The 144179-nt window shown below is 31.4% G+C and overlaps 6 protein-coding genes and 2 long non-coding RNA genes across 25 annotated transcripts; 5 read left to right on the forward strand and 3 right to left on the reverse strand.

Moving 5' to 3' along the window:
• Positions 1 to 10642: 10642 nt before the first annotated feature.
• LOC112276649 (uncharacterized) lies at positions 10643 to 15034 on the forward strand. Its single transcript, XM_024508140.3, has 11 exons — positions 10643 to 11232; positions 12272 to 12327; positions 12501 to 12578; positions 12853 to 12938; positions 13086 to 13137; positions 13376 to 13471; positions 13625 to 13693; positions 13915 to 14016; positions 14105 to 14173; positions 14365 to 14421; positions 14578 to 15034. Exons 1-11 carry the CDS (start codon positions 10857 to 10859, stop codon positions 14662 to 14664), a joined length of 1128 nt encoding a protein of 375 aa, XP_024363908.1. The 5' UTR covers positions 10643 to 10856; the 3' UTR covers positions 14665 to 15034.
• An 18279-nt stretch (positions 15035 to 33313) lies between these two features.
• On the reverse strand, positions 33314 to 35585 carry LOC112276310 (uncharacterized). Its single transcript, XM_024507491.3, has 3 exons — positions 35197 to 35585; positions 34349 to 34870; positions 33314 to 34132 (listed from the first exon to the last, which is right to left on the reverse strand). Exons 1-3 carry the CDS (start codon positions 35221 to 35223, stop codon positions 33566 to 33568), a joined length of 1116 nt encoding a protein of 371 aa, XP_024363259.1. The 5' UTR covers positions 35224 to 35585; the 3' UTR covers positions 33314 to 33565.
• Positions 35586 to 53278: 17693 nt separating this feature from the next.
• On the reverse strand, positions 53279 to 54909 carry LOC112276395 (uncharacterized). 15 transcript variants are annotated; one of them, XR_016500529.1, is made up of 3 exons: positions 54678 to 54909; positions 54032 to 54319; positions 53279 to 53826 (listed from the first exon to the last, which is right to left on the reverse strand). XR_016500529.1 is itself a non-coding variant. In XM_073531120.2 (3 exons), exon 3 carries the CDS (start codon positions 53797 to 53799, stop codon positions 53446 to 53448), a length of 354 nt encoding a protein of 117 aa, XP_073387221.1. In that variant the 5' UTR covers positions 53800 to 53826; positions 54134 to 54284; positions 54834 to 54909; the 3' UTR covers positions 53279 to 53445. The 15 variants fall into 15 exon arrangements, 13 of the variants coding, with proteins under 13 accessions (XP_073387221.1, XP_090103097.1, XP_090103096.1 ...); XR_016500528.1 differs by having other exon boundaries at positions 54032 to 54386; XM_073531120.2 differs by having other exon boundaries at positions 54134 to 54284; positions 54834 to 54909.
• Positions 54910 to 65022: 10113 nt separating this feature from the next.
• Positions 65023 to 66999, forward strand: LOC149986360 (uncharacterized). The gene is made up of 2 exons (XR_016500675.1): positions 65023 to 66490; positions 66735 to 66999. It is a non-coding gene; the product is annotated as an uncharacterized LOC149986360 (long non-coding RNA).
• Positions 67000 to 78648: 11649 nt separating this feature from the next.
• Positions 78649 to 86577, forward strand: LOC112276708 (uncharacterized). Of its 4 annotated transcripts, none has more exons than XM_073531065.2 (13): positions 78666 to 78835; positions 79455 to 82522; positions 82665 to 82789; positions 82995 to 83102; positions 83555 to 83635; positions 83822 to 83900; positions 84194 to 84366; positions 84489 to 84556; positions 84767 to 84835; positions 84939 to 85032; positions 85150 to 85314; positions 85700 to 85830; positions 86444 to 86577. In XM_073531065.2, the coding sequence occupies exons 2-12, from the start codon at positions 79726 to 79728 to the stop codon at positions 85808 to 85810; spliced, it is 3870 nt and encodes a 1289-aa protein (XP_073387166.1). In that variant the 5' UTR covers positions 78666 to 78835; positions 79455 to 79725; the 3' UTR covers positions 85811 to 85830; positions 86444 to 86577. The 4 variants fall into 4 exon arrangements, 3 of the variants coding, with proteins under 3 accessions (XP_024364053.1, XP_073387166.1, XP_090103069.1); XM_090246943.1 differs by lacking the exon at positions 86444 to 86577 and adding an exon at positions 86294 to 86397; XM_024508285.3 differs by lacking the exon at positions 86444 to 86577 and having other exon boundaries at positions 78649 to 78835; positions 85700 to 86067.
• On the forward strand, positions 86570 to 87050 carry LOC149986361 (uncharacterized). Its single transcript, XR_016500500.1, has 2 exons — positions 86570 to 86654; positions 86912 to 87050. It is a non-coding gene; the product is annotated as an uncharacterized LOC149986361 (long non-coding RNA).
• A 703-nt stretch (positions 87051 to 87753) lies between these two features.
• LOC112276709 (uncharacterized) lies at positions 87754 to 91853 on the forward strand. Its single transcript, XM_024508286.3, has 5 exons — positions 87754 to 88652; positions 89139 to 89484; positions 89727 to 89916; positions 90215 to 90406; positions 90569 to 91853. Exons 1-5 carry the CDS (start codon positions 88511 to 88513, stop codon positions 91070 to 91072), a joined length of 1374 nt encoding a protein of 457 aa, XP_024364054.1. The 5' UTR covers positions 87754 to 88510; the 3' UTR covers positions 91073 to 91853.
• A 1327-nt stretch (positions 91854 to 93180) lies between these two features.
• Positions 93181 to 98254, reverse strand: LOC112276519 (uncharacterized). Its single transcript, XM_073530963.2, has 2 exons — positions 95326 to 98254; positions 93181 to 94121 (listed from the first exon to the last, which is right to left on the reverse strand). The coding sequence occupies exons 1-2, from the start codon at positions 95511 to 95513 to the stop codon at positions 93983 to 93985; spliced, it is 327 nt and encodes a 108-aa protein (XP_073387064.1). The 5' UTR covers positions 95514 to 98254; the 3' UTR covers positions 93181 to 93982.
• Positions 98255 to 144179: the final 45925 nt, after the last annotated feature.

Consider the following 144179-nt stretch of genomic DNA (forward strand, 5'->3'; position numbering starts at 1 on the left):
CTGCTAGAGGTCCCCATTCCAGCTTATCCTTGCATATCAACCGAGTGAGAAGAGCAGCAACTTGAGAGTAATTCTTGATAAAGATCCGATAGAAGTTGGCAAAACCAAGAAAGCATTGTATGTCTCTAACCGTCTTCGGAACCTCCTAGGACACGATTGCTTCCACCTTCTTGGGGTCCATCTTCAAGCCTTCTGTAGTCGCAACGAACCCCAAAAACTCCATCTCTATTTGGTGAAATAAACACTTCTCTAACTTGACATATAGTCCTCGCTCGCATAGTTTCTCCAATACCAAACGAATGTGTTTTTCATGCTCTTCCTCATTTTTGGAGAATATCAAAATATCATCCAAATAGATGACAACAAAATCATCAAGGTACTCTCGGAAAATGTCATTCATCATATGTTGAAAGACCGCTGGAGCATTGGTAACACCAAAGGGCATGACATTATATTCAAAATGGCCATACCTTGTACGGAACGCTGTCTTCCACTCATCTCCTTCCTTGATTCGTACGAGATTGTAAGCTCCCCTTAGATCAATTTTTGTAAAGATCCTTGCACGTCCAAGTTGTTCTAAGAGACCAGAAATCAAGGGTAACGGGTAACGATTCTTCTTTGTTACCTTGTTGAGGCCTCGATAGTCCAAGCACATTCGCAACGAGCCATCTTTCTTCTTCACAAATAAGATGGGTGCTCCAGCTGACGATTTTGAATGACGGATGAAGTTCTTGGCTAGATTCTCATCGATGTACTTCCGCAACTCCGCCAACTCCATCTGCGATAGATTGTAGATTGGGCTAAAAGGCGGTTGTGCTCCTTCCTGTAAGTCTATGGCGCAATCATATGGTCTGTGTTCCGGTAGCATGTCGACATTTTTCTTTTGTAACACATCTTTAAAATCCTTATATTGCTTCGGTATACTTGCTGTCGAGATCTTCTCCCCAGTAGTTGGAGCAACATAAATGACAAATGGTGTGCCTTCCTTAGATAATCTTATAAACGCTCTTGCTCCAATAAATATGGATTTCTCTATTCGGGGTTTTCTACTAGGCTTGCTCTTGGGTGGTTTTGTGGGAAAGGTCATCTTTCGCAACTTCCAATCTATGGATGGGTTATGCTTTTCAAACTAGGAAAGACCAAGAATAACAGGATTTGATGGGGTTCTAATAATATTAGAAATAATATGACTACTATGGTCCTTAAACGTCACTTCTATAGGTTCTGATTCATGGGTGACACTACCAGACAATAAAGGTCGTCCATCTATGACCTCAACATGAACAGGTTTGGATTTTTGTACTAAAGGGATCTTATGACGCTTTGTAAATTCTTCGTCTAAGAAACAAGCAAATGCTCTTCAATCTAATAATGCTAAGGTTCTCAGTTTCTGAGGGCCAATAAGCAAAGGGACTGTAAAACAAAGGGCAGGTTGAGCGGAAAGAAAGGAACCTGGTTGTTGTTGCGATATTTCACTGTCCAGCCGCACGGTTCTTATTGTGGCTGGGCATCCTCGTTTTCTTGAATAAATGCACCCCTAGTCTTGATAATACGTCGATTTTGCTTCTTGGGGCAGTTTCTCACTTTGTGGCCTTCTTCACTGCAATACAAGCACAGACCTTCTTCCATATGCCGCTTTTTTTCTTCTAGAATAAGAGATTTGATACGTACCGCATTAATTTGCATGTCTTCTACCTCTGAATGTGAATTCACGCTGCTTGCCGACATAGTTGGGGTATGGCGAACCGTATGTTGTCTTGAACGTTAGTCTTGGCGACGTTGGAATAGACGGTTATCGCACTTCACAGCTTGGCTAATAGCTTCATTGAACGTTTGTGGATCAGGATGAGTTAATAGCAAATCCTTCACATCGTCCCTTAAACCCCAATAGAATTGACTCATCAATGCTTCTTCGTCCCAATTGATGTCGCATGCTAATTGCTTGAAGTCCGATGCATAGATTGATGTAGAACGCATCCCTTGTCGTAGTGACCGGATCTTTGTTGTAGCCCATCGAACCTTATCGTGTTCACCAGATGCTTCCGCAAATGCCTCCAAAAAGGTTTCAAAGTTGCTTAGTATGGACGATCGTTTCTCAAACAAAGGAGCAAACCATGATAGAGCTTGTCCTGTAATTAAGGTTCCAAGAAGCCTAACACGTGACTCCACCGTTGGATAGCGTTCGGGCTGTAAAACTATTATCAACCTGATTTGGTTGACGAATCCTCGAAACTTGGAACACGTACCATCGAACTTGTCCAGAAGGCTAATTTGGAACTCCTTATGTTGTAGAACTAGCGGTGCTTGTCGAACCTGAGGTAAAGTTGCTTCTCCAAGTGCAGAAGTTTGAGACTAGTGCAACCTAGATTGTGCCATCACAGATGCTCCATCATTATGAAGCCTTGCCACGACTCCTTCAATCTCTACAGTTCTTTGTGATAACGTAGCGAGGGCATTCATGATAGCATCTAACTTGGACTGTGAAGTTTCTGTCATACTAATATCTTGGCTCCCGACCATTCTAAGAGAAGGATAGGAATGACTCTACAAGAAGACAATATTGGTTTAGAGGAGGGTACTCCGCAACCTCTAAAATGCCTTAAGAGCTTCAAGAAAAGGAGTAATCCACTCTTTCCAAGAAGAATAAGACTCCAATATTGTAACAAAAGAAGTATCAGTTTAGAGGAGGGTAATCCGCAACCTCTAAAGTGCTAGTACACTTCCAAGCAGAGGAGTAATCCACACTCTAACAAAGAAGAAACTAGCTCTAATATTTGAGGTGAGTGAAGTCTCGTCAAACCGTCACACACATAGAATACAGACTTGATATCTATCAAGAAGTTCAAGAAGAACTGGCAAGAACTAGATTAATCAAATGAATATAAGAACAACACCAGAGAGGTGAGCTAGAGCTCCAAGAGATGTGTTGTCGAGATTGAAGAACTCTTCAGCCTCGATTCCAATATATACTTCTATTTAGGAAGCTTCTCAAGCAACTTCTACCAACTAGGAAGCTTCTAGAAGGTTCCAGAGACTTGCTTCTTGAAGGTTCTAGAAACTTATCTCTAGAAGGTTCTAAGGACTATGTCCCTAATATCTTCTATGAACTAAGAAGCTTCTAGAAGGTTTCAGAGACTTGCTTCTAGAAGGTTCTAGAAGCTTGTCTCTAAAAAGTTCTAGAAACTTGTCTCTAGAAGGTTCTAAGGACTATGTCCCTAAGATATGTGTTGACTTTTTAGAACACATGCCTTGACTTACAAGGCAAGTTATTTTATGTGTGGACCACATAGTTAGCTTGATCTTCAAGCTAACAATATGTGTGGCACATGGCCAACTTATTGACCACGTTTCTAATCCAAAAAGTCAATTCAAGATACCTATGAAGTCAAAGCAACGTCTATAAAGCTTCTAGGAAGCTTCTATATTAAATACTATAGAATTAACTTATTTTTACCTACTTTTACTTACTTCTACATATTTGTATATGTAATTACTAGCTTACATGAGTATGTCTGTGACATTACCCCCTCTTCTAGGGACGAATTCCACAAGGAGTGGTCATCATATGTTGAGGAAATCTATGATGTGACGAATTGTATTTGCCATATACTCTTATTTTTGTTCTCTTCGAAGATGATTGATAGGGCCTCTCAATCGTGGGTAGTATCCCATACTAGGGTGGGAAGACCATCCAGTTATTTGATCATTGTTGAGGCCTTCATAACTTCCTTTGAATAGAACATTAGAAACACCATCAGGAGTTGTTCTTACCTCTAGCTAAATCACCAAACATCGGGAGTCTCTTCCCAAATCGTGATACCAAACGCATTGTATCTTGCCATCTATCTAAGGAAGAACATGTCATTTTTGAAGATCTTCATCTCGATTGCGTCTTCTTGAAGGTTGTGACAATCGTAATATCTCGTCCGACAGGTCAACAAATGAAGGTTCTTGAGTCGAATCTGCTGGTTGTTGGTTCTCCATCTCTTGAGCGTCACAACTACAAAAAAGCTACGAACAAGGATTGAAAGTAGAATGTTATCTTGCCTAGATGTTGTTTCTTTTATAAAGAAGGTTTTCATCTTGATTTTGATGGATGTCGTCGATGAAAAGCCTCCACCACCTTTGGTGCATTTCCAAGATTCTTTATTGGCTCCCATGTGCGTTCACTAATATCATATCCGTGCCAATGGACAAGATATTTCAATTTATTTTGGTGCTGCCTTGAATCTAAGACTTCTTTTACTTCAAACTCTTTATTATTGTCCACTTCTATAAGAGGATGAAGAACTTGTCATCTTCTTGGTATATCCATTGTCTTGTATGGTTCAAGAAGAGAGACGTGGAATACTGGATAGATTTTCATTGACTCCGGTAGATGTAAATGATATGCAACTGGATTAATTTGTGCAGAAATAGAAAATGGTCCAAGTCTTCGATAGTCCAACATGTCACAAGGATGAGTGGTTTTGATATTGCGATGAAGTAGCTATACCTTATCACCCAAGAGGAATGGTGGTTGTACCTTTTGATAGACATTTGCATTGACCTTTTGTTGTTCTTGAGCCTCTTTTAATTGCGCCTTCATCATTGCATGTAGCTCTGATAAATGAATTGCCAAATCTTTCGGAGCAGGATTATCAACTTTTGAAAAGTCAAAAGTATCAAGTCCTGGATGATAACCATAATTAGCAAAGAAAGGTGTTTGTTTTGTAGAAGAATGTACCGTGTTACTGTAAGCAAACTCTACTAATGGCAAAAGAGTTGTCTAATTATCTTGTTGGTAATTAATGATACATCTTAAATATTGCTCCAAAACTTGATTAATACACTCCGTTTGTCCATCAGATTGAGGATGGAATGCCGAAGATAGTTTTATATTCACTTTTTGAATCTTAAAAAGAGTCCGCCAAAATCTTGATATAAATTGAGTTTCCCTATCTGATATAATATCCTTGGATAATCCATGATAGCGATAGATATTGTCAAGAAAGAGCTTAGCTGTTTCTTCACCTATGATAGATTTTGTAAATGGTACAAAATGTGCCATCTTGGTAAAACGATCTATTATCACAAATATAGAGTCGTAAGAACGTGAGATTGGAAGATCCATGATGAAGTCCATAGAAACAGAAGACCATGATTGTTCTAGAATGGATAATGACTGAAGAAGTCCAAAAGATCGATGACGAGGAGTTTTTGATCTTGAGCAAACATTATATGATTGTACAAAAACTTTGACTCCCTTCCACATTTGAGGCCACCAAAAATCCTTAGATATCAGCTCCAAAGTCTTATTATATCTAAAATGTCCTGCTGTTATAAAGTTGTGACGAGCTTGAAGAACACGTAAACGTGCTTCTCCTTTTGGAACATATAGGCGTCCTTCAAAATAGAGTAGGTTGTTCTTGAATTCAAATTTAGAGGGATCACGAGATTTAGAAGAATTATTCTTAATATCATCAACAAGAGGGTGTGAAGACATACTTAACTGGACTTGCTTAAGAAAAGTTAAATCAACAATCAATGTTGATTTTATTGTTCGAAGATGAAATTGCTCCGGCTTTAAGAGAACCGTTCTTTGTTGCTCAAAAGCTGCATCTCGTTCTTTTAGTGCAAGATAAGAACGTTTAGACAAAGCATCGGACAAACCTTGTTGTTTTCCTAACCGATAAGTGATGATGAATTCGAATCTTGATAAAGACATGCTCCAACAAGCTTGACGATGATTTAATACGTGTGCTGACATAAAATACTCGAGATTCTTGTGATCTATATACATGGTGACTAGACTGGAAGCGCCTTCTAGATAAAGACGCCATTCTTGAAAAGAATCCACAATTGCAAGAAGTTCTTTGTTGCGGATCTCATAATTAATTTTTGCTATTGAGAATTTTTTTGAATGAAAGGCTACTGGATGAAGTTTGTCATCTGTTTCCATTTGTGATAAAATCGCAGTCAAAGCAAAGTCTGATGCATTTGTTTCAATAAAGATTGCTTTGGAAAAATCAACACGATATAAGATTGGTGCAGAAACAAACGCTGTCTTCAAAGTTTTAAAAGCAACTTCCGCTTCTTGATTCTATTGGAGTTTGTCTTTACAAGTCAAACATTCAAGTGGAACTGCAACTCGAGAGAAGTCCTTGATGAAGATTCGATAGTAGTTGGCAAATCCCAAAAAACATTGAACATCTCTTACCGTTTTTGGGATCTTCCAATCTATAATAGTTTGAACTTTCTTAGGATCCATCATAAGTCCATCATTTGAAATGATGTAACCTAAGAAATCGACTTGATTAGTGTGGAATACACACTTTTCTATCTTGGCATAAAGCCCCACATCTCTTAATTTTTGTAACACATGATGAACATGAAGTTCATGTTCTTCTAAATTCTTAGAATAGATCAAGATGTCGTCTAGATAATAGACCACCAAATCGTCCAAAAATTCTCGAAAAACATCATTCATTAGATGTTGAAAAGCTGTTGGTGCATTTGTAAGTCCAAAAGGTATGACATTGTATTCAAAATGTCCATACCTAGTTCGAAACGCGGTCTTCCATTCTTCTCCTTTTTTGATGCGTACTAGATTGTATGCTCCCCGGAGATCTATTTTTGTATAGATCTTAGCTTCATTCAGCTGATCAAGAAGTTAAGATATTAAAGGTAGTGGATACCTATTCTTGATAGTAATCTTGTTGAGTTCTCAATAATCAACACACATCCACAATGATCTATCTTTTTTCTTCACAAATAAAATTAAAGCTCTTGCCGGAGATTTAGAATGGCGTATGAAATTCTTGGCTAGATTTTCTTCAATATACTCTTTGAGTTCAGTCAACTCATTTTGTAATAAACTGTAGATTGGTCCGAATGGCGGTTGTCCTCCTTCTTGAAGGTTAATTGAGCAATCATAGGGAGGATGTTTTGAGAGTGTATCCACATTTTTTTTTTCGAATACATCTTAAAATTCTTGATATTGGCTTGGAATGCCACTTGAAGTCTTTCCACCAATAGAAACAAGTGTAGCATAAATAATATATGGTGATTCTTTTATAGCAGCATGCAAGAAAGCTTTTGCACCTATAAATACGGGTTTAATTGAATTAGACTTATGACTCTCTACTTGATTAATTACACTATTAGTTATACTTTTAGGAAAAGTAAGAGTTTGGGAAATCCAATCTATTTGAGGGTTGTATTTTTCTAACCATGATAAATCTAAAATGACTAGATTAAAGGGAGATCTAATGATATTAAATACTACAAAGCTATTATGACCATTGATTATTACTTCTATAGGAAGGGTTTTGTGATTAATATCCCCAGATGACAATCGACGACCATCTATGACTTCTACATGAATAGATTTAGTTTTCTTTACTAAAGATATGTTATGTCTTTTAGTAAATTCTTCATCTAAGAAATACGCCGAGGCTCCTGAATCTAACAAGGTAGAGGCTTTGTAATATTTAGGTCCTAAAATAACATTTAATGTAAAACAAGGAGAGGGCTCTGAGGAGAGAATAGGACCTTGACTAGATGTTGTGCAAGGTTCCAGCTGCACGGTCCCTATTGTAGCTAGACAAACTCGTTTTCCGACATATTGTCTTCTTTCACAGCCATACTCTTCATTTTGTGATTGCGTCGTTTCTTTGGAAAATGTTGAGTAGTGTGCTTTGATTCTCCACAATATAAACATAATCCTTCTTAACGACAACGAGTCTTTTCTTGCTCAATAAGTAGTTTGAAACGTACTGCATCAATTTGCATATCCTCTACTTTCGAATGTATGTGTTGAAGAGGTATAAGTGTTGTCATTGAATTATAGTAATGTTGAGGTCCACTTGTACGGTTCTCAGATAGGAATTCAAAAAGGCGATTGTCACACTTCATTGTAAAGTCAATTGCTTGACTTAATGTTTGAGAATCAAGTAAATTGAGCATTAATTTTTTTACCTCATATTGTAATCCATAGAGAAATTAGCTAATAAGTCCAACATCATCCCGCTTGATATCAATTGCAAGTTGTCAAAATTATGAAGCATACAACGTTATTGATTGATTGCCATGTCGTAAAATATGGATCTTATTGGTTGCAACACGAATTGCATCATGTTCTCCATACATGGATCAAAACTCTGCCAAAAAAGCCTCTAGATTATCTAATATTGGATCTCGTTGTTCAAGAAAAGATGTAAACCACGATAGTGCTGAACCTGAAAGAAGCATACCAATGAATCTAACTTGCAATCCTGGAGTTGGATAGCTTTGGGATTGAAGTTCAATCACAAGTTGCACTAGATTGATAAATCCTCGAAACTTGAATCTGGTGCCATCAAACTTCTCGAGTATGGTAATTCTTGGTTCTCTAATATTTGAAGGGCGTTCCACCATAGGAGAAAGGACATGATTTGGTGCAAATGTTGAAGCAGCTCCAACCATTTCTATATCTTCACTTCCTGCCAATCTTGTTGCTCCTTGTGGTGGTAAATTGAGTTGATGCATCGCAAGCATTAACTCTCTCAATTGCCCTTGCATTTGTGCCATTGCACTCTTCATTTCAACAAGTTCTGCCATGATAACACTTAGAAAAGAAAAGATGTCTAATATCGCTCAAGACAAATAGAAGAGAGGACTTGAGAACAAAGAAAATACTAAGGACAATATCAGTTTAGAAGAGGGTAATCCATAACTTCTAATATGCTTATATCTTATCAAGAATAAGGGGTAACCCACTCTTAATCAAGATTAGACAAAGCTTTGATATTATAGGTATATTCTTGACAATCTATCAAGGACAAGAACTCGATAAAAAAGAAATTCAGAAAAGTGAGCCTTCACTCAAAGAAAGGTAACAAAATATAAATAAATAAGTATGTATATTGAAAGAGAAACTGGAATGGCTATTGCTAAAAGACAAGAAAACTAGAGACCCTTGAAACTAGACTAGAAGTAAGAAAGGAGTTGACAAGAGTGAAGAGGGCTTCACTCTTGTCTCTATATATATTATGTAACTAAGGGCTACATGGCGACGTTCTATATGACCTCCAATATGTGTTGACTTTGTAGGACACATGCCTTGACCTACAAGGCAAGTTTTTCTACGTGTGGGCTACATAGTTAGCTTGATCTTCAAGCTAACAACATGTGTGGCACATGGCCAACTTGTTGACCACGTTTCTAATCCAAAAAGTCAATTAAAGACACCTATGAAGTTAAAGGAGCATCTTTGAAACTTCTAGGAAGCTTCTATATTAAATATTATATAATTAACTTATTTTTATCTACTTTTACTTACTTCCACATATTTGTATATGTAATTATTAGCTTACATGAGTATGTCCGTGACAAAACATGACTTTTTATAATTTAGATGTAATATAAAGCTTGTTAGAAACATACCTATTTACTTTAGTAATTATCTAGATGATAGGAGTATATAGAACTAAGTGAAAGTAAGTAATTAGTATAATATCTTGTAGAAAAGCTTCATAAAAGCTTTCTAGATGTGAATTTGACTTTGTACATGTATGTAGGTAATAGATAGATTAAAAACTGGGCCAATAAGTTGACTATATGGTGCACTTGTAGGAAACTTGCCTTGCAAATTAGACAAGTGTTGGAGGTCTTACAAAACGTCGCCACATAGTTCCTAGTTAGATAGTGTATATAGAAGCAATAGTGAGGCATCCTCCTCTCTTATTAATTCTACTTTAATTTCAAGAGTCCCTATTTTTTTAGTCTTTGGCAATAGTCATTCTAGTTTTTCCTTGAATATATGTACTTTCTTATTTCTTTTTTGTCATTTATCTTTAAGACACACCTTACTTATTTATTTTCAGTCTTTGAGTTTTTGTCCTTGATAAAGCTTTTTTATTTAATTATAAAATGTATAAAGATTAATAGGCTAAAAAAAATATTTTGTCTAGTTTCATAACATATAAGATTATATTTGTACAAGTTGATAAAAGTTTAATTAAACTTAAAACTATATAATATGGAAGCTTTTTTGTATGGATAAGTTAAATCCTATATGACATGCTAATTTTTAAAATATAAATATATAAAGCAATATAATAGATTTTTAGAATTTTTCAAAGTAATTTGATAGTTCAAGTAGTTATAAATGATAACTAACTAATTATTTGGTTGTGAAACTAGTGACTTTAGATTCTATCTTCATCTTTAGCATATTAGATATTTAGATGCGTACATTCTTTCTCTAACTAATTAGAAATCAATCCAAAGAATAAATCTCTTTTATTATATTTGTAAATCAATTTGATGTTATGAAATAATTTGTAAGAATGATTAAATGAATGAATAAAAAATCAACAATTCTTTTTCAAAAAAAGTATTATTCATAATTATAGTAATCATATGTTCTTGAATATATTTTATTTTATTATACATACCAAATACTTACAAAGTTTAAATTAGAAAGTATATTATTTAATACTACTTCATCTAAATTTACAACCAAAAATAAACACACACACACAAGTACATATTAATTAAACATGAAACAACATTTACATCATCCATCCACACTTCAAACAGATATGAATATCGATGACTTTCATCCAATTCACGGACGTGTACGCAGGCAAGCTTAAACCCTAAACCTGTCGAGGGTGATCGCAATCGAGGCCTTCACTCGCAATCCGAGTCAGTGTCGCTCTGTCACCTTTGCAGAATTAGACCCCAGTTTTGCCGATTTAGGTAGCTTGTTCTGTGATCTAGCTGATTAACACACTACATCGACGCCACGAATTAGTTGGGTCGTCATCGGAGTACAGCATTGAGAGGTTTTCAACCCGAGTCTGAGGAAAGGGCCCGTTGAGGGGGACGCAATGGGGCATGTTGTGCGTCAGGCGAGGATTTTCGGGTCGAAATTGGGTCTATCGTCTGGAACAGCTTCTCATGCGATCGCGGAGATAGGTGGGTTTCGTGGAGCTCGTTGGAATGGGACACCCAATTCGAATTTGGTACAGTCGTTGTTGAGTTCTGGCCGAGGTTTTGCGATGGGCAGGCCCGCGCAGCTTGTGTTGTGGCCTGTTGATGCCTCTGTTGACGCCTCGTTGAAGTGTGAGGAGCGGCTGGAGCTCTGCAAGTCTGGGAATTTCGGAGCAAAGAATGGCGTGTGGTACTCTGGGCATAATTCGCCAGGATGTTTTTCTCGGAGCTACTCGACAAGTTCTAGTGCACCTTCATCCTTGTTTCCCACAGGTAATCGGTGCCCTTTTCAGCTGAGTATGACTGTTTTCAAGAGGTTTTCACGCATGATTTTTTCGCTGACTGGCTATGACTAGAGGAATAGTATGAGCGCTAAGATATTACACCAACTGAATTAGTTTCTCCCTCATAATTCTTGTTTGATGTGATTATTGTACATGCCAAGTTTTCAAATGTGTCTAATGTTTCTAGGCGATCTTCGTAAATGCATGACTTTGTGAGTTATTTGCTCCAAAATTTTCTAAGTGCACCCTAAAGATAGTCTAGATTATTATTTTCTTCTTCATCTATACCTTGATTATCCCTCATCATTTTTGAGTACTGGAAATTGGGCTCCAAGCATTACATATAACTTTGTGAACAAGAATTGTTTTTGGATTCAGGAAGGGGATTCTTGTTATATCAATAGTAGATGAGATATACCTTGAGCTATTACTGTTGAATTAGTTCCTCTAAGAAGTTGAGGATGTAATGCATTATATTCTAGTCTTTTTAACACTTAAATTCTTTCAATTTTTTTCGAATACCTAACACACACATTTCATTTAGATATTAAGTTTTACCTAAAGCGCGGGTTTTCATAAAACGCATTTACTTTAAATACTTTTAGTTTTAACGATCATACAACTCTGACTGGGCATTTCTAGCTTGTTTATCTTGAGGACACAAAAATTTAAAATTGCAACCGAAATTGCTGTATTTCTCTTCAAATTGTGTCTCTGCAATCTTCTCTATTTATCGCACTTGACCTCGCAACACCGAAATTATTTCATCTGAATAGTTATTCAAGGGCTTCAAGTAGGTTACCTTTTGTACAATTCCGTGCGGCGTTCTTTTACGTGTTCCTCAATATGCATAACATTGAGTTGCGTCACTAGTTGAGCATTTGTTGTTATACTGATAATGTCAAGTTCATAGTCGATACTGCTCACCAGGGGCATCTCTTTACATATACGGTAAGGGCTGAATTTCGTTTGTTATATCCTCGTAGAATCCTCGCACTCACATGAAGTTGCGGTTCATTGAACTGCAGCTCTTCAGGGTGCGAGTCCAGGACATGGTTTAGGATTTCGTCAGCCGCAAACTCTGGTACAGTAGTTTTCTTCTCCTGCATTTTGCTCGATGCGTGCTTTAGAATCGTTGTTATCTGCATTCTTTTTGCCTAAAGTGTAGTTCAGACTTTGTCTCTGAACCTTCTTGCACCTAGGATATTCTTGGTTCTTGGTCAGCCTGCTAATCACTTGTGTTGACGTGAAGAGCAGATTCCAATCCAAAGAAGCTCTGTAAGGGGTGACCGTGGATTTGCAAAAACTGTTCTTATGCCTCACATGCAGAAGCCAGTAAGGGGGTCCCTAGATATTTCTCTCTTTCATTTCATGGAATTTATAGCTTTACTGTTCTCCTAGTACTGTTATTACGTGGACATGCTTTAATAGTGATTCTGTTCCTATATCTATGGTCGTCTCTCTTCTTCTTTAATCTTTTCTTTTCCTTTTGGACCTTTTACCAAAGAGAAAAGCAATGGTTTGTAGTCCAGAGGTAGATATTTTGCGTCAGCTATGAAGTATTCTTTTTTAAACTTCGATTACGATTTGTATTTCTACCATGGTTCAGATGAAACTACGCGTTTACATGGGCAGTCCCGGGGTCATAGGAGAACCATGGAAACCTCTTCCTCCACCTCTTCCTTTCTTAAAACGGTCTGTCCCGGCTCACTTTGTACTGTTCACTAATCCATTCCAAATCCTCCTGCCTCTACTGCCTGGAATGACCTCTTAATTTTTATAAATTGTTTTTGGTCTTGTAAGTGCATGCGTTTACTCTGTGCTCCGTGATTTCGGTGTCAGATGGTTTACAAAAGAGGGATGGAAGATTAGGAAGCAGAATATTCAAGGCATGGTATGTATATCAAGGACCTTATATTTTTTCCATTTTCTATCTCCGAGTTTGACAGGTTAATTTCACCGCAATTGTAGGCCCCTCATTAGTAAAAAGAACTGGTTAAACACATGTATTGCTTCCCCAAATGCCTGATAGTGTATAAGTGAACTTCAGCCTGGTCCTTGGATTAGCACCATCTGGATGACTTGAAGAATGGTTTCTCACACATTATGTTTGGCTTTTTCCATTATGATAGTTGAAGACAGGCTTTACATTAGCGAAAATACGACAGAAGACAAAAGGCTACTCACAAACCAAGTTTTATCGAGATGCTACGGATCTTTACAAAGAAGCAAGTTTCTTGCCTTAGTTTCATTATTCCATATGTATCCATAAGTTGACTTTTATATTGCACCTGAATTCAAGCAGAGATCACTCACGACTGGAAGCTCTTTCTTATCACTGACCTTATGTTTTTGACTTCGGTTCTAATCTTATTATGCAGATCAATAATGCCTTAGCAGCTGGGGACCGTACTGCTCTACGGCAGCTTGTTACTGACAATGTCTTGACGGTACACATTAAACTCTCATCAGATGTTGAACTACGCTTACGGCTCACATAATAACTACAGATTGGAGTTTTTCCAATTCGATCTGGAAGGGATGATACTTCAGCAATGGAGTTATCTTGTATATCTTTGTAAATAATAAATCTCATATGCTTAACTAAGGTATATTTTCCCACTTTCGAATGTCTAGAACTTAGCATAGCCTGCAATTGTACGTTTGCTAGGCAATGAAGAAAGAGCTGAAGCACAGGGAGCTAGCTTGGGCACGAGTTCACTGGGAGCTTGTGGGTCCGCTTAAGTCGATTCGGACACTGCAGGGCCGTTTGGTGGGTGCTTTCGGCCATCTTCTTACCTTAATTTTCTGTTGTCACCAAACCATACCATTTGGTCTAATCAACCGAATTCGTCTTACAGATAGGAATTGATCAGAAGAATATGGACACAGCGTTTGCCCAGCTTACCCTTCGGATTGTTAGTACTCAGGTATTATGCTGCTATTTCCCACATATTGTATTATCTAATGTACTGATTAAGAATTGCATTCTATATATATATATATATATATATATATATATATATATATATATATATATAATGTGTGTGTGTGTGTGTGTGTTTTCGCAATTATGTTGAGCCATTGAAAATTGACGAATCGGATTTTTGTGATTTTGCAGAGATTCGCAGCATATGACAAGCAAGGGAAACTTGTTGCTGGGGACCCTGAGAAAGAGGTCAGTCTTATTTAAAAGATCTTGTGATTTGAGCTGCTGAACAAGCTTTCTGGTTGATTCTTTTGTCAGAATTCCAGGTCACTGTTCTCAATTCAATACGAGAGGCTATATGAACACTTTCGTACTCATTTATGAAGGGGTGGGTGCTTTTTACAGCTTACGGTGGAAGATATCTGGGTCTTTGAAAGACAAATTTCACATCCAGAACTTAGGTGGAAACTGTGTGGTCGTCTCTCAGTCTGAGTGGCTGTGGTTGAGTATCCTCTATTTTCGACTAGCATTTGGCATCTAGCAAGGAGGAAACGATTTTATCAAATCAGAGGCATTAGACTATCTGCTTCGTATTTCAGGAATCCATTCATTTCGAATCCCTAGTTGACATACCTAGGAACCCCTTGAAACAAAGACAAACTAGTGCATAGAGTCTAGAACGAAGAATACCTGTGTTTTAGGATACAAATGGGATCTCACCATTATACCGAGACACGTGAATGTTGCTTAGCTTAAGTTCAACCTCATTCTACCTGAAAACTTGAGTGTCCTCACGAGGACCACCATCTCCTGATTTTTTAGTAAAAAGTCGCTGGTACAGACATCCTATCGTCACTCTTAATTTTGTTCATATCACTAAATGTGCAATTTCAAGTGAATGCAGGACATGCTATCTCGTCTGTATGTCGCCTACTTGTTGGGAGGTTTTGAAGATGTAGAAAATTTTGAACTGGACATGTGATTTAGCTTATCCTGTCTGAGTCTGTCAGGATCATCTACTCTCAGGATCCTATCACCGGAAAGCTTGCGGTGCTGTGATACGACGTAGGAAAAAGCACCTGCGTACCATGATAAAAACCAGATTACGAAGTTATAAAAGCATTGTATTGTGGCAACTTTCATGGTAATCATGGACGAGAACACTGAGTATTCGTATTTATCTTGTAAGCATCATCTCTGAGAGCCTGATATGAGTAGATTGTTTGCATTTGTGCTGCAATCTAGACTTCAGGAATGGTAGTCTTCAAAACCAGCTAAACTGATAGCGGTCTGGGCTTTCTAGTAATAAACTTATCTCAGGAACAGTGAGGATATCAAGCTATTAGAAGTTAACAATTTAGTCTGCAGAAGTTTGAAAAGTGGGTTGCCTTTGATTCCTTTGGTATCAGGTAGAACGAGTGCTAGGTAGAAGATTCGACTCTGGAAGTAATTTTTTCTTTGACCCTGTCAATAGTTATTCTATTTGCAGAGCTTTCCAAATGTTTGTAGCATCACCTCTTACTTCGGCAACATGGCCATTTCCAACATGGGAAAACATGTACATTTTGAAAGGACAAGGCTGTTCCAAGTCAATGTCGAATGCTCCCACATGCCGAAGACTAGCTGCAGGATTAATTGCTGATGCAGATGATTTCTTTGAATCTGAAAATTTGAGTGCCTGATAACTATCCAGTGCGTCGGATGGAAAGTATTTCGTGAGAGAGGTCTCATTGTCAGGGGATGGCACCGAAGTACAATAAATCGGTTACTCCGTAATTAGTCGAAACAATTATGAAGCTGGTTTCCATGACCAGACATGGCGATGAGCAGTTTGTGCCAAACAGTGTTGAAGAAATGGTTGGCATCTTCGAGAGGACCAAAAAGAAACACCCCGGAGTTTCACCCGTTTGAAGCTCCCTCATTTGAATCGAAAGACGGCACCAATGAAGTGCACCCGAGATCACAATGCACCGTAATCAGCTGTTGTGAATCACAACTCTGACGTCAACAACTTAGTTTTAGCCTCCGTAATTCGTTGGCTCGGTGTGTGCCTTGGCAACGTTGCAACCAATCCTGCTAAACTGGGATAACTGACGCAAGTCACAAACGCCACAGATTCACTTACCTGATACAGTTCAGTCATCTAAGAATTCGGAGAACCTCACTTATAGTCCAAGGCATTGGTGGATTTGATGCGGCGTCTGTATAGATTTTTTACTCTTTTTGACCGAGAATCGTATTTTAAAGTTTTTGTTTTCAGCTTTATGGACGCATATCATCAAATCAGGTGGTTTGTTCAACAGATGGCGACTTTTGCGATGGTGAAATTCTTTAGCTTGATCGCTACCAACATTTCAGAATCAAAATGGATCAGGAGCAAACAGAATGTGGCATAGCATGTACTGAAGATGATTCCAATCGTCCAGGTTCTCCGCATGTTTGTGGTCTGGTGAGTACTGAGAGTGCACATCCGAGCATACATAGAAGGGTGCTCGAATTTAATCTCGATGCCTGGACGGAAACTTCCCGTTGCTCGAGCACAACCATTTCGTTCGTTTAGAGTCGTGTTTCGAATGATGTGATGCGTTTCACTGCACTATAATGTAACCATATTGATGCCATAAGCAAAGATACGAACCGCTGTCTTTCTTCTCACAGACTGGCAGTAAAATCTCAAGTTGCAGTTTGTGCTTTGTAGTTTCGTATCTTTCCCTCAAGTCTCGCTGTGCATATATCAGTCTGGACTTATCAAATACTCGTCGCCCTTGACGTATCAGTGCAGAGGAACCCTCCTTGAATTGAAATTTTCTTTGGTTCGAAATATGCTTCCCTGTCACACTTATCAAAAAATCAGATGTATAAGTCCCATACATTGTTCCACAAATACTTGTTACACCGTGAAAACATAAATATAATTCATTGTTGACGTAAATGTCAATAGCGAATAATTTTCGTTTACCTGCAAAGACAAAGTCGAACGATGTCGGCAACCTAGGAAGCTCACAAATATAATTGAGTGTCTACATCATTGTACTTCCCATATTCCTGATAGAAACAATGCATTTGCAATTCTATTTCCTCAACTCAGACACCAATTTCTAATAACACTTGGTTGTAAATATCCAGATTGTATCCCAGAAGCATTCGGTGTGACGACATCTGAAATGAAAAACTATATACACTTGATAGTTACGCGTCCATTATGGATACAAAATTGTACAAATTTGAGGCAATCAACACAATGTCTACATCAAATGGCTGAAGAAATACCTAGCTTAAAACTAATGCAAAGGGGCAAAAGAATCTCTAGAAGTTGTGAACTGACATGTGCCGGACTACACAATACAGACACACGAGGCGCTGTGAGATGTACACCAGGACGGCGAAGGACAAGCTCATGAGGAAAACATCCCTAATGTCACCCTTCTCTCTCGGAGCCATAAATCCTACTAGTTCGTCCATTGCTTTGTTTAAATTCAACCTCTGCAGCAAAAGCTGGTGCAACGGAATCTGAGCCGTCTTCTCTTTCTCCTTCTCCACTTCCTCATCTGAGGATCCGACATTAGAGGATCCAACCTCCGTATCATGTAGGGATGCATTCCGGGAGGCCGCATTCACATCCAAAGCGTTATTCTTCTTCGTCATCCGTCCTTGTGAACCTCTTTGTGCTTCTGCCGAAACACGGAACAACTTGCTTGGAGGTGACGACCTGATGGGAATGATGTATGGCCCTCGACATGATGTAAACGCATCACATCCAAACCGCATCGTCAAAGTACCGGGTGCAGTACCTAAGCTCGCCATACTTATACAAACACACTCGACGCAGACTATCCTCCGCACCCGCTCAAATACACACACACACCAAACCAATCCCGCTTGCCTTTCGAAAACTCACCTCACCGAAGCTAACCCGCTCCGGTCAAATTGCGGGCTACACCGTCCACTGCACTCTACGTCGCAAAGCATCCGCCAAATTTCTCTCTCAAATTCAATACCTGCTCCGAAAAGAAACAAATATAATATCACCAAGCAATGGCCAAAAAACGGCAACTAAATCACAATCACAGGTCGCTCCCGAGGTCGGATTGTGAGCTGCAATAAGAAATAGGAGGCCGCCGAGACGCATGTTTTCGGAATAGGTTTCAGTTCGGTGGAGAGATAAGAGGAGGCTGCTCGATCGACGATGGAAATCCACAGCTGCGATCGATTGCGTGAAGTGAGACGAGCAGGCGAAGAAGCCCGAAAAGCACCGAGGTGGGCTTTCCACGCGGCTGTGGCGAGCCTCCCAGGTGGGAACGGGGCTTTTCCACGTGGCGATGTGCCTATCCGATGGGCTTGGCACAAGCTCAGTGGGCGCTGGACGGGTTGCGTATCCAGGTCACAACACTCAGCCCGCGATCTTAATTTGACGGGGTTTGGGATCTCAGATTGTTACCATTCTCTCATGTCATTAAGGGGAAACAATATGGATTCTTATTCATTTTTTTTTTTTTTTTTTTTTTCTTCTCAATTTTCAAATTTTGATTTATTTTATTAAAAAATAATTAGGAAAAACATACAACAGAATTGTGTGTACCCATTACCAAATGTCTTGCATTTTAGTTCAAGATAGTAGTGCAAAATATATATAAGTTACAAATCGAAATATTACATTTTATATATATATATATATATATATATATATATATATCACCAAAAGATGAAATTCTCCTCATAAGATTTTCAAGTGTTTTAAAAATATTTTTTAATATTAATATGATTCATTTCATGAAGCATTTTCATTTATATGTATATTTAAAAACTGAAATTCAGGTGTGAGGTTGATATACAAAATTTAAATAAGTGGAACAGTACAAATCAGTATTGAGCCTTTTGGTTGAATTTATTTGGTATAAGAAAAGTTGTATAGACTAAGTGGCACCAAGGGATTTTAATTCAAACTAAAATAGTGAATTTTCTATCAAGATTTAATTGCAAGGACAAAGTTTAGACAAAATTTACAAGTGCAAGGTGGAATAAGGAGCTTTACAGATAAGGTGTCTTGAGTTCAATCGATGCAATAAAATTTCATTGCATACACAAGGCTGGCAACAAAAGAACAAAAGTGCTAAGTAAGCAACCATATAAAAATTCTGTCTAATGTTATGAACAATTGAAGTGTTAAGGAATCAACATGAGACTAGTCATGATAAGAAATATTTCATGTATAGATTGATGATACATCTAAAAATACAAGAATAAACATTTATGAGCACAGTTATTTTTATTTGTATATTTATAGAAGCTTTTTTTACTAAACACATTAATTTTAGAATTCAAATTAAAAAATAGTTACAATTATATTAAAAAAATCATTGATAGAAGAAATTCACAACTTAAAAGATGACATTCCTAATTTCAATAGTATGTAATTAAATTAGAAATAAGCATAAAATATATGCAAATTTTTAAAGGATTTTTTATAATAGCTAAAAGTTTTAAATACAAAATTTTAGATTAATAAATCGTATTATTTTATAAAATTCATCATATATGTTTTAAATATAATTTTTTTCTTTAATATTAATTATATTTAAAAGCATCTGCAAGAATTATAAATTCAAAGGTCAATTTATAAAAAATTAAATTTTAATAATTAAAATATACATAGAATATTGAATGTAAATGTTAAATAGAAGATTCTTAAGTACACATAGATTGTAAATACAATCTTAGAGTTTTATAGATAATAAAAATATAATGTTGTAATTTTTTTTATTTTTATAGAATATTTTTTAATAATTTTTATTTTTATAAAATTTAAAATATCAATAATATTAATTATTTATATTAATATTAAATTATATTCAATCTTCTTTAAATTAGAATTTTTTCAAAAAAATCCTAATTTTCCTAGAATAAGCTTAGCAAGATGCCTTAAAAAGAAAGTCCAAACGGTATTCTTTTGTATGGTTGGAAGAGGCGCTAAATGACATGATCCGTGCAAAAGAGTATTAATTTACAATTATAGCAGTCACTTTGAAGTATGCATGTTGAATTCATTATGGTGTAAAAGTTGCAAATCCTTTAGAAATCTTCTATGGAAATGAAGTTTTGTCTTGTGTCAAATCTATAAGATGAAAACACCAACTAAGTTTTATTAGAGTGGTGCTTATTTTATAAGAAGTTTGGCTGCAAAGAGTTCAATCTTGCCGGGTATCAGTGGAAGTAGATGATGAATATGAAAACATTTCTAATTCTTTTATGTATAAACAATATCAAGGGGAATATGAAGTTGTAGTACACTAAAACATGGACATAGTACAACAGCCTCCTAGATGCTTCAAAATGGTAATTCATCAATCATTTGAATATCAAAAATACCCTCATAATTGATTTTGAGACCAAAAAGATATTCATGTTTACAATCAATTAGGACATTATGGACATGGTTAATGATTATACGTTATTCAATGCAAATGATAAAAAATCTGTGCCAACTTGTGAATATACATTATCAATTTTTAAGTTATTTGAAGATATAAATAATAATCAAGTTGAGTTTGATAGAGAGCAAGATCTTATTTGCAAAGTATACATGATAGAGATTAATTTTTTGCAATTGTTTTGTCTTGTCATTAGCTTATTAAGCTTCATTTCAAATAGCAGCATATTTCATGAATATTATAAAGACCATGTCACATATAGATTGCTTTACTAGCTGTAGTGATGATCATATAGTTTTGTTCATGAAGGTGGTTTGTACCATGAACTTATAAAAAATCATCAATCTCCTCCACATGTAGTAGGTGTTTTTGTTCACTCTTAACATTAGCTCAAAGGAAGGCACTTCTTACGTTAACTTTCAAGTTTGATTTGAGTATAAATTAAAGTTGCACAATCTCTATTTTCTTATTATTTTGCTTTTAGATTGCATGACAATCAAAATAATCTTTGCTATGAGTGCAAAACTATTGGATATCATTGCTCCAAAATAGAGAAGACAATTAGTTGGAATTAACACCAATGTCATGGACATACATTTTTATTCTAAAAATTACTTAAATAATATGAATAGATAGAAGTAGATTAATTTCATAATATCTTTTAGAAAAGCTTCCTAAAAGCTTGATAGATGTGGTTTTACCTTTATATATATTTATATATGATTGGTAGGTTAGAAACTTGGCCAACAACTTAATCACGTGTTGCATATATTGATAGCTTGTGATACAAGTTAATAATATGGAATATATATAAAAAAATTGCCTTACAAGTTAATACATGTGTCTTGTAAATTAGATAGTTGTTAGAGATCATACAAAATATTGTCACGTAGTTCTTAGGTAGATAGTATTTGTAGAGGTAAGAGTGAAGTCTTCTTCATTCTTCTCAATTATTTTCTTGTTTCTACTTTAGTTTCAAGGATCTATAGTTTTCTTGTCTTTTGGCAATAGCTATTCTAATTTCTTTTCAATATACATATTTCTTTATTTCTATTTTGTTATCTTTCATTGAAAAAAGTCTCACTTATTTATTTACCTTCATTGAGCTCTTATCTTTGATAAATTGACTAGAATACACTTATAATATCATAGCTCTATTTTTTCTTTCATAAGAATGGATTATCTTTTTTTCTTAATAAGACAATAGTATATTAGAAGTTGTGAATTATCTTCTTTTAAATTAATATTATTCTTATTTTATTTATTTATTTTTCTAATAATTTCTTCTATTTTATTTAAAAAATATTAGACATCTTCTTTTCTAATGTATAATCAGGGTAGTATGTCACAAACATATATTTATTATAATTATTACTTAAATAATATGAATAAATAGAAGTAGATAAAAATAGATTAATTTCATAATATCTTTTAGAAAAGCTTCTTAGAAGCTCTATAAATGTTGCTTTGACTTTATATATGCTTATATTTGATTGGTAGATTAGAAATTTAGTCAAAAATTTAACAAAATGCTATACATGTTGGTAGCTTGAAGAACAAGCTAATTATATGGCATCCATATAAAAAACTTACCTTACAAGTTAAAATATGTATGGTGCAAAGTCAATACATTTTGGAGATCCTATAGAATGTTGTCATGTAGTTCTTAGGTAGATAGTATATATAGAGGTAAGAATGAAGTCTTCTTCACTCTTGTCAAGTCTTTTCTTGCTTCTAGTCTAATTTCAAGAGTCTCTAATTTTCTTATCTTTTGGCAATAGCCATTCTAGTTTTATTTTTAATATACATATTTTTTTATTTCTATTTTATCATACTTCTTTAAAAAAGTCTCATTTATTTATTTACTTTCATTGAGTTCTTATTCTTGACAGATTAATAAGTATATACTTATAATATTAAAGCTTTGTCTTTTCTTGATTAAGAGAAGATTATCTCTTTCTCTTGATAAGACATAAGCATATTAGAAGTTGTAGATTATCTTCTTTTAAACTAATATTATTTTTAATATTTTTTTTGGTCTCAAATTCTTTTTTTTATTTTTCTTAAGTAATATTAGATATCTCTTTTCTCCTAAATGTCATTATAATAGAGCTTATCAAAATAAAGGGTGCAATGGCACAAATGCAAGAACAATTGAAAGAATTAATGCTTATGATACATCAATTCAATTTTCTACCATAAGAAAGAATAAGAGTAGCAAAAAGTGAAGATATAGAGATAATTGGAAGTGCTTCAATATCTAAAAGAAATCATGTCTCTTCTCCTATAGTAAAATACTATTCAAAAATTGTCTTACCTAAGAAGTTTGATAGTTCAAGATTAAAGTTTTGAGGATTTATCAATCAATTACAAATAGCAATTGAACTTCAAGTCTAAAGCTATCCAACTCTAGGATTACAAGTCATGTTTATTAAAACATTACTTTTTGGTTTTGCATTATTATGGTTTTCAACTTTTTTTAAACGATATCATATTACATGATGTCTTACTTGAGAATGCATCGGGCACCTATCTGTGGAAGGTAGAATGGAAATTGCAACAAAAAAATCCTAACTCTAATAGAATACTAAATAAATTCTTATTAAACCTTATCAATGTTAAATAAATTTTAATCAAATTCAAAAGAAACCTTAAAGAAATTATAAAAGAAACAATAAAAAATCTTAAAAGAGTTGAAAGAAAATCTATAATAAATCTTAAAAGAATCCTTAAGAAATCCTAAAAAATATTAAAATAATCACAAATATATCTTAAGTAACTCTCAACTAAGTTCTAATTTAATTCTAATTGAAATCCTAATGGACTTCAATCAAATCCTAGATAAATCCTAAATCCTTAATTAAATCTTAAATCAAACCCTAGACAAATCCTAATCAACTCAATCTAATCCTAGCATAGTTTAGAACCTCAATATCTATCAATTGAATCATTCATCTTGCTTAAAAATTTATATACTTTTCAAAAATTAAGTTGGTAATAATCATCCAAAATTTGAGGATAATCGCAGTTATTAAATAGAAAAAAAACTCTAAAATTTGCTTAAGTATTGGTTGGCCTCCTACTCTAATCTGAATATTGAACTTCTAGTACCAATATCTCTTTTTTGAACTATTTAATTGCTCTCAAATTTCACATATATTTAGAAAATTAAGTCAAATAATTTTATACATAAATTTTACTCCAATCCAATGAAGAAATTGCTAAAAAACTTAGAAATCCTAACTATCTCTTAAAGTCGAATTTTTGAGACCTCAACCTACTTGAAATTCAAAAACCTTCAATTCAACCATTTGATCAAGCTCAAATTTATAGTATATACTTCAAACAAATACTCTCATAAGTCTTCAAAATTTGAATTATAAATCTTCTACTAAACTTATAAAATTCTCCAAAACGGTAATATCTTTTTTATTTTACAAATTCTAGAGTCACCTAAAACAATTGTGACTTCGCAAAGCTCTTGCAAAGTCATTTTTATATTCATTCCCTCAAAATCAATGCTTAAAGAAACTTTCTTAAGTTTTCTTTTAATTCCCATTCTTTGATTTGCCAAAGAACTTTAGAGTTGCCATCCATGTTTGGTTTTTTACCTTGGGATCTGATTTCGACCCAAGTTGATAACTGCTCCTCTTTGGATATCAAATTTTATCTTTTTGAGTTGATTTTTATTTAAATCAATTCCTAACTTCTTCTTATATATGCTCATATTCTTTATTTTTCTAATCTACCTTGTTTCGTCTTATTTATGGCCTTATAAAGTAAATAAAAGCCTACTTTGCAGAAAGATAGCATTCAAATCTTTAGTTCTACTTTTTTTTGGATTATTCTCTATTTTCTAAGATAATTTGCTACAATATTTGAAGTGAGATCTTTTATAATATAATAGATTCTTCACCCTTTTTACCTACTAGTTGTATTATATCATAACAGCATATTGAAATTCTTCATAAAAATGAAGCTTTTTGTTGTTTGCCTTGAATATAACCTTCACAAATAAGTGCCATGGAATTGTGGCTGAATTGACCAAGATCCAAGCCACTTACCATAGATTGAAGCTCTTTCATGCTTTTGGCATTTAAATGACTAAGTCATTGATGCCAAATTTTAAATTTTTCTTGATTTTGTAGAAATTGAGCGAATGCTACTAATTCAATTTCATTTACCTTCTTACAATTGATAAAGTAGAAGTTTCCATTTCTTAGGCCTTTTACAACATGTTATCTACTCAATGTCTTTACAAAACATCCATTCATATCAAATTAAACCTTACAACTATGTAATATAAGTTTCTCACTAAAAGAAGGTTTTTTTTTCATCTTTAGCATATGTAAGACTTTTTTCAATCTAATCTTTTTTACTTAATCTCTTATAATGATAACTACTACAATAGATCAAATTCTAATAGCTTGTACTATGCTATTATCTCCCAAAAAAATATTTATTGCAAGAATTTTCTCATAAGTGTCAAATGAACACTTATATGATGCCATGTACTTAGTTGCATCCAAATCTATAATCCACTTCATAGCAGCCAAGAAGGCTCCTTCACTTGCTATGAAAGTATAATCACCTCTATCAAAACTATTACTAGAATTGTTTGCATTCTCCCAATATCTTTTCTTGATTTTTTAAGAATTTTTAGCAAAGTGATATGATTCTTTATAAATATAGTAATTTTTTATATTATTTTTATAATTATCATATTGGTGAAAATATATATCTTTGCTTTGTCTTGAAAATAGAGCCAAATCATCAATTTGAAGCTTCTTTTCTTTTCTCTTAGTCACTTCATAAGTAAGTTTTGATGTGACATAATTTATGGCAAGCTCTTTTATATTGATAGACTCTAATACCACAATGAAGTAGTTGTAGGATTCAAAAAGACTTATGAATAATATCAATACAATGTCCTTATTATGAACTGGTTTATCAATAATTGCTAGTTGGTTTGTAAGTACTTTTATCTTGTTAATATAAGCCATGAGGTTATATCTTTCTTCCATCTTTATTGTTAAAAACTTTCTCCTTGTCTATAGAATATTAACAAGGTTTCTACTTTCATAGATATTACAAAGAGTCTTTTATGCTATTGTTACTCCATTGTAAGCAATTATATATAAAAAGTTGGTATCATTCAAATTTGATGAATCATGCCAAAAACCTTCTTTTTATGATGTTTATACTTCTTCTTCACCTTAATATTAGAATCATCACTTAGACGTTCTTCATTTTCATCAATAATATTCCAAAGGTCCAATAAAGCCAATAAAAGTTCTATTTTCTTATTCTAGTAATAGAAATTTTTACCTCTAAACTTTTCAATCACTCTCAAATCCTCACCTTCACTTAAAGCCATGTCTAATGAAGATGTATATCAAAGAAAATCAAGAAAAAAGAAGAAGATAAAGCTCTCTAAATAAACAAGAAGGTCTTACCACCTTAAAAACTTAGAATGCCTTTTTTATAAGTAAAAAATTGATTCCATTCTTTAACCACTTTCAGTACTTACAAAAATACTTATAATCTTACAAATATCTTCTTATCACTGTAAAAGAATTTTTAAAAAAATTCAGCACACAAAAGCACAATATTAATATACTAATGATGTAATTCAATAAAGAAACATAATACTAGTATTCTATAATATCATTTTAAAGTAATGATACCTTTTAAAATAATAAATGCACTTAACAACAAGTAAGAGAAAAAATACATCAACAATTAGATACAAAAAGAAGTTTAGAAGATATCAAATCTTAATATTAGCAACAATCATAAGATCTACTCTTTACAACAAAAAAGACTTTAAAGAAATTTAAAACTATTAATTAAAGGTAAATGGGCCCATAATCTATTGAATAAAAAGAACTTCGAAGTTACCAATATATAGCATCAACAAAGTTAATTATAAAAAAATTATGAAGTAAGATGTTTTTAAAGTCCAACACTTATTATTTATAGGTGGTGGCTGTTGCCTTAATGGACAACTTCCATCCTTTGATTAATACATCTATCTAATATTCTATCGAGACTATCTATTGCTATCTTATCTATTATAAGAATATATTTTTAGTATATTCTTTATATCTTTAAGATCCTTTCTCCATTCATTTATTTTATCTCTTGCTCTTCTTACATATTAAAAACCAATTCTTTAATCAATAGCAACTTATCTAAAGTAATATCCTCTATAATGTCAATTATTCTACTTTTACATTTACTTATTTATTTTATTATTTTTTTTACCTATAATATATTTTTCATATGTCCAAAATATATAAACTTAAAAAAATAATCTAGTATTACAAATATAAAATCATACAAACTTGAGATTAGAAGATTTGTGATAAAATCTATAGAAATAAAAGACTATGGTTGTTTTAAAATAAGTAATGGCTAAAAAAGTCTATAAAATTGATGTCATAGAATTTTAGATGTTAAAAAAATATCACATGATTATACAAAATCTTTGATTGCTTTCTACATTTGAAGCTACCAAAATTTTTTAGATATTAGTTCCAAAGTCTTATTGTATCAAAAATGTTGAGCTACTAGAAAGTTGTAATTGAGCTTGAAGAATTTGTAATTGTGCTTTTTCTTATAAAATATATAATTATTCTTTAAAATAAAATAGATTTTTTAAAAGTTTAAAATTAAAAGTATCATGATACTAAAAAAAATTATTCTTAATATTGTAAATAAGAAGATTAGAGGATACATTCAATTAGACTTATTTGAGAAAGATTGAATCAATAATCAATATTGATTTCATTGCTAAAAAATGAAAATACTTTGGCTTCAAGAAAATTACTCTTTATTAATTAAAAATTACATTTCCTTCTTTTGGTGCAAGATTAAAATATCTAGAAGAGTATCTAACGTGCTTTATTATTTTTTGGATAGATAAGTGATCTTAAAATCAAATCTTGATATTGACATGCTTCAATGGCCTTAGAGACGATTTAAAACATGGACCAATATAAAATACTTGAAGTTCTAGTGATTTTTATACACAATAACTAGACTTAAAGCATCTTTTGGGTAATGATGGTATTCTTAAAATAAATCCATGATTACAAGAAGCTCTTTGTTGTGAATCTTGTAGTTAATTTTGACTATTGAAATTTCTTGGAATAAAAAGCTATCAAATGGAGCTTGTTATCTCCTCCTATTTGTGACAAAATATCATTTATGGCAAAGTCTGATGCATCTATTGCTATGAAAATTTCTTTAGTTTATTTGTTCCATTCAAGTTTTTCTTTACATATCAAGCATTTAAAAAGAGTTGTAACTTGAAAAAAATTCTTGATGAAGATTTGATAATAATTGTCAAATATCAAAAAATATTACATCTTTGACTATCTTTGAAATCTTTCAATTTATGATATTTTGGATCTTTTTAGGATCTATCATAAGATTATCATTTAAAATGATGTATTCTAAGAAGTCAACTTGAATAGTATGAAATATACACTTTTCTACCTTAGAGTATAATCCTACATCTCTTAATTTTTGTAATACATAATAAATATAAAATTCATGCTCTTTAATATTTTTAAAGTAGATTAAAATATTATCTAGATAATAGATTAAAAACTTATTAATAAACTCATGAAAGACATCATTCATTAGATATTGAAAAGCAATTAGTAAATTTGTGAGTTCAAATAATATAATATTATATTCAAAATATCTATATCTAATTTGAAACAATTTTTTTTTTTTTTTTTTAAATGTGTATAAAATTAATTGCTCCTTTTAGATCTATTTTTGTATAGATCTTTGTTTGATTGAATTGGTCTAGAAGTTTTGAAATTGGAGATAAAAGATATCTATTTTTAATAGTGATCTTGTTAAGTCTTTAGTAATCTATGTACATCTATAAAGATCAATCATTTTTTTTTTTTTTTTTTTTTTTTTTTATAAATTAGATAGAAGCTCATGTTAGAGATTTTGAATGGCATATGAAGTTCTTTGCCAAGCCCTTGTCAATATATTCTTTTTATGTAACAAACTTATTTTGTAATAAGTTGTAGATTAGTCCAAATAGAAGTTGAGCTCCTTCTTAAAGATCAATTGAATTATCATATGATCAATGCTTTGAAAGAATATCTGCATTTGTTTTTCAAAAATGTCTTAGAAATCTTAATATTCATTAAAAATATTACTTGATCTCTTTTTACCATACAAAATGAATATAGCATATATAGCTATAGATGTTCTTTCTTTTGCCATGTGCATGAAAGCCTTTGCATTGATTAATAGGAATTTATATGTACTAAATTTATGTATTTTTATTTGACTAACAAATTTTTTGATTAAACTTTAAAAATAATCAAGGTTACAAGAAATACAACCTATTTGAGGATTATACTTTTTTAACCATGATAATCCTAAAATAATTAGATTGAAGAGAAATCTTATTATATTGAATATCACTATGCTATTATGATTTGTAATTATTATATCTAAAGGAATAATCTTATAGATAATATCTCTAAAAGAAAACAAATGACTATCTATGACTTCTACATATAAAGATTTAGTTTTTTTTTTATTAAAGATATTTCTTATTTTTTGACAAAGACTTTGTCTATAAAACAAGCCAAGGTTCCTGAATCTAATAAGGTAAAAACTTTGTGATTTTTAGGACTTAAAGAGACATCTATTGTAAAATGAGATGAGGGATTTGAGGAGAAAATAGGACTTTTACTAGATATTACACATGATTCCAATCGCATAGTTTCAATTGTAGTTGAAAAAAACTCATTTTTTGATACATTGTCTTCTATGGAAACTATGCTCTTCATTTTGTGATTGTGTTGTTTCTTTGGATAATGGTAGATAATATACTTAGCTTCTCTACAATATAAATACAAATCCTCTTGATGACACTAAGATTTATTTTTTTATTCAGTAAAAAATTTAAAACGTACCATATCAATTTGCATTGATTTCAGCTTTAATAAATAAGTTTCTAAAAACTTAAGAATTGCCATTACTACTTGATTTATTCTTCTCTAATCAAATATTTATTTTTGACATCTTTTAAATAGTCGATTATCATATGTAAAGGCTTGAGCAATAAATTATTCTAAAAAAATTACTTTATGCATAATCAATAATAAATCTTTGATATTATCTTTTAATCCATATCAAAATTGATTAATAAAGGCTTTGTCATTTCAATCCACATCACAAATAAGATTTTAGAATTAAGTAGTATATATGGTAATTGATTTTTATTCTTATTATAAAAATAAGAGCTTGATATCTACTATTCTTTCTTGATTATTTTTTCTAAATATAATTATAGATATTTTTAAGAATGAATTCAAATCATAAAGTAGTTGTGAATATTTTTTTATCAAAAATATAAACCAAAAGATTACTTCTTGATAGAAGTGCACCTATAAATCCAACTTGAGTAAATCCATCAAGGTATTGAAAAGATGCAACTTTAGATAGTAATTAACTTATTGCAAAAATCTTTAAAATTTTGATCTTGTTCCATCAAAATTCTTAAGCATAATAATCTTTGCATCTCTTGTGCTTGTAAAAACAAGTCTTCTTAAATTTGGTTGTGAAGTCAATTTACTTGCTTCTCTTAATTGCACAATTTCTTGATATATACTTTGAACTTCTTTCATAGGCATAAAAATAATGCTTCTATGATTGGATTTAGTGATACATGAAATTTCCAATCTAAAAGTATTAACAAGCTTATTATAATTTTTTATAGTTACAAATCTATTTTCACTTTGGCCAAATGTAATATCTATGATTTTTTCTTCTATTTCAAATAACTTAATAAATTCACAAATTAAATTAGAGGAGGATAATCTACAACCTTTAATGTCAAATAAAATTTTCTACAAAAAGAATAATCTACTCTTATTAAGAAAAAAATCAATGTTAGAAAAATAAATATTAGTTCAAATTAGATAGTTCACAACCTTTGAAATAAAAAATAGAAGTCGGATAATCTACTTACTTCTAAAAATAAGATAAAAATAATAAATTAGCGATCTTTTCAAATTATCAAGAACAAGAATTCAAAGAAGATACTTGAACAAGTAAGAAATGAATCAAAGAGAGATGAAAAATTAGAAATAAGAAAGTAAATATATTTAATGAGAAATTGGAATGGCCATTGCCAAAGGTTGGAATATTAGAGACTCTTGAAACTAGATTGGAAATAATAAAAAAAAATTGATAAGGATGAAAAAGGCTTCACTTTTGCTTCTATATATACTATCTACCTAAGAGCTATGTAGCAACATTTTATAGGACCTCCAACAAATGTGAAATTTACGAGATACATGTTTTAACTTGCAAAGCAAGTTTCTTATTTGTATGCCATATCATTAGCATATATCACAAGTTACTAATATGTGTGACACATGGCTAACTTATTGGCCAAATGTCTAACCTACTTATGTCGTATTATGTGTTGTCTTATTTGGGAATGCACTGAGCACCTAGCTATAGAAAGTGAGGTTGTGTTTTACAAACATTTAAGAAATCCTAATAGGTTTCATCTATATAAAAAGATTATGATCTGAATTCCAATTCAAAAGTGCTAAAAAACACTCTTTTTAGTAGCCTCAATCACACATAAACCTCAATTATCTTATTACTTTCAAATTTAAGCATTTTTTTTTTTTTTTCTTATAAGTTCTAATCCTAATTAGTAAGCTTTGACAAGCTGTAACTTCTAATCTGACCGTCCACTTGATGTGAAATTTTGCATGCAATTGTCAATATAAGTCTTCTACATGTTTAAGAATTTTTAGCCTAATCCAACTTACAGATTGTGAGAAAACCTCCAAAAACTGTACTGGTGTAATTTATCGACCAACTTGAAAGGTGAAGCAAAAATTCTAGTGATTTCTCCTTCTCCAACTGTTAACTTTGACTCAAAATTGGTGTGCCCCTTGATCTTTAAGTTCTTCAACATTATGCCAAATTTCACCTTGATCCAATTGATAGATCTATAGATATTACAGAAATCCTATCCAACCCCAAACTGCCAACTTTTGACACCTTCTTACATTAAAACCTAGATTTCTCTCAATTACACTATTAGATTATCACAAAATTTCATATATCCTTAGCAGATCCAATTCAACAAGTATTGCCAAATTTTGAACTATAGATGTGACACGAATTTGACGAACTAGCTAAGAGTGCTAATCCTAATTTTATTGCATAAATCCAAAGTTGCCAATATAAACTTTGATTTTTAATAATGATTGCTAATCAATCCCAAATCCTCCAAAAGCAAGCCTTACATTCTCAGAATAAGTCCCAAGCTGGCTCTTAAATTCTAATCTTTGATCTTCAAATGAATTCCTAATTTGTCCTAGGCAGTCGTTTTAATGGCTAGAGGTCTGATTTCGACCCTGTCTCACAAACGGTCGACCCCAGGGTATCAATCTAATCTATCCTAAGGATTTTTTACTCCAATCCTACCCTAAACTTGATCCTAGTATCAACCATATCAACCATTTACCTCTTCTATCTTGATTTTATCAATTTATGGCCTTTGTAAGGCAATAAAAGAGTTTCTATATCCTAGAAGGTAAAAATACTAACTAACTTTTATCTACTTGCTATTAAGACAAGAAATTAGGCTAAGAGGCTTTCATAAAAGCTTTATTAAAATATTTTTAATTCTTGTTGAACTAATATAATAGAGTATTATTTTAAAAAATCATTTTTAGTCATATTTTTACCATATAATCATATCACAACACAACACCGATTACCTATAAACATGTATAAAAATGAAACTGTATCTACAAAGCTAAAATATTAATACTCATTTTTTATTTAAAATTTTTTATTTAAAATGAGTATTAATATATAAATAAATAAAATAGATGTAATTACACTTATAAATTAATCAATCAATCAACTAATTTTTTAAAAAATAATACATCAATTTTTGCAATATAACTCAATCAAAATAATATACACTAGGTAATAAAAAATTTCAAATATCAATCCTTCATTAATCAAACTTTAGAACAATAACCAAATACTTGGCCTTCTATTAAAGTTTTTTTTGTCTTTTTTTTTGTTTTGTTTTGTTTCGTTTTGTTTTTTTTTTTTCTATAAATTTCTAAGAAAGTTTAACCTTATTAAAAAAATAAAAATATTATTAAGTATCATACTTTGACACCTTTGGATAAAAAATAACCATATCACAACAAATAGTGTTCATAGGCCAATATCCAAACTTCTATGTAAAGTATAGTTGGCACTTGCGCACTACAGACTAGTTGCATAATGAGGGATATAAAACCTACATACAAATCTTAAGAGTCTTCCATTCCATTGCTACATTCGCTGACGTTGTCCGAATTAGGATCAGCTTAGTGCTATTAAGTTTCGGTTCGGCTTGCAATGCTTTTAAGCTGAGGTGCGGTAGGTCTGTGGTTAACCCCACTTACTGGACCGAAGGATCCTCTCTATGAACTCATCAAGTTCGATACTTTTGCCACTGCTTCATTCACATTTGTAGGTGGTGGCTAGTTTCACAAGGTGTTATGTAATCATACTTGATTTGGCTCAGTTTGCATCTAAAGTATGAAGGGCCAAGATGAAGAACCTGCAAATCCTGCAAATGCATGCTGCTGAATCGGTGACAGTGGAGTTTGTATATACACACACATGGAATAGCAAGGTTACTATACAAACATTTACACAACTTTATTTTAAACAACTCGAACATCTACACAGGATACAGAAATGCTCTGCACGAACGGCGAGCAAAAGCAACGAGCAACCACGGCAAAATTTTTGAGGCATGAGGGAGATGCACGACGCATCCACTCGTCCTCCTGGTACTTGACAAAATCCTGTACAACGGCAAAGAGTTACTGAGAACTGTAGGGATCTGAGTGCCCTCCTTGGTAAAACACTGACGTCCTGGAGTCCTAACCCTCATGCTGGTCACGAAGAACGTAGTAGTACTCGCCCTGAGCATGGCGCGGCTGCGAACCTTCATGATAGAATTCGTGTCTGTCAGCTTTCGGCAGTCTGACACATCGTTGGCTGCGAGTTCGCGTGTTTGCAATGTAGGGCTCGGCGTTCTTCGTCTCGGCAGGTAAGATTGCAGTGACTACGGGGCCGTTATGAGCTTGGGAGAGGTTGACGATGACGGATGAAGCATTGCTGGGGTTCGGAGCCCTCAGAGCCTTGGTTTGATATTCAGCTTTGGAAGATTCAGCTCTGGCAGCCTTCGCGCGAGCGTATTCCGCTTGTTCGTAACAAGAGCGGCGATAATCCTCGCTGTAGTCCACCGCCATGTCCCAAAAGGCAGACCGCTTCTTCACTTTCTTCACCCGCTGTAGTACTCTTGCGGGGTCAGCGTGGCCGTAGACTATCGCCTTCTGGTTGTATTGGTCAGTCACCACATTCTCCACGCCCTCCAAATCCAGCAGCCTATCCTTCACCTTCTTAGCACATTTTTCGCAGCACATGGGAACCTTCAATTCAATCGGCTGCACGTATTTCACAGTTTATCAGATTCCATGTGTCAGAAGTTTGTCCAAATTCAACAGCAGTGGATTGGAAAATAGATCGGTAATATCCGAAAACCGTAATCATCATGATTGAACTCTTTTCACGAATGAGTCACGGAGGAACTTGTTCTTGAAGCGGGTGTTTGGAGTAAGTTTGAAATTTGACACTCATGTTTTGAGAAGAGATAGACTTACGTGATGAACTGGGGGTCTCGGAATCGGTGGGGAAATGCTGCGCTTGACAACTTGGGGAGGGGGTGCAACATCGCGGTGCTGAACATGGACAACTTCAGGTGGCGCTGGAACATGAACCGGGACGGGAACCGGAACTGGTACTTCGACAACCTTGCGAATCTCCTCCTGCGGAGCGCGGATGGGAACCTGCTCTGGCACAGTGTGCACGCGAGCCAGCCGCTCAATGGGGCGGATCTCTTGCTCAACGGGATGACTACGCTCATCGCGCACAACGGGCCTTATGTCGCGATCGACTGTAAGAGGAGCTGGTCCGGCAGGCACCACAGGGCGTATGTTACGATCGATGACAGGGCGGTGCTGGACAGGGCGCCCAGCGGGCCGAGGAGGCGAGGGGTAATATGATCTTCTTTGAGGTTCAATCACTTCTCGTACTTTGTAATATTCATGCTCCTTGTATCGACGCGGAGGTGTCTCATCCCGTGTTGGCAAAATCCATGTAGGTTCTGGGGGTCCGTAGAAAAGCTGCACACCAAGGAAATTCACATCCCTCATTCTCAGAATACAGATAAAATTCCCAAAATCTTAGCTAGGAGTCATGCCGATGATCTATTCCAACCATGAGTGCAGTTCACCAACCGCACGCCGAATTCAGTACTTCCGAATGACATTAAAGCCATTTTTCGCAACAGATTGTCTCAAGCAGAACCACAGATTGTACATGTTTGTTCATTTTCGAGAAGCAGAGACAAATCAATGAACTTCACAAGCAGACCAATACGAGGAACCATTCATGACAAAGCATTGGTACATGAGAGGAGCGCAGAGGAATCAGCTGAGGATCAACTTACATCTTCCATAGACGTCAGGGTCAGCATCGCAGCGGGAAAGATACGTCGATAAAGCTTTTGCAACGACTGACAAGCACCCTGAAACAGAACCCAAGTGAAGTTTCCCTAGAAGCTGTCTACTTCGGAGACGGTAAACAGATCTCTAGACGTGAACACTAACTACAGGAAAACTACAAACTCGCTACACTACAACTACTTCCTCTCAGACCACAAATTGTTTGTACAAGACAGAAAGCAACACAAAACTAAAGCGACAAAACAGCGAGATCTGGAAATGCTTAGGGGCAGATTTAAGAGCGCGAACAGATTTGTTTTTTTTGATTTGGTGTAAGAAGAGTATTTACATATGAAACAAACTGCCGTCCAGACGTGGGTTATAAAGGAAATACGCGGAATAGAACTAACAATCAGAGCTTGCCAAAAAGCTACTTGGGCCCCTCTCTTCTGGGCCCCTTCCTGAGCTCACTGGTCGGTCGGCTTGTGGCTTGGTCGGCGGAGGATTGCACACGTGTGATCTGGACAGCCAGAGTGCGGAACTGTTGACTGAGGCAAAGACCAGAGCCAATAATCTGGCCTGGTAAAGTCGCCATGCAAATAAGCTCGAGACTTATTCGAATACTTTCCATTCATATCATAAGTTGTTCTCATCACGAGCACCGGGGATGAGAGATGCACAAAATGGGCGATAAGGCTCTTTCTGATAAAATCTTTCATGGACCCCACTAGCAGCTCCTCCCCAACAAATTAATCCGTCACATATTGTGAATTTCGTCGAAGTTGAATTGTAGATCATAAAGGAGGAATTAGACAAACGGAACTAATCGCAGTAGCCTGGATTGTGTAAATCGGAGTCTCGAGGGTACGTTGGAATTTCGTGAGATGCTTAGTTATGTAATTCCATAGAGGGTTAAATTAAGCAGCTCTGATGGGATTGATCGGCAGCAGCAGACAATTTCGAACCGACATGAAACGGCGGTGTTCCATATATTCGAAACGAAGGTGAAGAACGCTACATTCTGACGGAATGCGACGTTCTGACAGGCTTTAGTCATTTAAATTGTGAACATTTTGTGAAGATCAAGTCTCGTATTTGCGACTTCTCTCCCCGACCGGTCGAAGTGACCACATCGGCAATCATAATTGATAGCTTTAACCAGTTGCCCAAAGTTAACTTTGCAATGGAGTGGGAGACAAGTTCGAATATTCTCTTGCTGGAGCTGTTGGCGGGGAAATTATCACTCTCGAGTCAAAAGAACTACGAAATTCGGGGGAGATTTAATTGCAACGGCCTCAATCTGTGACTCCCAACAGATTTAGCAACTGTCCTGGAACCCTGGAAACGGGCCCAGGATCGATTTTTTTTTTTTTTTCTTTCTTTTTTTTTTTTAATTTTAAGATGCTTCTATTTGTTCTACAAGATTATTTGTTTGATTGCCGTTATGAAACGCACGATGATAGACTTGGAAGTTTCAACGCCTAATCCGATATTTCCAGCTTGGGAATGATATTGTGGTTTACGAGCTTGCGTGGCAATCAATCAGTGGAATATCGAACCTAAGCCGCGTTGTTGATGGCCGAAAGCAACTAGGGCCCCATGTGTCTCGATTAAAGGAAATGGAATGAAGACGGAGAAACAGAAAGCGATAGTCGCAAAGGACACCATAGGAAGAGGATGAAGCTTGGGAGCCTCATCTATCCATAAACACAGCATGAAAGTGGCATGTATAGGCCTGGTTGCGGGCCATGTGCTGTTGTCTTGCATACAAAAGTCGTGCTTAGGAGCTCCTTTTCGGTTGCTCAGAAGTCGACTATTATTCACCCTAAAACATCATGATTCTGGTACACGAACTGGGTAGGGCCTCACATCGCTATACCCGTCAAGCCATTTGAGAATTATGAAGATAAGACGCAATCTCCATGGTTATCGACGAAACTACTCTCTGCACTGACGTGACAAGGATGGAGGTCAACAAGGATCTCGCTGTCGATTTGAACCATTTCATGGGATTGTTGGCCACGAAGTCTCATTATCTTCGAAGTTTCCTTCTGCTTCTGATTCGCAAATTGGAGTCATCAGAGTATTAATTTGCTCATGAAGAGCAGTTCCAGTGCAACAGGTGCCGAAAACAGAAGTGTGTAGCAAAATATCTTAAAATCCATCCTTTACTGCTTCATAATCGAAAGAAACATCACAAACAGAAATCTTGACCCTTGTGAGGGTGGAATCAAAATTTTATGTCAGTCTTTAAAGCGAGTTTTATGAATGAGCATCAAGAGCCCCGACTGGGTCCGCAAAAACTACAGATTCTAGAGCATCTGTATTAAAGATATTAATCCTAGTCATTAGTATCTATTTTTAATAGATGAACTCCAATTGATGAGGTGCGGTAAATCGATCGCTGCTACATGTGCCAGCCGGTAACAGTAAATGGCTAATCCAGTTTGTATTCACTGTACCTCCTGCCGACGTCTCTAACTACCTGATTACCACCAGCAATTTTTAAGGCCTCGAAATTTAACCTGATTTGCTCGTTGGTGTCTAAAACGGATGCCTGAGCTGGAATCTGGTCCTAGATTGTCATTTTGTTTCGATGCTACTGAGTCTGATTTAAAAAACAGAGAGTTGGTTGCAGTTCTCATACTACAAACGCAGCGCCAGGTAAAATTGCAGCTGCAACAAGCCCTGATATGGATTGATTAGGAGATGGATTTGCTGCGCTTCGAGCAGGAGTCGTGGGTGACGCCGAGGGAGCGACAAGGGTGCCATTGTGTGGAGGAGTCGGTGCAACTGCTCTGGTTGTCGTTACGTGTATGGAGAGCTTCATGCCTCCTCCTGTTTCGCAATGGCCGGGAATTGAGCATATACAGTAGAAAAAGCCCGTTGAATTTAGTACAATCCTATCAGCACCGCTCGTCCATCTCTGCAAGGTCACCCTCGCACAATTGTCGAACTCCGTTTTTCTACTGTATCGCACAACGTCGTGACCACCAACTGTGTAATTGAACACTGCATTTCCACGACACCACCACATAGATAATTTGATAAAAAAATTTAATACAGAAATTTTCACAAGGAAATTCAATGCGTTCAAAGTGCGAAGGCGTGTACTTGCTCTAACAAAGAAAACAATCTCCCAGGAGAAATTCTGTATCATTGTATTCGTCGACGACTACATTGGAATTCGATTGCGGGCATTTTGTAGGAAAATTGACATGAGGTCATTTTCAAAGAAGCCATGTCGCAATAAGAGATAAAGGGTCACAAGCAATAGAAGGAAAACAACTAGTGTAAAACATCATTAACCATTATTCTTTAACTGAACTGCAAATTCTACGTGAAACTGGTCCCGATCATCCAGGATCAAATGGGGTCTTGGGCAAAAGTCTCGAGTTCGATTCATGGTACAGATAAAGAAGCTCTAGACCACCATTCGATAGTGTGCAAAGTACTTCCGCAAGCTAAGAAGAGTTCGACAACTTGACAATGGTTTGTGCAATACGGTGAAATAGAGAAGCACCGTCGCGCTGTGAACCTCATTGAAAACCTTTCAACATCTAGAATGCTCACACTTGACAGAATCAAAACCAGTGTGGATTCGCTACAGCCACATTATACAGTTTCCCGTTTTCAACAGCTGTAGACTCTCAGCTTCCGCAGACCACCAAGAGAACCTCTATCCACTCATTGACAAGACCTAAGGAGCCTCTCACCTAAGACATCTCCGACGAGAAAGATGTTGTTATTGGCCCATGTTTGGTAGTAGGTATTGTTGGTCCCCGTGAGTAAACTCCAATTACCTGTTTGACCTCGCGCAACGTGATCGACGGCTTGGGCTGCAGGGCTCACGGCGAGCAGCCCCAAGATCAGAGAAATCGTCAACATTATCTCATGACCTGCACTGTCTATTCCCTTGCCTTTCGCCATTCCCAGCATCACAAGATCCTTTTAGACACGTACTCTGCTCGTCCTTGCGAAGTACAAATTCCGGTTTACTAATTGCGAGGGACGTTTTGAAGCCTGTGACCTGCAGTCTACATTAACCACGATAAAGATTAACTCATGAAATAGAATTACAGTTGCTGCCAGCATAGCACATTAATATTACTAAATTTAACATTCGATCGGCTCCTCCAGAATTCAGTGAGAAATTACACCCCAAAATCTAGAGGACGCCACCAGGCGGCGATTTGACTTAAAAGTGAAGCAATGCAGATGTAGTAAGACTCAAGAACTTGAAACTAAGCTGCTTCGACTACTTTTGCACCCAGTCTCACCGCCCACGTCTATGATATAGTGTGATTTCAGCTCCAGCAGCTTGCGATTGGGGTGCTACAAAAGTCTGCACCACTTCACGCCAGATCGCCGAGACCGAAGTCTCACCTTATTGGTGGATCGATTGAGAGCTGCAGACTTGATCACGCTTGATCGATGTCGCCGATATGGTTTGCTACGTGGCTGCAAGAGCCTCATCTATGATTTCTGAGGTCACCAATAAACACATACACGTATATATATATATATATATGCACATCTGGACACTGACTGACCAGCTACTAGGCTTGAGGTTTGAGCCTTAATCAGTTCTTTTCCTGTGGTAGATTTTCATGAGACTGACTTGCTGGTTGAGTTTATCTGGCTATTGTGTAAATCCTGCAGCCTCGAGTGTGAGTATTTTATAGCTTCAGTGATTATAGGGTCTTCCGAGTGTCACGCCAGCAGTTGCAGATCACGTGGGAGTGCTCTACTATGCTTGCACTGTTTCAATGTGGAATGATCGCATCCATCTTGATCTCTGCTGGACTTCAGAGCATCTGCGATGCGATATGTCTCAAGCTCTGCGTTCACATGATATCCAGCATTCGGCAATTGAAAAATATTCACTCTTTTTATTAGCCAAAATCATCTCTTACATTTCTGCGCAGTATTCAGTCCCCGTGATCCCGTTTCCTCAAAACATGATTTGACTGCCTATTTTTGACTGCTTTGGTTACTATGACGCATCCGTCGCGCGCCTTCGCGGCTTGCTCGATGGATGCAAATCTGAGGCGGGGGCCAGTTCAGGGTCGCAACAGGACGCTGGAGCCATCCTGCGATCTCCGCTTCGTAGCTCTATGTCTAGAAAAACACCTTCGAAGGATGAGCTTTGCGATGGGATTCGATACGGGTATATTGTGCGGGTATACTGGTTTATATGCGGGTTTCCTCCCTCACCTGTGTGCTACACTCATCACTTTTAAGTTAAGGGCAACCAAAATAAACGGGTAAGCCAAAAGTTTCAAAGCCTATCCAAGTTCTTAAAACTGGAAAAACATTAATTCCATAAAGCATTCTTCTCAATCTCCAATCTAAGGATTGATTGAGGAAAGAGATGTGGCATGCTGTACCACTCAAAACATGCCTCATTAGGGTTTCGTGAGCCATGGCTACGTGATGGACTTTCTAGTAAGTCCATCAGCATAGCCGTGGTATACTGTAGGATTTATTTAGATTCTTGGCTTTTTTATATGTATTTTTTAAATTTATAAAGAATTTGATTGTTTTGATAATTTCAAGAAAAAAATTAATACATTTACATACATTAAAATAAGATTTTATTAAAAAAAATAGTCTTCATTAATTTTAGGTTGTTATATAATAATATTTGTTTTTTTGTGTATTCATATTTAGTTGTTAAATATCATGTTATTGTATTATAATCAAAGTATCTAAATAATTATAATTTATAAAATATTGCAAATAAATAATTATTATAAGAATTATGGTTTTTTTTAAAAGGCTTACATCAAAGGTACGGTTGATTATAGGCTATTATAAGCTTACCTTATTTATAATTTTTTTTATTAATACAGAAAAAAATTATATATTACTTAATATGAAACATTTCTAAAATTGATGTTTAATTAATTCCTCTACTATTAGATGTTAAAATATATAATACTTTTTAATTTTTTTAATACAATAATGTCATGCATTTATTACAATTTTATATAAAGCTACAAATAGCAATGCATTTACAACTTTAAATATTATATTAAAAAAACGTCTTTTTATCTTTATTTAAATAAAATCCTATATATTTTTACATGTAAAAGTGCTTAAGTCTTCTTTAAGTGTAGATTTTAACAATTTAAAATAAATACTAAAATATTTTTTTAAAAAATTAGTTAACTTCTTTCAAATTCATACAACTTTGTTGATTCTAAGTTGTAAAAAAGATAAATAATATACATATAATTAAAAGAAGAGTAAATATAAATACTTTTATTTTAAAAGATAGTTGCTGCCAAGTGCAAAGAAATAATATATATATATATATATAGAGAGAGAGAGAGAGAGAGAGAGAGAGAGAGAGAATCAAGTCCAAAATACAAAAGAGACTTTAGATGGTTTTAATATCATGTCTATTCTATAAAATATTCTAAATTTAATTTGATATTAAATTTAACTCATGATTTTTTAACCTTATATTCTTATATGTTTATCTATTCTAAAAAGAAGTGGTGGAAATCTATATTAAAGCACTTATTATTAATATCTAACTAGATTAAAGATATTTTAGATTAAAATTGGTCCAAATTTTTTATAATCTAATAATTTTTTATTTAATTATTTGTGAGATTTTTAGATCTTGATATTGTAATAAGATGATGATATCTTATCACCAACTTTGAATAGAATTTTTTGTTATAAAATTTTCTTTATTGATAAATTGTTTTTCTTAAGTTTTTTATTTTATTTTAATATATGTATATTTTTATATAAATCTATAATAATTAAATTATTAAATAAATTAATAATAGTTTACTAAAATAATTATAATTAAACTAAGATTATATGAAAATTGATCTTAAATAATAATTAAAAATAACTTAAATCTAAATTCTAAAAATAGAATATTATATTGTATTATTGGAATTATGTGGAATATATCTTGTAACTAGAAATAAAAATTAATTTTTTAGATAATCATACATTTTAATACATGAAATAATAAATATAAAAATCAACGATTTTTTTTAATTATATATATATATATATATATATATATATGATATTTTTGTTAAACAAATTTGCATAAAATAAATAAAAAATATGTTAGAATGTATTCAAAGCTATAAGATTATATATATTTTTTTAATTTCTAATGCAAATAAAAATACATCATATCAAGTTTTTATTTCTAGTTTTTTGAGCTGTTTGATTTTTTAAAGATTTATGACAAACAAATAGAATGTTTGTATTATTATTTTAGGATGAAATTTTAGAAATACAACTCTTTGAAGATAAGCAAGATGGATTTAATTCTTCAAAGAATAAAATTTGACTAGCATACAGAACATTATTTGTTATAATTCTACTTTGATAAATATCAATCTTTTCTTAAAGCTACAAAATAAATTAAAGAAACTTATTAAGTTAACTCATGTCACTAATTGATTTGCATACATAAGGTTTGAAACTCCATAAGAGACCAAGTTTTTAATTATGGTTTTTTACTTTTAAATTTATTTTTTCTCAGAAAATATCTTTTAATTTAAAATAAATATAAGAACACCAAAATAGTTTTTTAAGCATATAACATGGAATTATAAAAAACTTATGTCAGTTTAATAATTTTTAGTAGCAAATAAATTTTAAGTTATTTGTAAATATAATTAAATGATTTTTCAATTAAAAACTTTAATCTATTAATTAAAAGAAAATTTTATTTAAAGCTACCTTATGATTTCAATTGAGAGGCGATTTTTATCTTCACACTCACAATTGTCCAAATTCAATAGGTGGAAACACTTGAAATTACTAATTTTATTAAAAAATATCTTTAATTATTCATACCTATGCAAATGAATCTCCTTAGAATTAGATAAATTTTTTATAGATGCTGGAAATTTATTAATTTCAATGCACCATTCTATTTAAATTTCTTCTAGTCATTCCAATTTACCAATTAATAGTAGAAGTTTTTATAATCATATACAACAATTCAAATCTAATAATTGAAGATATTTATGATATCTAATTATATATAGAAAATATTTAAATTTTTCACATTTTTTTTTATAAAAATATTCTTACAGATTAGATAAAAATTTATAGATATTCAAAGCATTGTTTTGTTGTACTTATCGATTAGTATTTATAGTAATGATACCAACTATATTCAAAGTTTTTCTAATGATTTACATTGTTTTAAATTTTTTGATTAAAGATATTTGAGGTTTCCACTTGTACTTGGCATAGGTATTTAAGCTCCTATAATAATGCATATAAAGCTCTTTTAAATTAGATAAATTGTTTATAGATGCTAGAAGTTTTATTTAATTGCACTTATTCATTACAATTTCTTGTAGTGATTACAACTCATCAATTGCTAGTATATGTCCTTTTAATATTCAACATTGGTCCAAATTTAGTAATTGAAGATATTTAAAATTTCTAATTGTATTTGTTTAGGTCTTTACTTTAAAACACTCTTACAAATGAAGCATGTTTAAATTAGAAAAAGTTTCCATAGATATTCTATGGAAAGTTATTCTATTTTAATGCATCCATCCATCACTATTTCTTATAGTGATTCAAATTCACCTATAGATTATAGAAGTCTTTCTAATGATTTATATTTCTTAAAAAAAAAAAAAAAAAAAAAAAAAAAATCGAGGTTTCTAATTGTATTTGATAAGATCTTTAGGTTCATACAAGAATAAAAATAAAACTTTTTAAAATTAGATAAATAATCTACAGATATTGGAAGTTTTTTTTATTTTAATGCACACTTCTATTACTATTAATTTTAGTGATTTCAACTCACCAATTGATTGTAGAAGTCTCCTCAATGAACAATACTTTTTCAAATCTACTAATTGATAATGTTTAAGGTTTTTAATTGCATTCAATAAGGTCTTTAATTAAAAATACTCTTGCAAATGATGTTCCTTCAAATTATATGAATTTTCTATAGATGTTAGAAGTTCTTCTACTTCAATATATCCATCTATTATTATTTTTTGTAGTAATTTAAATTCATCAATTTATTATAGAAGTCTCTTTAATAACATTTATAGCTTTAAATTTAAAAAATGAATATATTTTATTTTTTTTAATTGTATTTAATAACATCTTTAAGTTTATATAATAACTCAAATGAAGCTTTTTTAAAGTAGATAAATGGTCTATATATGTTAGAAGTTCTTATATTTTATTTCATTATTCCATTACTATTCTTTGTAGTAATTTTAACTCACAAATTAATGGTAGGAGTCTCTCCAATAATATAGTGAGTGCTAAAATTAAGCTCTAAAGACATATGAGGTTTCAAATTGTATCTAATAAGTTCATGAATTTAAGATATTTTTACAAATAAAACAACTTCAAATTAGATAAATTGCTCACAGATGTTAAAAGTATTTTTTTCTTTAATGCATCTATCCATCACTATTTCTTGTAGTATTATTAAGTCACCAATTAATATTCAAAGTCTCCTTAGTGATTTAGAATTCTTCAAATCTAAATATTCAAGACAATTGAGGTTTCCAATTGTATTTGATAAGATCTTTAAGTTTCAATGAGAACACATATGAAGCTTCATCAAATTAGATAAATAGCCCATAGACGTTGAAATTTCTTTTATTTTTTTCCATCCATTCATTATTATATCTTATAGTGATTTCAATTCATCAATTAATGATGGAAGACTTTCCAATAAATTGCATTGGTTCAAATCTAATAATTAAAGATATTTGAGTTTTTAAAGTATCTTTAATAAAGTCTTTAAGTACCTCCAAGAATCCAAATAAAACCTCTTTAAAGTTGATAAATAGTCCATAGATGTTCGAAATTCTTCTATTTTATTGCACCCATCCATCACTATTTTTTGTAGTGATTTCAACTCAAAAATTGATGGTGGAAGTCTTTCTAATAAACAACTTTTGATCAAATTAAATGGTTACAAATATTTGAAATTTTTAAAAATATTTGGTAATATCTTTTCGTAAATGCAAAATAACAAATGAAGCTTCATTTTATTATAAATAATGATAATTATTCTAAATCTTTACAATTAAGAAATTTTAATACTTTTAAATTAATAAATAATCTTAAATTTTTTATATTTTAGTTTTTAATTTTTTTGTAAACAAAGAAAATCCAATTCAACTTATGAAACATTAATTGAATATACTGGTCTACAACTTCATTAACACATATTTACAAATAAAACAATCTCAATTTTTTAAAATAATTTTCTTCTTTGTAATGGGATTTTTATTTTCTTTGATTTTTTTCTCATTTATTTAGATTTTTTGATTGTAGATAATACCAAATTTTCTAATTTTATACAAATATGTAAAAATTAAAGATTTTGATTAAAAAATTATATTCTTTGTATTTATTAAAAAAATAATATTTAAACATTATAATAAGAATAAATTGAATTGGCATTTTTTACATAATCACATCTATGATTATTTTTTTAAATCATATTTCTTTATATTTTTAATAAGTATGCTTATCTTATCTTGTAATAAATATTATAGACTTTCATCCTTTTACCTTAGTCAACTTCTATATTTTCTTACAATTGCCCACTTCATGGCTTGTACTTGATCATGCATTATATAACCTTCAATTTCATTATTCCATTTAATCAAAGACATGTTTATAGGATTTTCAACTTCTATAGTTGAATTTAAAATTTATGCAAGCTAATCCTTGTATATATTAAATTTATGAGATACATTCTTATCTTCATATATAATTAAAGTATAATCCAAGAACATAGTTTTTTTTTTTTTTTTTTTTTTTTTTTTTCTTCAGCCAAATCATCATAGCTAATTTTTAACCTTGACCATAATTTTTCATTATCATCATACTTATTAAAAGGCTCAGCTTCTTTTAATCTTCTCAATTCTTCATTTCATTTAAATTTATAAATGAAATAAAATTATTTTTTAAATTTAAAAATAAATTTATAAACAAAGAGATAAATTTATTTCATTTATAAATTTATTTTTTATTATATTTCTTTAAATATTGTCAAATAATTCCATAGAATAAAGACAATACATTACATATATTCCTTTTTATTAATTTTACAAGGATATAAAATTAAAAATAACTTTGAAGCTTATTTATTATTTTAAAAAATTATATTATTAATATCTTCACTATAATCATATAATATGTCTTGTTGTTGTGTAGTCACAATTACTTTGCTTCTTTTTTTATGTATTCTATTAACCAACAAAATCTTTGCAATCTTTTCCATCCATTTAAGTTTTTCAATATGCATTATTATACCGAAATAATTGTAATCCATAGATAGGCACAAGCTCCAATGCCATTGGCCTTGCATGATTAAACTCACTTAGTTTACACACACTTTTCTAATAATTTGGACCAACAAAAAATAAAAATAAAAACACATTAGCAGAAGATAATCTTGAAGTCAATGAACACTCTTTGCATTTGTCCAAAGTCACATCAGACCATCAACCCTGGAACTCCAACAGTGTGAACCTAATCACAAGAATTGCCGGAGGACCTCCGTGACCATCGATTTACTAAATCTGAATCTAAATCTACAAATGATGCAACTCAGCCACACCAACCAATGCACACTCTCAAGCGTTATTTTGCAAGACATAAAAACCTAGGCGTCAGCCACACATAGTACACAAGTTTCAGCAGCCTTCGTTTGTATCTTGAGTGAGTGAAGGATTCAGAGCTTTCATCTAATCAACTAGTTTCGACCATTTGGAGAATGTCCTAAGGACAAATCAAACAAGATGCGGAAATGTTGATAGATTCATAGACAGGGTCATCTTCACTCACAACGCTATCGACCAAACCACAAAGGGTGCATGAAACATCTACCAGATACAAAACATCAGAGTTCAAGATTTTACGATAAGCTTGTGCCTTATCAAGCTCTAACAAATATCCTACCCAGCATCCACAACCTCACAAGTGGAAACCAAGTTAACACCTCACCTCACGGCCAAACAGATCTTGCTTGAAAGCACATCTACGGACTCTAGAAACACAACAAACAGCCCTGGAGAGTCGCTACTAATCCGACAATATGCAGCCAAATCCAGCCCACGAAATGCACAAAGGAGAGACGTAAGAGCATCGGTCAGACGCTGGTGGCGAAAACAAACCTGAATCCGAAGAACTAGGTCGCCGCTTGCACGTTCGGGAACGACGGGATTCAAGAGGGCGAAGAATGGACAAAATTCCTTCAACGCAATGCACAGAGACAAAATATGCGAGAGCATGAGGGTCCATGCAACGATAATGCAATTCTGTCAAGGCATGAATTCCGCGTTGTCAGACTATGAACCTCGAATAGTAATGAGAACAGGTAGAGTATCTCCAAGAGTATTTTAAATGGTGCTTTGCATTGAAGAGAAATCATCGACTACTTTTGCCGCGTTTCAACCAGTATTCGGCGGATATCATTCACTTCAATAAATCCGTGGACCAAAATTTGCACAATTTGCTGCATTTGAACCACCCTGTTGGTATCCAAGTCGTACTTGATGCTAAATGAACAAAAAATCCAAATTTCAGCCTGTATTCCCATGAATATATCTATATATATATATATATATATATATAGCTGCATATATACATTGTATTTTTAAATAATTAGTGTCTGGTTATGAGATTCATTGATGAGCTAATTTTTTTTTGTCAATCTTAGAATTCTATTGATTGGATGAATTTTCGAGAAAAGAAGTAATTCCTGTATTAATAAAATTTTGAGAATTTAAAAGAATTTAGCAGAATTTATTCATGAAATTCTTGAAAGGAAATTTAGTTTGAAACAATTTGTTGATTTTGGATTTGCATCATGCATTTGCAATTCTTCAAAATTTATTCTAAATTCTAATTTGATTAAAATGGCAAACCAAGTTTTTTAAGTAATAAAAACTAATTATATTGATCAAACTTTGTAATTAAATTTAGACTAATTTTATTGATGTCATGTAATTTAATACCAAATATTTAATATTGATTGAAAATATTAGTGTTTCAATTGTTCATATGAATAATCAAACTTTATTTATACATATATATATATATATATATATATATAAGCTAAATTTGACTTGCTAAATCATTATTGAATTATTTATTTGTTATATACATTTTGTTTTGAAGTAATGAATTGAACAAAGTTTCAGCATGAACAAGGCTTGTTCATCTTTGTCCTTCGAATTTCCTATTGACTATGGAATTTTTACTCACCCAATGTATAGAATTGTAGTTTTTGGCAGAATTTGACCAATTTTGGCTCTCTTATTGATTTAGGCAAGACATGCACAAAGAATTAAAATTGGATTGATCCCACCTTTTATTCATATACATAAAATTATGGTTTTTAATATTTAAGATTATGGTTCTTAATACTCATAAAATATCAAAAACATTATGTAGTAATAATAGAAGTTTGAAGATTATATATATATATATATATATATATATAAAGAGAGAGAAAAAAAAGAAAGAAAAAAGTTAAAGCTACACCTTCTTCTTGCCATCTCATGATTGATTTTGTCTATTACACATTTTTATTCCTAATTTTCAATTCCATGTCCTCATTCTCCTCCCTCGTTCAAAGTCCTCTATTCTAAAAATCCCCCCTCCCTTCTCCTTCTTCATCCTTTGTCTCTGTTTCTATCCTTCATTCCTTCTTTCATATTTCTATTTCTTTCTCTTGTTCCTTGTCTTCCATCCTAAATCCCCCCCTATCCTTAAAAATAGACTTCTTATGAAACTCTATTTAGTGAAAGATAGTAGATGTGGAGGTATTGCAAGGATTTTTTTTTTTTTTTTTTTTTTTTTTTTTTCCTCCTTTAATATAATAATAAGTCGTTATTATTATTGGACCTTGGCTACCATGGACAAGGGAGGGAGGGAGGTTGCAAAGTAGAAGAGAAGGATAGAGGGAGTGTGTAGAAGAACCGATCTCAAGCTCTAAATAAGAGAAAGGTAGGGGAGAAGATTTGAAACAAGGAAGAAAGGATGGAAATGAAGACATAGAACTAAGAACATGTGATAGATGAAATCAATCATGAGATGGCAAAGAGAGGAAGTGGATGTTTCTTTAATAATATAAGAATATAACTTTTAAAATCCATATATATATATATATATATATATTAATAAAATCATATATTTTAATTTTTAATTTTTTGTATATATTGATCTTCTTAAGAATTAGCTTAAATTTTTATTTTTAATATCCTATAAGAAGACTTGACATTATTATTATAATCTTAATTTGCATAAAATAGAGGTTGCAATCTAATCAACCATAGATTTAATGTTTATAAAATTGCATGGAAATTTATTTTTTGATAGATCATATAGACTTTAAAAAAATACACCTAGATTTAATAATAATAAAGACTAATTAAATTTAATAAATTTGACATATATACGATTGATTTTAGAATTAAAAATATAATTCATTAAATTTACTTAATTTTATAGGTTTAATTTAAATAGAATAATTTATGATTAAAAAATAAAATATAAAAAAATAATTATAAATTCATAATATCTAGAATAAATACAAAAATTATATATTTAATATTTAATAAAATTTAAAATTACCATTAAATATAATAAATATATAGATAAATAAATAAATAAAATACATATAATTTTTTATAAAAAAAATAATATAATTTTATTAATTTTTTTATATTTATAATATTTAAAATTTTTATCAAAATAAAATTATAGATATTATCTATCTATATATATATATATATATATATATATACAAAATTATATTTTTAAAATAATTCTTCATGGATAGAACATTTTATTATTAAAAGTTATACTTTTGTTTGTTTCATCATGTAAAATTCAATCTTCCTATGATTTAATATAATAATTTATATACAAAATTATATATTAAAAATTCATAAATTATTTTATTTCAAAAGTATATTTTTATATGTTTTATTAAGAATTTCTAATTTATTTTTTTATCACCAAAAGAACATATTTTATTTTTGTTTTTAAAATATAAAAATAATATAGATATCATATATTAATATTCATAGATATCTTAAGGATAAAAAAATAAATTTATATTTTAGTATTTCTAATTTTTCTATCAATGATTATTAAAATTAGATTAAAATTAATTTTATTTTTTAAAAATAAAATTAATTAGGTTATAATTAATTTAAAAAATGAAATTAATTAGGTTAAATTAAAAATAAAATTAATTAGATTAAAATTAAGTTAAATACAATTATATATATATATATATATATATTTTAAATTAAAAACTTAAAATTTCTAAGAAGTAACTATAAAACTATTTATTTTACAGTATAATTTCTAAGAAGTAACTATATATATTTAATTTTTTGGTTTATTATTTATTAATCTTTAGAAGGTGTTTACTACATAGGTGCATCCATAAACTCTTCAAAGAATGTAATAAAATCAATAAATACCTATTTTTATAAATTCTTGTAAATTTATGATATTGTATTAAAACAAGGGCATATTTAGTGTCTTCCAAAAGCTTGCAAAAGAAAAAAAAAAATTTAAAAAGGAAGAAAAATTCTACAATATCAAATTTGGTAATTGATCTTAGAATTTTTAAATATTATAAATAAAAAAACAATCAAAGAAAAAATTATTATTTTTACTAGTTTATTAATTTTTTAAAAATCTGATTTTTGACTATATTTTTAATAAAATGAATATATTTTTTTTATTTTCCATTTTATAAGTATACAAGAGGCATTAGAGTGATTCCATATTAAATTGTCAAAAGAATTACAATAATAAGGAGGTCAAATGGCAAAGTAACCTTAGATTAGATTTATATTGGAAGTCTTAGGTAGCATTAAATAATAATTGTTTTTCTAGTGTTTTGTATTAGACCACCATGTTTTATTTAAAATCGTCCTAGCAATTTTATATTATTTATACAATGGTATAACTTGATTGTATCTCTTTGTTAAAATTTAGCAATTAAAAATATTTAGATTCAAATATATTTTATATTTTAAAAAACATATTAATTATAAAGATAAATGAAATCTAAAATCTATACCTTAAATTTCAAATCTTAAAGTTTAAATTTTGTATCTTATATCTTATTTTCTAAAAGTTTAAAATCTAAATTCTGTGAATTGGATTGTTATGCTAGACAAATTTTATTGTATTAGATAAGCGGTTACTATAAATAATATAAGGTTGTTATATTATATATAAAGCTATAGGATTAAAATCTTACATGTGGTTAGATTTTTTAGGTTAGATTCAAGAAATCATGTTAGATTAAATTTTAATTAAATACAAGTAGAATTAAAATTAATAGTAGAAATCTTTCTATTAATTTATTTTGGTTTTAATACAATGATTGAAGACATGTGAGGTTTCTAATTGTATCCATCAAGATCTTTCAACTCATACTGGAATGTAAACAATTTTTTTTTAAATTAGATAAATTTTCCATAGATGTTATAAGTTCTTTTATGTTATTGCATCCATCTATTATTATTGTATGTAGTAATTTCAACTTATCAATTGATGGTAGAAGTTTCTCCAATAGTTGACATTAGTCCAAATCTAATAATTAAAGACTTTTTAGGTTTCTAATTGTATCATGAAAGAATGCAAATGAAGCTCTTTTAAAATTCTTGTTTTATGTTAGGTTACTATGTTCTATTTTAAAATTATTATAATAAATTTCACATCATTTATAAAATAATAAAGCTTCATTGTATTTCTCTATAATTATCTAACAATTGAAAGTTTTAATATCTTATTATTATTATTATTATTATTATTATTATTTTAATATAAATAATGGTTTTTTTGTTGAAAAAATATATTAGTTTTAAATTTATATGCAATCTAAGCTTTATAAATTAAATTAAAAATCTTAAATTTTGAATTTCATATCTTATATCTTATCTTCTAAAAATTCATAATCTAAATTTTTCAAGTTGCTTTTTTATAGTAGACAAACTTTGTTGTATTAGATATAATATTCTTAAAATAGATATATGATTGTTATATTAGATGCAAGGCAATAAGGTTAAGTTTTTAAGAGTAGTTGGACTTTACAAGTTGGATTTAAAGTAATCATGTTATATTACAATATAATAAAATATAAATCAAAATTCTAATTATTAAATCAAAATATTAATATATTGCATAAATTATAATTATTGATAAAAATAAATCTAACAAGCATATAATATAGGTAAATAAAGAATATTTTAAGAATAAAATTTTATATAATTAATAATTAATAATTTTGAATTTTTCTTTAAAAATCATTGATAATAATATATACTTTTATTTAGAATCATTAATTATCTAATATATAATTTTAAAAATTAAAATCACAATTAATTTTAAGTAATTTAGAAAAATTGATTCTTTCAAAGAATTAAAATATTTATTTCTTTATCTTTTAACTAATATTTTAACTAGTATTTTGAAGGAAGTAAGATTACAAATATTTTATTCATAGGCAACCAATTGGTCAAAATTCTTCAAGTATTGGTAAAAAAGGTGTAAACTTAAAGGCGTGAGATTTTACAAATAAATAAATAAATCAATAAATAAATACTTTTATTATTAATAAGACAAGATGAAAAACTTAGGATTTATTCAAATAAGCTAGTGGAAGAAGACAATAAGATTTTCTGTTCATCCAATGTCTAAAAAAGTTAGGATTTATTAAAATATACTAGTGGAAGAAGCCAATAGGATTTTCTATTCATCCAATACATGATATCAATTGGGTTATAATACTAAAATCCATATTCATGTTCTTTAACTATCATGTATCATTTACTTTTTTACTATTTGACAAGCATCATAATTATACATTTTATCTTGTTTTGTATTTAATTTAATTTTTTTATAAATTCTATTTTATTTTATTTTTATGAAAAAATAAAACAAAATAAAACAAAGTACAAAAAATCTATGTTTCTAACACATATTTAACTTCTTCCATATGCTCTTTCTTTTTCTTCACATGCCCCTTGCAAACACACCAATACAAAAATAAATAAATAAACATGATTTTAGACAATTCTTTTTTACAATTCTTTTATATTTGAAAACATTCATTGCACTACCTGCAATGACAATGTACAAAAATAAATGCATCAGCAGTCTTTGATACAAAATCATTAACACAAATTCATCAATATAATAGCATAAACACAAACCAACTTTTCCTGGAAGATTTAGGTACTCGAAGTGCCCGGTTTTGGTTTAGTGTCCGGTTTTAATTTGCTGAACCATTCTTTCCAACTTGGTTTCTTCAGTCTGGAATTTCTGAACTCGCACCCAAATTTTCCTGTCTTCTCATCCTTGACCAGTACAATAGTACCGAATTCAAGAATTTCGTCGTAGGATATTTCCACGGTTTCATCCTTACTTCCAGTAGCCGCCATGTATGTTCGATAAGTAGCATTAGTATTCACATCAATCTTGTGATGCCCATAAGGTCCCAACTCAGCAATCGCGCGGAACGCTCCTGCATTCCCTTCATTCAAAGTGAATTTTGTTGTCGTACTGTTGGTAATCTGCGTTTTCATCGTAGCTGATGGAGAGCTATCACCGAACTGTATAAGCATTTGAATATTGTTAATGAAAAGGCAACTGTGATATGTCTTTCAAATCAAGTCGGAATGTAATCCAATCACTAGGATCGATGGTTGTGATTTCCATTCACATCAACTGTAACTAAAACAATCCTTCTGCTGTTGAGAACGAACTTAACACATTGGTTTCTTACTTCCGAAGGCACGAATGCACATCCACGCATACCTCGTATTTGTTGAAGCACCATATTCAACACGTTCACGGGAATTTCGGAAAACAAAATTATGCCGATGTTCCAGGTCGACCAAGAGGAAAAAAGTTTCACACCTTTACAACACCTTTGCTTTTCTGAAAGAATTCGCGCCCGGCTCCTGCGGAAGAAGTTTCAAGTGGCAATTACAGGGCCCGGGGTTGCACAAAATCCGATGAACTGCAGCTTGAAAGGTGCCTGAGGATGATATTATCACCAAAAACTCTTCTGCACATCCCAAAGTGAAACCAGCGTATCCGCTGCTGAAATTTCCAGGATTATCTTCAGTAGAGTGTTCAGAAAACCTACATTTCTTTCCTTTAATCGAAACTTTTTCCACAAGCACGACAAAAATCAGCTAAAAATGAAAAAACAAAACAAAACAAGGATAGTAGGATTCCAAACAAGAGTTGCGCAGACAAATCCTTGTACACTAAATTTCAAAGACGATCCGAACTGTCACAAGTCTGGTAAGACAGGGCCTACTGTTCCTTCTACAGTACATAGGAACTCGGAAGACCGGAGCAAGACTAATTGCCATAATCTACACTCACTTACCGAAGCAGCTCAAATTCAGGCTTAACACCAAGCGTTGCAGACACTAAGAAGACGGGACTGTACCTGACGTAACTTCTTCTCGGAATCGAGGGTTTCCGAAGTGCGAAAGAGCTCTAAACCCAACATCAACTTCAACAAGAAAGCTAGCAGACCAAGACAAATGCAAGTCGTTACAACACACGAGAAATTTGATAGCGAAACTGCTGCAAAGCAACACACCTTAACAGACACGCTCATAAAGCACAACGATTCCGGTGCTTCTCTCAACCCTCACAACCCTGCAGAGTCGCTTGCTTGCTTCACAATAGTTTGATCTGATCTTTCGCAACTGTAGTCACTGTCGCATCGTACAGCACCTCCAGGTGGAAAAGCCCGAAATCAGGGCCCAGCCTTAAAATATAAATATGTTCGATTCTCACTGACATCCGGATTTCCTACCCTGTATTTTTTTTTTTTTTTTTTCCTTCTTTTATTCATTTTTTAAAACTTACACGGCACGGAAGCAGCGGTAAATCATGTGCCAGGTACATCGGACATCATTCACGTTTCATTGTCGGGATTTGAATTGTCTGCCAATAACTACTAGAAGATTTCATAACTCAACAAAATTAGAGTTTTGAAACGTACCAAATATCATATCTTATCTAGTAATTGCTGTGAGCTTTTATGTATCTCTAAAATCAAAGAAATCAAACCAATTTATTTGCCAATCTTACTATGTAATTAGTGCAAAATTTTACAAATTTTTTTCATTATAAAATTAATAAAAATCATTAGACCTAATATTTATATATATAAACTTATTATAGAAAGTTTTTTTTTTTTTTTTTTTTTTCTTTAGTAGATAAAATAATTTATAATTATTACTTGATGCTTTGTCATAGACATACATATTTACGTAGATAAGAAGTATTAGGTAGAAGATAAATATACTTAGATTTGATATTATCTTATGGCAAAGCTTCTTAGAAGATGCATAGACATGTATTTGACTTTATGCATGTTTATAGATGATTGGTAGGTTAGAAATTAAGCCAACAAGTTAGCCATGTGTCACACGTGTGAATAACTTGTGGTATAAGTTAATAATGTGGCACACATATAGGAAACTTGTCTTGCAAGTTAAGACACATGTCTTGCAAATTGGACACATGTTGGAGGTCCTATGACATGTTGCCACATAGCTCTTAGTTGATAGTATATATGGAAGCAAGAGCAAAGCCTTCGTTACTCTTGTCAATGTCTTTTTAGTCTTTTGTCTTATTTTAAGGTTTTTTAGTCGTCTTGTCTTTGATAATAGCCATTCCAATTTCAATACTATATTAGTTTTGAGTAATTATCTAATCATTTTGAATTATACAAGAATATATTGAGTTCTTCAAGATTCATGTCCTTAGTAGTTTGACAAGAATCTCAACTCATTCTTCTTGTATTGTTTTTAGAAGTAAATGAATTACCCCACTTCTATTATTGTATTTTGAAGATTATAGACTACTTACTTTCAATCTAACATTTTAGTTTCTTAAGAATGATTTCTTCTTTTAAAAAAGTGAACTACCTTTTTTTGTAGAAATTTTTATTTGATATTAGAGGTTGTAAATCACTCTCCTTTAATTTGACTTATAGATTTGTTTGAGTTGTCTATAGAAGAAAAAATTATGGATTTTAATCTCAGTAGAAGTAAAAATAGATTTTTAACCATTGCAGATCTACACGAGCTTGTCAACACTCTTCAGGTTAAAATCTTATATATTTCTAAAGTCATCAATGATGGTAGTATTCCAATACCTATGGAAGAAGTTAACAATTAAGTTTAAAGCCTATGTTACGAAGTTGTGCAATTGAAAAAAGCAAGTAGATTAAGTTTACAACTAAATCTAAGATGTCTTGCTACTACAAGTATAAGAGAGGCAAAGATAAGCCAAAGAAGTTTGATAGAATAAGTTTGAAGTTTTGAGGAATTTTACAATAGGTAAATTTCTATTTGAGGTTATATCCTACTCAATATATTAATGGATTTACTCAAGTTGGATTCAAAAATGCACTTCTCTTTTGAAGTACTCTATCTTGATTTACATATTTGATGAAAAAGATTTACAACTACTATATGATTTAAATTCATCCTTGAAAGTCTTCATCGCCATATTTAAAAAAAATGACCAAGAAAGAATAGTAGGGACCAAACTTGTATCTTTATGACAAGGATCACATTCAACCACCATATATATTCCTTAACTCCAAAACCTTGCTTACTACATGGATTGAAATGACAAGCCCCTTATTAATCAATTTCAATATGGATTAAAAGATAATGTCAAAGATTTATTATTGATGATGTTTAGAGTGAACTTATTGAAGTAATTTATTGCTAAAGCCATTAGATGCAACAATTGACTCTTTAAAAGAAGCCTAGAATAAATATTTGATTAGAAATGTATAAGTCCAGTCATGGTGATACTTTTTTAGTTTTCAAAAATATCCATTCAAGTTAGAGCCTATGAAAATTGATACAATATATTTTAAATTTCTTTTTAAGTAAAAAAGACTTGTTGTTGTTAAAAAGGTTTTTATCTATATTAAAGAAAATCCAAGCATACTATTCAACATTATCCAAAGAAGTAATATAATTACAAAATGAGGAGCTTGGTTGCCAAAAAAGACATTGTGTTGGAAAATAAGTTTTTCTAACTACAATAGAAACCATACAATTGGAATCTTGTATGATACCTAATAAAAGTCATATTTTTTCTTCAGATCCTTCATCTTGTTTCACAATAGAAGTTTGTTTAGGACCAAACAATTATCAAGTCTTAGTCTTATTAGATTCAAGAACCTCATCTTGTTTAACAAACAAAGACTTTGTCAAAAAACAAGAAACATCCTTAATTAAAAAAACCAAATCTATGCATGTAGAAATAATAGATGATTGTTTATTATCTTTAGGAGATGTTATCTATGAAATTGTTCTTTTAGATGCAAAAATTAGTGAGAATAATAGTTTAATAATATTTAATATAATTAAATCTTCTTTTAATTTAATTATTTTAAGATTATTGTAACTAAAAAAATATAACCTTCAAATAGATTAGATTTCTTATAATTTTGATTTTTTTCTTAATTTAATCTAGGATTTTATTAATATAGTAGAAATCCATAAATTCAATACATCCAAACTCTTATTGAAAGGTGCAAGAGCTTTTATGCTGCAAAAAAAAAGATCAACTTTTACTATATATACTACACGTATTTTTTATGAAGAAAAGATTTTAAATAGCATTCTAAGCCAACACTAAGATTATCAAGATATTATTTAAAAAAATAATATAGATATTCTTCTAAAGCATCATATTTATGATTATTTCATTGATCTTCAAGAAGGAATTCAATAACTATTTTGACCAATCTATAGTTTATCACAAAACCAATTGGCTGCACTTAAGAAATACATTTATAAGAACTTGGCTAAAAACTTCATATACCATTCTAAATCTCGAATATAAGCTTATATCTTATTTGTGAAGAAAAAATATAGATCTCTATGAATATATGTGTACTATCAAAGATTCAAGAAGATCACTATCAAGAATTCATATCCTCTACTTTTGATTTCAAGACTTCTTGATTAATTCAATCAAACAAAGATCTATACACAAATAGATCTACAAAGAGCATACTATGTAGTACACATTAAAAAAAGAGATAAATAAAAAACTATATTTTGAATCAGGTATAGATATTTCAAATATAATGATCCACTATTTGGACTCACAAATGCACTAGCTACTTTTTATGAATTTTTTAATGACTTTATCATTTGTTATATAAATGATGTCTTAATCTACTCTAAGAACATTAAAGAGTATGAATTTCATATTTGTTATGTGTTACAAAAACTAAAATGTGTAAGATTATATGCCAAGATGAAAAAGTGTGTACTTCACACTACTTAAGTTTATTCATTATAATACTTCATTTTAAATGATGGCCTAATGATGGATCCTAAGAAGGTTCAATCTAGCATAGATTGGAAGATTTTAAAAATTATTAGAGTTATGCAATGTCTTTTTGAGATTTGTCAATTATTACCTAATCTTCATCAAGAATTGTTCTCAAATTGTGGCTCCACTTGTACATCTAATTTGCAAAGACAAACTTGAGTGGAGCAAAGAACCTAAAGCAGCTTTTGAATGCTAAAAAATAATATTTATTTCTACACTAATGTTATATTGTGTTGAATTTTTTAAGGCATTCTTCATAGAAATGGATGTATCAAACTTTACTGTAGATGTTATTTTTTCACGAATGAAAGAAGATGACAAGCTAATACCAAATTTTTTTAATATCAATTTTAATTATGAGATCCAAAAAAAAAACTTCTTGTAATTATGGATTCATTTCAAGAATGACATTATTATCTAGAAGGTACTTTTAGTCAAGTCATTGTATGTACAGATCACAAGAATATCAAATACTTCAAGTTTGCAAGTATTTTGAATCATTGCCAAGCCCATTGGAGTATATTCTTATCAAGATTTGATTTTAAGATTACTTATCAATCCAAAAAATAAGAAGGTTTGTTAGACACTCTTTTTAGATATTCTTATTTTTCACCAAAAAAAAGAGATGCACCTTTTGATCAACAAAGAGCAATTTTCTTGAAGTCAAAGTATTTTCATCTTTGAGCAATAAAATCAATGTTAATTATTGATTCAATCTTTTTTAAGTAAATTCAATCGAATATGTCCTTTGATCTTTTATTAATAATATTAAAAATATATTTTTTAAGTCACATATTATTTTTAAATTTAAATTTAAGAATAATCTATTTTATATTGAGAGATGATAATATATTTCAAAAGATAAAGTATAATTACGTACTCTTCAAGATTGTTGTGTTTTTCCAACAATCAAATATTTTGGATATAACAAAACTTTGAAGCTAATATTTAGAAATTTATGGTGGCTTCAAGTGTAGATGTCAAGGACAAGAACTTGATAAAAATAAATAAATAAATAAAACTTCTCTCAAAGAAAGATAAAAAAATAGAAATAATTCAATATGTATATTAAGAAAGAATCTGAAATGGCTATTGCCAAAAGATAAGAAAACTAGAGACCCTTGAAACTACACTAGAAGCAAGAAAAGAGTTCACAAGAGTGAAGAGGGCTTCATTCTTGTCTCTATATATACTATCTAATTAGGTGTACATGGCGATGTTCTATAGGACCTTCAATATGTATTGACTTTGTAGGACACATGCCTTGACTTACAAGGTAAGTTTTCTTATATGTGGGCCAAATAGTTAGCTTGGTCTTCAAACTAACAATATGTGTGGCACATGGCCAACTTGTTGACTACGTTTCTAATCCAAAAATTCAATTAAAAACACCTATAAAGTCAAAACATCTAAGAAGCTTCTATAGTAAATATTATAGAATTAACTTACTTTTATCTACTTATACATATAATTAGTGGCTTATATGCGTATGTAAGTGACATTATCCTCACTTCTAGGAACGAGTTCCACGAGGAGCAGTCATTATATGTTGAAGAAATCTATGATGCGACAAATTATATTCTCCACATACTCTGATCTTGGTTCTCTTTGAAGATGATTGATAGGGCCTCTCAACCATCGATAGTATCTCATACCAGGGCAGAAAGACCACCTAGTTATTTGATCGTTGTTGAGGCCTTCATAACTTCCTTCCTTTATAAGGAAGGTTTCTTTTAGAAGGAAGGTTTTCATCTTAATTTTAATGAATGTCATCGATGAAAAGCCTCCATTACCTTTGTTGCATTTGTAAGATTCTTTACTAGCTCCCATGTGCATTCACTATTATCATATCCACGCTAGTGGACAAAATATTCCAATTTATTTCGGCGCCGCCTTGAATCTAAGACTTCTTCCACTTCTAACTCTTTATTATTGTTCACTTCTATAGGAGGAGGTGGAGCTTGTCTTCTTTTTGGTATGTCTACTATCTTGTATGGTTCAAGAAGAGACTCGTGGAATACTCAATAGATTTTCATTGACTCTGGTAGGTATAAACGATATTCAATTGGATTGATTTGTATAAAAATAAAAAATGGTCTTAGCCTTTGATAGTCTAACTTGTCACAAAGACGAGTGGTCTTGATATTGCGACCAAGTAACTATACCTTGTTACCTATGTGGAATGGTAGTTGTTCCTTTTGATAGACATTTGCATTGACCTTTTATTCTTCTTGAGCTTCTTTTAACTATACCTTTATCGTTGCATGTAGCTCTAACAAATGATTTGCTAAATCTTTTGCTGCAAGATTATCAACTTTTGAAAAGTCAAAAGTATCAAGTTGTGGATGATAACCATAATTGGCAAAAAAAGGTGTTTATTTTGTAGAAGAATGTACCATGTTATTATAAATAAACTCCGCTAATGGCAAAAGAGTTATCCAATCATCTTATTGGTAGTTGATGGTACATCTTAAATACTACTCCAAAACTTGATTAACATGCTCCGTTTGTCCATCAATTTGAGGATGGAATGTCGAAGATAGTTTTATATCTACTTTTAGAATCTTAAAAAGAGCTCGCCAAAATCTTGATATAAATTGAGTTCCCTTCTCTGATATAATATTCTTAGGTAATCCATGATAGCAATAGATATTGTCAAGAAAGAACTTAGTTGTTTCTTCACTTGTGATGCATTTTATACATGGTACAAAATATGCCATCTCGGTAAAATGATCTACTATCACGAACATAAAGTCATAAGAACCTGAGATTGGAAGATTCGTGATGAAATCCATAGAAATAAAAGACCATAGTTGTTCTGAAATAGATAATGGCTGAAAAAGTCCATAAGATCAATGATGAGGAGTTTTTGATCTTGAGCAAACATGAAAAGATTATACAAAATCTTTGACTGCTTTCCACATTTGGGGCCACCAAAAGTCCATGGATATTAATTCCAAAGTTTTATTGTACCCAAAATATCTTGCTGCTGGAAAGTATTGACAAAATTGAAAAACTTGTAATCGAGTTTTACCTTCTGGAATATATAGGTGTCTCTCAAAATATAGTAGATTCTTCTTGAATTCAAACTTGGAAGTATCATAAGACTTTGAAGGATTTTTTTTAATATCACGAATAAGAGGATCAGAAGACATACTTGACTGAACTTGCTTAATGAAACTTGAATCAACAATTACTATTGATTTCATTGTTCGAAGATGAAGATGCTTTAGCTTCAAGAAAATTATCCATTGTTGATCGAAAGTAGCATCTCCTTCCTTTGGTGTAAGATAAGATCATCTAGAGAATGCATCTGACAAACCTTATTATTTTTCTAGCCGATAAGTGATTTTGAATTCAAATCTTGACAAAGACATACTCCAATGGGTTGGTGACGATTCAAAATACGTGTTGATACAAAATATTTAAGATTCTTGTGATCCATATATATGGTGACTGGGCTAAAAGTACCTTCTAGATAATGGCACCATTCTTGAAACGAATCCATGATTGTAAGGAGTTTTTTGTCATAGATCTTCTAGTTGATCTTGGTTGCTAAAAATTTTCTAGAATGAAAAGCTATTAGATGAAGTTTATCATCTATTCCCATTTGTGACAATACTGCACCTAAAGCAAAGTTTAATGGATCTGTTTCCATAAAAAATGGCTTAGAAAAATCAACGCGATAGAAGATTGGTGTAGAAACAAAGGATGTCTTCAAAGCTTCAAATGCTACTTTCACTTCTTGATTCTATTGAAGTTTTTTTTACAAGTCAAATGTGTAAGTAGAGTTGCAACTTGAGAGAAGTCTTTGATGATGATCTAATAGTAGTTGACAAATTCCAAAAAGTATTGGACATCTCTTACCATTTTTGGGATCTTTTAATTCATAATAGTTTGAATTTTCTTAGGATCCATCATAATTCCATTATTTGAAATGATGTATCCTAAGAAGTCGACTTGAATAGTATGAAATATATACTTTTCTATCTTAGCATAGAGTCCCACATCTCTTAGTTTTTGTAACACACAACGAACATGAAGTTCATATTCTTTTGTGTTCTTAGAATAGATTAAGATGTTGTCTAAGTAATAAACAATAAAATCATCTAAAAACTCCCAAAAACATATTTTATTAGATGTTGGAATGTTATCAGTATATCTGTAAGTTTAAAAGGCATGACATTGTATTTGAAATGTCCATACCTTGTTCGAAATGCAGTCTTCCATTCATCTCCTTCTTTAATGTATACTAGATTGTATGCTCCTTGTAGAACTATTTTTGTAATGATCTTAGCTTGATTCAAGTGGTCAAGGAATCCAGATATCAAAAGTAGTAGGTACCTATTTTTAATAGTGATTTTGTTGAGTCTTTGATAATTGACATACATCCGCAATGATCCATCTTTTTTCTTCACAAATAAAATTAGAAATCTTCTTGGAGATTTGGAATGACGTTGTTGTATTGTAAATGCTTACAGTATGTAAAAATTAGCTAAAACATATTATATATTGATAAATGTAGATGTGTGTTAGAGTGGCTAATAGATTAAATTAAAAAGAATTGGTATAAGAAATTTTACTTTGTTTCTTTACTTCTTTTGATTTTGACATTAAAATATATATATATATATATATATATATATAAGACCTAAATGTTTAGTATGAAGCCTTGGGAGAAGGTGGAAACCTAAGGATGAAAATCTAAACTAGTAGGAGGCTAATTGAAAGGGATGAAAGTAAGGCATGGTCGGATGAAGGCAAGGAATAGAGAACTTCATCCCTATTGGTCAAATACCATGTCCAAGGCTTCAAGGAGGCTGCCCGAGGCCTTATTAGGGATTAGGGTTCTTTTTTCGAAGGCATGTAGAGATTACAAGCTAGGGTTGTAAATTTTAGGATTTGGGGTACAATTTTTGTACAAAAATTAGAGGATTTGGAGTTAGGATGAAGAAGTTATAGCCGTTTGAAGTTAAGGTGTTTATTTAAGACATATTGTTACTCTTTTGAGGGTACGAGGAGTTTTACAATAGCTTTTGAAGTTCGGAAGGTGCGACTAGAACAGTGATTTCAAGGCCTACATCTTTTATGAAGGAATTATTGCTTTTGGAGTTCATATGAAGGAGTAGTAAGGAGTTGAAGGCGGCGCTTTCAAATCAAAGACAGTAAGTAAACAGTTTTATTTGTAGTAATGGTTGGAGCCATAACTTGAATATTCGAATGAATTTTTGGCTCAAACTTTTGGAGAATGTAAATTTTTGTGTTAAGAAGCTATACATACAAATTTCGTGGCATTTAAACTTATATTTTGTGAGATATGAAGAAAATTGCACGCGGATATATAAAGACAAGGGTTTGAAGCGACTGTTAGGGTTTTCAAGATATCTCAAGATCTGCAACGAATTTGCAGTTGAAGTTTGTTTTAGAAGTTAATAAGAATATATCAGTACCTCATGTAAAATTTGAGTTTGTTTGGAAAGTCGTATTAGGAGATATGAGGTGTTGAAGTTTAGAAAAATCTCCACATAAGAATAAACAAGGTTTTAGAAGATTTTATCATATTTTGGAAGTTGTGGATTATTTGAGGATTGTGTATTTGGTGTAATTACTCAAAAGGGAAAAAAATTATATATAAACTTAGGGCTTTTCTTATTTTTAAGCTTGATTGTATAATTAGTGACAATCAGAAGCCCAGCATTTTCTTGAGGCAAATTCTCTCTACCTCGACAGCGTTGTCTTGTTGTAAAAATATATATGGTGTGAAAAATATAAAATAATGTGTTGAAATAAAAGAATCAAGATTAGAAGAAGAAACGAAGAAGAAAGAAAAGGATTGTCGTTACAACCACAATATCTTAGATTTTTACTACATCTTGTTACAAGCTTAGGGATGATAGGTAGGCCAAACTGCTAATTTCCTACTTAAACTCCCACTAGCAGTACCAAGTTATGAAGCCACGGCTTTCTATAGTGAAGTCAAGTCGGTTTGGATCCACATCAACTTCAAAATAGCCAACAGCTTATACCACATAAGCTTCTCTAATTTGGCAGTATAAGTTGTAGTTCCCTTTCTTTTATCTTTAATCTAGTCTAAACTGCTTTATTCTACTTATTAGATTTTCTTCTATGAAGTTTAGATCTAATTTACTTATGTTTTTCTTCTACATTAGGTCTGAACCTAATGGTTGTGGGCTGAAATTAGAAGAGAAGTATAATAGAAAGTAGATAGTAAGAAAGTAGAATAAAAATCTACTTTAAAAGTTGAGTTTTTCCAAGTTAGTCAAATGGATAAGGATGAAGAGGTGGAAAGATATGGGATAAGGTTCCTTTTGACCAAAAAGGAAGGAAGACTTGGCAGAAATCACGAAAAGTGGAAAAAACTCAAGATATAAAGAAGAGGAAGAAGAGTAGAGGAGGGAGAAGGAGGATTTCAGTAGAACGTTTTTGTGTGTAGAATGAGTTAGGAGAGGATTTTGAATGCGATTTTTTGTGGGTTTGTAGTAGACAAAGTGAGAAACAATTAGAGACAAATCTCATGTGATTTGATTAAGTATCAAGGGAGATATGGGTCGTCGAAGTTGCGGGTGTCTAAGACTAGGGTTGTGAGGGTTAGCGAATTTCGGGGCCTTGGTTCTTAGTGACCACTTGGACTTTTTAGGCGAAATTTGTTGGGTTTTGTTTCTAATAAAGTTAAGAATATTGTGTCCAAATCTCAAGTCCATACAACCTGTGAGCTAGGAGATACGAAGAAATGAGTGAGAAGGGGTGCAGAATTTATAGCTGCAGGGGGGGGGTAACTTTGAAAGCTTGGTTCTCTTAGAGTACTTAACCTTTTTCAAAATTTCTTTTTGGGTTTGATTTCTTATCTTGTCTACTCTAACATATCCAAAACTGACTCTCATATATACTCTAGTTTAGGAGTTAAGGGGAATAATAAATTCGGGATTTTGAAGGCAGTGGGAGGAAAGAATATATAGTGGATTTTTAGGGTTTTTAGGATCAGATTTTAGGATTTGGATGTGTTTAACGATGTTAGACTCTTCTTTGGTCATTTAGTTGCAAAAATGACCCGGTGTTTCCTATAGCAAGACCTCTCAACATGACATAATTTGGTGCTTCTAGTGAGAGAGCTTTAGGGCTTCTAGATTGATCAAGGTAAGATGGGGGTTTACCACTATTGGTAGTAATCAAGGTAGAGGAAATGGACAAGCCCTTGCAGATGAATTTATGAGGGCTATGCAAATGATGATGGATCAATAGAGTGCTAATGCAAAGGATCAAGAAGCTAGAAAAGCATTGAGGACAATTAGTGGAAAAACTGGAAGATTTGATGGTAAGAACATTATCTCATTTTTGAGAGTCTACACTTATGAGATGGAGATTTATCAAGTGCCAAAAGGAAGGATGATTGAGACTTTTGATCTTGCGGTTGTGCCGGAGATTAGAGAGAGAGTGAAGCAGCTACATGAAGAAGATTTGGAAAATACATGAGCTAGATTTGAAGAAAGGCTCAGGAATGAGTATTTTGATGAAGATTCAGAGAGAATGTCTAAGAGAGGCTTCCTTGGTTGGATAGAGCAACAACCATGCAAAAATATGGGGCCTAAGGAGTTATTTAGGGAATTTGAAAAGAAGTTTGAGCAACTTTCGTTAATTGAGAAGCGAATTCTCGAGGTGAGAAAATCAAAACTCTTTCTATAAGCTGCAGATGAAGTATTAGAAGATAGATTACTTCTTCTTCTTTAAGATGGAGTTGCAGAAGGAGGTTTTACTACAAATTGGAGGAGATTGGAGGAAGCAGTCAATCTTTTTACTAAAAAATAGAGAGCGAAGGCAAGGGGATATGGAATGAAGATGGAGACAACATCTACTAATAAGGTATCTTCAGTAGTCCAACCTACCTTCTTTCCTTCAAGTTCTTCAAGTTCTAAGATTGTAAATGAAGAGACTCTAGAGAAACTGATTCGAGGAATCAAGGAATTGAAGGTAGAAATGACTGCCTTGAAGAAAGCTATCAAGTCCATCGCTATATAATTCACAGGAAGATCAAAGGGGTTTGTGATAAGATACATTTGGTGTGATGACTTAAATCATAAACGTGTTGATTGTGAGTCATATGCAGATGCCTTGAAGAATGGCATTATTTCCTTCAAAGACGGAAGGATTAGAGATGCTGCAATGGATGATACTTTGGAGACTAACTTTGGCAGAGGAGGCATGAAGAAATTGATGGAAGATAGGTTGAAGAGGAGCAGTTCATCTTGTGGCAAAGAAACAAAGACTTATACCATTGAAACTGATCAAGGTATGGTAAAATCTTCTTCACAAGTGACCAGAGAAGTGATGGTTAGAAGAGCAAAAGCCATTAGAAAGCTAACTGGATGGAGTGATCCAATAGAAGCTTCTATAATCAAGGCTTATCTATCGAAAGAAGATGAATACAAGGAGCCTGAAGATGCATCAGTAGAGGTTAAAAGAGGAAGAGCTGATAAAGAAGAAGGGGTAGAAGAACCTTCATCAAAGAAAAAAGCTCCAAATGCTAAAGAGACTTCACCAAAAGAAGGGCAAGCTCATCGTACACGTTAAAGACAAGAAGCAAGACCATCTACTTCTCATCCAGGAGATGCACCTCTTCCAAAGGAATGGTATGAGGAGGATATAAGTAGGAAGAAGGAAGAGACTAAAGAAACCAAACAAAAGGAAAAAAAGGTAAAATGTCTGCTTATAAACTTCAATCTGATATTGAATCTTCAATTGATATGAAAGGCATTCTTGAAGAGAGGATTCTTGATGCAAAGATTGAATTTACCTTGAGAGAGGCTCTTCATATTGCAAAGAAGGACTTCCATGAACTTATTATTGATGTTATCAAAAAAAAAGGGTAAATGACAGCAGTAATTGTAATGGCAAGAGCTTTGGATACTCATATGATTGAAGATGAGGAAGTAGAAATAGGCCAAGTTTTTGCTATGATGGATAAATATTTGGGCATTAGTGAAAGAAAAGAAGATGTTGATGAATGTTTGGATGATGAAATGGAGAATGAAATTTTGAAGATGTTTTCGTCTGGATTTTCTATTAAAAAGAAAAAAAAAATATTAAAAGTCCTATTGAAGAGATGGAAATGACAAATTCTATGGGTGGAGAATTTTTGGAGGAAGATGATGAGGTTATTAAGGCCTACACACATCCGTATTGGAAAAGAGTTACTACAAAAATAAAGATAAAACTCGGAGACCTAAATTAATCATTTTTAGTTCTTGTGGAACATGAATCAGAGATTAATATAATCTCTAGAAAGATTTATGAAAAAAAAAAATGACCTATTGATACCAACCATGGGTAGGTATTGAAAGTGGCAAATAATGAGAAAGGAGGTCTTTATGGTGCATGTCCAGTTATAAAGGCCAAAATTAGAGATGTTAAAGTTGAACAAAATTTTTTTGTTCAAAACAACCGCACATATCCAATTAACTTGAGGCAACCTTATATTACAGCAACAAGGATGGAAACTAAAGTATTGGATGATCGATCTCACTATGCTAGGATTACAAGCTTTGATGGAAGAAGAATTGTATAATTTCTAACAATGAAATCAAGTCACAGAAGGCATAGAGCTCAACTCAGAGATTCACCTATGGACAATGAAACTGAAGAGATTCAAGGTTTCTAGAGAGTACACGTAGAACATGGAAATCTATAGATACAAGAGATTTGATTAATACTTCATTCTCCAATGTATATAGTAGAAGTTGTGTGGTTTTCAATATGGTTGGAGATAGTTTTATAAGTTATATTAGAATTGAAGATTTAAATTCTATTCAGAGAAGAATGCTAAAAAAAGATGAAAGAAGGTTGAGAAAAATGGGTGTAGTGCTAGATAACAAATCAATTACAGGAATAATTGAAGAAGAAGGATATTTTGATGATATATTAGAGGTTTTGAAGGAATTGGAGAAACAAGAATTTATATGCAATGATGTGAAGGTGGAAGTTCATTCAAGGCAAGTATACAAAGCACTGTTGGATATAACAAAGAAAATGAAGTTAGTGAAGAGCTATGCTATAAAATTTGAAGCTAATATTAATACCAAATACAAGACTATAGCAAAGAAGGTCAAGCCTGTGGCAACACAATTACTACATGATATTAAAGATCATATTAAACAAGCTGAGAAAGAGCCAGGGTTAAGAGAATCAAAGAAGATTGGACATAAATTTATTGAAGAAACAATTGCCAAGCTACAAATTGGAGGGGGTGAGTTCTTGAAAGAACTAGAAAAGAAAAGGTTCTGAGACATGCTCCTCAAAGATGGTAAGGCTTTTGCTTCATCACCTAAAGAAATTGGATGTGTACAACCTAATATAGTAGCACCAATGGTTATTTTTACTATGCCACATGTTCCATGGGATTTAAAGCCTATTCTCGTGCCAAGAGCTTTGTTACTTAGATTGATGACATTATTAAAAGAAAAGATGCAGATGGATGTACTTGAGCCTTCTATGGCTTCATATTCTAATCATTGATTTATAGTCCTAAAGAAATCTAGAGCACTAAGATTTATTCAGGATATGCAATGTGTCAATGGTGTAACGATCAAAAACAAGGGATCTGGGCCAATTGTGGATGAAGTTGCTGAGGCATTTGTAAGGCATGCCATCTATTCTATTAGAGATTTATACTCAAGTTACGATCAATTCCAACTTGCAAATGAAAGCAGGGATTTAACAACTATGAAAACTCCATTAGGACTTGTAAGGATGTGTACATTATCCCAAGGTGCTACTAACTCTGTAGCACATATGCAAAATGCTATGAATTGCATTTTAAAGAACTTTGTGCAAGAGAAGACAATACCTTTTGTTGATGATATATCTATCAAGGATTGTAAAGAAGAAGCTAAAGACTTAACTGTGGATGAAGATGGTTGCAGAGCATTTATTAAAGATCACATTATAGATGTGGAAGGAATTTTGAAGAGATTTGAAGAGGTCAATTTGACATTATCTATTGACAAGTCTCGATTTGGCATGGAAGAAATTATTGTGGTTGGATACTTGTGTAGAAGGTATGGAAGAAAACCAAACCCTGAGAAAATAGATACTATTGCTAGCATGAAGGCATGTACTACTAAAATAAGGAGGTTTTTAGAGGCATGTGTCTTTTATCAAATCTGGGTATCACATTTTGCTCATATAGTTGATCCACTATATAAGCTCTTAAGGAAGGAAATTAAGTTCAAATGGAGAAAAGAGTAAGAATTGGTAATAGAAAAATTGAAGAATATTTTAAAGACTTCTCCAATTCTTAGACAAGTATCCAAATGGTTATTGTATACAGCGGTAGGGGTGCTTGAAGGGATGGTGTTCAACTGGGTAGCTTACGTAGCCACTCGTATTCATGCGGAGATAGGAGCCAAATAGAAATTGGGAAAGTTCACATATTTGTTTTGTTCTAATTATGTATATGCTGTAATCGTGCACACATTGCGTCAAACACTTCAAGTAGAAGAAAGTCTTGTACCAATGCCAATGCCTCCGCAGAGAGAACAAAATTCATTGGCATAGAAAGTTAATGTAGTGGATGTAATATATGAAATTGGGGAGCCAAGTTATACAGCTGCACTAGGGGTCATTCCAGTTATTGAATAAGAATGGGTTCTAATTTGTTTTGCAATAGAAGAGGAGAATGAAACTCCAATTTTGATGGATATTAATCAGTTGGCGTTTCCATAGGATCGATTGCTCGAAAGATTATCTCTTAAGAATGCCTTATTGAAGCACATTTCACAAATATATTGTATGGTAGAAGCATTCGATGTAGAAGACAGTAGCAAACGAGATTTAGAAAACAACAAAAAGGTGATATTGGATCAAAACCGAAAAATTGAAGAGTAAGAATAGGCTATAAAAGAAATTAAAGAATCTAAGTTGGTATTGGAGTGGAAATTGATTCACCAATATGATGCTTGGATGAAAGAAAAAGAAGACATCTTATGGATTATGGAAGGACAACGAGACGAATTGATCCAAAATCGCAAGATATGGGATTTGAAATGGAAGAAACTCAAATGCCAATTGCAAGCAGAAGGGGACAAGGTAGAATTATTAACGAAAGAGAAAACGGTATTGAATGACCAATCTAGATGCAAAACGGAGAGGTTGAGGTCTAAAACCAAAGTTTTATAAGCTGAGGTGGCAAAATTGACAGAAGAGTTAATCTTGAGGACCCAATCACAAGCATCAATTGAAGATGTTCTAGAATGGATGAGTCAGCAACAACATCAATTGGAACTTTGGCATGCCTAAATCTTGAAATTAGAAGCTCAAGTCCGTGAATTGGAAGAGTACAATAAAGATCTCTCAACCCACTTGAGAAACGAGTTGATTGAAGGATTGGAAGAAGAAGAAGATTTGAATTTAAAACCAGAATTGGTAGAACCCACATTAGATAATGTAGCAAATGATCAATTAGGTGGACGAGAGGAAATAGTAACTTTGTAGAGTTTTGTTAAGTAGTTGTTTTTAGGTAGGAATCAATTGTGTGTTTGCGAGGACATTGCACAAATAAGAATGGGACTTTGTAGAATAGATATTAGTTCATTTTTGTAAGATATTGATAAAATAGACTAATAGTCTATAGAATAGTTAATTCAAGAGGACGTATGGTTAACTTAGTTATTAAAAGTGATTAATTATAGGATTACGATTAGAATTTGGAAATTTGGAGCAAGTATATAGGAGTTGTAGAAGTTTGTTGGAATATCAGACTGTGATAGTCATGAGCCAGGGTAAGCTTGGTGCTATCTCTTTGTTTCTTTATTTTCTTTATTGTTCAAAAGTAATGGGTAGTTTTTGAGTACTGAGAAGTGAGGCCATGTAATAAATCAGAGATTGATTTATGAATTATTGATTGTGTAATTGGAGCACTGAGTGATTGAATTATATGATGAGTTATTAGAAGATTATGATTGTTGATTATTGAGAGTTGTGTAAGTTTTGGACAAAAAAAGTTGGTAATTATAGAAATTATGTGAATCCAGATTAGTTGGAGTGAGGTTTGTTATTTCTAGTGTTAGATGAAATTATTGTGTTTTGAGTGGTCTTTTGAGAGTGCACGGTTGCACATTGTTGGTATTAGTTGATGAAAGAGTATTGTTACTAGAAGAAAGCATTATAGTATTTCTTGGTATTTTAGTGGTTTGGAATATGATTAATTGTGTGACCCTAATAAGTAAAACTCATGCACTCAGTTTTTCTCTATGTTCGAATTTTCCTACATATGTTTATTCTCAAAAAAATTCTAAAATAAGTAAAATGACAATCACACATATCATTCAAGGATTGTCTCTCTATTGCAATCTCTATGCCACCAAGCTTTAATTAAGTCTTGTTTTGAAGGACTTGGATTACAAATGAGTCTACTTGCATTCAAATAAGTAATGCTTGTCCAATATACAACATTGAAGTCATATTCTTGAAGCAACAAAACTTATTTTATATACTTCTTAATAAACTTGTCAGATTTCATAAGTCACTTCAAAAATTGATGGTTAATTATCAAAATAAATTATTGACCATATAAGTATGATTGGAAGTGAGCAATGGTCCAAACTACTACAAAAGCTTCTCCTTTAGAAGATAAGTAATTGGACTACATATTTTTATTGCTTCTAGAAGAAAATATAATGACATATTTTTGTTTTACATCATCTTTTTGTATCAAGATTGCTCCTAGTTCTACTACACTTCAATCTATATATAAATGCTTGTAAAGAATTCTACAAAGTTAATACCCTCATTTGATAGATGCCAAGGAATAGATTGAATAAAAGTAGGTAATAAAGAAGAATTTGGTATCTTCAATATATCCAATGAAGATACAATATCTTTACATTGATATAAAAGTTCTACATGTATTTTTCATAGTAAAAACAAATCCTTCCAACCTCTTACATGAGCTTCTAAAGATAGTTGATGATTTATTTCTAAAGAATTGATTATAAATGTTGATGTCTCTTCTAATAGAACTGCTACATAAGGCACGTTAAAAGCCAATATACTATAATCAAATTAGATTTCCGCTAACATAATTATGGCAATTGCTACAAATGTGATTAAAATTAATTCTTTCTTTTTGTCACTAATAAACTATTCCGTTCTAATCTATGTCTCTTCAATCCAATTATCTAAGCTAAAATCAAATGAATAAAATCTAGATTGACTAACTAAAATATCATAATTGATGGTACTAGTCATTACATACTTTAAAAATAAGTATGAATAAAGTAGTCAAAGTCCAATCTAAAATATTAATTATAATGGCTACCTAATATAACTGATAGCTTGCTCTATATCCCTTATTAAAGTAATAATGGTGAAAAGACAAGGCTCCAAGTTTGTAGAAGTGAAATCTAATTCTTAAAAAGATTGCTTATTAATCATAATAAATTGAGTTCCAATAATCCATCATATTAAGTAAAGAAGTGGCATAAGTCATATTACTACTAGTACATCTAACAAGAAGTACATTATTATCATTAATTAATTGTATAATTCTTAGATGCAAGTTTTGATTTTCTTGAGTAGGTTTAGCCATAATATTAGATAAAAATTCTATCTTTATAGCCAATGGAACCTCACTTGAAGAATTTATATTTGTTTTTTTCAAGTTATCTTCATCAAATATGGCAATAGTATCAACTTTAAGCTTTGCTTGCAATATATTCAAATTTTCTTTTATTGAAGGCTTTACAACTAATTGAGCGACATATAAAAATGATATAGGTACTTTGCCTTCCAACATTTTATCAGCTAATTGGAAGAACCTTGTTAATTTAAATTTTGGAGCCAATTAATCAATACTTAAAAATATAAGCATATTCAATACTTTATAAGTCAAAGTATATATTGTGTCTTTAACACTAGTATCTCTATCTTGTGTTAAAGTTGAAATAGAAGGCCTTGCTACAAAATTAATATATATAAGCCCAAATAATAAAGACAATTATATGTGAATATCAAAATCTCTATGATTGTTTGAACAATCAAACAAAGTTTTTGGTGTCTCAATTGTTGTAGGTACCATATTTTTAGCTATTGTTTGGACATGTGTAGCAACTAAAACTATTATTTGTCCTCATATAATAAACAAATAATTTTCCAAATAAAAACTCAATATACTTCTACAATTCATATGAAATCCAATGACTTAATTAATAAGGCCACACTATTGAATCTTTTTCCTAATTCAATAATTTTAGCTTCTAACATTTTTTCTTATTCAAAGTAAGTTACTTGTGTGAATGTAATATAAATCAATTATTTTCATTAAAGTTAAGTTTATCACAATGAGTACACTTTAATAGCTTCGTTTTAAACTTATCTTCTATCTTAGCTATTTTTACTTCTGATTAAGGCTTTTCTATATATAAAGCCTTCTTCTTCTTAAGATAATTGAGATCATTTTTAATCTGACTAAATTCACTACACTCCTAAAAATGTATAATCCTTTTAGGTTGAATTTTTCCTAAGTTACTCGTGGCAGTTGTAATCTTCTTAGGCTTAGACAAATCCATCATTCAAGCTATTATGTCAGTAGCATCATCTTGACAAAGTATCCTATTACATTTTTCAACTTTACCAAATGCTTGTTGCTAACATTGCTTTGCCTGCATAGTTGAAAATAATTCTTAGTGTAGTTAAATCTAAGAGTCTCTTGTCAATCTTAAATAAGAAGATTTTGATAAGTTGACATCCAACAAATATACCACCTAACTCTATTGCAAATAGAATCAAATAAGTATATATGGTACATGAGATATCTTCCTTTTCACATCAAAAGTCTTAAATGCATTGCATTTGATTATATCTAAAACCTCTACACTTGTACTCTAAGTATTTAATGAACATTTGGAAGAGGTCAAATGATGGTAGCTCTTTCATTGTAAACAAAACTACCTACATTAAAGATATACCAATTTTTCCTTAGATTGGATCTTTTTCTTTGACTATAGGCATTAGACTTGAAATAATATTCTCTTTAAGAGGTGAAATAAGCTTTATTTGTAACTTTTAATAATATTTTACTTCTTGTAATTCCAGCAAGTATTCCTTACTATATCTCCAATAGGTTTGGATTGTTCCATGCTCCAAGTATTATGATAAAGGCTCAAAGCCATACCATTCATTGAAAAAGAAAAACTTAATGTTTTTTCTTCATCTACATTTGAAATTTGAACTTCTAGTGTAGCAAAGAAATGCCTTCAACTTGTCTTGACAACCAATCTTTCACCATGTTATAAGAATTATCTTCAATCTCATAAAATACATCTATCCTCAAAGATCCAAAGCTTCTTAGTAGTATCTTATGCCACAATAGATTGAAAAACCTAGTTAATATCAATTGTTGGCTTGAAATCCTCAATATGGTCACTATCTAAGTAATCCAATAAAGAAAATCTATAGTATTGAATCATAGTATATACCATAGAAGAGACTATTTAGATATCTATAAGTATCTAAATATTAAAAATGCAACAAGTGCTTGCAAACACTACCAAATTTTATAATTTACCGGTCATCACTTTATAATCACTATAGCCCCAATATATCTACAAATAAGAGGATCTTGTTTGCCATCAACTTGACATCATTCTTATGATATGCCTATCAACATAAGCTAGTATAAATATAAAATAGTATAATTATGAAAAACTTCTAACAATAATATCTCCAATTAGAAGAAAATATCAAAAATAAAATCCAAAAATCCATAGTGGATTTTCATTTCCAATAATATAAAAGTAAAAATCATAAATGAATTAGAGCAACTAATACCTATATATATTTGATGGTCACAAATTTTAAAACCTATGACAATAGAAGATAATTATAATAAAATAAAATATGGATTAGTATTAAAAATCAAAAATTCACTTAGAAAGTAATTGATATTTTAAAATTTTCACTTCAATTCTCCAAATGATCTCTACTTTAAAAATTGAGAATGTCAATGAATTTTTTTGGATTTTTTCTATATAAAATTGACACAAAAATGATCAAATTTGGACTCCATGTGTACTTGGAGTGAACTTTGACACTTGTCACTTAAGAGATCTAGACAATGTGTGTGTGTATTTTCATTTTTTATTCTTAATAATGTTCTTATGACTGCAAAACGAGACTTTGACTATGGGATCCTATCACCATGATCCTATAATTGTATAGTCCTATAATCATGAGTTTTTTAATCGTGGATATTTATGACAATGCAAGACCATGTTATTTTGCTTGTCCTATCTTTGCTTCAATTCTAAGAATAATGATTCAATTTGTTTAATATTCGCATCGTAATTTATATGCATAAAGCAAGTTTTTACAAAAATTATAGTATGTACAATCCTATATTGTTCTCATCTTGGATTGCACATGGTATACAACTTAATAGATGACAAAAAAAATTAAAAATTAAAAATCTCCAAACATAAGCCATACTTGCTCTCCTTTTCTATTGTATCATACATCAACACTTAACGTCTAATGCAACTTCACCTCTCATCTTCTCTATCGCTTTATCCTACATAATCCAATATATAAAAATTGGATGCTATTTAGACAGTGCCATGTGCCACATTGTACCTTGCATAGCATCTAAAATGATAATAATAAAAAAAAATATGACCACTGCCTAATGATCCCACTAGTACTTCACATCATCATAATTTTTTTTACTACAATCCTTGATGAGTTCCAACAATAGCACCTCTTTTATATCAATAAGCTCTTATATAATAATTCATTGCTACACAATTCACCTTATTTGTGACAAATTTTTCAACTTGCAATCTTGTGATGCAATTTTGTGATCTTATTACCTTGTATAACTATGTACATCATATCTCTTTGATCTAATATTCACTTCATCAATTCCATAGTAACTTCATAGTGGCCTGATTATATTGTTATAACACAATATCTCATGACAATGATTCCATACTACATTATATTCCAATACAATAGTCCAATTAGGTTTCAATACCTAGCACACAATGTCTAAAATCCAATAGCAAAAATAATCCTAAATTATAATTTTTATTTATTTATTTTTATTTGTTTATTTATTTATTGATTTTATCTACTTCATTCTAATTTCTTAGAGAATGATAGATTCTTGTCAAGAAGTAAAAGATTAGAAATTTATACCAAACTAAGTCAAGCTATCTCTCCCACCACAAATGGAAAATCTAAGAATACAAGTGTGAAGGTAGAGAAAACCCTATAGCTTTATCAAATGGCTAAATCGCCACAGCCAAGCAAGCCTTTACAATAAATTATCTTTTTTTCAAAAATCACTTACAAGATTTGATTTGACAAGAATTTCATGTCAAAGATATTTTTCTACCTAAGTATCCAAATCTTAGTTGACATTAACAAAATCAATTAACAGAATAAGTTATAATGGATGAAAAACCACTAACCAAACTAAACTATATATAATTGACAAGATTTGGCACCTAATGTCATATCACATGACAATACAAAATATATTGTTTGGTTTAAAATCCTTATTTTAAAAGAAAATATCTGAAATTAATTAAAAATAATAAAATTTTAAACTTGAATATAAGGTTAGAAATTATAATAATATTTATTAGATATAGAATCTATACTTAGTTATATATATATATATATATATATATATATATAATCATAATAGTAGCATAAAAATAAATCTTCTTATTGTTGACTTAATACTTAATATTTTATTAGAAAAATTTGTCAAAATATGATTTTAAGAATATTTTTTAGTTTTTAGTTTTTAGTTTTTTTAAATATAAAAATTATTTATATAATAATTAAATTTCAAGAACGTATGAAACTAAATAAAATTCGTCTAATTAAATAATTATATAAATTTTTTTAAAAAATTAAGTTATTTATAATAAAATAAATTATAATTTTGTAAAGTTTTAAATACAATCAACTTGTTCAGAGAAGCACGTATTATGAAGTAATATAAATAAGATTTTATATTTTTCAACCATGATTAAATATAAATATTAGAACATGGCAAATAATATATTACACGCTTGTATATTTAAAGTAGTAGAATTTACAATTATTTTGTAATTTTTTATTCTTCATAAAGTATCATGTCATGTTTTTTTATGTTTTACATTTAGTTTCTTAGAATATTTTTCTACTCTTTTTGTAAAATATAAATCTAAGCTTTTGTTCAAGAGTAGTTGTTCAAGAGATATTATGTAATTAAAATATAATCTTGGACTAAAGTTTGTTTTATAAAATATTTAATGATTTTACTAAGTTTTTTTACTTCTTTAAATTGTGTTTGTAAAGCTAATTTGAATAAAATATATTTTTTTTAAATATTTTTTATTCAAAAAAATTCATTTTTCTTTTTTTTTGAGTCTGTTCAATTTTAATTAAATTTCATTTTTGCTTCTTTGTGGATCCCAATTTTATGAAGAGGAAATCATTGATTATTGGGTGATTTTCTCCCCAAGAATTTTATTTATTCAAAATGTATAATTTAAAATATAAATAAATAAATTTAAAATTATATATTTATATATATCAAAAATTCAAAAAATTGTTTTTAGAAAACCTGTAAGTAAACAAAACTAATATCACCTCCTCATGATATTTAAAAAAGAATTAGATTACAATGGAATGATATAGATTTCAGATAATTTTATACACGAATATTTCCGATTCATTTTGAGTTTGTGACCCTCAATTTCATGAATAAAAAGTTTAGCCACAACCAATGAGCAAGAAGGACAGCGAGGCATTGCAATGTGAAAGGAGTTCAGTTGAGAGGCAACTCAGTGTGAAAAGGATCAATGTGCAGGACGTGGTGAGAATGGGACCCACGGTTCAAGCGAGTTAGTGTGAACGGGGCACATCACGGAGTTGGCGCTGGATTTGAAAGCCTTCCCGTTCGCCTCGCCCTATTCAAAATTTTCCGTAGTCTTCGCCCGCTCGGCCTTTGCTTGCTCCTGTCTCTCGTTGTTTTTGTCTCTGTAGCCGTTGCTCACACCGCCAACTGTTTGTCGTTCTCACTCTGGCGCTAGTTCGGGTGGCCTCAGGGTGCTTAAGCAGGAGCGCCGGTGGCAGCGTGTGCAAGGGAGCTGAGGGAACCCTCGGATTGTGCCCGCTCTCGCTTCTGCTTTGCTGATGAAGGCGGGCGACGCTTGCGAGGTTAGTCGCGCGGGCTTCCATTTCTAGTTGTTTTCTTTGCGTTTTCGTTTTTTTCTGGTGGAGTGTCAGTGATCTGTTTAATGAGTGTTTTATTTCTTTTGTACAGCATCGACCCCCCGAATTCTAACCTCATAGTAGAAATTTGGATTCCTTGGTCCCTCCAGACAAGTTTTTGTATAGTCAATTTTTTTATTTTATAAACGTATTCTTAACATTGTTACTTGTTTTAAATGGGCGACACTCGATAGTAATGCGTTTTTTGAGTACTCGTTAATTTTTTGCTTGAGATGACGGTGTCTTTTCTGTCGGGGGTTGGCATCAATTCTCTTCTCTGAGGCAATTGCGCTTTAGGATTCTTTGACATAATTTTTTTTCAGTGATGTTTTACATGCAATGTTGTTGTGCAATTCTTCGCGCTTATTTTGTGGGAATGTCTATTACCTCTATTTGTTTGCTGTTCAACCTTCAGGTAACCGCGAAGACAAACGTTTCACATGTTTTATGCCATTATGGTTCCTTGTGTGGACAATTTAGATGGAACTTCAGTTATTAGTGTATCTAAGTGAAGTTTTTGAGATCAGTCCCTGCAGATTAACATAGAGAGTTGCGGCAAGTGCAGGGAGTGTTTGGGATGCGTTAGCTGGTGGCTGGTGTCTGGTGTTATCATGAAAGGCAGGGATGAAGATGTGGGCTACTGGAACTACCCATAGAGACACTTCGATACTGGAATCAAATGACATGATGAGTAGCAAAGTGACAGTTGAATCAGGAGTTGACATGGATGACTGTAAAGTCTGGGGAAGCTCGTGAGGTGAAGATTCAGAGAGCAGACAAGGTGAACTGTATTTTCGGATATTTACTCCACCTTTTAGGTTTAAACAGGTTGAACGATGGATACAGTCCGTCGTTCTCTGCGGGTAGGAAGATCAAAACTTGGTACTGAGCCAGTATCTAGATCAACACCAGCCATTGAGCCGAAAAAGACTGGCAGGCAGCTCTCTGGGAAGAAAGTACTCATAGATGTCACAAACACGTGCGACAGTGAATCGAATCGTTCCAGAGGGACTCGCGTAGCCAGTAAACAGGGCGAGTGTAATGAATTGGGCAATCGATCGGCCTTGAAACCTGCAGTTGATTTGCAAATGCCAAGTATTACAAAGAACAAGAAGAAAGTAACTAGCAGCAAAACCGTTTCAAGTTCATCGTCCCTCAGTGAATCCAAGACTACTACTCTGGCTGCTACAGCTAAGGACCCTTATGTTAAAGCAGTTCAAGTGCGGAAAATTCAGGAGAAAGAGGCTGTTGTTGGTAGCAAGTCTGGTCCCACCTCAATTCCGCATGAGGTAGTCAATCCCATTGCTACGCTGAAGGAGAATTTAGAGAAGCCTAACCGGGTGCGGAAGGCTAAAGACCCAAGGATTCCAGGTGATAACAAGAGTCTCTCCACTTCAAATTCACTGGATGCATCCAAAACCATATCTGTGGTGGTCACACCGAAGGACCCTGTGGTGAAGGTTTGCCGGTCTCGAAAGATTAAAGGATCAGTGGAGTTGCAGTCAAACTCTGGTATCACTCATGTGAGCGATGGGGTCAGTATTGTTTTTCAAGGAACTGGAACTGTGAAGCAAAATACAATTGGGCCATCATGCCAAAGGTTAGCACAGGTTGGATCAACTCAGATTACTGATGAAGATATTGGTGCAGTCAAGGAGAAGATAGTGTGCGATGAGCAAAGCAGCATTTCCCATGAGCAGCAACATCGAAAAAGAATTCCAAGATCAACCGGAAAGAGCAGTGGTTTGGGAGAAGCTCATTCTGAAGCGAAGACGACTTTCGTGAAACCGAAGAGGGTCTACATGTCTAGCAAAGGCTTAGATGCAACATCATCTAATGGCAAAAAAATGGCATTGCCACTTAAAGGGAAGAAAATTATGGGTAGGAAGGCTCCGGCGAAGATCATAGACATGCAAGCACCGTCTTCGTTAGTCACTGGATTTAATGACAGCCGTATTAATATTGCTATGTCAGGCCGCGATACTAACTGTATAATTGAATCCTTCAGAAAAGTCTCGCTGAAGGTATCGAATGAAAACCAAGGTAGTGCCAACAGATCTACCACTGAGGATGGTTTGGTGACCCCTAGAGTAGGAGCCTCAGATAAGTGGAAGAACAGCAGAACAGCCACGCCCAAGTCTGACTACAAGCATTTGCTAGGAAGTGGAGGAAAATCTGCGCAGAAAAACAACAGAAGTACCGTGCGGTTGGAATCATCTGGCGTTATAATGAGTGCTTCAACGGAACTAATAGTGAACAATGTCCTAGTCGGAAAACCCGCACTGAAAAAGAGAACCAAGAAGAACATAGTAATGCTATCAGGCAAGACAGCTGAAGGAGCAGTGGGTGGTGAAGATGCATGTCCCGCAGGAGGGCAAGGACAAGGTGAGGCAAACTCTAGAGTTTTGAACGAAGTTCCCACTGGAGCCTCTAAAAGTACATCTGTACAGCAAAGCTTTAGGAGAAATGCTACTCGTGGGGCTAGGAAACCTGTGAACTATGCAGAAGAGGACAACCTTGTCACTAGCAAAATTTCCTCTGTTTCAACTGGGACCTCAATGTTGCACAGTGGTCAGACTTCAACCAAAGTTGGAGCACCAACTGTCCAACAGGCAACAAGGAGGGGCAGAAGAAAGGTTGAGGCAGCGGTTATTGCACCGACACACAGTTGCATTGAAAATCCGCTTCGCGTCGATAGCGAAGACTTAAACAGCGGCGTCATTGCGATTCCAACTACCATAGTGAGCTCTTCGGAACAGGAGAACGATCGATTTAAGTTAAAAAAGTACGCCTGCGAGAACGTACCAAAGGACCTATCCCCAGCAGCTACAACTAAGTCGACAATACGTGTAGCAGAAAGCTCAATTCAATTACCTAGTTCAATTATGACAGAGAAGCAGTGCTCGTCTAGCGTTCACACGATAGACGTTGAAAAACTTGCCCCCAGTCTAGAGGATACAGCACGAACTCCAACTCGTAAATTCATCCACGCGAGCAGGACACCAAAAGCCAAGATTCAAGATAGCCCCAACTTACCCACAGCTGGATTGTCGGAGCAAAGTGCCCATATCACAGTTGCGACCGGCGCATATGCAACAAAGTCTTCATCTAGTGGAGAAGTAGGTATTAAATCACCATCCTCAAAACCACCACTGAAGAGGGGACAGAAACGTGGCCGCAGAGAGAACAAACTTGGGCCAAATATTACCCTTGGCCAAACTTCTGACCTTGATAGATTGTTGATAGACGCCGCTGTTGATGCGAAGCCAAATTGCTTTGTACATCTGCGTGATGTAAATGCATTTATCTCAAGCGATGATCTTGAAAAGTACAACAAGGAAATCAGTGGAGTGCACGAGCTCTACGAGCAGGTGGACAAGGGCGAAGTAGTGGCTGAGGATGACCCTGACCAGGCAGTGTTTGAGCATGAAGACCAGTCGTGCGTAAATGTTTCAGGGAAAGAATGCAACACTTTACCTTTCAAGCCTTTGGCTTCATTTGATGATGCGGACATCTCGAAAAGGTTGAAGGATTGTTGTAAAACTCTTGGGAAACCTTCTCCACTTCAAGCCCATGCTATACCTTTCCTCCTGGCCTCCCGTGATCTTGTCGCAGTATCTGAGTCACATGCTGGTGAGTCCGAATCGTCACTGTTTTTTGGCAAAACTTTAACAGTAGAACGAGTCACTATGAGAGATGTGTATCCTTTTCTAATATTGGACTGAGAAAAGTTCTCAATCCGTCACCAACGCTGCGTTTCCTTGAGTTTGTGCAGGATTTGTCCAAGTCTATGGTATGCCTGTAATCCAACACGCAGTGAAGAAAAAAAAGAGTTATGTTAGGAAACGGCCTTCACCTCTCTGCTTGGTACTCGCAACCTCTTCAGATCATGCCCGACAGGTTATCCACATACCTTCTTAGCCCAATTGAAGCTGTGGTATGGTCTTTAGTACTACTTTCCGAACAAATTAAGCCAGTAATTTCACCAAGCTCTTTCATCCATAATAGTTGGGATTCTTGACAATCTTACTGATCTTTCAGATGCTTTATTACCCACTGTTGAACGTCTTATATGTAGCTAATGTGGCTTCTGCTGCAAATGTAGATAACAGAATCACTGAAGGAGACTTATGGTTCCCTACGTGTTAATATCGCAAGCGCTGTTGAGAATTCTGAAAATGTGTCTAAGATGGAATCAGTGAAACCTGGAGTGGTAAGAACCTAGGTGTTTTGCTGTTAATTTTCGCCTCTTTTTGTCGCATTCGTTTACCTTTTTCCCTCGCAATTATATGTGAAAAGTATGCTCTGAAGTATTTTGGAAAATCTCTGAAACAATGAATTTGCGAATTAACAAATATGCACGCAAATATGCAGATCTGTCGCATAATGTTGTGTTTAACAAAAATGATGTTGAATAATTGTACAATAATTTCGAAGTGTTGGTGCCCGTTTTAATATCAACAGACACTTGTGTAGTCCTTCAGTTACATTGTCGTATTGTATGTCCAAATCGCTTTGCACAAGACGTTTTTGGAATAAGAAGATTTTTTTTCAAGTTAAGTATCTGAAAGTGCAATGATATAGTCGTCTACAAGCCCAACGGACCACGACGGTGATCCTTAGGCAGGTATTAGGGGCTGACGGTTTTCATGCATCTATATGCAGGCAATTCTCGTGAGCACACCGCACTGCTTGCAGAAGATGCTTGAGGATGGTAGCTGTTCACTCGCTTTAGTAGCATTCATTGTAAACTTCACTACTTATATCTGTTCCGCTATCCCAATTCTTTCTTTCTATGGAATTTCTTAGACTGCCACCAGATGCAAATTGTTTTACCAGTGTGCTTTTTCATTTTTTCAGTAAGACAAAATTTGCATTGTTGAATATCATAGCAAGCAGTTAAGTATATTTCATCAACCATGTGCAATACAGGTACTGGATGGTGCAGATTGCATGTTGAACAATGGGTGCGAGGCATCGTTGCAAGTTATTTTTGATCAAGCTCCTGCATGTAAGTCGTTGTTGGTACTCTTTTTGACTTTGCAACACAATGTAAACTTCTGCTATCTACACCAGAGCAATCATTAGCCGTGTTGAGTTCCCAACGTAGTCATGGCGCATGTTGTGCAAGGCTCTCAAACTTGCTCTGAAGAGGCCACTCCAGCGATTACGGAACTGCTAGCCCGAACCCTGCTTGAGAGCCTTTTATACCAATAGACTTTTCATTTATTTATATACAGAGCGACATGATTTTCTCTGAATAACGAATACCTGACATCCTCTATGCCTTTTTGTTCTTATCAGCCCAGCTTGTTGGAGTGTTCTCTTCAACTTGTGCATCTGGACTTGAACAGCTGGTGCAAAATTTTGTTCCGAATTCGGATGTAGTAAAAATAATTGTAAACAAATCCGTTAATATTACTATGGACACGCAAGATCCTCTTCCACTAGAGCAGGATGTCCATCAAATTGTAGAGGTATGTTTCATAACTTCATGTTGCCTTTTCGGAAGATAAATATACTCCTTTTTTAAAGGATTGCAGCGAGTTTCCAAAACATGAAGGTCATTTTTTCGCAACTCATTGCAAAATTGGAGCAGGTTATTGAAGAATCCAACAGAGATACAAGTTTGACTTCTCTGCTACGATCATTTCAAAAGGGAAAGAAGTAAGCTTTTCTTGAAAACCACGTATCACATCATATACCGTGACAATGCAGCCTCTCTACAGACGAACAATTTATCTACCAGCAGTAGCTTCCATGTAGATTTGAAAATGTGGTTGTGAATTTCTAGTCAGCCAGCAAACTGTAACATGGTATGAGCAGAAGGCTTATGTGTCATTGGTCCGAAATTCTGACACGGTTCCCTTTCTGTAGGAATCGAGTTCTGGTGTACGTGCTTTACAAAGAAGAAGCACTTCATGTTGAAGGTTTGCTGCAACAGAGGTAGTTTTCCAACCTTACGAACTTCATATAGGTGCGGAAACGGAGCTGAAATTCTCGCATTAGTATTCTTGAAAATCAATTTTTATTGGGAGTTGTGTTGCAGAGGGTGGAAAGTTGCTTCAGTTCATGGAGGAATATTTGAGCCGGACAGGAACAAGGCTGTCTTTTCCTTCCAGAATGGCTCAAGTTCTGTTCTTGTAAGTGCAATAGCTTATTTCTAGCAACGACATTCTACAGCGTTTTCCCATGCTTATCTTAGATCTGGCCGAAAATTTCCACTTTGAATCTCTAATTAGGGGATACATTTTTGGTAGGTCGCTACCGATGTGGCTGCGAGGGGTTTGGCCATTCCCAACGTGGACTACGTCATCAACTATAGCTTTCCATACACGTTATATGATTATGCTCGTCGACTTGGGCAAATAGGCAGGACAGGACAAAGAGGCATCATGCATACTTTCTTCCTGCCATCCAATCAGGTAATTGGTGCATCGAATGTGTGAGTCCAATTACATCGTGTCACACCACACCTTCCTGAATATTCTACATCGTCTAGTGCTGCCAACGCCTTACATTATGCGTCGCAAGGTGCCTCTGCGAAGAGATTTTTTACTTAATTGGTTTGCACATTGTGGAAGCAAACCTCACTCAGGGATTTAAGTACATCGTTAACAATATCGACTAATCTCTATGTACACCTGTTATGTCAACGTCTTACTTTCTAACAACTAAGCAATGCCGTCACGAATTATTACGCGATCTCTACTTGGAAGCGCATTACATGCAATATAGAGTGCATTCGGGGACCATGCACACATTGCTATTCTGTAGGAACTACTTCTAACGACAGTTCTTATTGTGCAGGCTCGAGCCAAGGAGCTTGTTGAGGTGTTAAGAGAAGCAAAGCAAGATGTTCCCGAGGGGTTGCTACTTTTCACAAGCCCCGCTCAAAAGAAGCCAAGAACCGAATATTGAGACAGGATTTTCTTGCACATGTATGTCCTACTTGAACATGCATTTGCTGCATCTAAGCAAAGAGGACTAACATATGGGATATACCTACTTCAACTTCAGATAGCTACGAATTGTTAGTGTCGTCTTGAATAGAAGGTGCGCATACAATGTAGCATCGGGCATGTTATTGCTTTCCTTGATGTGGAAGATTGATCTCATGCTGTAATCCTCTGTCCGAACCAGAGTGAAGCGTGTTGTAAAGTTTTTGTTCAATATCATTGAGCTGTTTCGCTGTCGCTTGTGAATAGACACAAACATGTTTCTCCTACACTGTATATTTATCGTGAAGTACCTTACTCTGAGGTTGTTATGGGCTGTTTGAGTGTCAGGATGTCACAGAAGTCATGATCACAAGATAAGCCATTACATCAGTATAAACTAGTTTTATTCTTATTCGTCAACTAAAACCTACACCGTGTCCTAACTATTGCCACTTCCTTTCAGGATATAATTATTTCGCAAGTCACACTGGGTTCGCCGGGGGGCGCCAGACCATACTCTGGCCGCCTTTGCGGATAAGTCTGATTCCTCCTCCTCCGTTGTTCTCAAGTTCAAAGTAACTCACTGCTTCCATTTGTGCATAATTGTTTCCAGACTGTCTGTTATCGGAAAGCGTGTCAACAATGTGCTTCATACCAAATCCCATTGGCACCGACATCCAATGGCTGTCGCTTGGGTCGAAAGATACCTTCCATCGGCGCTCGAGGCACAGAACGCTATAATCTGGGGCTCAATGAGAGCTTTCTATTTCCTCCCGCAAGCTTACTTGGCTACTTATATATACATGCTCCTTGTATCCGTGAAGGTAGGTGTATATATATTGTGTTGTGCTTCTATTCCTAGCTGGGGTAGGGAGTAATGATCCCGTTCTATATATGATAGAAGATGCCTCAGTCTGACAAAAGTCTTGCCGGTTTGGGCATGGCTGCCCCCCGGATGAAGAATGGATGTCAACACGGAGTAAGTGTGATGCACGGAGCTTTTTCGCTGGCAGTTACTAATGGTTGGTAACCCTCCGTTTGTTCACGAAAACCCGACTCAGAGCTGCTGGTTTGCTTTTAGGTGGGAGTCTGAACGGTGAAGTCCGAAGTTGACGTCCATCTTTGCCGGATTTAGGCTTCTCTACCGTAAGGGTTCTCTTTCTTCCCCACATAAGTATCCTTATCGTCAGACATGCTTACAATGCAATACCACTTTCAAAGCGGCGTGGATAATACTGTCGGATGCCTTGTCGAGTAACCTTCTCGTGCAATAATCTTACCTATTTGCTTTTTTTCCACATGTGTGCGGCGAGAGGAAGGATACCATCTTTCTTCTCTCCTTTAGACGATATCTACGGAGGCATGAGAACGGCTGACAGTCTCCTAACGCATGCCTTCGCGAAGCAACTTACGTGGGGGGAATTAGCTGCTAGTTACGTGCCAGCCGATTTAACTTGCCATTTTTTCGATTTTAAATGGACACCTCGATAAGAAAACCCGGATAAATTTCATAAAAGGTTTCAGTCCGGTGGCAAGGACCGAGATAGGCGATCGTCTTCTAATGGAAAATAAGGTTTTAGCTAGTTGCTCCTAAATTTCTCCACGACGTCGCTTTTAGGAGAAATATGACTTCTTTTGATTTCTGTCTCCTAACATGCCATTGGCACCACCCCAGCTCAGATCCGACCAAACCGTTAAGCATTGCTCAAAGACTTCTATTTTCAGGTCTCTTTTTGTACGTTCTCCTTTTGCAGTCGTGCCACACTTCTCTCTACGTGACTCCCAGCTTGCTCTTTTTAGCCGTGGATGCCTAAAAACGATATGCTTCGTGAATCATTCATGAGCGGACCCCACTCCCGCAATCCCTCCGGACCCTCCCGTCTAAGTTTCAAATGAATACATTTCAGCTCCTGTTTTCCCTTCACACGAGGTCCTTTCGGACCAAGTGGTCCCACCAAAACTTGCTTCTTTCTCAACCTGGTGACGAATCTCTCTTCTCTCTCCTAGCGCTTCAAATACAGCATGTCGATCAGCATTTGTGCGAATATTGTTGCTCGCAGAGAGTACCCACGACATCGAAGTTACTGACTAGATTTTCAAAGTGTGTAGAGTGCTCTTGCTGTATGAAAAAATTTGCGCCTTGGTGCTTCAAGACTTCATTTCACCTGTAGGTTCAGTTTATCGGATGCCTAAATCAGACTCTCCTTTGGGTTACTTGCAACTAGCTTTGAATTCCTGGCCCTTAGTTTCGCTGCAATGCAAGACCTTGGGCTAACGGTGTCCTTTCACGAAACCCTTCTGAGGATCTTGCTTAGAATGCTTCTGAGACCTTCATCACCTTTTGCAATCTCTAAGAGCATCATTTCTCTTTTAGAGAAGTCAAAATTACGAAGCTGCGTTTTGCATCCAGGGCTCAGAATTGATGCTTCTTTCTTAGCTGTTCCTTACCAATGGTTTACCGAACTTGAGCTGTCCTTTTGAGCAATCGAGGAGCAGGCAAAGTGTCTTGGAGTAGCGGCTCCGGAGGTCTTGGGCTGGTTCGCGGTAGACATATTCACATGCTTCCAATATGCAGGTCGCAAGTACATGAATGGTCACCAGTTCCCCCATGAGGGCAGATCGAAAGGGATGTTGTAGAGACTCCTACAGGGTGAGCTGTAGACGTGTTGGGGAGTAGGAAATGATTTGCGAAAGCAGGGGGCAGCTGGAGCGCGTATGTTTAAGTGCCAACAGTATGTTTTACAATGTAGCAGATAGCGCATTCCCCATGCTGACTCTCCAAAGCTCTGGCCAAATTTCTCCTTCCTTGCCTGCCGCCTCTGGTGAGCCTCCCCTCCTCCTTTTTCATTACAGGTCGCAGCATTCAATTCGTTATCAGGTCTAGCGTAGTGAAGGAGCTTCCGAGTGCACAAGTTCACTATTCTAATTCCAGACGTCAATTCACGAGGTCACCAAAGTCATTTGTCAGGACTACAGCAGCAACTGGTAGCTTACGGCAGCTTAGAAAAATGTAGTGTTAAGTGAGTTACCCGTCGATATCGACGTCACGTTTTTTTGGACGACGGCACTTGCACGATCTCATGGTCGCCGCGTATTCCACCAACGTGTGCCTGGATAGCTCTGGCTCTCTCTCTTCTCTTGGCTAGCATATGTAGCAGAGTAGCCATTTGTGACCTGACTTTCCATTCCTCTCTCGTCCCGAATCGTCTCCGACATGCGGCTGGTAGGGCACGATCTTTGACTGCAGTATATGGTCCTTGCAGTTGAGTTGCCTTCACTCATGCGCGGATTTGTGTTTGGATGTGTAGGAATGGCCCAGGATTTCCAGCAGTTTGGCCCATTGGACGGAGGGCTAGTATCTCAAGTTGATCTCTCCAACTATGCGATGAAGCCACGAGTGCTGTGTTTCGGAATACAGTCGGAAGTTGCCAAGGAGTTGTCTTTTGTGCTCAACAAGAATGGCATGTCCACAGCGGGATCCAAACTTGCTGCTGAAACTTCTGTAGAGGGAGGAATGGTGGTCGTGCGTAGCCAATTGTGCCCCTGGTCAAGTATGAACATAAACAATACAAATCGGATTGCAGTAACTGACCCACTCAGCTTTCAAGGCATGCTGGAAGTCGCACTGTCCTCTGATGCAAGACGCCCTGCCAGGTAGAATGATACAGGTGTTTGGGTTTGGGCATTCTGCTAGAGCCTGTAGGATATTCTCTGAAGGCTTGCGTAGGGAAGCCAAGTTTTGAAGTCTTGAGATTGTTGTCCACTGGATGTGAGGAAGTGCCTCGCACGAAGAATTTGTTATCTTCACTGGCGAGTTTATTTGCACGCTCTCTGAGTGATATGACCTTGCTGTGCATGTATGATCTAACCCGTTTATCTCTTGCGGTGCTCTTAAGGCATGAAGGGTGGTGCAAGTACTGTGCAACGCTGGAAAAAGAATTGACGAATTCTTTAGAGGTGAAGGAGAAGTGGGCCGACGAGAACTCATGGGAGGATGTAAAATTTAAGCAGGCAGATCAGTATTTCGAATCTAGAATGAATATGTCGATTGCCGAACAGGACAGCCGGAAGCGGAAGTATGGACTGGTACGTGAAACCATACGTTGCACATAGTTCGCACTACTTTTATACATTTTGGCTTTAGAAACTTAATATCTGCACTATAAAAAGGGAATTGTTGTGTTTGTGCAAGCCCCCATGAGCTTTGATTGGGGTTGTCACTACGTATATTGCTATGCACTCAAATGGTATAAATTGGGATCAGCATGGAACTCAGTAATGATATTATGTTGATGTCTGAATAGCAATGGTTAGTGTAAGAATTAGCGTTCGGGAATGCTAGTGAATGTGTTGCTCATTGAGGAGGTCTCCTGTGTTTCTCCAGGACGACTGGGAGAATGACAGAGCATTTGTGCTATTAAAATTGAATGAGCTCAACACGCGTGCGACTCGGGCAGAGCAGAGAGTGCTTGAGCTCGAGCAGTTGTTGCGAGATCATGCTCTTGGGTCTCTCGACGAAACGTGCGACGACTCTGACATCGTTACCTCTGCCTCTCAGCACGATTGCTTTAATGAGGTGCGCATTGAAGTAATCCGCGATGGTCAAATTTCATCTGTTATTTGAAATCAAAGGTTGACAACCATTATCGGGAAGATGACGATTACGAGGTGATGATCTTAATTTTTAATTATTTCGAAGTATTGAAGTCTACGAATGGGTTGGTTGATGTCCACACAGGAACAATCCGAGATGCTGGTGTGTAAGATTGCAGGATGCAACAAGTCTTTCAAGTCCAGTAAAACACTCCGTCGCCACGTCCTGCAGAAGCACTCGGACAACGCACGGTTCTTGGTGTGCAACCAGCCGACAGTGAACGGCCTGATGTGCCGCTTCGAGACAATCCACTCGGGGGTACTGTCATACCACCGCAAGCACAGCCTGGCACATCAAAGGAGGGAGGACTGGCACATCTCCTGTCCTTTTTGCCAAAGCAAGTTCGCCAGGCAGCACGAAATGGAGCGCCACCGACGGATCTGCAAGTCCCGCCCCGCACCTCGAGCCTCCCCTTCTCATGGATCCGTCCAGTCCACCGTTACCGGGAATCTGTCAGAGCCAAGGCCAGGCCTGAACGCCCACCCGTTGCAGATGTCGAGCTACGTGCTGCTGCCCGACCGCGGGACCCACAGCCACCAGCTCTTCAGCATGCCAGATAGCAACATTGAATCTAGTATTTCATACTAGGTGATGGCCGTTGCGTGACAAACCAGCGGCGTTACGCAAAGCTCGCCGGCAAAGCTGCGCCTGCTTTTTCCTTTCCCGACCCGAAGCTTTGTCACCTTGCCACCATCACCACCATTATTCACTGAGAGGAGCATGTTCCATTCTCATGCCCTTCAGAATTCACTAGGATTTGGACCCCAGTTCTCTGCATTCGTCATTTTTCGCAATTGATAGGTAATTGGTAGCTCATAAAAATACTCACATGACTGACTGATCGATCGTGATGCTTTCCTCCTTCGCGGCGCATGGTTCCTACTCTTGCGGGTTGTTGCAGCTCCCCTAGGTCCCCCTCCACCCCATTCTTTTTCTCTCTTCAATTTACTTATTATTTTTTTCCTTGGTTTGGTTCACGTGAACCCGTCCCAGCTTGGATTGTACATCTGCCATGCAATGAATCTCCTTCGCTGCCGTGGAAATGATCAGTATCACTTTTGCCGATGTTGTCATGGTCCGGAGGGAGCGAAATCTCTGAAAGCCTTCGACAAGTTCGTCAGTTGGAATTTTATACCTTAGAGGAAGATTTGTGAAAAAGGAATTTCTACAATATGTCTTAAAAGTTCACAGTGACCACTTTTTCAAATGAAGTCAGAGAATCAGAACTTTGTGTTGAAAAATAGAGAGCAATTTCTCGTTTGTTGAAATGGAAAATTTTCAACTTTGTTGTACAGCGTGCTTTTTTAACCTTCAATAGAGAAATTAATTTCACTCGTTTATATCTATAAAGTTTTTTATTTTCATGTAATATTGTTTATTTATACTCTTGCTTTCTTGTGATTGTCAGTCTTTGTAAATCTTATTGCAACGAAATTCATAATAAAACCACCACGTTTATCATTTGTTCGTGTGGAGACATGCACGTATTTAAAAGATTGCTGCATGATTGGAGCAAAATCTCTTCACCCACTAAACTCTTATTGTTCTTATACAGAAGAAATATATTAACATAATATGGATTAAAATTTTAGTGTCAAAATAAAATAATAATAATAATAATAATAAAAGTATTGAAAGAAACCTTACTTAATTCACAAATCACTTTCATTTTTTTAATATATAAATATACTTTCCCAAATAAACCTAAAAAATCACAATATCTATTACTTTTTTAAATTTTAATAACAAATATACAAGTTATTAAAAATTGACGTTGTTTAGAATCCAATGAAAATGTTCTTTCTTTGCAAAGTATTTGATAAAGAACATGTTTTTCAATAACCCACCAAATAGTGTGAATCTTTGAAGCAAATAACATTTCAAACATCAAAAATTCATAACTATCTTTAGATTTGATTTAGATAAGTGTTTATTCAATAATTGATGATTTATTTAACACAATATATAGCTGGTGTCTTATAAAAAAAAGGAAATCACTTTATTTTCAACTAATGAATTTGATTCAAAGATTAGTGCAATAATTTAAATATACAATTTGGTATTTTTCAGTTTTAAATATATTATATACTTAAGATATGTCAAAGATACTATTAAGTTCTACATTTATGAACAAATTACTTCATGCAAAGAAAATAAACATGTGTTAGTAAAAGTAATAATAATATCAATAATTAAATAATTATTGTTAAGATTTACAAAGACTGACAATCACAAGAAAACAAGAGTATAAAAAAGAACTAAAACCACTTAGAAGAATCTTAGAATTAAGTTTTATGCGTGCTTCTTGCAAGACTTGAGGGTTTTGGCAAGAAGAATTAAAAAGACTTGTTAACAAAGTGATTTGGAGGAAGTTTTTTAAAACAAAATTTGATTTCCAAACTTCATGTTAGAGGGTATTATGAAGTTATTAGAATAAATTTTAAAGTATTTAATATGACATCAAAATCTTTATAAATCTAAATATCTGTATATATAAAACTAGTTTTAAGTTTGAAAATCAATAATATAACTCAACTAAGATAAAATCCTGGAATGGGTGTTCTTCCAATGAGGGTGTGATGAATGACATATATTCGTGGATGAATGACGGATGGACGGATCCCATGTACGTTGTCCAAGTTCTACTGCCTTTAATTTTTTTGATTTATTTCTTTAGATACTTTGTTCTACAATATCATTGATTTTATTTAAATAATTATAATGATTTCACCAGTCAACACTTTTGTATGCTTTACATAGATTTGATAATAAGATTGCTAAAACTCAGTAGACGTTTGTACTCATTAGTACTCATAAAATTAAAAGGAATAACAAGTGTAATGAAATAAATTTATATATATATATATATATATATATATATTTTTTTTTTGTTTTTGAAGATTTTAATAAAAATCTAATGTGAAATCATCAGAAAGTAGACCCATGATGCCCTCTTTCACACTGTTGCAACTGGCGCTGTGTCAGTTAGAGACTCCCCCATAGGCTCGCAGTGGTAGGGTTCCAAGTTTAGGGTTTCGATTTTTGAAATTCATGGCGATTGGTCAGCTCGCGCTTCAAATTTGGAGACGGAAACGGGTCTCGGCTACGAGAGTTGCAGCGGATCTCACACGCCATCCACTTACTGGCGCTTTCACGGGGCTGACTCTTGTCGAGAATCTTCGCCGGATGATCCTAGTCCATGGATCTCCTCAATCCGGCTTCTGTCGATGTCGACGAAGATCCGATCCCTTTCACGTCCTCCTGGATCTCTGCGATGTAAACTTCGTGAATTTGGTGCACCGTATCGTTAGATTTGTGTGCCTTGAGACTGACTCATATTTTGATTAGTGTTGAATATCACGCCATCTGCCCGACGGGCTGGACCCATGTAAGACCGTGCATGGGCTTATTGCGTTGTGTGCTGCAGTCGAGAGGAACGTGGGCGCGCCGCTGGATCGAGCTTACTAGTCTTTTTGGATATTTGGAGATCCCAGGGTGTTAATGTGAACCGAACCTTTCTCTTGGATGTTGCAGAACTTCCCTCTCCTCCTTCTCGTGCTCTTCATTGGAACTGGGGCTTTTCCAAACTGTGTGACGTAGCCTAGCCCTGCAACCTGCAGTTCCCATGCGCTCCGTACTGTGGAACAGAAGCAGTCATCGTCTCAGAACGCAAGGTTTAGTAAACGTTATCATGTCAAAGGCATAACCTAGAACACAGCCGACATTTTAACGCATCTGTTCTATGAGTGAACTCATCGTGAAACAGGTCCAGGAAAACCACTGAGACCTTCGTGAGGGTCGAGTGTCATCGAACCCAACGACCCTGTTGAGCTTATTAAAATGTGTATTGGGGATGGGAAGAAAAACTGTTGAGAATCATGTGATATGAGAGCTGATGAAGCGCGTCATGGATGCTGACGTGGGTTGCTCACACACCGGGAGTAAAGTTGGTCTCCAAGAGCAAACAGAACAAATTTCTTTTGGGGGACAAGAGCAGACCTCTGCAAAATGGCGTGCCGGCTGAATGTTGGAATTTAGTGAGCTCTTAGCAAATGATGTTGATGCCTTGCTCAGTATCGTCCATGACAGAATTAAAAGATTTTCGGATTGTAGCGACTCCTTAACTCGCATGTACTATTAGATTTTCTTTATCTAGTCCTAATCCAACGTGCACACTAGCTGAACGGAATCCTCTTCCTCGGGCTCCTGCTGGAGAGAATTGTAAATCAACAAGAAGAATGCGCATGATTCTATCCCGCAATAGTGGTCTAAACAATTGAAGCTAAATGTTGCAACATAACTATTGCATCGTAAGTCTGACCACGGTGGAAATCTGACCAGGAGACTGATATCCGACCACAGATGTAGATTGATTTCTAGAATTTATTTGCACCCCAAGTCTTTTTCTAACATCCAATTTCGCATTGCATATCGACTCGGTTTTCAACCCTTGCGTTCAAAACCAGACTTAAAGCACACACACTATTCAATGCACCGGGTATATCCCGGCTGTGTCGAAAAAAGAAAAAAAGAAACAAAGAAACAAACGAGACTCAAAGTGTTGAAAACTCCTCCGAAAGAATGAGAATTCCTGCAGAGACTCAAAAGGAGCCATGGTGACCAATCGTAGAATAGTAATCTCACAAGTCCACCAGGCCGAACAATGCCGAGGATCATCAGGATCTGTCGGGTGTTTCAAAAGCTACATCGGAGGCTTGTCTAGTTTAATCCGACACCACCCGTTCAGTTTCATGAGCTAAAAATTCATGTGGATCACTCTGCGTGTGTTATTGGCCTAATCTCCATCAGAATTCGACTAAGAAAAGAGATAATATGCGTACCTTATTGCTGCTTCCTGAGCTTTCTCGTGTTTAGAGTGGCAAAATTTGGCAAAAACATAATTCTTAGGATGCGCACTACTGGCACATCTGTCGTGTGAAGGGTACAAAGATTTTAGAATTATGATATTTGGATCAAATTTATAAAAATAGTCCATAACGTAAGTAGGAAGATGTGTTCTCCATGGCATTGCCCATCAGTCAATCCACATTCATGATCGGAGGCATGGTCCATGATGGACACAATACTTTCGATCAGCTACCGTCAATAAAATCCCTGCAAGATCGTGGAATAGATAAGTAATGACTCGATCAATTCAGTCCAGAATCATTCTCACCCCCCTATCGAAATGAAGATCGTCAACAATGTAGCAGCGGCAATATTGTCTGCAAGCGTTTCAGTTACAACTGATACACTCAATCCTTATTGACCTCGAATGTAAGACGAATGGAAGAACATCCAAAAGTCTTTAATTCCATGTGAAGTAAAAAAGCGCGATATTGTGGCTGGGTCGGTGCACTTCTTGGAGAATAACGGCAAGTTGTATCCACGAATCAGGGCATGAACCAACATGCAGTTGGCGACGCAGCCAACACATTCATGACTCCAAAGCCTTAACGCTTGCACAGCGAAGCGGAAACTATCACAACCAGGGGATGGCAAGTATTCAAGACCCTCATTTACAGCTCACAAAAAGGTATATGAACTTGTGAATAAGAAATCATCCGTCGATCCGAAGCAAAGCACGAGGAGAGTTTTGGGCTTTGGCCGAAACTGGCAATTCCCCATCTGGAACCCTTGCCGAAAATGGCTGTTCACCGTCTGGAAATAACTCGGTTCCGCTGTGAGCTCATCCAGCCATTGCACGCCATCAGGAAAAAAGTGTGACCACAGAACCCAACGGGATCTTCGATTCTGCACTCAATGCGGAACAGTAGGAGCCGATCGCGCAACAACAGCGGGTGTTGATTCCAGTTCTGTTTCTAAAAACTGGTAAGGAATCTGCACATGCAAAATGAACACAGCCTTGACTGCTGTTCCGCCGCAAGTAATTTTCCGTGAAGTTGGTGAAGATGATATCTCGACAGCTACACAATGTGTCTGGATGCTTCTGGTGCTTTGATGTGCGGCTCGTGAAGTTGCTTCGTTGAGTTCCCTTGAGGGCAGTTCCTTTATCCCCCCCCCCTTTTTTTTTTTCTTTTTTCTTTTTTCTTTCTTTGACACAAAGACGGAGTATACCCGATGCATTGACAGAGTGGTTCCTTGAGAGAATTTATTTTATAAACATTTCTAGAAGTAGATGGTTATCTCCAATTTATTTATTTTCATCTTTAATTTTTGGGTTTTATTTATGAACACTGTTATGGCGACGTGATGTTTATGGGAATATGAATACATAAATTCCGGTTTACGTAAATGTAACAGTCGATGTGTAAAGCTTATCTGTACTATTAAATGTTGTACTCGATTATTGTTCATGTTTAGCCTACACATTACATTCATAAACATTGAGATGTGTGCGTGTGTGTATATTTTTATTTAAACATATGAGATCTCTCTATATATGTAATTATGCACAGGGAGTGAATAGTATTCAGCTTTTTGCTTATTTTTATTTTTAGATACAACAACTAAGCAATACGCTGGCATCCAGTTTTATGATTTTATGTTATGTAACTGTGTGTATAATTCTCAGTAGACACATTATACAAATAGAAAATATTTGTAAAACATTTACACCTTACTCATATTGCAATATTCCAATATTTATTTATAGCCAAAATTAAAAACAGATGCAAAAGGCGGCAGCATCGAAGTTCAGGATGACAGCAGTGCTACATTTAGGTTCAAACAGAATTAAACATATATCCAGATATGCGACATGCACACACACAACTTACTCAACATAATGATCTGAAAAGTGATTTTTGTTACTAATTTAGTGTAACGACACTCCCACCCAGATTCCCAGTATCAATTACAGCCCAAGTGTTAAGCTAATCCAGATTTTTGCCGCATATTTAAGCTTGAGAAGTTTGATGCCATTTGGTAGAATAGCACATTCAACGATGCACTTAACCCTACAACACAATACAAACCACGCCAAGTGTAAAGAAGCAATGCACCATTTCCCACCGTTGCTACTTCGTCCGCACCATCGTAAGTTGTCAACACTTGAAGCTCTCACAGGGAAAATAGAAAATTTCTGGAGGTGTCGATACGATAGGCAAGCATCTTTCCCAGTGGGCCTCTTCCGCGTCGCATTATCCCGGGTACTACTTGCGTAGCGACAGAATCTGTGGTTTGCTCAGATTACGAGGCAAGTGCAGGTGGGCGCGGCTGATACGGCATCATGGGGCCCACTGCTTCGGGGGAAAAATCTAGCGTCAGTTCAGGAGGCGAACAACTCATCGAATCCTCGTGCACGCCCGCCGCGACGAGAGACCCGGTGCCGAGACTAACTTTTTCCTGTCCTCGATGCTGTCAGTTGCCGAGTCAACTCTCTATCGAAGTCTGTCTGCCTCCAAGAGCTGACCTTCCAGGATTGAAACTCAATTTCACGGCGTCGTTCTCCTCCTCAGTCATTGAAATCTCAATCGCTGCAGCGCGACTTCGATTCTAATCGCTCTGGTGGGCACACTACGTAACGATAGGAGGATATTATCAAACCCTCAAACGTTGGATCCTTTCATTAGTCGCGAAGTACACTGAATCCAAGTGCACGATGATCGAGTGTAGCTGCTTGAGCTCATCGATGCCTTGCGACGACGAGGTAGATGGTCGCGGAGGGATCGTTGCCTACGATACATATTTGCAATACTGCTTATACATATGATATTCAATAATACGTGCAGTTGAGTTGGATTTTAATGTCTGGAAGTAGCTGTCACTTACTGGCGACATTTATTTAATGCTGGTATAAACTAAATGATCAACTTGGCAATTAATCATTGTTCATTTAATGGATCTGAATTGTACTATTTTTACGAGAATAATCAAATCATAACATTTAAGAGAATGTTACGTGGTGTTTTGAAGTATAAAATTAAAGAGGCTCTTAGCATGTCCCAGCCTAATGGCACTTTATGATGTGGATACTTATACGCTTTTATTTGTCTAATTTGCGCAAATATGGATACTCATATTATTGGACTTTGAAGATGAAAAACATATTTTGTGTTTAGATAGGTAATGTTAGATGTACCTACATTACTCCATAGTATTATTTATATAAAATGCAACTGAGTTATATATGCTAATGAGTAATATTAAAAAGTATGTATCTAGACTTGGACTTTAAAGCTTTTCAAACATATAATTCTAACTGAAATAATTTTCACTCAACATGATGTAAATTTTAAGTTTCATAAATTTAAAACAAATTCAAATGCATTTTTTTTAATCTAGAATTATCTTTACTTTTTATTTTAATATTAATATGTATATTTATATATATAATTTACTAGACACAATGCTATCCATGGCTTAAATTTTATTTATTATAAAAAGTAGAGAATAAAAATTTAAATAGAAAAAAGAGAGTTTAGATTCTAAACTTTGTAGTCTACAAAATATAAGTTTGTATTTGCCAAATTGCAATTAATTTAGGAGCAACTCTATACTATATCTTACACAAAAATTCTTATAATGCAACAAAGGCTTTAGTTTTGTCTTTTGAGTGTTTTTTGGATCTAAGTAAAGACACCTCTTTTTTTCTTTTGACAAAGGTAAAGGTATGCAATTTGTACAAAATTATTTTTTTGGTTTTTCAAAAGAAGATACTATAAGGATTACAATTCAATTGAAACTTATGCAAATTGCATTTTTCCAAACTCATAGAAAAGCAGAAAAAAGAAATAATACTAGAAAATAATAATAAATAGAGTGTGTAATTTTTTAAATTAGAAAGAAAATAAAGACCTATCTATTGCTCTAGGCATCCACAAATTTGCAAATAGACACCACTCAATGCATCAAAAATAACCCATGAGATACCACCATAAAGTTTCACTAGGAGTTATTTAGGTTTTCTTAAGTAAAAATCACTCTAAGATGAATTGAAGTTGATAAAAACTTAGAATGTGCTGAAATTGAATACTTTTTGAATCATGTTGTAATTCTTTCCTTTGTGAGTAAAAACTCTTTGTTATTATTATTGAATCAATTAAAGAAAGATCTACAAAGACATATTTAAATTAAAAAAAATAAATTAGACACAAGATACATTTTTTTGCAATCAAATTCAATAACAATTATAAAAAAATACCTTACTATTTTCACCATGTAAAAATTTAATGTGACTATATATTTTTTAATGTTAGAATTTCAACTTTAATCCCAAAGTGATTTAAAATCTCAATTTACAAATAGTCTAGAATCTATTAAGATCTCTATATAAATTACTTTAAGAGATTTAGCAAATAAGTTTCAAAAAGTGGCCTCTCAAATCACAACATGTTTCAGCTAAGTTTTGGATGTAATTCCAAACAACCACAAAAATCATGAATTAAGATTTTGTGTGGCTTTAAACTTAGATGCATAGAATTTTAATCATCTATCCATGCTAATAATAGATAAGATGGTACACACTAAATCCATGATAGTCATAATTTTAACTTGGTATACAAGCCTTGTAGTAAAATTAAATATTAGAAATATAATATAAAAAATAATATAAAATCCAAAATAAAAGGAGTTTTGTCTATTAAAGGCTCTTCTACTTAGAATAATCTACTACTTGTAATCGTAGAAAAAGAAGTAATAGCTAAGAAACTTCAATCACTCAAAGTTAAGAATAGTAGCTCCAAGCTTAATTAACAAGTAATACTCTAATGAATTAATAGTAGTATATTATTTTAGCATCCAACCTTTATAAGACAAACTAAATATTCAAATCATAATATATAATAAATAGTATAGAAATCCCTAGGAAAAAAGAAAATTAGAATGTTAATGGAAGAAATGGAATCTTAGTAAGTCTTAGACGCAATTATCTACGTTGGTTTAGTATTTTTATTCATTATTGAATAGTAAGAATTATTTATTAAGACCAATATTTATATTGGTCTTATATCTATATGTACTACTTGTAAAAACTATAAATGTTAGTAGTTAGAAGAAGCATGAGAAAGAACCTCATGTCATTTTAGTTATTGGTATAAAAAAAAAAAAAAAAAAAAAAAAAAGATTTATAGTAGATTTAAATTGATTTTTATTATTATCAAAAATCACCAAGATATAAAAATGTAGCCTTACATGGATACTAGCATTATAAAAATATTATAAAATTTTTCAGAATTTATTTAGAATTTATTTAGAATTTATTTAGAATTTATTTAGAACTTATTTATATGTTTTAAGGAATTTTTAGAGCAATATTTAAGATCTTGGTAAAAATGAGTTTTACCACTTTGGAAGCCATTATGAAGAAATGGAGTAAGATTTGAAGGCCATATTAAGTTCCCAAGCTAATTGGATGTTTTAAAATACCATGGTGTATTTGCTTGTATACATTTCTTTCACTTGTTGGTGTTGTTTTCTTCTTTTGTTCTTGTTTATTTCATCTTCTACTTCACACTACCCATTACAAGCAACTCTTAATTGAAGCCATCTTGTAATTTGGATAGAAGGGTGAAATTTACACTCATAGAGCCTTCTCAATATCAAATACTAAGGAACTCCTAATCATCATTGCCATTCTGGGAATAGATTGGAGTTGACCACCTCATGACCCACCAAGGAATTAAGAGGTAGTTGCATACAAAGCATCATCGTGTATCAGATTTTATACTATGTATAACCATACAATAATTAATATCTATTAGATCTTAATTAAAGTAAATTACAACAAGAATGTTATTTAACATTTTTTTTAAGAACTTCTTTTGAGAATCATATCTTTGATTTTTGTTTTTATCAATTTTCTTTCTAATTCTATTGTTTTTTAATAGTCTACACATAGAAGGTGCAAATAATATGCTTTCTAACAAAATTTGATGTTGTGTGTTGGTGTTTATAAAAATCATATCTTATGCCAAGAATTTAAAATATATTATGGATATATATATATATATATATATATATACATTTATATATATACAACAAAAGTAAGAGAAGGAGAAAAAAAAACATATTTATGATTTGTTTTGTATCTTTTAAGTGTCTTTGGACATTGATTCTAAACTTCTTCTAGATATTAGGACATTTTTTATTTTTTAAAAAAAGAAAAATATCAATCAATATTTCTAATTATAAATTTATTCTAATATTATATTTATTACCAATTTTTTCAATAAGTAAGTTCTCTTATTTTATGTGTACTACTACATGATTGTATTATGAAAAACATAAATAATTTGTTTAAAATTTTACAAAACGTTCAATGTGAAAAGTTAAATGCTTATTGATTTGTTTTTATATTAGTATATATACATATATAAATATATTGAGTAAAATTAAAAATAGTTGTCTATTTTTTTTGAATATCTTTCTAAATTTGATATAATTTTAAGTACAAGATATAAGATGATATTGAGTACATATTAAAATTTACAAAATTTCAGATTTTTTTCATAAAAAATATTCTATAAAATAATATAAATACTTAAAATCATAGTTAACAAGTAAAAAAAAATAGAGCAATGAAATAACTCACACAATAGATGCAATTATTTTGGATTTGTACAAAAATATTAAATATTAAAATTTAAATATTGAGATGCTAAATTTATGTCAAATCACAAATAAAAATTTATTCTTGTATATTGAAAGAATTTATATTATAATAAAAATACATAATTATAATATATTTTTTACATAATAATATTTTAATTATAATAAAATCTACAATAACATGATATATTATATAGAATTCAAATTAATCTAATCAAATTTCTATTCCTAAGAATTGTAATTCAAGAATTCATAGCTGAAGTCTTTCCAATAATTTACATTTCCTCAAATCTAATACTTGAAGGCATGTGAGGTTTTTAATTGTATCTGGTAAGATCTTTAATTGTAGACATCCATTCAAATCAAGTTCTTTTATATTATGTAAATTGCTAATAGATGTTAGAAGTTCTTCTATTTTAGAGCAACCACATAGCCATATTATTTGTATTTAAAGCATTTCGCTAATTGATGGTAGAAGTCCTTCCAATGATATCTAATAGTTCAAATCTAATAATTGAAGACATGTAAAGTTTTTATTTATATTTGGTAAGGTCTTTAATTTTACACATCTTATCATAGACATATACATTTATCCCAATAGTTACTTATATGATTAAATAGAAGTAGGTAAATATAGATTAATTTCATAAAGTCTTCTAAAGAAGCTTCTTAGAAACTCTATAGATGCGGTTTTGACTTTAGATGTGTTTACAGGTTAGAAACTTCATCAACAAGTTAACTCTGTGTTGTAGCTTATGGAACAAGCTAACTATATGGCATATATATAGATAACTTGCCTTCTAAGTTAAGATATGTGGTTAACAAAGTCAATATATGTTGGAGGTCCTATAGAATATTGCCATGTAACTTTTAGTTAGAGAATATATATGGAGGCAAGAGTGAAGCCTTCTTCACTCTTGTCAATGCCTTTATAGTCCTTAATCTTGTTTCTAGTTTACTATCTCATTATCTTTTGAGTGACTTTCTAGTTCTCTTGAATGATAGAAGAATATATCAAGGACTTTTTTTCTTCAAGATTTATGTCCTTGACAATTTGAGAAGAGTACCAATATACTATTTTTGTTTTGTTTTAGAAGTGAAAGAATTATCCTACTTCTATTGTTGTGTTTTGAAGGTTGTAGACTATCCATCTTTAAACAAATAAATTATTTTTTAATAGTGATCTTTTTCTTAAAGAGAGAATATTATCCTTCTTTGTGAAAATTATTTTTAGAGGTTATGGATTATCTTCCTTTAATCTAACTTTTTAAATTTATTTGAATTATCTATAGAAGAAAAGATTATAGATGCTATTCTCAGAAGAACTAAAAATAGATTTATAATTATTACAGATGTTCATGAATTTATTAATATTCTAAGAATAGAAATCTTATGTATTTCTAACAAGAATCATAGAGGTATTATGTCTATGCCTATGAAAAAAATTCATAGTCTATAGCAAGAAGTTGTATAATTGAAGGAAGTAGGTAGATTGACCTCACAACCAAATCCAAGGAGTTTTGCTTCTACAAGTATGACAAGAATAAAGATTAATATGCTTGAAAATTTTGATGGAAAAAGATCAAAATTTTGAAGATGTTTGCAACAAATTAACATCTATTTAAGATTACATCCTTTCTAATGCTCCAATGGATTTATTCAAGTCAAATTCATAGATGCATTGCTATTAAGAAGTACTCTCTTTTGATTCACACCTTCAATGAAAAAAGATTGTAATTTATTTAAGATTTGAATTCATTCCTAGAAGTGTTTACGGCCATATTTGGAAAAAATGATTGAGAAAGAGTAGCAAAAACCAAGCTCTTATCTTTATGGCAAGAATCACGATCAGCTATCATATATGCTATTAAATTTCAAAACTTCACTTATGACATGGACTAAAATCACAAAGAACTTATCAATCAATTTTGATATGGAGTGAAAGATAGTATCAAAGATTTATTATTAATAATACCAAAAATAGAATCTTTAAAATAATTTATTATTCAAGCCATTGCATGTGATACTTGATTATTTGAAAGGCATCACGAAGAAAGACTTGATTAGAGAGGAACAAGTCAAGTAATGGCAGTAGCTACCAAGATTTTTGAAACATATTCATCAAGGTTGGAATCAATGGAAATTGATTTGATATATTTTAAATCTCTCATAGAAGAAAAAAAGATTTGATGTTGCTAAGAGAGTTTATATTTATATTATGAAAAAACTAAGTACACTACTCAATATTATCCAAAGAAGCAATGCAATTACCAAAAATGATAATGTATTGAAAAATAAGTTTTTCCAACTACAATAGAGACCATGCGGTTGGAATCATGTACAATATCTAGTAAAGATCATATTCTCTCTTCAAACCCCTTACTTTATTTTATAATAGATATATATATATATATTTAGGACTTAAAAATCACAAAGTCTTTACCTTATTAGTTTGAAGAGCCTCAGCTTGTTTTATAGACAAAGATTTTGCCAAAAATCAAAAAATATCTTAAGTCAAGAAAATTAAATCCGTATAATTAAAAGTCATAGATGGTCATTTGTTGTCTTTTGGAAATTTTATCCATGAGACTATTCTTTTAGATGTAGCAATTAAAGATCACAATTTCGTAGTAGTATTTAATGTAATGAGATCTCCCTTTAATTTGATTATTTTTAGATTATTATGGCTAAAAAAATATAACCCTCAAATAGATTGGATTTTTCATAACCTTAACTTTTCTAGTAGTATAATCTAGGATCACGTTTTTAAAGTAGAAGTACATAAGTCTAGTATATCCAAACTTTTACTGATAGATGTAAGAGCTTTCATGTATGCTACAAAAGAAGGATCATCTTTTGCTATACATGCTACATCCACTTTTAATGATGGAAAAATATCAAGTGTTATTCTTAGCCAATATCAAGAATTCTGAAACATTTTTGAAAAAGAAATCTAGATATTCTTTTAGAACATCGATCTTATGATTCTTCAATTGATTTGCAAGAAGGAACTCAACTAACATTTGCATCAATCTATAGCTTATCGCAGAATGAATTGACTACATTAAAAGAATACATTGATGAAAACGTGGCAAAGAACTTCATATGCCATTCTAAATCTCTAGCCAAGGCTCCTATCTTATTTGTGAAGAAGAAAGTCAAATCTCTACAAATGTGTGTGGATTATTGAAAAATTTGTATCAAAGAAGGAGATAAATAGAAGATTTCTTTTCAAACTAAATATGGACATTTTGAATATAATGTCATGCCTTTTGGACTTACAAATGCACCAACTGCTTTTCAACATCTTATAAAAGATATTTTTGTGAGTTTTTTGATGATTTTATTGTTTTCTATTTAGATGATATTCTAATCTATTCTAAGGAAAAAAAAAAAAAATGAACTTCATGTTCATTGTATGTTACAAAAACTTAGAAATATCGGATTATATGTCAAGTTCAAAAAGTGAGTATTCTACAATATTCAAGTTGACTTTTTAGAATATATCATTTCTAATGAAGGCCTTATGATGGATTCCAAGAGGGTCAAAACTATCATAGATTGGAAGATTCAAAAAACAATACGAGATGTACAATACTTTTTAGGCTTTGCTAATTACTATTAAATCTTCATCAAGAACTTTTTTCAAATTGCAATTCCACTTATACGTTTGATTTATAAAGACAAACTTGAGTGAAATAAAGAAGCAAAAGCATCATTTGATGCTTAAAAGAAGGAATTTACTTCTGCACCAATGTTATATTGTGTTGACTTCTCTAAGGCATTTTTTTATGGAAATAGATGCATCAAACTTTGCTATAGGTGTTGTATTATCGCAAATGGGAACAAATGACAAAATCCACCCAATAGCTTCCCATTCCAAAAAAATTTCAGTAGCCGATATTAATTATGAGGTTTATAACAAAGAACTCCTTGTAATTATAGATTCATTTAAAGAATGGCATTATTATCTAGAAGATGCCTCAAATCTAGTTACTATATATACGGATCATAAGAACCTTGAGTATTTTATGTCAACATGTGTTTTAAATCATTGTCAAGCTCGTTGGAGCATGTCTTTATCCATATTCAATATCAACATTACTTATCCACCCAAAAAACAACAAGGTCTATTAGACATCCTTTTTAAACATTCTTATCTTGCACCAAAAGAAAGAGATGCATCTTTTAATCAACAAAGAATGATTCTCTTGAAGCCTTAGCATTTTCATCTTCAAGTAATAAAATCAACATTGACTATTGATTCAACCTTTATCAAGCAAATTCAATCAAGAATGTCCTCTGATCCTCTTGTTTATGATATCAAGAATACTTCTTCTAAGCCCTATGATACTTCAAAGTTTGATTTGAAGAACAACCTACTATATTTCAAAGATCATCTATATATTCTAAAAGGCGAGACACAATTACGTGTCTTTCAAGCTCATCATGATTTTTTAGCAGCTAGACATTTTAGATACAATAAGACTTTAGAGCTAATATCAAGAGATTTTAGGTAGCCTCAAATATAAAAAACAATCAAAGACTTTGTACAATCATGTGATACTTATTTAAGATTTAAAACTCCTTGTCATTAATCTTATAGACTTCTTCAACCATTACCAATTCTAAAATAACTATGGTCTTTCATTTCTATGGATTTAATCATGGATCTTCCAATCTCAAGTTTGTATGACTCAATATTCATAATCGTAGATTGTTTCACTAAAATAGTACATTTTTTTTACTATGTACAAAATCTATTTCAAATGAAGAAACATCTAAGCTTTTCATTGACAATATCTATCCCTATCATGCATTATCAAAAGATATTATATCAAATAGGAGGACTCAATTTAAATCAAGATTTTTAAGAATCCTATTCAAGATTTTAAAAATAAATATGAAGCTTTCTATGAATTTTCATCCTCAAATTGATGGACAAATAAAATGGATGAATCAAGTTTTGGAGCAGTATTTGAGATGTACCATCAACTATCATTAAGATGATTGAACAACTTTTTGCCATTGGCAAAGTTTGCATACAATAATTTGGTACAATTTTTTATTCAATAAACACCTTTTTTTGCCAATTATGGAAATCATCTATATCTTGATTCTTTTGACTTTTTAAAAGTTAATAATCCTATGACAGAAGATTTAATAAATTATTTGTGACAGTTACATACAATAATGAAGACTTAATTAAAAGAAGCTCAAGAATGACAAAAGACCAATGCAGATGCCTATCACAAGGAGCAACCATAATTCAACATTGGTGATAAGGAATGGTTACTTCGTTGCAATATTAAGACTACTTGTTCTTGTGATAAGTTGGACTATTAGAGGCTGAGACTTTTTTTTATTTGTAAATAAATCAATCGTGTTGCTTATTGATTACATCTATCAAAGTCTATGAAAATCCACTCTATATTTTACGCATTTCTTTTTAAGCCATATAAGACAATAAGTACCCTAGGAAGAAGACAAATGCCACCTCCTCCTATAAAAGTGGATAATAATCAAGAGTTAGAGATAGAAGAAGTCTTAGATTTAAGAAGGCACTGAAATAGATTAAAAAAATCTTATTCATTGGTACAAATATGATATTAGTAAATGCACATGGAAGCCATCAAAGAATCTTACAAATAGAGCAAAGAAAGTTAAAGCCTTTCATCAAAGACATCCATCAAAATTAAGATAAAGAATAGAAAATCTTTATTATAAAAGAAACAAGATTAAAAGAATATAACATTCTACTTTCTATCTTTTTTTGTAATTTTTATTTATTTGTGATGCTAAAGAGATGGAAAATTAACAACTAGCAAATTCAACTCAAAAGATTTCATTTGCAGACTTACTAGACAAGACATTGTGATCATTTCAACCTTCAAATCAACAAATTTGAGATGAAGATCCTCAAGAATGACATGTCCTTCCTCGAATAGATGGCGAGATACAACGTGTTAGATATCATGACCTTAAAAGAGACTCCCAATGTTTGGTGATTTTATTAGAGGTAGGAACAACTCCTGACAATGTTTCAAATATTGTATTTGAAGGAAATTATGATGGTCTCAACAACGATCAAATAATAGGGAGGTCTTCTTGCTATTGTATGGGACACTATTGATGGCTGAGAGGGCCTATCAATCATCTGTGAAGAGAGTAAAGATTGGAGAATGTAGTAAATACGATTCACTAAATCTTGGACTTTCTCAACATATGAAGATCACTCTTCATGGAACTCTTCCTTAGAAAGGAGGATAATGTCATGGATATATATATTTATCCTAATAGTTACGTATATGATTAGGTAGAAGTAGATAAATATAGATTAATTTCATAAAGTCTTCTATAGAAGCTTTTTAGAAGCTTTACAGATGCGATTTTGACTTTAGATGCGTTTATAGGTTAGAAACTTGGTCAACAAATTAACTACATGTTGATAGCTTGTGGACAAGTTAATTCCGTATAGTAGCTTATATAACAAGCTAATTATGTGGAGCATACATAGATAACTTGCCTTGCAAGTTAAGACATGTGACTAGCAAAGTCAATACATGTTGGAGGTTGTATAGAATATCGCCACATAGCTCTTAATTAGAGAGTATATATGGAGGCAAGAGTAAAGCCTTCTTCACTCTTGTCAATGCCTTTATAGTCCTTAGTCTTGTTTCAAAATTTTCTAGACTTCTTGTTTTTGGCAATAGCCATTTTAGTTTAATATTTTATCACTTTTTGAATGACTTTTTAATTCTCTTCAATGACACAAGAATGTATTGAGGACTTTTTTTCTTTGAAATTCATATCTTTGAGACATCCTCTCAAATAAAGTTCTACTAAGTCATGTAAATTGCCTATAGATGTTGGAAGTTCTTCTAATTTAGAGCAACCACATAGTTTTATTATATGTAGTAAATACAAATGAGCAATTGATGGTAGAAGTCCTTCAAATAATATACAATAACTTAAATCTAATAATAAACGATATGTGAGGTTTTTAATTGTATCTGATATGGTCTTTAATTGAAAACACCCTTACAAATTAAGTTCTTTTAACCTCGTGTACAACATCAGGCAGTTGCCACTTGATTTCCTCACGTCATAGCTCACACCTAGGTTTCAGGTCTTGGAGTAGAGCGCTTGAGAGTATGCAGTGGTTGGTATAGCTGAGCTTGCGTTATGTAAAGATCAGGATGCATATTTAATGACTTGAAGGTCACAGTGGTCGGTGTAGCTGAGCTTGTGTTATCTGCAGATCAGGATGCAGATTTAATGAGCTGAAGGTCACACAGGTTCACTTGCAATTCTTGATGTCGTGATTAGATTCACATTGTCAGGGTTGGTTGATTGTGAGGTATTTTCGGACAAACATAGAGAGCGTTCATCGAACTCTGCATTATATTCTGGTAATGTGCGTTTTAAATGTATCTGAAGAATCTCTTTTAAATTATCTGAAGAATCTCTTTTAAATGTATGTGAAGAATTTCAAGTGTGGATTTCATTTTCTTGCCAGGTTTATTAAAGTATGGCATTGACTTCGTAGTCTGAATTGGAGTGTATTGCAAAAGCAATCAACCCTTCTCCTTCGGATGGTGGAACAAAGCGAGATGGTATCAAAAAAGTACAATATTGCTAAATGTACACATGTACTCATCCTGTACCGCAAGCACATAAATTAACCCGGCGTTACCACAAAAATTGAGGCTTCACAATTAAACCTTGGCTTCAATGTGGAAATAGAGTCCGCAGACAACTGTAACAAGGATAAACGCACTAAAGAATCTTTCCGCAAACATGCACGACTTCTGAACAATCAACTAATACTAAATCCAAAGCGACCAATCGCATGGCGTTGCCAAGCATCAAGGCCACATTGGATACGATTTCTAAACGTGAGCACCAGGCAATGAAAGATGCCAGGACTGCCTGACGTTCAAAGAATTCGATAAGCGGTATTTCACACGCTATTCGAAGCAAACCATCGACCACGCGCCAAACCCTAAATAAAACTACACTCTCTGATGATAGATTTTCAGGGCTAATTTCACTTTGGGAAGCGGTCAAGATGGAAATCTTAGACAATCTCGCGAGGCTCTCAAACGAAAAACCACGCCGTCGTGAAGTGCAACAAGTGCCCGGCCACAGTGCGCATTCTTCTGGAGCTCGCAAATCCGCACCTACATGCAAAATCACTCGGGATTGTCGACGACTACGATGACAAGGTGGACCGAATCCAAAGCCTATTCCAAGGTGGGGCCTAATATCTCAAAGCCAAACAGATGTCGCCTGAATGTTTAGTCACGGACTCTGCATACGCAAACTGTTCTCTTCAAAATTCGCTTCTCCTCCGATGATATGCAGCCAAATGCAGCCCAAGAAGCGCAGCACAAAGGAGAGACAAAGAATGGCCTGATTCTTCCAGAGAAGGACCACACAACAATTCTGCAACTTTGTCGAGGACCACAACACCGCGTTGTCAGATTGAGATCCTCGATCAGAACAGTCCATGATATTGGTCGTCTAAATTTATGATATTGGTTGTCTAAATTCATCTTTTCAACTCATTGAAAGAGAAATACCTCAACAAATGGAAGCATTTTTTTATTGGAGAAATACATGATATTACAATATCACATGTAAGTATATAGTGATATCACTTTTGGTGCTTCTACATCTAAGTCTTGTAGTTTGTAGTCAAAATCATGCATAACTTTTTTGGAGTCCAAAACATTTGTTTTCACTTAGATGTGCATTTAATTGTATTTGGGATGAATTATAGGGAAGACAACATATATACTACTATATATAGTGTACATTAGAAAGGTGAAGATAAGGATAAGCAACTATTTAAAGGCAAACGTTGTATTGCAAGTAAAAAGGTTTTCTTGATGATTGATGATATATGTATTCAAAGTAGCTTAGAAAAGTTGCAAGTACATGCTTTCAAAGATACCAAAAAAAAAAAGCAATGTGATTGTGACTTTTCAATGACAACATATATTATACAACTTTACTGAAGGTATTTATGAGGTAAGTTCCAACTTTAAAATTATTTCCATTTTATGCTTTTCATGGAATCAATGACAAGGAGTATCTACAACCTAATGATGAAGCATAGGCTATTACAAAGGATTGTGGTACATTGCTTCTTATTCTTGAAGTAATTGGATAATATTTGAAGAAATATAATCTCAAAGATACTAACAAACAAAAGAAAATATAGAAAGTTACATTCAAAAGATGAAAAGAAGCCAAGCCTTTTGATGGATGTAATGATGATGAGAAATTGTAGGCAAGGTTGTGAAGATGAAAAAAACATGTTTTTAGATTTTTCTTGTATCATATGTGAATTATATAAAAAAAAAATTTGAAATTTAATATATCCAAGGATTGGCTTGCAAAAATTTGCAATTGATTTGTTAGGATTAAAAACCTTGAAAAGATGTGTCTAATAAAATGGATTGATGAAGTGTAAGGTTATACAATGCATGATCAATCATGAAACATGGATTGAGCAATTGTAATACAAAAGCCAAGTATAAGGCAAATATGGAAGAAAGAAAAAAGTCTATAAGTTTTACTACAAGGGAAGGTAAGTAGTTTAATTTAATGTATAAGATTTACACATTTTTAAGAATACAATAGAAGTAATTAGATATGATATAAAAAAATAATTAATTATTTTTAACTTATTTGATTAACAATGTAGTTGTAATTATATATATGACAATTGTTAGACCAAAATATATGGTTTTACAGAATTATACAATTGTAGAAGGCCTAGTATTATTTGACATTAGAAGATTGGAGTTTTATCAATATTAAAAGAAAGACTATGCACATTATTTTAGAAAAATAAGAAATAACTTTAAAAAATTAAGGTTGTTGGATTTGATAAAGAATGATTTAGAAGTTGTGAACCACTTCATTTATTCCAATTTTAATATCTTAATTTGGCTTTTTCTTACTGAGATAAAGATTACAAATTCAACTATAATGGAATCAAATTAATGTATCAAACTTCAAGTATTGCAAATAAAATATTATTTAGAGTTAGAAAAACTTCCAACAAGTAAAGGCAATTTATTCAACTTGAATGAACTTCAATTGAATGGATGTAGAAAATTAGAGACCATGCCAAATACAATTAGTGATCTCAAAAGACTCCATAAATTAAATTTAAGAAGTTGTAGCATCTTGCAAGTACTTCCACCATCAATTAGTGACTTAACATCTCTACAAATTTTGATTATAACTTCTAGTAATTAAATAGTAATAGTTCCAACATCTACAGGCAATTTAACCAACTTGGAAGAATTGTTAATGACACAAATTAGAGGAAGATGCATAAAGTTGTAGAATCTGTGTCAAAAAAAAAGTGACAAAATAGAAGAAAATATGTATATTCAAGGGAGAATTGGAATGGTTATTGTTAAAGATTAGAAAAAAATAAGACTCTTGAAACTAGACTAGAAACGAAAAAAGGAGTTGATAAGAATGAAGAAAGCTTCATTCTTGCTTCTATATATACTACCTAACTAAGGAATACATGGCGACATGCTGTAGGACCTCTAATACGCATCCAACTTGCAAGATACATATCTAATTTGTAAGGCAAGTTTCTTAGATGTACACCATATATCCAACTTGTACTACAAGTGGTCAATATGTCGATATGTGGCCTCCTTGTTGGCCAAGTTTTCAACCTACCAATCACCTATAGATGCAAAGTAGTATCTATAAAGCTTTTAGGAAGCTTTCTATAAAATATTATCATATTTATCTACTTTGATTTATTTCTAAATATCCTTATTATTTAGATAATTATTAGAATAAATATGTATGTCCATGATATTATTCTACAAATTATGACTATAATTGATTGTGATCAAATTCTTCAACTTCCAACTTCTATTGGCAATTTCTATCCAACTTGAAGGAGCTTGTTTTTGATAGGTGTGGACAATTAGAGACGTTTTCAAAAATAATTGGTAAATTATGAAGACTCCAAAGATTAACTTTGAAAAAGTGTAAGTCATTGGAAATACTTCCACCATAAATAAATAAGTTGATATCTCTACAAATTTTGACCATGGTTGATTGTAATCAAATAGTACTAATTCCATGACCTATAAGGATAATATCCAACTTCAAAGACCTTGTTTTGAATAGGAGTTGACAATTGGAGACCTAGCCAAACACAATTGGAGAGTTGAGAATATTCCAAAGATTAAATTTGAAAAATTGAAATTCTTTGCAAATACTTTTACCATCAATAAGTAACTTCACATTTATACAAATTCTAACTATGGTTGATTGTGATCAAATAATACTATTTCATCAATTTTAAGTAATTTATTCAACTTGAAGGAACTTGTTTTGGATAGGAGTGGAAATAAAGAAACCTTGCCAAATCCAATTAGTTAGCTCAAAAGACTCCAAAGGTTAAATTTAAGACATTATAAGTCTTTGTAAATATTTCTATTATCAATAGGTTACTTGACATCTCTACAAATTTAAACCATGGTTGATTGTGATCAAATAGAACTACTTCCATTACTTATAAGCTTAATAAAAAACTTCAAAGAGCTTGTTTTGAATAGATATGGACAATTGGAGACCTTGCCAAACACAATTGGAGAGCTGAGAAGACTCCAAGGATTAACTTTAAAAAGTTGAAAGTCTTTGTAAATACTTCCACCATAAATATGTATCTTGACATCTCTACAAATTATGACTATTGTTGATTGTGATCAAATTCTTCAACTTCCAACTTCTATTGGTAATTTCTATTTAATTTGATGGAACTTATTTTTAATAGATGTGGACAATTGGAGACGTTTTCAAACAGAATTGGTGAGTTGTAAAGACTCCAAATATAAACTTTGAAAATTTGTAAGTCTTTGCAAATACCAATACCATTAGTAAATAACTTGATGTCTCTAAAAATTCTGACTAAGGTTGATTGTGATCAAATAGTACTATTTCATTATTTTTAAGAAATTTATCAAACTTGAGGGAACTTATTTTAAATAGGTGTGGAAATTAAGAAACCTTGCCAAACACAATTAGTGAGCTCAAAAGATTCTAAATATTAAATTTAAAACATTATAAGTCTTTGCAAATACTTCTACCATCAATAAGTAACTTGACATCTCTATAAATTTTGACCATAGTTGATTGTGATTAAATAATACTAATTCCATCACCTATAAGCTTAATATCAAACTTCAAAGAACTTGTTCTGAATAGGAGTCGATAATTAGAGACCTTGCCAAATATAATTAGTGAGCTCAAGAGATTCCAAAGATTAAATTTAAAACATTATAAGTCTTTGCAAATATTTTCACCATTAATAGGTAACTTGACATCTCTACAAATTTTGACCATGGTTAATTGTGATCAAATAATATATCTTCCATCACCTATAAGCTTAATATTAAACTTCAAAGACCTTATTTTAAATAGAAGTAGACAATTGGAGACCTTGCCAAACACAATTGGAGAGCTGAGAAGACTCCAAAGATTAACTTTGAAAAGTTGAAAGTCTTTGCAAATACTTCTACCATAAATAAATATCTAGACATCTCTACAAATTATCACTATGGTTGATTGTGATCAAATTCTTCAACTTCCAACATCTATTGGTAATTTCTTTTTAATTTGAAGAAGCTTGTTTTAAATAGGTGTGGATAATTGGAGACATTTTTAAACACAATTGGTGAGATGTGAAGACTCTAAAGATAAACTTTGAAAAGTTTTAAGTTTTTGCAAATACTTCCACCATCAATAAATAACTTGACGTTGTCGGAGTAGAGAGAGTTTGTCTCAAGAAAGTGCTGAGCTTCTGGCTGCCACTAAATACTCAATCAAGTCTAAGATATAAAAGTACCAAGTTTATATATACAATATTTTTTCTTTTAAGGCAATTATATCAATACATAAGCCCAGTACAAAAAAAACACCCAAATGTATGATAAAGTATCTTAAAACCTTATATATCCTTATGAGAAATGTTTTCCAAACTTCAACAACTTATATCTCACGATTGGACCGTCCAAACAACCTAAAATTTTACTTGAAGTATTGATATACTTTCAAAAACTACCACAAAAAAATTCAACTGCAAATTCATCACGGATCTTGAAATATCATCAAAACCCTAATAGTAGCTTTAAACCCTAACTTACATATATCTACATGCTGTTTTCTTTATATTTCACAAAATAAATATTTAAATACCATGAAACTTTGATTTATAGCTTTTAAACCTAATAACTCATACTTAAGAAAATTTTGAGCCAAAAATTCGTCCGAAAACTCAAGATATGGCTCCAACCATTACTATCAATAAAATGACTCACTTATTGCCTTTGAATTACATGTGTTGTCTTCAATGTCCTATAACTCCTTTATCCAAACTTGGAATTTGTCAAATAGTATATGTATAGTATAGCAAAGAAAGTGTTCTCTCCAGTTCTAGTTATCGATCTTTCATTTCTCTTTGTACACATATGTTATACTTCAAAGAGTGACAGTAGATAAAAATTTGACACCTTAACTTTGAACACCTATATCTCTTTTATTAAAACTTAAATTCACACAAACTCTTCATCCAAATTACACCCAAAACCCTGAACGTGATGATCCTAGCCTCCAAAGCTCAAATGACCTCAAAAAAAAAAAACCCTAATTCCTAATAAGGCCTCGGATAGCCTCCTTGAAGCCCATTGGACATAGCCTTCGACCATTAGGAATGAAGTTTCTCATTCTTTGCCTTCATCTAACCATGCCTTACTTTCATCCCTCCCAATAAGCCTCCTATTAGTTAAGATTTTCTTCTTTAGGCTCTAATCTCCTCTCAAGGCTTTATACTAAACATTTAAATCCTATATAATATAAACACTATAATCAAAATAGATAAATCTCCAAATAATTTTTTTTATATCAATTCTCTTTAAATTTATTTATTAACCACTCTAATCTACATCAAGCCTTACAAACATATTATATATCTTAATTAATTTTTACATACTATAAGCAATTATAGTACAACGTCTCTAAAATTTTTGACTAAGATTGATTTTGATCAAATAGTACTATTTCATCATTTTTAAGCAATTTATCTAATTTAAAGGAACTTATTTTAGATAGGTGTGGAAATTAAAAAACCTTGCCAAACACAATTAGTGAGCTCATAAGACTCCAAGGATTAAATTTTAAACATTGTAAGTCTTTGCAAATACTTCCACCATAATAGATAACTTGACATGTCTACAAATTTTGACCATGGTTAATTGTGATCAAATAATATATCTTCCATCACCTATAAGCTTAATATTAAACTCCAAAGACCTTGTTTTAAATAGAAGTAGACAATTGGAGACCTTGCCAAACACAATTGGAGAGCTGAGAAGACTCCGAAGATTAACTTTGAAAAGTTGAAAGTCTTTGCAAATACTTCTACCATAAATAAGTATCTAAACATCTCTACAAATTATCACTATGGTTGATTGTGATCAAATTCTTCAAATTACAACTTTTATTGGCAATTTCTATCCAACTTGAAGGAGCTTGTTTTTGTTAGGTATAGATAATTGGAGAGATGTTGAAACATTATTTGTGAATTGTGAATACTCTAAAGATTAACTTTGAAAAATTGTAAGTCTTTGTAAATACTCTCACCATTAATAAATAACTTGATATCTCTACAAATTTTGACCATGGTTGATTGTGATCAAATAATATCAATTCTATCACCTATAAGTCAAATATCTAACTTCAGGGAGCTTGTTTTGAATAGGTGTCGATAATTGAAGACTTTGCCAAATACAATTGGAGAGCTGAGAAAACTCCAAAGATTAACTTTGGAAAATTAAAAGTCTTTGCAAATACTTCTATCATAAATAAGAATCTTGATATTTTTATAAATTATATCTATGGTTGATTGTGATTAAATTCTTCAACTTCATACTTCTATTGATAATTTCTATTTAACTTGTAGGAGCTTGTTTTTTATAGGTGTGGAAAATTGAAGAACTTATAAAACACAATTAGTGAATAGTAAAGAGTTGAAAGTTTCACTTTGAGAAGTTGTAAGTTTTTGCAAATACTTCGACCATCACCAAGTAACTTAATGTCTCTACAAATTTTGACTAAGGTTGATTGTGATCAAATAATATTAATTCCATGATCTATAAGTAAAATATCCAACTTGAAGGAACTTTTTTTAAATAAGAGTCAACAATTAGAGACCTTGCTAAATACAATTGGAGACTTGAGAGGACTTCAATAATTAACTTTGAGAAGTTGTAAGACTTTGCAAATACTTCTACCATCAAGAAGTAACTTGACATCTCTACAAATTTTGACCTTGGTTGATTGTGATCAAATTCTTCAACTTCCAACTTCTATAAATAATTTATATTCAACTTAAAGGAGCTTATTTTAGATATTTGTGGATAATTAAGAGACCTTTTCAAATATAATTGGTGAGTTGTGAAGACTTCAAAAATCAACTTTGAAAAATTGTAAGTCTTTGCAAATACTTCCACCATCAATAAGTAATTTTACATTTCTACAAATTTTGACTATGGTTGATTGTGATCAAATAGTACTACTTCATCAATTTTAAATAATTTATCCAACTTCAAGGAGCTTATTTTTGATAGATGTGGAAATTAAGAATCCTTGCCAAACACAATTAGTGAGCTCAAAAGACTCCATAGATTAAATTTAAAATATTGTAAGTCTTTGTAAATACTTCTACGATCAACAAAAAACTTGTTATCTCTACAAATTTTAATCATGGTTGATTATGATCAAATAGTACTCTTTTTAATACATATAAGTAAATTATCCAACTTCAATGAGCTTTTTTTGAATATGTGTGGAGAATTGAAGACCTTGCCAAACATAATTAGTAAACTCAAAAGGTTTGAAGGATTAACTTTAAGAAGTTATAAGTCTTTGTAAATACTTCTACCATCAATAGGTAACTTGACATCTCTACAAATTTTGACCATAGTTGATTGTAATCAAATTCTTTAACTTCCAACTTCTATAGGCAATTCATATTAAACTTCAAGGAGTTTATTTTCGATACGTGTAGATAATTGGAGTCCTTCTCAAACACAATTGGTGAATTGCGAAGACTCCAAAGATTAACTTTGAAAAGTTATAAGTCTTTTCAAATACTTTCACCATTAATAAAGAATTCGACATTTCTACAAATTCTTACTATGATTGATTGTGATTAAATAGTACTACTTCATTAATTTTAAACAATTTATCGAACTTGAAGGAACTTATTTTGGATAGATGTGGAAATTAAGAAACCTAGCCAAATATAATTAGTGAGCTCAAGAGACTTTAAGTGTTAAATTTAAAATATTGTAAGTCTTAGCAAATACTTCCACCATCAATAGGTAACTTGACATCTTTATAAATTTTGACAGTGGCTAATTTTTATCAAATAATATTCCTTCCATCATCTATAAGCAAATTATCCAACTTCAAGGAGCTTATTTTTGATATGTATGGAAAATTAGAGACCTTACCAAATACAATTAGTGAGGTCAAAAGATTTGAAGGATTAAATTTAAGAAGTTGTAAGTCTTTGCACATACTCCTACCATCAATAAGTAACTTGATATCTCTACAAATTTTACTTAAGGTTAATTGTGATCAAATAGTACTACTTCCATCACCTATATACAAACTATCCAACTTAAAGGAACTTATTTTAGATATGTGTGGAGAATTAGAGACCTTACCAAACACAATTAGTGAGCTCAAAAGATTTGAAGGATTAAATTTAAGAAGTTATAAGTCTTTGCAAATACTTCGTCCATAAATAAGTATCTTTACATCTCAAAAAATTATGACTATAATTGATTGTGATTAAATTCTTCAATTTCTAATTTTTAAAGGTAATTTATATTCAACTTGAAGGAGCTTGTTTTGGATAGGTATAGACAATTGGAGACCTTTCCAAATACAATTGGTGAATTATGAAGACTCCAAAGATTAAATTTGAAAAGTTGTAAGTCTTTGCAAATACTTCCATCATTAATATATAACTTGACGTCTCTACAAATTTTGACTAAGGTTGATTGTGATCAAATAGTACTATTTCATTAATTTTAAGCAGTTTATCCAACTTAAAGGAACTTACTTGGATAGGATGTGGAAATTAAGAAACCTTGCCAAATATAATTAGTGAGCTCAAAAGACTCCAAAGATTAAATTTAAGAAATTATATGTCTTTGTAAATACTTCTACCATCAATAGGTAATTTGACATCTCTACATATTTTTTTCCATGGTTGATTGTGATCAAATAATACTACTTCTATTACCTGTAAGCAAATTATCCAATTTCAAAGAGCTTATTTTAGATATGTGTGGAAAATTAGAGACCTTGCCAAATAAAATTAGTGAGGTCAAAAGATTTGAAGAATTAACTTTAAGAAGTTGTTAGTATTTGCAAATACTTCCTCTATAAATAAGTATCTTGACGTCTCTTCAAATTTTGACTTAAGTTGATTGTGATCAAATTCTTCAACTTCCAACTTCTATAGGCAATTTATATCCAACTTAAAGGAGCTTATTTTTGGTAAATGTAGACAATTGAACTCCTTCTCAAACACAATTGGTGAGTTGTGAAGATTCCAAAGATTAACTTTGAAAAATTGTAAGTCTTTGCAAATACTTCTTCTATCAATAGGTAATTTAACATCTCTATAAATTTTGACCATGGTTGATTGTGATCAAATTCTTCAACTTCCAACTTCTATAGGCAATTTATATCCAACTTGAAGGAGCTTTTTTTGGATAGGTGTGGATATTTGGAGACCTTTTCAAACATAATTGGTAAATTATAAAGACTCAAAAGATTAACTTTGAAAAGTTGTAAGTCTTTACAAATACTTCCATCATTAATAAGTAACTTGACTTTTCTACAAATTTTGACTATGGTTGATTGTGATCAAATAGTACTACTTCATCAATTTTAAGCAATTTATCCAACTTGAGGGAACTTATTTTGGATAGGTGTGGGAATTAAGAAACCTTGCCAAACACAATTAATGAGCTCAAAAGATTTTAAAGTTTAAATTTAAAACATTGTAAGTCTTTACAAATACTTCCATTATTAATATGTAATTTGACATCTCTACAAATTTTGACTATAATTGATTGTGATCAATTACTTCAACTTCAAAAATCTATAGGCAATTTATCTAAGTTGTTGGAATTCATTTTGGATAGGTATGGAGTACTGATGACCTTGCCAAACATAATTGGTGAGCTTTAAAGACTCCAAAGATTAACTTTAAGAAATTATAAATCTTTGCAAATACTTTCACCATCAATAAGTATCTTGACGTCTCTACAAATTATAATTGCGGTTGATTTTGATCAATTACTTCAACTATTCAATTTAAAAGAATCCGTTTTGGATAGGTGTGGATAATAATAGACCTTTCCAAATAAAATTCGTGAGCTCAAAAGACTCTAAAGATTAAATTTAGTACCTTGTAAGTCTTTGCACATACTTCCATAATGAATAAGTAACTTGATAAAATTTTGGATGATTTTAAATCCATAGTATAATATAATTTAAAATTTTATTAAAATATAATAATTACTTTAATTATTTTTATATACTTTACATAAAATTATGATTTATATATTTTTTTAAATCTCACAAGATCAACAACTACTATCTCATTAAAATCTTATCTGCAAAAATCTTATTATATTCAAGGGCAAAATCATTACTTGTTATTTAAAAATACATATATTATCTTATCATGTTAGTGATTATTACAAATTTATTCAATGCCTTCATATTCAATTTTTTCTATTAGTATATTTTTTTATTAATATATTTTTAGAATATAAAAATATAAAATTTTGAAGCTTAGATGTTTTTAAGCATAAATAAAATAGTTTTAGATCTATTTAAAAATTGGCAATAATTAGCAATTTTTGGATAACAAAATCTCAAAAAAATCAATCTAAAATAAGTTCTTTTATGTTTCATAAATTTTCCTTAAATTTCAAGAATTGTTCTATTTGGATGTAAACATTTATCCACATTTCTTACATAAGACATCTAACAATTGATGGTTAATGTGACTTGAATAAGTGAAGTTTATCCTAATCTAATTCTTAGAGAGTTTTAGGTTATCAATTATATCCAATAAGATCTAAAAGATTTCAAACCAAACTAAACAAACCTCTTCTAAACTTTATAAATCACATGTGGATTCAAAAACATTTGCTATTATATTATAATATTTCATATTTTTTTTTGTAATTTATTTAATTTACTAATTAAATACTTGATATGAGCTACTAGCATTGTTAATGTTCTTACAGCGTATAAATCTTGACCAATAATATATTGATGCAATACAAATGATAAATTAACCATATCCACCTAATTGACAAACAAGACTTGCAGGTTGATAGTTGTGTTATTGCAACAAGTCAATTACAGACCTTTCTATTTTTTAATGTAGGATAAAAAATATAATTTTATTACCATATATAAATTATCACTTAGACATACACTTGTATAAGATAAAGTGATTGAAAGTACTTTATTTGATAATCCAACTTAGAAACTATGACTAATAAAAATAACCTAATCTAATATATATCAATACTATAAATTGTATGACTTTGATATACTTCAACATCTTTCAATTGATACACTCAAGGTTCTTTAAAATAAAGTGTTATCTTTTCATATATCATTTTTTATATAATATTAGAGTGACATTTGCTTAGAAGCTTTACGAGTACAACTATAAGAGAGATCTATATAGACTTTTGAGGTAATTAAAGAAATATGAAGTCTTTTGCAATAGTAATATTTGGAAGAAAAATTATAAGCGGTAGAGCTAAAGAAGTCTTAAAGGTTTGATTATTACTATAATATGTGAAAGAGACAACTTATAAAATATAAAAGATTAGTTGATTCAGCATAGATGGCATTAGTGTAGGACAATGGCCAAGAACATATTTAGCATTGTAGAATCAAATAAACTTTAGATAACTTCGAACTATAGTATTTGAAAGATTAAAATAAGAACTATTCTTAAAGAAAAAAAAATTGTGGCATTTTACATATTCAAAGGAGTCAAAACTAATAATAGAACTTAAAAAGACCATGTCAAAATAAGAGAGAAAAAAAGACACGGCTTTGATCATACTCATTTTATTGCTCAAAGACAATGTACTATATCATATTATAGATTTTGAATAATCCAATTTATATTGGAAGACATTAAAGAATAATTTTGAAGCACATAGTAGATCTAAATTTCTTGATTTAAGCAATAATTTAAGCACCATTAAGCTAATAAAAGGTATAATAATAGAAAAATTTATTAAAAAAATAAAAAAATAAGTAATTTATCTTTTGAGTATTAATGATGTAGTTTTTAACAAACATTTTGTGCAAATAATACTTGAAGCATTGCCAAAGAGCTACAATTTTTTTTTCCAAGCAATTCTTTGTTAAGATAAACTATCCAAATTTGAAAAACCTTGTAGCAAATTATTATTTGAAGAGTTGAGACAAGAAGAGGATTAAATCAAGAATAAAGCATTATCCATTATAAAGCTAAGGGGGCACTTTGACACCTTTTAAAAATGATAGATAATAAACTATCAATTACTTAAATTAAAGCTTAAAAGAAGAGGATCTATAAATAATTTTTACTCAATTAGAACATTTAAATCATCTAGGCTTATATAAAAGGGCCACTACAATTCTTGTAGCAATTAGAATAATTTTGCAAGAAATTGTCTTTAGCAATGCCTAACATCAAGAATATTTCACAGTGCAATAAAACATCAAAATTATAAGCCCAAGATAAATATGGTTCAAAAAAATATCAAGGCTAAAGAAATTGAAAAGACATCTGACATATTTGAAGTTGCTATTTTATTAGTAGATATAAATAAACAAGATATTAATTGGTATTTAGATTCCAAGGCTACAAAGTATGTGATTAGAGATTTATTAAAAATGTTTGGAATAACAAATGTTGGCCAATCCAAAATTTGCTCCATTAGTGGCAAATATTATTTTATTGAAGAAAAATATAGAATATTAATTTTATACAATATTGAAGTAAAAAAATAATAAATATTTTTAAAGTCTACTTTTGGTCAATATTATAATCAACAAAGGCTATTTAATCTTATTTTTTTAAGTATTGTCAAGTTATAAAAGAATTCAATCTAATAACAATTATTACTAAAAGAATGAGAGATTTTTTCAATAGATTATATAAATTTGAATTTAATTATATAAAAAATCAAAATTTTATGATTAAAATTGATAGCTTAATTAATATGTGGTATTATAGAGTCGGATATATAAACTTTAGAATACTATATAAAATGACATTAAATATAGAAGAACTACTTTAATTACATATTTTTAATAATTTTCATACTTGTTTGAAAGACAAGCCACACAAGAAAAATATTACAAAAATAAGCATTAATCAAGTCACATAGATGAATAAAATTATTCATTCAAATTTCTATACATCTATGTTATTGCTATTGCTATCTAGTTTAAAAAAATTTATGACTTTGATATATAATTATTCTCAATATACATAGTATTATTTTTTGAAATTAAAATATTAAGCTTTTATTTATTTTTTAAATTTCAAAGCATCAATTAAGAATAAGATATGATAAAGAATTTAAAAACTTTGCTCCAATAGAAGAGATGAAGATACTTTTTATGATTTTGAAAGTTTTTTAGTCAACTACAAAATAATACACTATAAACTCAATCATACATACTCCATCAACATCAATGGTAAAGTACATAAATTAAATATTACTAAATAAAGCTCAAAATATATTATTAATCTACAATATAACCACACATGTATAGAACAAAGTAGTGAATACTGTAATGTATCTTATTAATAGATATCCAATTAGAAATAAAGATGGAACAATACGATACAAAAGATATTATATCTATAAACTTTGAGTCGCTCACCTAAGAATTTTTGGATCATTAGCATATTTGCGCATACGTAAACATAAAAGAAATAAGATGAAATCAAGGTTAGAACAATGTTTTTTTTCTAAAGTATAATATATTATTAAAGGCATACAAGATTTAAAATCCATTGACTAAACAAATAGTAATTAGGAAAGATGTCATCTTCAATAATAAATAAATAAATAAATAAATAAGGTATTAAGATTAAAATAAATTATGCAACTAAATCTTACAAAATTATATATAAAAATATCATTGGATGGTGAAAAAAGAATTCCATCCAATTCTAATTTAAGAAATAGTCATGATAAATTTGAAGTAATTATACACATCTTGTTGCCACTCAATACTACCATGCTTCAACTTCATTTTGATACAACATCATCAATATTAGCTGCAAATAATACATCTATAACAAAATCATTATCAACCATCCAACAATCAATACAACTCAAAATTCCAATACTAATATATAAAGACTACATTTGTATCATAGATATCAAAGATTTAATGTCAATTGAAGATGCAAGGTAATATTATAGATGGATAAGAATAATAGAAAAAGTGCTTGCATAAATCTAAAAGCACAACATCTAAAAGTTAATAATGCTATCACAAGAAAAGATACCAATTAGAGAAAAAATAGATATTCAAAATCAAACTTATTATTCATGGTAAGATTAAAAAATTAAAGGCATGACTAATTGCTTGAGGTTTTGAGCAAAAAGATGGATTAGACTACCAAAATAATTTTGCTCTAATTATAAAATGGCTGAAAATCAAAATTGTAGTAACCATCACAATAAAACTAGTTGGTCTATCAAGTATCTTGATATCAAGAATAAGTTTTTAAAATAATTATCTTAATAAAGAAGTGTACATGGATATATATCATAGATACATAATTTATTCCAATAATAACTTCTATGATTAAGTAGAAGTAGATAATTATATGGCATACATTTAGAAAACTTTCCTTACAAGTTAAGATATGTATCTTGAAAATTCAATACATGTTAGAGGTTCTATAAAACATTGCCACATAGCACCTAGCTAGATAGTATATATGCACGCAAGAATAAAGTCTTCTTCACTCTTGTCTATGTTTTTGAATATCCAAATTTTCACTCCTCAAGAATCTCAAGAATCTCTTCTATGTTTTCACATAGGAACTATCTATGTATTTGTCATAATTCTTATTTTTGACAAAATTTTTTTTTCTAATAATTCAACCTTAAAATTATCTTCAATATATATCTTAAAGTTTTATTTTTCAATTTTTTTTATTAATTTTTATTTGGTCTCCTTCAACCTAGTCTTCATACACCTAAATCTTCATTAACTTCTTCTTGTCTTTGTTTTCAATGTAGTCTTCAAATATCTATATCTTCATTTCATCTTGCAATTCTTATAACTCAAAACTAGATCAAAAATATATGAAATAACATTCAAGCATGTTAATTATAATTTCTTTATTATAATATTCTTTTAATAATAATAATAATAACATAATTTTAAAGCTATTTATAGATTTTTTATAATAAATTTCTTCTAATATTAATTAAAAATAATAAAACTAATATATTTCTAACTAATATAACTATCAAAGGTGGTTTTAACTATCTTATCTTTTAAACACATGGGGAGTTGCCTTTTTACACTCTTTTATCTTTTATAATCTTATTAAATTTATTTCTAAAAGTTGATTTTCTACACCAAATTATATTCTTTTTTTATATATATTTTTATATTATTACATTAATTTATTTTATTTTAAAAAATATATGTTTTTTTAATAATAATATTCTTATTTTATTAAGTATAATTTCTAATATTAAAATTACTTCTTCTTCCTAAAATTAATCAATTCCATCTAATTAACCATTTAGTTAATAAATTATATATTAGACATATTATTTTCTTTTATTCTTATTTATCTATTTTTGTAAATAGTAATTTTTCTTATTTTTAGAATTTAGCTTTTTTTTTACTAATTTTTTTTCATGTAGTAAGGCTTGACTCTTCTTCTAAAATGATATTTTATTAATTTTAATAAAAACTTCATCTTCTTATATGTGACTTGGATTGAACTTGTATGCATATCTTAAAATATCTTCTTGAATTTTATTTGACTTATTTGGATATGTTGTTGTATCTTCTAAGTTGATAAAGATTATTTTTTCATAATTTTTCTTGATATTGTAATATAACATATGAAATATATGATCATTTCAAGATGCATCCATATATAGCTCATTTTGTAAGTCAAAATCTAATTATCAATTAATTTTTAATAAACAGTGACTTTCACAAAGATGCTACCTTTGCCTACATCTACCATTAGTAAAAATTTAGAGTGGCAGGAGTGCCGTTGTCATATTACGTGAAGCCTTGTTTGACAATGCATCAAGCACCTAGCTATGGAAGGTAGAAAGAATATTGCAAAAATAAGATTTTAATTCTAATAGAATCCTAAAGAATTCCAAATAAACCTTAATAATGCTAGTTAAGCTTTAATCAATTCAAAGAAACCTCAAAAAAATTACAAAAGAAGCATGAAGAAATCCTAAAAAAATTCAAAAGAAGTATTAAAATAGAATCCAAAATATATCTTAAATAAATTCTAATCAAATCTTATTTTAACTCTAATTAAAGTTCTAATAGTCTTTGCTTAAATTCTAAGTCAAATACTGATTAAATCCTAAATAAATCCTAAATCCTAACCAATTCCTAAATCTTTAACCAAATCCTAATCAAATTAACGTAATTCTAAGGCAGTTTAGAGCCTCAATATCTATCAATTATATCATTGATCTTACTTAAGATTTTACACACCTTTCAACAATTAAGTTGGCAACAAGCACTCATAATTTGAAAAAGATCAAACATACCAAATAGATGATCAATTCTAAATTTTACTTAGGTATTGGCCAAATTCCTACTCCAATTTGAATGTTGAACTTCTAGTACTAATATATCCTTCTTGAATTATTTAACTGCCTCCAAAATATATTTAAACTATAAAAATCAAGTCTAATCTCTATAAAAAAAAATTCTCTTTAATTCAATTAATAAATTGCTAAAAATCTTAAAAATACTCGTTGATCCTCAAATTCCAATTTTTGAGACTTCAATCCTTAAAAATTTAATTTAACCAAGGTTGACAATTGATCTGCTTTGGATATGAATATTTGATAATTTGAGGTGATTTTTTCTTGAACCTATAGGTAACTCTCTTCTAAACATTTCTATATGAATAACTTATCTCATTTAATTTGATTTGAGGCATTTGTGTCTCTAAAAAATAAATAAAAGCTCCTTCTTTGTAAAACAACATTAAGACTAAACTTTTTATTACCTTCCTATCATTTATCTTTGTTTTTCTACCATATCTTCCTACTAGGCTCTTCTATATTAACATTCATATATTTATTTTTCACCATATAATTCCATTATTATGCAACACCATATTATGTGAAGTCTTGCTTAAAAATGCGTTGAGCACCTGGTTGTAAAAGGTAAATAAAGAAATTGCAATGACAAGTCCTAAAAATTCTAATAGAATCATATATAAAGTAAAATTAAACCTCAAAAAATATAAAAAAATATTGATTAAGTCATATTAAATTTTAATTGAAATAATCAAAAAAATACAAAAAAATCTAGAGAACTTCTAAAAAAATTATAAAGTTTTTATAAAAAAATCCTAAACAAACCTTTAAAAAATCCAAAAGAAATCTAAAAAAAACCTTAAAGAATCTTTAAAAAATCCTAATAAAATCTAAAAGAAATCTTAATTCCTAAGCCAATCCTAATTAAATCCTGAAGAAGCCTTAGACTCTAAATCTTAAATCCTAAATGGACCCTAAACCAAATCGTAATCAAAACCTAAACAAAATCTAACCAATTCAATTCAATCCTAAGGTAGTTTAGAACCTCAATATCTATTGATTCAATTGTTGATCTTGCTTAAAAATTTATACACCTCTTAATCTCTTAGTTAATAATAAGCAATTTTTTTTTAAAAGAATTAAATTCACAAAATAAAAGATAAATCCTAAAGTCTACTCACATATTAGCTGGTATCCTTCTTCAATCTAAATATTGATCTTTTAGCACCAATATCTCCTTCTTATACTATTTAATTACTTTTAAAATTCACATGTATGTAGAAAATTAAGTTAACTATGTATATATATAAATTTTAGTACAATCTAATTTAAAAATTTCTAAAGATTTAAAAACTACTCACTAGACCTAAAATTCTAATTTTCCAAATACCAACCTACTTAAACTTCAAAAATCCTCAATTCTACTATTTAATCAAGCTAAAATTTATAACATCCATCAAGTACAATAATATCCACTAATCTACAAAATTTCACTTATATCTCATTTACTTTGATTTGAGGCAAATATGTTCTTACAAGATAAATAGAAATTTCTTCTATAAAAAGGCAACATTAATACTAAGATTTTTAGTACTTTCCTACCATTTATCCTTATTTTTCTACTACATCTTTTTTTTAAGCTCTTCTATAATAACATCCATTTTTTTTTTTTACTTTTCACCATATAGTCATGTTATAACACAATAGCGGACTCATCTTAAATACCTCCAGTAGAAGTATAAGAGATTTTAATTGGTGGAAGTAAAGGCCGCCACTACTCCTATCAACCTTAGAAAGGAAAGATGAGTGGCTGCTTTGGCCACCATCCTCCCTTCTATCTATGAATGGAAGAGATGATTTGCCACAAAAACCACTCTCTCTACTTCCATCTCTAGATGAAGTAGATGAAATGCTGTTGAGATCACCCTCTCCTTCTTCACTTGTGATCTCACAAATCAAAGTTCTCATGTCCAGCTTGTCGTTAGAGGCATACTTGTTGAAATCTCATTAGTAACACTGTATAGGAATTGCATTATAAAAGCTTATTTGGAGTGAAGAATTGTCATTGATGAAGTCCACTCTGGATTAATATGCTTTGTTTGGGCACACCTCAGATCATTACTATGAAGAGAATAATGATCATTATATCAAACCTTGCTCTTTAATTGACTTCTAGGTTTTAATAAGTAAAGAATTCTAAGTAGACAAGTAGAGGCAAGAATAGTAAGAGGACGAGATCTTTATTTTTTTACACCATAGTTATTTTGTAAATTATTAGATTTTAAATTTTTTTTATATTTTCCAAAGTTATACCATAAAAAGTAAAATAATCAAAATCCTATGATTTGAGTAGATTAATATGTGATAGTGAGTGTTTATATTGGATGTCACTCAATGATGTTTTGATCTCAAACTCTTCCAAAATTTTGGCATATGGTAGTTGAATTGCATGAACTTCTATTTTTTGATTTTTAATTCATAAGAATTTTTTGTAGATATTTTATTTGTGTCTCCTTCGTAAGGCCCATTATGAGGCATTGGAGTCATCAACTCTCCTACAACACAATGTTTTGTTTGTAAAGAATTATGTCGTAAGTCCTCAAAAATTGACCATAAATTTTCTTCAATTTCTAATAATATTTTTTTTTGTTCTTTCATGGGATTTTTCTTCATATTTTTTTGCACTCTCTAGCATAGTCACTTTTGTCTTTAAGTTGTCAATATGATCAAACAACCACTAAACCTGCTTTGTTGTAAAACCTTCATCACTTCTTGAATTCTCTAAACTATATCTTAATTTATTTTTATTTTTTTTAATTATTAAAACATTAATAACTTACATAGATTTTTTTTTTCATTTAGCAGTTGCTAGATATTGCATATAAATCTCATCTACTTTTTCTTTTCTTTCCACTAATATTGGTAATATAGAAATATCCATTTTATGGCATGAATAACTAATTTGGTCATTAATTTCTTCCATCTATGTACAATTTGATGTAACACCTTTTTGCTTATAGCCTACATTTTTGTTTTCCGTAACTCCATCTCTATTCTTTCCTAAATCATAAGTGTGGTTGTCATATTCACAATTTTGTCACTACTATCATCTATTGTTGAAATTTGACTTATACTAGAATCTATAGTCTCTTTTGCTCTATGGATGTGAATTTTTTTAGGATCAATAGAAATAATTCAATAATTGCCTATCACGCATAATTTTTAATTGTGATTAGGAAATTTTTTATTTCTTTCTATAAGACAACTTATTTACTCATACATAGTCCTAATTTAATCTATTTTTGTATATACTATAGGTGTGATTGTGTCAAATGTTTTTTTCTTTTCTTTTCTTTTCTTATTTTTCTTGTTTTTTTTGTTGATATACATCTTTTCTCTTGTGTGCATGTAACTTTCCACCCTTTGTAGTAAAATCCTTATTTTATATAGGAATTTCAACTAAAAATATTCAACAACTTGATTTCTATCCATGGCTTCATCCTTTGTTATTGAATTTTCAGCTTTAATAATAGCAGCAATAATAGGAATAGATAAAACTTCTTTATGCTCATTTTCCTTTATTGTCTTTTTTTGAGATCAACCTCTCTTAACTTCTTATTTATTCTAAATTTTTGAATCTTAGCAATTAATAAGCTAATATGGACAATAGCCACTGTCTATACAACCTTTTCATTAGAACTCTATTTTGTCCAAATTCTTAGTAATTCTGTCTTTAAATTATTTTTCAAAGTAATGAACCACTCTATTTGTTCACCATTCAATGCACTTTATATATTTTCAATGAGAATCATAGTCGCATCATGGATTTATTTTTGAAAATATAATATTACACTTAAAAACAAATAACTTATCTTGTAGCTTTACATTTGCAAGTAGTGATGTTAAGTATAGAAGCTTTAAAGTTTTTTTTTTTTTTTTTTTTTTTTTTTTTTTTCAACAGAGGGATAGAGTATTATTTAATATTTAATAGGTATTAAATTTTTGTACAATTTCCAGAAACAAAATGTAATTTTGTACAAATCACAATAGCATAGGAACAAAACCAAAATTCTTTCTATTATCAATACAACTACAATAATCTTCTTATATATTCAATAAAAAATCTCTTATAACACTTATTTATGCTTTCTTCTTCCAATTAACTTCTTGCACAAAATCCTTCAATTCCATTCTATCCAACAATATTTCTTTCTCATTAGTCTATTAATATTATTTGACAGTACCAAATTGAAATTCCATAGCTATTTCCATTTTTGCAATCTTTATGCTTCTATATGCAATTTTTGAATTGATAAAAAGACAAAAATTCAAAAGAGAGGTATACGATTTCTAATTTATATGTATATTTCTATTTTGTAACCAAAAAGTGATTAAATCATTTTTAACTATTTCGGTTATAATTTTTTTTAGTTATAACTGATTTGGTTATAACCTTTATAACCATTTTGGTTGTAACTATTTTAATTATAACCATTATCTTTCTAACTTCTTCAATAAACTTGTTTGTTACTATTTTTTTTAATTCTACAAAATCATGGTGAAATAACTTGATAATAAAAATAAGTAATTAAATATTTTAATAGTATTTTGATAATGAAAATAATCAATTAATTTTTTTTATTATATTTGTCTATCAAAATAATTGTATAAAAGTTATTTGCCTTCAAACTTTTATATGATTATTTTGATAGAAAAATAGAATTAAAAAAATTAATTATTTATTTTTATTGAAATTATAAAAATATTGAATTCTTTTACCAAATTTTGGAAATAAAACTTTTATAATTTGGATAGAAGTAATATTTAGCTTATTTTTTGGACTTAATATTTTGACCACTCATAATTTTAGTTGAATAGGTTCATATAAATTTGCTTCAATTATATATTGTGTATTATTATCTTGTGAATTATTTACCAAAAATAAATAAATGAGTGATTTTTTTTTGTTTCATGATATGATTTGATTTTATTTATATTAATCCTACTAGAAATATTATTAAGTAATATTAAATCCACTATTCTATTGAAATATATCAAATTAACCACATAAGTTCTTATCCATTTTTATTAAATTTTTTTCTTTTTTCTTATTGAGATTATTTTTAATCATAAAATCAATTAACCTTTTTTATATTGATTAAATGTTTTTAAGATTATTTTAATTTTATTGTTGTAAATTATTCGACTATATATATTGATCAACATGGTATATTTTTCCTTTCAAATCACATCAAATAATTTGATTGTTATCTTTACTAGGTCAAAAAAAATATTCATGTTGAAATTTCTTTTGTAATTGAGTTCATATTATTTTTTCTTAAGCTTTAGCTCTTTGTAAATCCATCTCATATACTTGAAAAAGTTTATTTTTTATTACAATTTGCATATTAAAAACTCAAGTCTCCTTTTCAATTCCATTTATATATTGAATAGGCAAAAGCACTTATGTGCCATAAACTGAAGAAAAAAGAATATATTTTGTTGTCACTTTGTATGGAGCACGATATGCCTAGAATGCAAAAAAAAGTTTAATATCCCAATCTATTTGATTTGCATTAATTATTTTAATTAATACAACTTTAAGAACTTTATTAGTCAATTCAACTTGTCCATTTCTTTGAGGATAATAAGCAGTGGATTTTCGATGTTGAATCATAAATTTGATTGTTAATAATTGAATTATTTTATTAATAAAATATATCCCTTGATTACTTATCAATACAATAAGATAATTGTATCATGTAATAATTTCTTCATATAAATTTTATGTTGTTGATTTAGCTATATTATCCTTCAATGCTCTAGCTTTTGCCCATTTGGTTGTATAATTAATTGTGGTTATGATATATTGATTCCTTATTAAACTAGCTGGTAGATCTATTAGATCCAAAACATCAATTGACCATCTTTGAAATACTTCTAGTAGTAATATTAAAATTTTTGTATTTATTTGGCTTAGTCATTGTTTATTGGCAAATATAAAATTATTTTCAATATTTATATACATCTTTTCTTAAGATTGGCTACCGAAATAAAGCATTAAGAATTTTGTGTAAAGTTATTATTGCTAAAAAAACTTTAATTATTAGATTGAGTGATTGTTAAAAATTCTTAAAATAGTGAGTTTAGAAGATCTATGATTTTTTTTTTTAATCTGGCTTAAATTCTTTTTTAGTACTAAAATTAAAATTTAAGTAGAATTTTTCTTCTAAGTCCAAGAAATTATATCTTAAATTAATCCACAATCTTAGTTTTCAATCTTGAGGCTAATTCCTGATTTGACTATGGTTAAAAAATCCCTTAAGTCTGATTGTTCTATCTTCTTATTTAATTTTAAGATTTTTTTTAAGCTTAAATTTCATGCCACAATTTAAAGGGATTAAAAATATAAAGTCTAATTATTAAATTAATGTTAATTTCTAAAAGATGGAGATGAATTAATTTTTGTGGTAGAAGTCTTCTTTTATTGATTTTAATCACTATTTGGAGTTAAAAATTAAAGGAAAAAAATAAAATAAATAAATAAATAAATAAAATTATAAGTATATTAATTCAAGGCCAATTAGAAATTGGTCTTGGATTTTCTAAGAGTTCATGTTTAAGGGAGTTTAAATTGAAGATTGATAATCATGCTAGCTTTGATGGCAAGAATCCTTGCTGATCTCCCTGTAGATTAATTAAAATTAGAATTATAGTTAAAACTTAAAACTAAATTAATAAATTAATTGGTATTCATAATTTAGAACTTAGATTTGGGATTTTGAATAGTCAATTTTAGGATAAAAAGGTATTTTCAAAAAAATGGTGGTATTAATTTTTCCAAAAAAGTGTTAGTTTTTGAGTTATAGATATTTCCAACCTTAAAATCGGATTTATGCTCAAAGTGATTGTGGATCCAAGACCTTGATTAGGGGTCTTTTGATTTGGATGGTGGAGATATGGCGACCACCTTTGGGCTCCTTCCACTTAATTAAGAGGACGTAGATGGCCGAGCCCCCTCTGTCTCTTCTCTCTTTTGTAGGCGAAGCCCTACCAATTTTTTTCTAGGCTTTTAATTAAAGAAATTTTCTCCTAGCTTGTCACTACCTTGCTGTTTTTTCCTTTCAATCATTCAATTTTTTTATAATTTAAGTAATATTTGATAATCATCTTTTTCTAGTTACTAAATTTTTAACATTACAAGCCACAAATAATTTGAAGCTTAGATGGATTTTTGGCAAATTTCAAAGTGATAGGAGACTATTGCCCTTGGTAGCATAGGAGTGTCAACTTTAAAAATTTGTAACTTGATGATCTCTAATTCAACTTTAATATGATTTTCTCTTATAAATAAAGCTTAAAGTGTAATTTATTTAAAAATTTGAATCTTTAATTTCCAAGTTATAACAAATTTTTAATAAGTTTTAAAGTGAGGATGGATCTACTCCCTCTGCACTTTAGAAAAATGTAACTTAATGATATTTTTTCATTGAATCTTTATTTTGGAAAAGAAACCTTATTAAATTTAGTTTTAGGATAAAATTAGAGTTGTTAACTTTGAATCACTAATCTACTCTTAGTAAATTTTTAGGTAGAAGGAAGTTTGCTGCCAAGGCAATTTAAGTAGCTCTGCTTGGAAAAAACCATATCTCAAGTATTTTGGGTTGGATTGCCACAAGATTTGGAGAAGTAGGAGCATGCTAGGGTTAACCTAGATCACATAAAATAAATTATGCATGAGTCTTGAAAAACTTTTGATAAATTTTTTAGTAGAAAAAGGTGGCTACTTCCAACATAATATACTTAAGGTATAGTATTACTTTTCTTTTCTAATCATCTTCTAATCACATTCTTTTAATATCTAATCTATTATATTAATTCTCACTAGTCTTATTATTACCAATTAATATTATTTAATAATTTTTAAGAATTCTTCTCTCAGTCCAATAATTAATGATAAAGTTTTATATTTTCATCCATCTTAATCTTTAAAAAAAATAAAAATAAAAATAAATTAACCTTATCTTTTCATTTTTGTCTTTTTCTTTTAAGCTTAGTTTAATTGAATAAACCATTGCTGATGTTTCTCTTTTTATAAAACTATAATTTCTTTTACTTAGATTTAATAATTGACTTGCATAATAAATTGGTGAGTCTAACTATCATATAATATTTTGAGCCAAAACACAACCAATTGTTTCATTTGAAGCATCACAATGTACATAAAAAACTTTATCCTAATGTGGTATAATGTTTGATTTGAATTCCATACACAATAAAATCATCGAAAAAAACTTGCATAAAATTATTTACATACTCTGTAAAGGTATGCATAATTATTCTTTAAAATGTAGCAGGTGCTACTTTTTGAATAATGCACCTGCTACTTTAAAATGTAGCAGGTGCATTTTTCAATCCAAAAAGTATTATTCAATAATAAAATAATCTCCATTCTATAATAAAATAAGTTTTAAGCTAATCTTTTACAACCATTGATATTTGATTACATTCGCTAAATCCATTTAACATAGAATATAAATCATATGTAGCCACTGTTTCAAGTATTGCATCAATAAAAAGTGATAAAAATGATCTATTTTGTGATTCCATTAAGTTTTTTATAATCAATATAAATCCAAAGTTTTTCATTCTTTTTAAGAACAATGACTATTGGAGATAACCATTTTATTTGATCAATAGCAAATAGCATAATTCACTTATAATAATATTTAATCTTGTACCTCCATCTAATCACACATCTTCTATAATTTAATATTTAATTTTAACAATTATCATAGGCATTTCCACATGATAATCTTCATTTATAATATAAGCTTTTGATACACTTGGTTCAAAATTACTCTTAAGAAAAAATGCTTCCATTACCTTTTTTTTTGGAACATGGGGCTAATTCCAATAGTTGTTCTATAGATATATTTATTTTTGTCTATTGAAATGAATTTCTAATTATTTTCTCAATCTTTTCTTCTTTTGTTTCTCTTCTTCCTCCAATATTCTTACTTGATAATTTTTTTAATATCTTTAAGTAAAAATACTTCTAAAATTAGATTTTAAAAAATTTCTTTTGTAATTGTTGTACTTCTTCAGTTACATCTTTTTATATTCTTCTTTCACTAGTCTATTTTTGAGATGCTTTTTCTTGCAATTTTTTTGAATTTATAAACTCAAGTTGGCTCCTATTTTTTTCTTCCTTGTCTTCATCACTACTGATATTGCTTGTTACCACATTCTTAATTTTTTTTATTTTTTATTTTTTTTTTAATTTCTTTAAGCTCGTCATTATACAACTTTTGGGATTATTATATTTATAGCCACAAATAATTGTCCTTGTATTTGTGCCTCTTTAGCTTTTTTTAGGTATTTAAGCCATAGTAGACAATCTATTTTTATATGTCCATTCTGATGGCAATAATGACACTCAAAATTATCTCTTTGTGCTTGATTTATATAACTTCTTGGTGAATTTTTATTCCTGTCTCTTTTATATCTTCGCTATAATCTATCTTTCTGATAGTCGGGCCTATATCCTTTACTATAAAGTTATCTTTCTGCCTCTTTATAAGCATTATTTTTCATAATATCTTCCTTCTTATAATATTGTTGAATCAATGGTCCCTGACCTCCATATTGATTTATGAATAAATTTCTACTTTTCATATTATTCAATTATAGTTGTACTTGATGAAGTGCTAAATTGTTTTTTCCATATTGTTGATTATAAGTACAATCATTAATTTGGTGTGTGTTTGTATTGTAATTTTTACAAAATTTTATATGATACTCAAAAATATATATATATATATATATATATATATTTGTACTTCCTACAAACAATAATTACTCTAAATTGCTTTGATCTAATACTTAAATGAGCCATTTATTCTTTTAATTCTATTAAATCTTCTTTAATGGTCTTTTTCTCTTTCTTCTATTTTTTTTTCTTTTTTTCTTCATCTCAATCTCTACTTGAATCTTCAAATTTTGTAAGATGAGATCTTTCTTCTCTATGTATACTTAATTCAACTTTCTTTGCTGATTGTAGAGCTTCTTTCAATGTATCTATTAGTAATAAAGCTACATATTTGCCTACTTTTTTTTTTAATCCATTTAAGAATCATGTTTATCAATGACTTCTTCATCACTCCTCTTTTTTCTAAAATGAATAATAAATATATCTATAAGTTTTTTCTAAGAATTTAATTATCTTATAAAATAACAAGCATATCTTTCAAGTGCCCTTTTATAAAGTGATATTAGAAAAAGTGCTAATTTGTCTTTATTTGTTGTTTCTCTATTAACTTGATAAATATTATTAAATTTCCTAATATAAATATTTGGATTTCTTTTTTTCTTAAATTGGATAATCTTACTTTAGTATGTCTAATAATTAATTCCATATTGGTTGTTTTTTTTTGTTATAATAGTACAAGTAAATTAAAAAATTGTATTAAAAATTGCTTTGGTTCTATACTTGTAGTAGAATTTATTGAATTTAATTCCCTTGTAACTCAATTATAATTCTTCTATAATTGAAGAATCCCTTTTGCTTTACTTCTTGAGTTTTTGTTGTCTTTACTATTAGAACCTAAATCTTCTATTAAATTTTTCAACTTAAGTTCTCCAGAAGAATTTTTTCTTCTATTATAACATTCTTTTCTTTCAATGTTTTGCCTACCAATTCTTTTTCTTTGTTCTTCTTCCTCTTTTTGCTTATATATTCTATAAATATGTTAGTATTCAGCAACTTGTTCTCTTGGAGTTTTTAGACTTCTAAGAAATCTAGTTTTTTGGCTCATTATTTAATGTAGTATTTAATTTCTATAGTTGTTTAGTAATTTCTTGATTGCTAATTTTTTTGTCCATACAATGTTTTGTGATATAGATATTTTTTTAATATATATCTTATGTTTATTTTTTCTTGATCAAAAATAGATATTATTTTTGTCTTCTTTTCTTCTATTTATTCAATCTTTTTGGTTTGGTATGCAATATAGAATTGTTGTATACAATCTTTATTTATGGTTCTTAATACTTGCAAAAAATTTGAAAAGTTCCATTCAAGAATATCATTCATCTATATTAAATAACTTCTACTAATTCTATAAAAATTTATAAAAATTTTGTAACTAGAAATAGTAATATATCCTTTAGATGAATCTCATATAAATACCTAGATTCTCACTCTTCAAGAATCTCAAGTATCCCTTCTATGATTCTACATAGGAATTATTCATGTAATTGTCATGGTTCTATTTTTTGTCAAAAATTATCATCCAATAGTTCAACCTCAAAACTATCTTTAATTTATATGTCCATTTTATCTATCAATTTTATTTATCAATTTTTATTTGATCTTCTTCAACCTAATATTTATACATCTATATCTTTATTAATTTTTTCTTATTTTTGTTTTCTTTAATATCTATATCTTAATTAACTTCTTCTTGTATTTGATTTCAATCTATTCTTCAAATATCTATATCTTCATTTCATCTTGCAATTCTTATAACTAAAAACTAGAATAAAAATATATGAAATGACATTCAAGCATGTCAATTGTAATTTCTTTATTATAATCTTTTTTTGATAATAATAACATAGCTTTGAAGCTATTTATAACTTTTTATAGTAAATTTCTTTTAATATTAATTAAAAATAATAAAACAAATCTATTTTTAATTACTATAATTATTAAAGGTGATTTTAACTACCTTGTCTTTTAAATACATGAGTAGCTAATTTTCTTGCCTTTTTACACTCACTTATCTTTTTTAACTTTATTTATACTTATTTCTATAAGTTTATTTTTTATACTATTTTTTATTTTTATTTTTATATTAATCCATTTTATTTTTTATTTTTTAAAAATATACTTTTTTAATAAAATAATATATTTATTTTATTAATTATAATTTCTAAGATTAATAATTTTTTTTTTCTTAGTCTAGTTTCAAGAATCTATACTTTTCTTGTCTTTTGCAATAGCCATTCTACTTCAATATATTACCATCTTTAAATGATTTCATAGTTATTTTGAGTAATGCAAAAGTGTATTGAGATTCTCTTTTTTGACATTCATATCCTTAATAGTTTGACAAGAATATTAACTCATTGTTCTTGTCTTCTCTTAGAAGTGAGTCAATTATTCCACTTCTATTATTGTATTTTGAAGATTATAGACTATCCAACTTTAAACAAACAATTTAGTTTTCTAACACTATCTTTTTCCCTTGAAGAGAGCAGATCACCCTTCTTTATGAAAAAATTTGTTTAACATTAGAGGTTGTGGATTACAATCTTGTAATTTGACTTGTAGATTGATAAAGTTATTTGAAATAGAAAGAAGAATTATGGATGCTATAATTAATAAAAGTGAGAATAGATTTGTAACTATTATAGATCTTCATGAGTTTCTATTATAAAAATCATTACAAAAATATATTAGAAATCTATTACAAAAATTTCATACATCACGAATGTCAATCACAGAAGCACTATTCTTATAACAATAGAAGAAGTCTAGAATCTACATCAAAAAGTCATGTGGTTAAAAGAATCAAATAGATCAACCTCACAATCAATTCCAAGAAGTCTTACTTCAACAAGTATGATAGGGATAAGGATTAGTGTATCCTAAAAGTTTAATGGAACAAGATAAAAATTTTGAAGATTTCTACAATAAATCAAGCTCTATTTAAGATTCTATTCTTTCCAATATTCAAATGGATTCATTCAAATTAGATATATAAATGTACTTCTATCTAGAACTTCTCTCTCTTGGTTTGTATTTTTAATAAAAAAAGATTCATAATTATTCTATGATTTGAATTCATTTTTGGAAGTATTTATGGCTAAATTTAAAAAAATAATTGAAAAAATATAGCAAAGACCAAGTTCATATCACTACAACAAGGATCATATTTAGCCACCACATGTGCTATTAAATTTTAAAATCTTGCTTGTGATGTAGATTGAAATGACAAAGCCCTCATCAATCAGTTATGGTATAAATTAAAAGATAATATCAAAGATTTATTGTTGACAATGCTAAAAGCAAATTCATTTGAGGAATTTATTACTTAAGCCATTGCATGCAGCAATCATTTCTTTGAAAGATATCAAGAACAAAGATTTAATTACAAAAGTCTAAGTCAAGCTACAACAATACCTTCTAAATTTTTGGAAGCTTATTTATCCAAGTAAGAGCCTATAAAAATTGACTTGATATGTTTTAAATCACTTACTCAGCAAAAAAGACTTATTATTATCAAGAAGGTTTGTACCTATATTATAGAAAAGTAAAGCATATTATCTTATTTTATATATATATATATATAGTTAGGGCCTAAAAATCACAAAGTCTTAATCTTATTAAATTCATGAGCCTCATCTTCTTTTATATATGTAGATCTTATCAAAAAATAAGAAATATCATTAGTCAAGAAAACTAAACTTGTACATGTAGAAGTCATATATAATTGTTCATTATTTTTAAAAAAGGTTATTTATGAGATTATTTTTTTAGATATAGCAATCAAAGATTATAATAATATAGTAATATTTAATAAAATAAGATCTCTCTCCAACATAGTTATTTTAGGATCCAAATCCTTGCTAGTAGACGCAAGAGCTTTCAAGCATGTAGGAAAAAAAAGATTATCTTTTGCTATAAATGCTACATCTATTTTTAATAGTAAAAAGACTTCAAATGGTATACTTAAAAAATATGAAGATTTTTAAGATATTTTTGAAAAAAAAAAACATAGATATTCTTCCAAAGCATTAATTTTATGATTGTTCAATTAATCTTTAAGGAGTTCAACTATAATTTGGACCAATCTATAGCATATTATAGAATAAATTGGCTACATTAAAGGAATATATTAACAAGAACTTAGCTAAGAACTTTATATTCGATTCAAAATCTAGAGCAAGAGCTCCTATCTTATTTATGAAGAAAAAAGATGGATTTCTATGGATGTACATAGATTACTATGGACTTAATAAGATTATTATTATAAATAGGTTCTTTTTATTTCTAATTTTAAGACTTCTTAATCAACTCAATTAAGTAAAGATCTATATAAAAATAGATCTATAAGAAATATACAACTTGATCCATATAAAAAAAAGAGATGAATAAAAGATTATTTTTTAAATTAGATAAGGATATTTTGAATAAAATTTTATACCTTTTGGATTCAAAAACGTACTAGCTACTTTTTAATATGTCATGAATGACATCTTTTATGAGTTTTTAAAATTATTTTATTATCTATCATTAAGAATATATTCTAATCTATTCTAAAAATATCAAAAAATATAAATTTCATATTTGTTGTATATTATAAAAATTTAAACATGCAAGATTACATGTAAAGATAATAAAGTATGTATTCTCTACTACTCAAGTTAATTTCATGGGATACATCATTTTTAACAAAGGCCTTAGGATGGATTCCAAGAAGGTCCAAACTATCATTGATTAAAAGATTCCAAGAACAATAAAAGATATGTAATATTTTTTGAACTTTGTTAATTATTAGTGAATCTTCATCATGAATTTTTTTCAAGTTGTAGCTCTATTTATACATTTAACTTGTAAAGACAAACTTGAGTGAAGCAAAGAAGTTGAAGTATCTTTCAAAGCCTTGAAGATAATATTTATTTTTGGACCAATCTTGTATGGCGTCGATTTTTCTAAAGTATTCTTTATAAAAAAAAATATATTAGACTTTGTATTGGATGCAATATTGTCACAAATGGAAGCAAATGACAAGCTCAAAGCTACAACTTTCTATTCTAATAAATTTTTAGTAGTTAAGTTAAACTTAAATATTCTTGTTCATGATATTAAGAATAATTCTTCTTAATTTCATGATACTTCTAAGTTTGAATTTAAGAATAATCTATCATATTTCAAAAAATGATTATATATTCCAAAAAGCAAATAATTTACATATTTTGAAACAACCATAGTCTTTTGTTTCTATGTAATTTATCATGGATCTTCTAATTTTAAGTTTTTATGACTCTATATTCATGATAGTAGATTGTTATATCAAGATAGCACATTTTGTTTCATGTACAGAAACTATCACACTTGAAGAAACAACTTAACTTTTTCTTCACAATATTTTTTGCTATCATGGATTGCCTAAAGATATTATATCAAATTGAAAGACTGATATAAAGCTATCTTTGACTTTTTATCTTTAAATTGATGGACAAATAGAATAGGTGAATAAAATTCTAAAGTAATATTTGAGGTCTACCATTAATTATCATTAAGATGATTAGATAATTCTTTTTCCATTGGTGGAATTTACATATAATAATTTGATATATTCTTCTACTCAATAAATACCTTTTTTACCAATTATAGTTATCATTCATAACTTAATACTTTTGACTTTTCAAAAGTTGATAATCTTTTAGCAAAAGATTTGACATACCATTTATTTGAATAACATATAACAATAAAGGCCCAATTAAAAGAAGCTCAAGAATGACAAAAGATCAATGTGGATGTCTATTGTAAGGAATAATCTTAATTCCACATTGGTAACAAGGTATGGCTACTTTGTTACAATATCAAGATTAGCCGCCTTTGTAACAAATTGAATTACCATAAGCTTAGATGCTTTTTTATTTGTGAAAAAATCAATTTAGTTGCTTTTCATTTATATCTATTAGAATCAATACAGATTCATTTTATATTCTATGTATCTCTTTTTGAATTGTATAAATTAGTAAACATATGAAGAAGAAGACAAATGTCACATCTCTATATAGAAATAGGTAATAATAAAGAATTTTGATGGATGATCTATCAAAATTAAAATAAAAAATAACAAGATCCATGAAATCCATGATGACCACTTCTCGTAGAATTTATTTTTGAAAAGATAAGTAATGTCATTGATATATATAATTTATTCCAATAATTACTTATATGATTAAATAAAATTAGATAAAAATATACTAATTTCATAATATCTTTTAGAAAAGCTTTTTAAAAACTTTAAAGATGTGATTTTAACTTTATACATGTTTATAATTGATTATTAGGTTGAAAACTTGATCAACAAGTTAACCACATATCAAATGTATTAATAGCTTGTAGAAAAAACTAACTTTATAGGGTACATATAAAAAACTTGCCTTACAAGTTAAGACATGTGTCTTGCAAAGTCAACACATGTTAGAGATCTTATAGAACATCGCCACATAGCACCTAGATAGATAGTATATATAGAGGCCAGAATGAAGCTTTATTTATTCTTATCAACGTCTTTCTTATTCTTAGTTTAGTTTCAAGAATTTATACTTTTCTTATCTTTGGCAGTAGCTATTCTAATTTAATATATTAGCATCTTTGAGTGATTTCATAGGTTTTTTAGATAACACAAGAATATATTGAGATTCTCTTTTTTTGAAATTTATGTCTTTGGTAATATATTCTAAAGACTTATTCTCTCTCTCAAAGATCAAAACAAAGTCAATTTACTTAAAAAAATAATTTATGAATTAAAACAAGCTAATAGAGTATGGTATATTAAAATTCATATATTTCTAATAGATTTTGGAATAACCATAAGTAACGCCAATCATTATTTATAATTTTATAAAAAAAATTATGTTAATAATATTTATTTATATTAATAATTTATTAATTATTAGAAATTATACAACCACAATCATGAAACTTCAAAATAAAAAAAACAAGAAAGTAGGTTTAAAATGTCAAAATTTATTTCTTTTAACTTCTATATAAGAATAGAATTTTTAAGATTGTTATATGGCATGTTATTAATTTAGAAGAGTTATGCAAAAAATCTATTGAAAAAATTTGGAATGCTTGATTGTATTCTCGTTATTACTCCAATAAAAGAAGGTATGTGACTTTACCAAAATATGGATGCTAAAACCATTGGCACTATAAAGTATTAAAGCCTTACTGAAAGTTTAATATATCTTATATATATAAGGTTGGATATCTCATATGTTATTAGCAAATTCAATTAATTTATGAATATACCACAACAACCATACTTGAAAGCAACCAAATAAATACATTATTACATTAAAGCCAAAATTAATTATAATACATTTATATCAACTAAACCTAATGTAATATTAATAGGATTTGTCAATTTTAATTGGAATAGAAACTTGAACAAAAAAAAATCTACAACAGATATGATTTTCAAAAT

The sequence above is a fragment of the Physcomitrium patens genome, chromosome 24 (assembly GCF_059467195.1).
Source record: "Physcomitrium patens ecotype Gransden chromosome 24, ASM5946719v1, whole genome shotgun sequence".
NCBI lineage: Eukaryota > Viridiplantae > Streptophyta > Bryopsida > Funariales > Funariaceae > Physcomitrium > Physcomitrium patens.

Bases quoted from the DNA above. Each gene is read 5' to 3' on its own strand.
- LOC112276649 (XM_024508140.3), top strand. From the start codon at position 10,857: ATGGGGCATGTTGTGCGTCAGGCGAGGATTTTCGGGTCGAAATTGGGT. The intron at 12,579-12,852 runs GTAAGGGGGTCC...ACCATGGTTCAG, and splicing joins TGCCTCACATGCAGAAGCCA to ATGAAACTACGCGTTTACAT. The intron at 14,174-14,364 runs GTATTATGCTGC...GTGATTTTGCAG, and splicing joins TTCGGATTGTTAGTACTCAG to AGATTCGCAGCATATGACAA.
- LOC112276310 (XM_024507491.3), bottom strand. From the start codon at position 35,223: ATGCTGACCCTGACGTCTATGGAAGAT. The intron at 34,871-35,196 runs GTAAGTTGATCC...CTTGGTGTGCAG, and splicing joins CCCTGACGTCTATGGAAGAT to CTTTTCTACGGACCCCCAGA. The intron at 34,133-34,348 runs GTAAGTCTATCT...AAATACGTGCAG, and splicing joins CGAGACCCCCAGTTCATCAC to CCGATTGAATTGAAGGTTCC.
- LOC112276395 (XM_073531120.2), bottom strand. From the start codon at position 53,799: ATGAAAACGCAGATTACCAACAGTACGACAACAAAATTCACTTTGAAT.
- LOC112276708 (XM_024508285.3), top strand. From the start codon at position 79,726: ATGGATACAGTCCGTCGTTCTCTGCGGGTAGGAAGATCAAAACTTGGT. The intron at 82,523-82,664 runs GTGAGTCCGAAT...GAGTTTGTGCAG, and splicing joins AGTATCTGAGTCACATGCTG to GATTTGTCCAAGTCTATGGT. The intron at 84,557-84,766 runs GTAAGCTTTTCT...CCCTTTCTGTAG, and splicing joins TCATTTCAAAAGGGAAAGAA to GAATCGAGTTCTGGTGTACG.
- LOC112276709 (XM_024508286.3), top strand. From the start codon at position 88,511: ATGATTTGCGAAAGCAGGGGGCAGCTGGAGCGCGTATGTTTAAGTGCC. The intron at 89,485-89,726 runs GTAGAATGATAC...GGTGCTCTTAAG, and splicing joins GATGCAAGACGCCCTGCCAG to GCATGAAGGGTGGTGCAAGT. The intron at 90,407-90,568 runs GTGCGCATTGAA...ATGTCCACACAG, and splicing joins AGCACGATTGCTTTAATGAG to GAACAATCCGAGATGCTGGT.
- LOC112276519 (XM_073530963.2), bottom strand. From the start codon at position 95,513: ATGCCATGGAGAACACATCTTCCTACTTACGTTATGGACTATTTTTAT. The intron at 94,122-95,325 runs GTACGCATATTA...TCTGTTCCACAG, and splicing joins GCTCAGGAAGCAGCAATAAG to TACGGAGCGCATGGGAACTG.